The 144,179-nt window shown below is 39.8% G+C and overlaps 3 protein-coding genes across 11 annotated transcripts; 2 read left to right on the forward strand and 1 right to left on the reverse strand.

Annotated features, from left to right (window-relative positions):
• Positions 1-8,864: 8,864 nt before the first annotated feature.
• Positions 8,865-17,393, forward strand: HSPA13 (heat shock protein family A (Hsp70) member 13). The gene is made up of 5 exons (XM_037377871.1): positions 8,865-8,941; positions 10,094-10,434; positions 11,349-11,562; positions 12,179-12,346; positions 14,439-17,393. The coding sequence occupies exons 1-5, from the start codon at positions 8,917-8,919 to the stop codon at positions 15,107-15,109; spliced, it is 1,419 nt and encodes a 472-aa protein (XP_037233768.1). The 5' UTR covers positions 8,865-8,916; the 3' UTR covers positions 15,110-17,393.
• On the reverse strand, positions 16,846-71,792 carry LOC119143520 (multidrug resistance-associated protein 1-like). Of its 9 annotated transcripts, none has more exons than XM_037377864.1 (32): positions 71,052-71,787; positions 69,318-69,719; positions 67,502-67,664; positions 66,507-66,585; positions 65,658-65,751; positions 58,882-58,943; positions 55,225-55,366; positions 53,719-53,876; positions 52,478-52,655; positions 50,662-50,916; positions 49,095-49,163; positions 48,366-48,503; positions 43,513-43,659; positions 42,139-42,223; positions 41,956-42,022; positions 40,319-40,445; positions 38,763-38,939; positions 38,066-38,233; positions 36,819-37,005; positions 35,123-35,192; positions 34,105-34,165; positions 32,700-32,919; positions 32,055-32,209; positions 30,806-30,961; positions 29,543-29,742; positions 28,574-28,700; positions 27,083-27,184; positions 25,989-26,132; positions 25,180-25,338; positions 22,794-22,960; positions 21,627-21,821; positions 16,846-21,139 (listed from the first exon to the last, which is right to left on the reverse strand). In XM_037377864.1, the coding sequence occupies exons 2-32, from the start codon at positions 69,318-69,320 to the stop codon at positions 21,028-21,030; spliced, it is 4,167 nt and encodes a 1,388-aa protein (XP_037233761.1). In that variant the 5' UTR covers positions 69,321-69,719; positions 71,052-71,787; the 3' UTR covers positions 16,846-21,027. The 9 variants fall into 9 exon arrangements, with proteins under 9 accessions (XP_037233761.1, XP_037233760.1, XP_037233762.1 ...); XM_037377863.1 differs by having other exon boundaries at positions 69,318-70,882; positions 71,052-71,773; XM_037377865.1 differs by having other exon boundaries at positions 71,593-71,698.
• A 3,648-nt stretch (positions 71,793-75,440) lies between these two features.
• Positions 75,441-96,819, forward strand: LIPI (lipase I). The gene is made up of 10 exons (XM_037378033.1): positions 75,441-75,647; positions 80,294-80,670; positions 82,302-82,410; positions 84,901-85,002; positions 86,443-86,532; positions 87,710-87,877; positions 89,478-89,570; positions 91,614-91,725; positions 92,101-92,274; positions 96,034-96,819. Exons 1-10 carry the CDS (start codon positions 75,599-75,601, stop codon positions 96,143-96,145), a joined length of 1,386 nt encoding a protein of 461 aa, XP_037233930.1. The 5' UTR covers positions 75,441-75,598; the 3' UTR covers positions 96,146-96,819.
• The last annotated feature ends 47,360 nt before the right edge of the window (positions 96,820-144,179 follow it).

Genomic DNA, 144,179 nt, shown 5'->3' on the forward strand with positions numbered 1-144,179 from the left:
TGTTACTGCCGAAAATAAGCCAGGAAGACGATGTTACTGGATGGCATTGTCGGACTGTGCACTCCTCACATACGGTCAGGCACATGATTCACCCTGCTTTGTGTGTAGGGCTCTCTCAATGCTCCACGAGCTGGAAAAGCCAGCGGTGCCAAACAGCACGGGAGCAAGGGAGGTTGCAAAGCACCCAGCTGGATGGAGATCAGCAGCAGCAGGCGAAGAGAGGTGGACCAGTTTCCCAGCAGCAATAATTTCCTCCAAGTCAATTAAAATGTCTGTGTTTAAAAAGTGCCTTTTTTTTTCTGCCAATCTTCAGTATAGGATAGAGAAAGCTTTGTGTTTACATAAAGAGGAGGAAAAACAGATAGATAATACACATTGTTTTAAATTGGCATAGAGATAGTAAGTTGATTTTCCTGTCAGGCCCTCCATGAATTATCTCATTAAGATTAACGTAGGCTGAAAACTAAACCACATTTTTCTTAGGGCTGCCTTTTACAGGAAGAGCTTTGCTCCTGTTTATCATACATTTCAGCTAAAATCTATCAATCTGCACTAAAAAAATTAAAGAGTTCTTCTGAGAACCGGGGAAAGGTTTTAGCTAGTAAAGCTTTTTGTCTAATGAACTTTCCAGAAAAAATAAATAGGCTTTGCTTGACCCGGTCAGATTTTAGGGCCACACAATTCAAAACTAAAATATATAATACAGCATTCTTACCCACACACAGAAATCAGAATGAAGACATGGAATTGCAATGAATTAGTAGCCCTCAGTGACTGCAGGTAACAGTCAACTCAATGTTAGTTTATAAGAGATCTACTGTAAAAAAATCAAATTACCAAAGAGGCTTAACTATTTGGCTCCCAATCATATCACATACCCTTTGGAACTATCCAGACATGCCATATTTTCCCTATATTGAGCCAGAATGTGTAATTCAACTTCAAAATCTGCATATTACTAACTTTATCCATACACAGCATGATATACAACTGTTCTTTTGGTTTACATGATAGCAACAAGGATGCAGACACAGATCTTTCACTTTGGATTATTTATTACCACGGAAATTGTAAAACCTTTCTTTACCATTTATTTTTGTTTATATTGCTGGTATGCGTATTGCAGGTATTGTAGATGTGTAGCAGTTGCCTAATTGTATCGGTTTTCAGTAGCACATCGTTATATATCTGCATCTATCCTAAGCTCTTCTGTCATGCCTAACTGCTTCTCAAAATTAAAGCATGGAAGATGGTTACTGTAGCGTACAGCAGCCAGAGAAGAACAGGTAGCATGTTGTGTTGCTCCTCGGATCCTTTTCAGCAAAGTGAGGGTGAAGTGTTGATGTTGCATGATATGAACTGAATCTATGTCTCCTTGTGAGAGGACAGCTATTGTGTGAGTAAACAGGTAAAGGGGGAAAAAAAGGATTAAGTTTGTTGTTCCTGCAGCTGAAGCTGTCAAAGTCCTTAGGAAAGGGAAAATCTGAAAGAATTGACAACTGTCAGCTCTGCTCACTTTGGGATGACTGACAGCAAGAAAAGAGCTATTATACTGAGATGGGAAACATTTGGGGCTTCTCCAGAACGTATGAAGAGATACATTCTCTGTCCCAACAGTTCATCAGAAATTAATACACTTCTATTACATCTTTCTGAGGTTGCAAAATCCCTCCCTCACACTGCTGTTTAATTGGAATTATTGGTACTGGGGGAACACCTCAGCATGCTGGCAGCCCCAGCCCTTGTTGTGCTATGTGCTAAGAACAGGAAAAACCCAAAAGCAGTCCTGCCCAGTGAGATTGTTTGCACATAGTCAGAAATGTTTCTTAGAAGCATAACATAAACATACAGTTGCATTTTATCAGTATTTTATATTCGGTAAAAATATTCTGAAGCTTAAGGGCTCAGTGCCCACAGATATGCTGGCACACAGATTTCACAAATCTTGTAAAGTCTGTTACTGTGCTGGTGTGTGCATATGCAATAGCCAATTTTTCAAATAGGCAAAAGCATGCACTTGCATATCTGAGCAGCAGGACTGAGCCAAAAGCATGGCAATGAATTATTGGCTGCAAGAAGGTATTGATGCAGTCCAGCAGACCTACACACAGCACAATCATTCAAGAACCAGAGAGGAAGCTGGCACTTATTGTGATTGCACAGACTCATTTCTGCTTCCGTGGATGGATCATTTTCCATAGCAGTGCACACTTCTTCAGGAACAGCTCTAACTTTACAGTATCTGCTTCCAACAAACTTCTCTCCAGGCTAAACAGACACTTGCTACTCGCATGACAGTGCATGGGGGAGTGATGCTGAGAAAAGAAGACACGCTGTGGCTAACATCTTTGCTTGTCTTGTAAGCGTAATCTGACTAATGTCGGAATGATTCCATCAACATTGTCAGAAATAGGTTTAAGAGCCCTCCAGGTACGTTGCAATCCTTGGCACAGGCAGACTAATGTGAAGTGGATGCCAACTGACCAGAGGTTCTGAGAAGGTACGAAGCAACACTAAGGACCTTGACTTAGGCTGATGACACTGAGTTTTCTTCTGTGTTCTCAACATTTATTTCCCTATTTCAGATGAACTAGAGAATGGAAGAGGCATTGTGGGATACTGGTTTCATGTATTGCACTCAGAAATAAAACCAAAGTAAGTTTGTGTAATACTGGATGAGCTTGTTCACATATTAGTTGTGTTTGAACTAAATCTCTGTGAATCTTTACACAATAATAACCCTGGTTTCTGCAGGACAGATATGTATTACAAAGATCATTAGGAATTGCCACTACCACTTTGCTCAAACAGCAATTATAAATGAGGACATTTGTTTCCCATCAAATCTTTGCTGACCCGTTTTAATACAGATTCCTTTCCTTAAAAGAATGGAAGAAGGCTGATGTTGTCGTGAGCTCCCTGGAATGGTGTTTGAGACATCTTGCTTCAGACTGTGTTTGCCCTCCAAGCTTGTTGTATATTGACTTGCTGAGTCCCTGAATTTCTGTGTTGCCCTGCTTCAAACTATGCAAAGAGGAATGCATGCTCTTACCTATTATTTCTCCTGTATACTTGGATTAGAAGTACTTTGGGCCAGGGGCTAGCTCTTCTATGAACACAGCTCCTGGAGTAGCATAACACTACCTGCCAGTGATAATGGAAACAGATCTGTGTCAGTGGAAAGATTCACTGTAAAGGCCCAAACGTTCTTATCCAATGTACAAACCTGCTGAAGTACTGTAGGTGACACCTTCAGGAAAAAATCAAGTGTAAAATAAATACTCTGATACTTTAGCCTCTGTACCCACAAAAAAAAAAAAAAAGCAGGACTTTTCTCTAACCACACATACTGCCAAACCTCTTCTCCTTTACCTGGGGAGCTCGCTGTTAAAGCAGCTATATTTGAGTGCATTCCTCTGTTTATCCTTTTGTTGTCATTTGTAATAGACAAAACTGACAAGCCTGACTGACATCTGTATGGATTTCATATACATAGCAACAACATGAATGAGAAAATGGCCTCCTGGGAGACTGCTGGGACTCTTGTTCATTATCATTATCACTGTCATGATTCATGTAGATGGTAAGACTCCCAGCTGTATTATCCTCTTTGTGCACTAGGATGCACTTTGCAGCATCTTGTCACCAAACAGTTGTACCAATAATCAGTTTTCCTGTCACCCTCGGAGTTACTGCGGTGTTGTTCTCCCTGATTCCGCATAGGACACCAAGCTGAGCAGAAGGTAGATGATGTGCTCCAAACATCTGCACAAATTCAAGCCAGGACATGATTCAGCCCCACTAACCCAGGCTGCTGTGTCTGGGGAGAATTCAGCTAATCTTACAGCTGCCGTTCAGCCGTTGGCCTTGCAACACCTACCCAAAGTGGCACTATGGTGAAGCAGGAAAAGAAACCAGACCCGTGTCAAAACTGCTTTGTCTCTTCAATTAAAGGTGGCTGCCTTTTTTTTTTTTTTTCTGCCCCACACCACAGCAAACTGTACCAGTGTGCAGACCAACTGAAATTCAAGTAGAGAAGGGGAAGAGAGACCTGTGAAAATCTCATTTCTCTTCCAGACTGTTTTTCCTGGACATCTACGGGGTTACGTTCACTGCAACTGTATTCATGAAAGGGGAAATAGTAATTTCATTGTTAACCTCAAAATGATTTCATGAGGGTTCAGTGAAATGGGTATGTTAAGGCAATTAAAATGTAATGAAAAATGAGGCACCGTTTTCATGACTTACGCCTTTACAAGAATTTGGATAACGATTGCAAAAGGTTAACACACTTTGTATGAATCTGCAGGTATCTGTCAAAGACCAAAAGCAGTGTGAGGATGCAGCGCTGCATGGCAGGGACATCTGCTGGAAGCTTCTCACAGTTGTCTCAGGCTTCGTGGCTCAGCTCTCTGGGGCTACCAAACCCTGGAGCAGCCCGAGCCGCTCCCACTGCCTCCAGCTGGGGAACGGGTTTCTGGCTAACGAAGAATTCATCGTGCACCTGTCTGGCAATGGTCAGTCAGTCACTCAACAGGAGCCAGAAATCTTTAAGCTATATGCTGGAATTTAAATGGAAACTTTTGCATCTAAACTGAAGGTTATACTTCTCTTGCAATTGCCTGATATTGAACTGGCTGTCAGAGAAGACTGGGCACTAGTGAAATCTTTCCCAACTGTATACAGCAGGAGAAGATCAATGTTTTAATCAGGGAAAGGAAATATCAGTGAAGTTCTCTGTACATTTGACAATGCGGTTGCACTAAGGCTAAGAATCACAGAATGGTTTGGGTTGGAAGGGACCTTAAAGATGATCTCGTTCCAGCCTACCTGCCGTGAACCTACTTTCACCTAAGTTAAAACTGAAAATGAGGTTTCAGATTTTAGCATCTAAATAAATTGCCTCCTTTCTCATAGAGACATTGAATACATTCTCCACCTAAGAAGTGGATCCAAATCCCTCTCCCCTTTCCTCCTTCACAATAGGAAAACACAGTTTGATCACACTGGGATGCTGGGATCACACTGTGCTTTGACCATATCCCAGCACCCTCTGTTAGTTTTAGACATCGGCTTGAAAACGACTGAGATGGTGCAGAAAGCACTCACTCAGCAAACCCTAGAAAGATGAGGCCCTGTTTTGTATGATGGCAGAAAAGAGGATGTTTTGCAAGTTCCCTTTTCTCTAAGTGCGAGGATACAGCTGATGCAAAGCATTCTACAAATGAAAATGAGCTGTATTTGATTCCACGCATACTGAATGCTTGAACTGTGTTTAGCACATCACAGGTCTACGTTTTGAGCGATACTCCCCAGTGTAGCAGGTTTTTTCCCGCAGACACCAGTTCACATCTGATGGGAGACTGTTTTAGAACCAGCCTCTGCTCTTACATTGTAAGAACAAGTCTCTCCCTCAAGCTACTTGCAGACAAAACCATGTTTACCTCAACCTATCAAAGCACCAGGGGAAAACAACAGCCCCTTGAAGGAAATTAATCCCCTAAACTGTTTTGAAATGTTATAAACAGCTTACTACCAGAGTGAATAGATGAATGAATAAGGACAAACAAGCATGTGGCCCAGACCCTTGCAGGGAGTTAGCTGCATGCCCACCTTCCACTCAGTTCTGCAGTGGGTGAGAGTTGAGGTCCTGGTGGGTGGTGGCCAAGGGCCGGCTGATGCTGCACAGCCAACACAGACCCAGCAGCCAAACCAGCAGATAGGAATATATCTGTTCAGCCCTAATAGCCCACGTCACCACAGCACCTCGCTTACCCTCATGCAGCTACAGCCAGTGAAGCTTTACCGCAATGAAGGGCTTTTTCGAAGGGGTTGTTATGGGTCTGAACTTGCACTGCCCACCCTCAGGCGAGGATGCTCAACGTGGCAGTACGTGCCTTGCCTGCTGTTACAGGAAGTGGCTAAAGCATGTTGTTTCAGGGAAAAAAAAAAAACAAACCAGCCTTTCAGTGTCTGCCCCTAACTACATTTATGTATTCCCCACATGGCAGCCTGTGGGGCAGGGGCGACGCACGGTTTTCCCTTCTCAGCCAAATAAGCCTCTCCCCTCTATTGACCAATATATTTAATTATTCTGTGCAAAATCAAGCTATTTTCTCCAGAAACACTGAATGTTACCTTGTGCTCCTGAACAACCTGCCCCTGGGTATAGCACCCCAAAAAACCAAAGGCATGCTCACTAGGATTAGTTCTGCCAGTTTTGCAGATGCAAGATGAGTCTGGCATCTCTGTGCAGAGTCCAGGAGTATCCATGAGCAGGTCCTGATAGGTCATGGAGAAGATGTGGGGAAAAAACTGGGCACTTCTGGACTTCACCTGAGCATGGGTGCTGAAAATCACGTTCCCTTCAAAAGACTACAGAGTACGCATGGTGGATCCGATCTTCAAACTTCATCAAAGCCAAAAAGAGCTACAGGGAGAAAGATGCTTCTGAAGAAGTTTCTGGTATTATATACCTTTGCTGCAGGGCAGAAAGCATGCTGAGATGCTCTCCTTGATTTGACTCCCAGGCAGGTGGCCTGTGCTGTGTAATTCTGCGGGGAACAGCCAGGCCTCTGGGGAGTAAGAGTCAGGTGGGGAGACCAGGCCTTGAGTGATACATTGAATTCATTAAGCACCTTTGCTTTGAAGAGATAGAATGGAAGCTATACAGGAAAGGGCATTTTAATTCTGTCCTTCAGCAGATCACCAAGTGATCCCACTATCTTTCCAAGTTTTAACCTCAAGGACAAAAAACAGAGCTTGGCCTAACCTTTAGAAAAAGGAAATGAGGGTTTGATTCAGTATTTTTTAAAAAACATGCCTACGTATCTACATTCCACAATGTGATGTTTCAGATGGTTCCTATGTACTAAAGCATCAGGTTGCTATTAACTATCAAAAATTATGAGCAAAATTCAGATTAATTGTATGTCCTGTTTAGCATAAACCTTTTTTTTTCTCCTCACCACCCACTGACATTTGCATAAAATACAAAGTGCTTGCTCTGGAGTTATACAAGCAAAGAAATACTGTAAACAATGATTACAAGTTTCCCCCCACTTAAATAACTTCAGAATAAGTACAATTACAATGGTCCCACTTCAAGACAATTAAAGTATCCAACTCCTATGTATAGAAAAGAAATGAGTTAGAAACATAATTAGAAAACAGTCAGATCATGAGTCATTAAGAAAGCTGAATGGCTTAACATTCTCTTCCCTTACCAAGGAATTTCCACTTTCTCATGCAGAGAATGAACCACATCACTGTTAACTATGTTAACCATAAATGGAGAATGCTTACATATTTTACTGTTAAGTTAAAGCGGTGCTGCGTTTTGCATATAGAAGCAGCTTACAAGAAGTAAGCTCCTGGGAATTACTTTTGGGTTGTGTCTTTCCATCACTTAGGAGAAACAGATGCTAGAGATGGTAACTACAATAGAATTTAGTCTAACTTTTCTTCCACTACGCTATTTGTGTACCAACTATTCATTTATGATCATTTTCTATTTAAAAATATCTCATTTATACTGCATTAAGGAAACACCAGATTCTCACAATTTCTGCCTGAGACAGAAACCTGATCTGCAAGAACCTGAAAATCCGTTACTCCCTAGGAGAGCAGTGCTTAGCAGAGGAACAGGTGATAAGAAGCAAAACCGCATGGTACTTCACATTTTATTTCTTGGATTAGTAACTACTTATTCTCCTCCAGGATGTGTTTGAGGGGCAGGTTTCATCTGCATTCTCCTTACTTGACTAGATGTAAAGTCGGCAATAAGGAAATCTCCCCTCACCATTGATATAAAGAGGTAAAAGCTGCCATGGCTGTCTCACTGTTGAACCATTGCATTCAAAGAGCACTGTGAAGTTGCAAAAATGCACCAGAGCACTTCAGGGAGAGAAGACGAAAAGTTTTTACATGGGAGATTGTAACCTTGGTGCAGGACACCCTGCTGCTCTCTCCAGAGACAGGGTAAGAGAGCAGATGAAATGCAAGTACCCTGCTGCAGTGTAATGTGTTGGGCCAAAACCCCTTCCCAGGTCCCAGATGGTCTCGGTCTGCCATGAAAACTGGCACCGAGAGGAAACGTGAAGCCCCTGAGGAAGGGCTTTCCTTGTGGGTGCCCACAGCCATGGCCATTTCACCACAGCACCCGGCGCTGTTCCAAAAGGCCGTGGCCTCAGTAGCCCCATGTTGTGCGATAGTTGGGGCCGTCGCTTCACTGTTTCTGCCCCAGGGCTGACAGGGCAGCTGCCCATTTCGCCTTAGCTAAAGGTTGTGGAAAACGAATGCCAGTAATAACCATAAAAAAGAAATAACAATTGCTATAATTATTTTTAAAGGCCAAAGAGTTCTAACGTGCGCTGTTTTCGGCAGTGCCAGATCTACGGTCTCTAACGCCTCACGCCGGCAGCAGGGTGCTGGGGAGGGGGGGGCGGGGGGCGGCGACTGTAGCGGCGCCTGCCCGGGCCGGCCCCCGCGCCACGCCCCTGCCCGGTACCCCGGCTCACCACCGGCCCGTGCCGCAGGCCAGGAGGAGGCTGGAGGCGGGCGGGAAGCGGGGCGCCATTACAGCCCCAGGCCGCCGCAGCGGCGCCCAGCGCGCCCCACACAGCGAAGGCGGCCGCCCGGGCCGAACTACCGCTCCCAGCAGGCACCGCGGCGCTGGTTGCGCATGCGCCTGGCGAGGTGCCGCGCATCCTCCCTCCCTCCCTGCGCCGCCCCGCCCCTGCTTGCCGCCCGCCTCTTCCCTCAGCCCATTGGCTGGCGCTCGCCGGAAGCAGCGCGCCCCGCGCCCCCTGGGAGCTGTGGTTTTCCCGCCGCCGCGGCGCGCCGCTGCGTGTGAGGGGGCGGCCCGGCCCGGAAGCAGCCGTTAGCAGCCGGCGGCCGGCGCTGCTGCGGGCGGCCATGGCCGGGCAGTTGGCGGTGCTGGGTGAGCGCGGACGGTGGCCTAGGGGCCCGGTCCGCCCCTTGGGCGGCTGCGGGGATGTGGTGACCAGGGGGCGGGCGGCGGTGGGGCCGGGAGAGCGCGGGCGAGCGGCCGCCCCGCCGGTGGCGGCACCCGTCTGGCAGGGCCCGGGTGCCTGTTGTCACCTCTCTTGGGGCGGTGGGCGCCGACCGCCAGCGCCTGGGTTCGCTGGGGCTCTCGCAGTCTCTGCCGGCGGCTTTTCAGGCTGGCGCGGCGGCGGCGTTCGCTGCTCGGAAAGCCGGGGCGTGCGGTGGCGTGTTGCTGAGAAACGCCTTAGAAGATTCTCGGCCAGAAGTAAAAGTTCTCTTTCTCGCTATTCCGTTTGAAGCGTACTTGTGACCACCCTTCCTTGCTGGCAAAAAGTTTGCCCAGTCTTTGAAATTTAACCTATTTAGATGTCTCTCAGATTTTGCATGTTGGTGCTTGGTTTTCCACTTCCAAGGCATTGCTTTTAGGTAGACTTCTTGGTTTCTTGCTTTGTCGATTATATGTAAAACTAGAAAAACACAAACAACCCGACAAAACCAAAAACCCTGTTCTGCACTTAAACTAGTCTACCCCTTGGTTTCAAAGCACAGAAGAGATTGAGAGGTGTGGGAAGATGCTCTTTGGGGGCTGTGACTGAAATTGGAGTTAGCATGTCTTGCATCTCCTTATTTTTAGACTTCCATTGAAGTTGGACGAGATGTTTGAGTTGGGATTCTGTTATTTCAGTGTGATTCTGTGCAGCCTCATTAACTAGATGTCCCTTAGGGGTTATTCATAGGCAATTCCTCCCAAAATACTAGTTAGCCTATATTTTTGAAAGACCTTGCAGAAAGAAAAAGAATCACAAGGTGGTGATAGTTTGCCTTTGCTGTGCCTCTTGGGCATTTAAAAATCAGTTTAGTGTTTTGTGCCTAAGATTTTTGACTCTTCTGACCACTTTTTATTGAATTAAGAGACCTGAATTTGCAGGTGCCCGATTTTGAAAACTAAGGAAGTAGCTGAACAGGCTTTAGACCCTGAAATAAAACTGCATGAGCTTTAGTGTATAATACTGTGTAATTTGCATTGATTTCGAAGTTCGCAGCAGTAGGTATTCTAACTCTTACTTTTTAAAAATCTGTGTTTCAGGTTCGGCTATTCTGGCTCTCTGGTTAGCTGGCTATCTAGCACAGCAATATTTACCAATGCCTACACCAAAAGTAATTGGCATTGACCTTGGCACAACTTACTGCTCTGTTGGTGTCTTTCTTCCTGGAACAGGGCAGGTGAAGGTTATTGCAGATGAAAATGGGCACAACAGCATACCAAGTATAGTCTCATTCACAGACAGAGGTGTGTATGTAGGATATGATGGCCTAGAACTGGCTGATTCAAATCCTCAGAACACCATATATGATGCAAAACGATTCATTGGCAAAATCTTTACTTCAGAAGAACTAGAAAGTGAAAGTAGCAGGTATCCCTTTAAGGTAAGTAGCCATCTTATTCAGTTCTCTCCAAGCAGTAAGCTATAGGATGCTTGAAACATGTAGTAGGTGACCAGCTTGTCAGACGTTGAGTCATTTGGCTAAATCTGATATGCTTGAAAACTGTAAGAGGTATCCAGAGAAGGGGGGAGGAAATGGTTGTAGAAGTTCTGTTCCTCTGTGTGAGAGCTGATAGTAATTTTCCAGAGGACTCTGTCTTATACTGTGGAATGTGTTTCTGCATAAACTTCCATCTACTTCTATAAAAGTATAAATTTCAACTTGAAATTCCAACTGAAACTTGACTTCTTTTATAATATTCTAAAAAAAAAAGTCATGTCTTCTCTATCCCAGTGCATTTTTCCCCTAGTATTTTTCTAGTGCTTACTCGACCAGCAGCAGATCTTGAAAGCTGTTTTTTAAAAAAAGTATTGCGTTAGTTTAGCATAGTGCAGTATTTGCTGAAAAGAGACAAATTCTCAGGTACTGCATTCGATCTTTGCTTTCTTTCCTTGTTAAGAGAAGCTGTTCCAGTACCAACCTGTTTACTTCCTTTCAGAAAGAACCACATGTGGGAAGCTTTATCAGCTGGCTAGACCTAGTCGTTAAAAAGCATTAATTTTATCTCTGAGTGTGGTATTGAAGATTACTACGCAGTTGCTAGGTCTTAACTTCTTAATGTCTTGCCTGTGCATAGTGGGTGTCACTACTTTGGGTACACTCACACCTCTTAAGTAGCATGTTTTGTATAATACTTGTGATCAAGGAACAAAAGTGATTTAGGAAGTGGCAAAAGCACATTCATGTTTTTCCAGAATAAACAGACTGTATGCAAATAAAACACTTAGCAGGAGCAGGGGGGGACAGCATAAGAAAAAGACTTCTTACCTCTGGGTTGTGTTGCTTTTTCCTCCTAGATTTTCAACAACAATGGATCAGCTGAATTTTCTGTGATGACTAATAAAACATTTCGTATCACTCCAGAGCACATTGGCTCTCAGCTGCTACTGAAATTGAAAGGAATGGCAGAAGACTCTCTTGGCATCCCCGTTTCAAAGGCGGTCATCTCTGTGCCAGCAGAGTTTGATGAAAGGCAACGGGAATCTACCATTAAGGCAGCTAACCTCGCAGGTGATGTCTTTTTATTCCAGTGTTTTTGTGGGAAACTTTTAGGTCTATTTCACTCACAGCAAAGTCTTTGGGGAGGTGATAGAAAACCTTAGAATGGATATTACTTAGTTTTTTTACAGACCATTGACAATTGTGAGGAGCAGCAGAGACCTCTTGGGTAATGACAGGTGCAGCTACTAATGCACAGATTGCTAGAACAACTAAGTTTTACTTCAGGCACAACAATGGTTTTAGTATTCTTTAAATAGAGAGTTTTTACAGAGTACCTTTGGACAGTAATTTAAGGAGAAACAGAACATGTGAAATAAGTCTCCTTAGCAAGGTTTTCCTGGAAGAAATGTGTTTGAGCAAATCATCATACATTACTTTGCCCTGATGCTGAAGCAGTGCTACTTTAGTAGTACTTACCTTAAATAAGGAAAAGAGTTCATTGAGTATTACTGCTTAGAAGACTATTTTCTTTAGATCTCATGTTTTACTTTGGGTAAATTTGATGGGGGGGGAAAAACAACCCACAAACCAAAACCACCCAGCTAATGGCAAATGTCATTATGATGTGAGAGCTGCAGGTTCTTGAAGTGTACTGACTGTTGCTTTGTATCTTTGCTCTTTGTAGGGCTGCAGATTTTGCGAGTAATCAATGAACCCACAGCTGCAGCTATGGCTTATGGGCTCCACAAAGCTGATGTGTTTAATGTGCTGGTGGTGGATTTGGGTGGAGGAACTTTGGATGTGTCTCTGTTGAACAAGCAGGGAGGGATGTTCCTCACACGAGCTATGGCAGGTGAGAAAAATGCTTTCTTTCCTCAAGGAGGAGGAGGGAAAGGAAAGGTACACCTAAAGTCACTGTTAGAGGGGCTTTTTTTAAAACAGAATGTGTTCCCAGCTGCCTTTCATGCAAAATTAGGTTTGTGACTGGTGTCAGAGATGAAGATAATGTTGTGGTTTAACTCCAGCTGGCAATCGAGCACCATGCAGCTGCTTGCTCCCTCCCCCCTCCCAACCTGGAGGGATGGGGAGGAGAATTGGAAAGGAATGTGAAACTCAAGGGTTGAGATAAGAACAATTTAATAATTTAAACAGAATAAAAAGGAAAGAACAACACTAACAATAATAATAACAGTTACAATGGAAAGGTGGGGAGAAGGATAAAATCCAAAGGAAAAGGGAGAAAGGAAAACAAGTGATGCATAGTATAACTACTCGCCAATGCCCAGCCAGCCCCCAAGCAATGATCCCCCAGCCCCAGCTAACCCCCCAAGTTTATATAATACCAAGCATGATGTCCTGTGGTATGGAATACCTCTTTGGCTGGTTTGTGTCACCTGTCCTGGCTGTGTCCCTTCCCAGTTTCCCGTGCCCCTTCAGTCCTTTTGCTGGCAGGGCCTGAGAAACCAAAAAGTCCTTGACTTAGTGTAAACATTACCCAGCAACAACTAAAACCATCAATGCGTGATCAGCATTGTGCTTTGGCTCTGATGTGAGAACAGCACTGTACCAGCTACTAAGAAGAAAGTTAATTCCATCCCAGCTGAAACCAGGACAGATAAGCTTACAGGTTTTGGTTGACTGAAAGGAGTAAGTTGTGGCTTCCTTTTATCTGTGACTGTTAACTTTTGTGCCCACTAGTAAAGTGCTGGTGAGTATTAGAATTACTTTGACTGGACTTTTGGAGTCTGGGAGTGTTACAAATCTTTCTATTGCCATTGTCCAAGCTGGAAATACTTGCCAAATCATTGACATGTGCCTTAGAACATCCTCGCCTTGTGTTTGGCTCCACCTCAGTTGGGCAGGGCTTGGGAACTGTTAACCCAGAGGTAAGTGTTGTGATATGTATGTGCCAGAGTGTTTAATCACCTGACAAAGAGTTCTGGCAGCAGTGTTTGGTAAAACTGTAGTGAATATGCAACTGCTTTTCAGATGACCTGGATTCAGACAGGTCTGAGGTGCAGTGCTGTCTGCGTTGCCTTCAGTCAACAGTTCTGGATGTGAGCTGCTGTGCAGTCCAGTAAGGGCAGAACAGCAAAAAATACTCCAGCAGCTTCATTCTGATTTATCTTGACAGAGGTTCACTAGGTGAATTCCTGTTTTCAGTCAAAACAAAATGGTGGAAACTCTTGAGAGTATTGTTCAACACAGGTGAAAATCTGCAGGGCGTGTTTTTCACTATTGAATGGAAAGCATGAACAATTGTTGGAAAGGTTTTGAAAACATGGTGCAAAAATAATCTTTCAGTTGAGGTTGGTTATATATTATACTTTTTTCCCCTTTCTTTCTGAAGGCTAATACAAGATACACCTGTTAACAGAGCTTGACGTTCACTGCTTGCATTTTATCATTTCCTTCTGCTTTCAGCAGGGTTTATATATATACTTCAGTAGCATGTAGCTTTTTGTGTGGGTGCATGAAGATGTTGAATAACTTGAAACTGTTAGAACAGTAATCCAAATAAAGCTGTACTGCAGGCAGAGAGAGAAATTTGAAACTGGGAATTTTAATTGGAAAAACAATTTGCTGTGAGACATTGCACTTCAGTTACAGGGTTCCAGCTAGAAATGTATCGGTGTTTTCTTCTATAGAGAGTACCTCTGAGTTAACAACCGCTGCTTTTTTTTAGTTCCAGGGAGAAAATGTTAAGGAAGGTGGATTCTGAAATAGTTGTTAAATAAAAACCTGGAAATTACTATCCATCATGTGTTTTCCAGCGGACAAGTTACCTCTGCTCTTGCAGTGCTGTGAGCTCTTGGCTGTGCTTATGGTCCTATTATCACTGCTCTGGCCCCTTGAACACAGTCTCCCAGTAAAAAAGACAGTGTGTGCTGCTTTCTGAAGCTTTGAAGGTGATGTGTGTGATGTCTTCTATTCTGATCTTTCAGGTAACAACAAACTTGGAGGACAGGATTTTAATCAGAGGTTGATGCTGTATTTGTATGATCAGCTCCGTCAAACATACGGTTCTCTGCCAACAAGAAAAGAAGAAATACATCGCCTCAGACAGGCTGTGGAAGCAGTTAAATTAAATCTGACTGTTTATGAGGCAGCTACACTAAGGTTGTTGTTGACTATGCCAGAAAGGAAACTTACCAAAGAACTTCCAGAAAGTGAGGTAAAACCAGACACTATGCTAAAAGGCAAGCCTTCACAAAAAACACAAGATCTGAAAAACTTTGGAGACACTTCAAAAGTAGAGAACAACTTTGTCAAAGTTGTGTTTGAAATGGAAATCTCTAGGAAGCTATTTGAGATGTTAAATGAGGATCTTTTTCAGAAGATTCTTGTGCCCATTGAACAAGTTTTGAAGGAAGGCCACCTGCACAAAGCAGAAGTGGATGAAATCGTGTTAGTTGGAGGTTCTACCCGGATTCCTCAAATACGCAAAGTTATTCAGGATTTCTTTGGAAAGGAACCTAACACCTCTGTAGATCCTGATCTAGCAGTTGTAACGGGCGTGGCCATCCAAGCAGGAATTGTTGGTGGGTCCTGGCCTCTTCAAGTCAGTGCTATAGAAATTCCTAATAAGCATTTACGGAAGACTAATTTTAACTGAAAAGAAACTCTTCCCCAATGCATTCCATCTCTCCACAAGTGTACTCTGATGGTGTATACCTGTCTGACTGGCAGTGGAGCCTAATTATAGCTGTATTATACTTCTCTTTAAATCTATTCCAGTTTGGTGTCGCTGTATGCATAACTGTTAAAGTTAGATGTTATTTTAAAGGTACAAGTAATTTTTGAAGTTCTGAAGTGTCCTGTATTTGCTTGTAGATTGGACTGTGGATGAAAATGCTAGTGATGACGCACCCATGTTTTCTTGCTAAATTTTATTAGCAAATCCTGAAGAGGTGTATGTTTAAAATACAAAGGGCATGTCACCAAAGGTTAGGGATAATGTGGTGTGGTACTGTAGATGTTGCCAGGTCCAATGTGTTTACTTGGAAAGAATGTGAAACAGTGTTAACGCACATAGCACTAGCAGTGTTCAGTTTAAATGTATTTATTACGTTGAGTCATTTGAGCATTTAAACACCTTTCTAAAAGGCATGATGCAGCTTGAATGAGATTTAACACATTCACTTGATTCTTCTGCTGTTCATAACAGCATAATGGTATTACTGAGGCTATATGGCAAATTGTCTCATGTTTCAGCCGAACTATATTAAAACTTGTCCCTTGCTAATGTAGAGTTACTCAGTGTGTCTCCAAGGGCTTATTACTTCCTGATCTGGTTTTGATGGTTAACATAAGGTGTTGCTGTCATACCACTGATGTTCTCCACAGAGAACAAGGGCATATTGCCAGTTATTTATACCTCCCCTGCCTTATTTGAAAACTGCAGTAATTTTACGTGTCTTAAAGCCACACCTGTATATCTTTCCTTGAATTTGACCAACATGAATTTCATTCTGTATCTGCAAGCATGTGATGTCTTACCCCTGGAGTACCCAAAACCATGCTGTTCTCAGGGAGGAAGTGTGGGACAGAAGGGACCACCTGGATGAAGTCTAGTTCCTGTAGTCCTAGTACATGAAAATTCACCCAACTACTTCGTACTTCTTAGCTTGTGTCTCTGGTTTAAGTTTTGTCATACCCTCACTCTAAACTGAATGTGGATCAGAGACTGTAGCTGTTCTTTTGGGCAGGCAGCAGTGTGTGTAACTCGGGATTTGAGGTGGAACTTCTTAGGACTTCATTTTAGGCAAATAGTTTGCTACACAGCTATCTGGCAAATGCATGAGGAGACAAAAATTAATGACCTGAAGGAAAAAAAAATATTGGTGACGTTCTGCTCTCTTTGGAATGTGAAATCAGTATCTAAAGGTGGGTTGAATTCTTTTCATTGGAGAAACTTCTACACAGATAAAACACTTTATTCAGCTAAGACTGGCTTCATCATCTATCAACCCAGTCTTAGTCGGGTAAGCTCTAGTGACAGGTGGTTCTATGCATTTTCTTGTATTCTCCGGAATAATTTTGTTTGCATTAAGCTTGCCATGATAAAGCATGGGGCTTAAATTTATTACTTAATCTATGACTCTATTAAAGTAGGCTTATTATTCTCCTGGCGGTAGGCCTGACTTACGGTACTGCCAAAGATCAATTGTGCTGATTCAGCTCTTTGTATAGCTATTGTCTAAAGGTATCTTTGAAGTAATCCAATTATAAACATCTTGAATTGGATCATAGTTCCATACAACCATTCTGTCAGCATCGTTTAACTTCGATTCCCAAAATACTACCAACTAATTTCCTCTATTAAACCAAAGGGACTTTTTTTTTGAGGAATTTTTTTTTCTCTTTGTAACCTCTTTGAAAGTGACCCTGTCTAAGTCTGTGTGGAACTCCAGGAACTACATCTGCATTGAAACAAGTGCCTCTTCAGTGAAATCATGGCTTAATATGCCAAGATATGGTACGGTTCTCGTACGCAGTTGCTGTTTGGGGCAGATGTAAACATGTATTCAACGTATATTCCAGTGTCTTTGGAGTCATTGTGGCCTTTCCTTCTGCCCTGCTGTAAATTTCATCTCAAAGTCTACTGGAGTTACAGTAGATCTTTAGTCTTCATTTTTTTAATGCACTGTGTAAAATGAGAAGACCTGTATAAAAACAGAACCATATCACAGTGAAGTTTAAACTACTGGAGGCTTTTTGCAGTTTTGGGACTGCGGGTAGGAGTGTGGGGAGTAACTTGAAACTTAAAACTCTCAGTGCAAATAAATGAAGTACTTTTTTTCTTTCATATACTCCTTCACTTGGAGGAGTTAAATCTCCTTCAGTGTTAATCTGTCAATTGTAAGGGAAGGGCGAGTTGTTTATCTTAAATATTTCGCGAAAAGGTTATTTATTCAGATTTCTATGCAGATTATTTTTTTAGTAGAAAAATGGCTGCACATTGGGTATTTCACAATGCATCTGTATTTATTAAGTAACTTTTCTGAATTCTGCCATAAAGTTATTTATTTTGTATCTTTTAATTTTAATACTGTATTTTGGCACAAACTGTTGGATTTTAAGATGAGTCCACTGTACTAAGTGGGTATTTCCTGCTGTGCACATATACTGCTTACCAGAAGTCTCTCTTTAAATTGATATTTGAAGGCTGAAATCTTCCTGCAGTCCTTGAAATCTGAGTGTGGTTGCCTGTGGTGGTGGGTGTGTAACAAATTTATTTAGCTAAAGCTTGTTTCACGAGTTAAAATTCTGAAAGTATAAATGTCTCACCAGTTGTATGTTCCTGAATTGTTTCCAAGTGCAGATGTTGAAATGCATTTTATAAATAACATTTTAGAATATTTTTAATAAAAGCAATTTCTGTCCCTTGGACATTTGTTTCAGTTTTGCAGGGAAATACTGTAACCGCACTATTTCCCTGTCTTCCTGAGATGCCTTTGGAGGTTAGAGGATGAGGTTGTAATCCTTTAACTGGTCAGGGGGTTGCTGTACCCTGAAATGACAGTGCTTCTCTGGGAATTGACGCAGAAGTGCTAGGAAGTGGGGTGGAAGAACAGGAAAAAACCTCTTCAAGCTGCAGTTTGGGGTGGAAGAACAGAACTGTGAAGAAAAACGCAGGTTGGTGCAAGGAAAAGCAAGGAGTGACTGGGAGGAAGGGGGAAGCACTGACAGGGAGGGAAACCCAGGTCAAAGGGGGCGACGGTGAACTATTTGCTCCTGTTGGGCATGGGAGCAGTTCCCACCCCTCCTGTCCTTCCTGTCCTTGTGCCCTGCCTGCTGGACGACAGGATGTGGGGCAGGAACAGAGCCTGCCTTCCTCCTGTTGTCAGCACCTGCAGGATGGATGTGGGGAATGGCTCCCTGCAGGTGCAGTGTGGAGGATGCAGACAGGTTCACGCAGAATATGAGTAAATGTGATGTCTGACAAGTTGCAGGTTGGGAAGCTTGTCCCAGGTAGGTGCCAAATTGTTCTTTGGTATTTCCAGCTGTGAGAGGCTTTCTGCATGTATGTCATCCTGGCATTCAGGCTGGGAAATGTAAGGTCTAGACAGCCTGGATGATGGTGCAGTTTCATAAATTAATCTTTTAGCCTGCACTATGCGTGTTCATGGACTACTGCTGCCCAGAAACAGAGCCAGAGAAAATGCTACAGCGCATTTGTGAGCCTCTTGCTTCCCCAGGGCAAAAGCCATGATGATGATCTCGAAGCCTAGTCCAGCCTTCCCCCAACAGGCAGCCAGGGGCAGAAATGGGGATGGTCCTGTGGGAGAAAGGCGGAGTTTCCCTCAAACGTCTTCCCAGTTTCTCCTGTGTTGCTGCCAGGGAAGTGTCAAGCAAGGGCTAGAAGCAGGACTGGGGGAAGTGGTGCCTGAGCAGGTGCTGCCTGTGGGATTTTCGAATGTTGCAGGGAAGTTGAAGCAAAGCATGAGCAGGTTCTGCTCCACGCTTCTCTGTGAAAAGGAAAAACAGTCATCGTGCCCTTCTGCACCTTTAGACTTTGCCCCAACACCCTGGCTGTCCCACCCTTCCCTTCCTTAACCCCAGCAGCCTAGCTGGAAAAGGAAGGGAAGCAGCAGCTCCTCAAAGGGATGGACAGTTGGGTCCCTCACGCCATCTTCAACCAAGCGGAGCCCACCTGCCCAGGCAGAGGGCTCTCTGAGAACAGCCCCGAGCACTTTCTCAGCAGCCTCAGCAGTCAGCGGCCCCTGGGGGGCAGAGTCTTTCCCAGGGGGTGGGTGCCTATGAGTAGCCCCAATGGGACAAGGCTGGGACCTGACCCCCAGGGGTTACTGCAAAATTGCCTCTCCCTGCCTACCCTAAGCCTGTTAGGTCATTCACTTTGGTCAGCTGTTGCTGCATGAAAACGTATCGGGAGCACATTATGCTGCCTCTGTCTCTACTGCGCCTCCTTTTCCAAAGTACTGCTATATGGGAGGACTACAGCTTGCAGAACGACCAGGAATGGCTATTTGGGTTTTGCTGACGCTAGTCCACCATTCTATTTTTTCTAAGACTTTGCAATTACTGTCAGCAGCTTTCTCCAACTGTGGTCTGAAGGTAGGACAAAGCTGTACGGCGATGTCAGCCCACCAGTAAGCACAAAAACCCCTCCACCCCACAAATAATAATAATAATTAAAGTAAAACTTACCGTGCACTAATGCCAGTCCTCAGATTATTTTCTGTGAACTTTGTAAAAGGGATTGGGTTTTGAGGTACTGGAGTCTCCCTCCCTGGGCCTTATGCCTAAAACTTACTAAGCAATTTAGGAATAGGACTCATTTCGGTCCTTCCCCGTTCCTCTTGTGATACTTCCAGGTAAGGGTGGGTTTGGAGGGGAGCACGAAGGTGGGTGAGGGATGGGGACAAGGTTGGGGGAAGCAGAGCCCCAGGAGAGCCTGCCGGTGGCACTTTGAATGTCACAGGGAAGTTAAATGTTGGTATGGAAAGGGTCTGCTCTGTTGGGAAGATACTGTTGGCCTCACTTGAGGGCATGGGGGAAGAGGAAAATGAGATGAAAAGCAAAAAGCTGTGTTCTCTCCTGAGAAATGTTGTCATACCAGTCTCTTCCAGACTTGGGTTTTATTTTGGTTTTTTTTTTAAAGCAGTTGATGGGGATCTTCTCTCAGATTTTGAAGAGAAGATTGCATTGATTGATTTGGTATTAAATTTAAAGGGTTTCAGGGACTATAATAAAAATTAAAATTAATGTTTGTGGCCTATACGGGTTTAGGTATGTTTAACTCGCACTTTCAGCAAATTTACACAACCTGTCCTGCTGCTGTAATTAGCATTGAGGTTTGCATAAGAATCTACAAGCAAAGAGATAGCCGCACCTAACTCCGTTTTTCTGGGATTCATTTACCATGTGATTTTGTAATGCTCAGTTAGATACATAAGATGTGGGTTTCAGTTACTTGAAATAATTTTTTAGTTATTCAGAAATCACAAGGGTGAAAGGAAAATTAACTTAATGTGGCAAATTTATTGCCTCAAGAATTACCTAAGCGTACAGGCAAATATGCGTGTCCTAAAAACCAGCACCAAATGACCTCTGCCTGTATGTCCATACAACAAGCAGTTCTGTTTTTTTTATGAATTTGCAATTATATTAAGAATGTGTTAACTAAATAGGCATAATGTCAGAGCAACCTAAGTACTATTTTTTAATTAAAACCAGTGTGTGAACAGCAAGATTTATTTTTCAGTCTTTACTAGTGCAACACTTAAAATATGCCATGAAAATCACTGCTTCATTATGTTTTCCAGTGCCAGTATGATCAAAATATGTGATTTGTATAAAATCAGAAAGACATTTTAAGAAACTTGATCAATATACACAGATAGTAGTTGTAGTAAATAGCAATGCTGTGAGGAGCTTTTGAGTAAGCTAGTTATTTTATATGGAATATCATATATTCCATATAAAATATGTGGACTGCCAGATATTCCTTGAGTGTTTACTGGAGTAAGGAATTCTCATCTTCATTAAGAAATCAGTCATTAGTTGTCTTTATGTTCTTATGCCAGCCTCTGCAACCATTTCAGAAAAGGCACCTTTTCGTTGTAACAAATTATGTGGTGTATCATATTCGAGAATCCTTCCTGCATCCAGAACGAGCACTCTACAATGCAAAAGCACAGATTACAGGAAAAGAAAAACCAGCCCTTCACCCATTATTTTCCAGTCCTTATACAGATGTTTGTGGATACTGGGAACTCTTATTTACAAGAAATATCATTGTACTAGGTAATTCGTTGGTTTCTAAAGCTAGGAACTCCTATATTAAAAAAAAAGCCTTTTGAAACTGGCATTTACGCTTAATTGGTAAAAATGCTACAGTGTTGTCCATTTACTCTAGAGAATTAAGTGGTCTTAATAGCAGCTTATACCTCTACCTTAGCAGGAAAAATATTAAATTAATTCTATAATTGGAAGGGGAAAACAGAACACAGTTTATCAATAATTAATATTGCTGCTCAAGTCTTTTGTGATACCTTGGATTGTACAGATACAAAGATACTAAGGATAAAAAGTGTAAAATTTAATTTCTGAAAACTGATGTCTTTAAAGGAAGCCCTTTATTTTAAAAATGGCTTAGCAAAACTTACCTCTCTGAATCCATGACTGTATGTAATCTGTGGGCTACAGTTAATACTGTGCAGTTGTAAAACTCCCTTTTGATGGTGGACTGCACCAAATTATCTGTTTCCATGTCAACAGAAGCTGTTGCCTCATCTAGGACCAAGATTTTTGTCTTTCGAAGCAAAGCACGAGCCAGACAGACCAACTGTCTCTGCCCAACACTGTTAAAAAAATTTTGAGGTCAGGTCAGGCACACTGAGGAAGGGGAGAATAATGTAAAGTAGAGATTACTGTAGAGCCTACCTGTTCTGTATTTCTTAACAACACTTTAGACTTCTGGAAAGACTAGTGAAATATAATCAGCTCGTTTTAAAGTTTTTATTTCTTATTGCTCAGCATACCAGTAACAGTTAAGGTGTGACTCTTAAACACCTGTGGCTGAGCTCTGTAGCATAAATGCAGTCTTGCCTTCGATTTCTGTAAGCCAGATTGAATGCTAAAACATTTTTTAATACTGTTCACTGTAAAAGTCTGGATACACCTATATGTTAGCTGTGGTGCATGCCTTCTAGAAACTTCCTCCTGAAAATGATCTGTCAAAAAAATTAAAAGTTGATATTCAGTACACTCCATTTAAGACCCGCCCCTTTGCTGCCAAAAACTTCAGTATTTGCCTTCTTGAGCTTAAGAGTCCTTTTATTCCAAATGTCACCTTCCTTACATAACTATGGGTTAATGTTTTACAAGGAAATAATCGGTTGCTTTGCTTAAGCAAATAAAGCAAAGGAATGAGCTTTCTCCAGTTTTGCCTTCTTTCCAGGTTTGGCATTTTTGGAGGTTTGTTTTGTTGTTGTTTTTTTTTTTAATTTAAATAAACGAGCACTTTTCTATCTAAATCTAATTAGGTGGTGCACAAATCGCTCCCCTCCCTGCTCCTTGATTTACACCTACTTATATACTTGGGCTGCAAATAGTCTGCTTCTTGGCTTCCCATGCAGCACCGGCCATAGACTTTACAGAGATGTGACAAGTTAAGCCACCTCAAAGAAACTCCTACTACCAGAATAATTCTATTTAGAATGATGGGAGAAGTGTCATTTTTACACTGATACTTTCTGAAGTAAATTCTCTGAAGGAACACACAGTTTTACAGTACAGAAAATAACTGCAATAGCACTATCTTGTTTACGTACCTGAGATTTTCACCGCCTTCTGAAATCTCATGAAGAAGCTTCTTTGGGAGTGACTGGACAAAAACCTTTAAGTCACACAGTTCCAGTACCTCCCACAGTTCAAGATCTGAGTGTTTTCCAAGTGGATCCAAATTTGACTGCACTGTCCCAGAAAACAAGATGGGGTCCTAAATAACAGCAGAACATGAGTGCACAATGCCAACACAAACCTAAAACACAATCAGCCATAAATCCTTATGTTATTAACATAGGGAACTGGGACAAATAATTTTGGAAATGAAGCTTTGCGAGGTAAATTGTAACGTTTTGAAGCTGGTGGATGAAAAAAAAAATATCTTGTGGAGTCTTTGTGTGCTCAGTTCTTCCATAAAGGTGAAATATGAAGAGCAACAGATTTCTTAGGCATTCTCTGTGCTGCCGGGTCTATGGCTGACTTAAAGACCTGCCTGGCACCTGGCAACTGCAAAACCACATGAATTATTACTGTTGTCAGCTTTGCCAAGCACTGGATGCTACATTCATAAGCACTTTTAAGAAAAACTAGCAGGCTATGATTGTAAGTCAAATATTCTTTATTTTGTCCAGGAAAGGTGACATTCAGCAATAAGAACAAAAGCAATTATTGCATAAATAAGCATCACTAGCTTTTGTGCACTGGATACAGCAGAGAATGTCTGGAACGCTAGACGTAGACTAGTAAATGCCAGGATGCATATGGATCACATCTAGTGCTTACAACCGTAGAAACAAGTACTCTAGAAACAAATTAAGTCTAAAACAACTCGTAGAAACAAGTTAAGTCTAAACACCTTTTTTGGATGCACACGAATTTTTTTTTCTTAAAAAGGCGAATTTAAGAAAACAGTACTTGACAACGTACGAATACCTGCACAGATTTATAAATGGAACCAATGTTTCTAGAGGCAGTGAACAGACACCTTGACTAAGTGCAGTCACAGTCACTGTGACCCAATAGTTAGACTGTGAAAGGCCAACACCATTCACTAGCAAGTTCCGTGCAAACAGAACAGCGGTAATTTTGAGGGAGCTAAGCAAACAAAAAGGACTGTATGAGATCTTGTGCATATTCCTCATTTAAACTGCATGTTACTTGCATTTAGAACAGCATCAAAGTAATTTGCAAATCTGTACCTTTCAATATAATTGTTAAAAATCGTTTGTATGAGATACTTTTTCAGATCAGTCAAGTGAATGTGCACACTGAAAGCTCTGGTATCTTGCCATGCCCTTTTTTCTGTCCCAGACTTTTATCTTTGTACAGCTCCATTCTACTGACCTAGGCAGTTCAACCCTCCACACACCACCTATTCTCTTCAAGCTCCAGTCTCCATTTTTCCACCCTTCCAGTTCTAGTTTCCTTCTCTGGTCCCAGCTTGCTAGTCCACTGAACTTTCCTGTACCTCTCTCAACTTAGTTGCATTAATGTGGATCCGACATACTCCGTCCACAGTAAACCAGACCTGCAACTGCAGTTGAGAAAAATACTGTGCAATTTACAAATGTCAGATGTCATCCAGATGTGTAGGGTATTACCTTTTTCTTGTTTTAAGCAGCTAACAGCCAAGCATGTGTGAATTGTTGTGTTTTGAAGTCCTGCAGCATAATCTCATTTGGTTCAGTATTCTCATTTCTGAACCAAAAGTTGTATCAAAACCTGTAAATTTATCATTCCCCTGAGCAAATATATTTCTCAAAGGGAAAGCAGCAAAGGATTTGAAGGAATATATACGCATTTTTTTCTATTCAGCCCATTCTTAGAAAGACCCAGCCTATTCGGTTTTAAATATTAGCCTTGTCTCCATGCTCAGTCTATGGCAGAGACACATAGGAAATATTACCAGGATTAAAGCTCCAGAAAAGCAAGCAAAAAAACCCCCACAAAACAAAAAACAAACCTTCCTTTGGAAAATATCAGATAAATTTATTAAAAATTATGTTCACATCACCCATGCACAAAAACGGTTTTATGAATGGCACTCAGGGAACTGGCAAAAAGTCTTCAGGTGACCATTAAATTTGTTTTCTAGGTTTTACTTTACGCTAGAGCATTTGAATGTAAATCAGTGTACCAGCATGAACACAATCCTAATGATATGTGAACATTTTTCAGGAAAGCATTATGCCAAAAGTACTGAAGATTAATGTCTAATCAAATAGCTAAGATTCTCGAAAGTTCAATTCTAAAACCTGATAGACCATAACAGACCTATTTTCAAAGATCAGTAAAGTTCTATTGGCGTTTTATGCCTCTGTCTCTTGGTAGCCTGTGGACTTCAGGGTTATAATTTCTCAAAAAAACCCAAACAAGTGTCTTGTGTTAGTACAGGGAAAAAAAAAAAAAAGTTATCGCTAAAACACATCTTACCTGTGGAATAATGTTAAGATTTCCACGTAGGTCATGGAGTCCAATAGTTGATATATCGATTCCATCAATAATTATTTTGCCTTGAGATCCCTCTAGAACTCTAAACAAGCAATTTGTGAGTGTTGATTTACCAGCTCCCGTTCTTCCAACAATTCCAACCTGAAACAAAGTATTCTGATGAAGCCTTTAACATTCCAATGTACACATTCTACATGAAAAATTATTAGTGAATTCAGTTTCAACTTCCAGTTCCAAACATCAATTTCTTTGATCAACATACAACCCTATAGGTGGAAACCCACTTTCGGAACACGTGACTGACAATCAGCTCTCCCTCAGAAGCTGTGGAAGCCTACACCTGGTTCCCTGGGAACCCTTTCTGTTTCTCCTCCCTTTTGTCTAGCACTCCTCAGCTCCATCCAAGGACTCTAAACTAGGTCTTGCTTGGTGTTCCTTGATCCCAAACCCAAAATTGATTAGCACCAATCTGGCAGCGTATTTCTCTACATAAATATTCATCACAGTGGACAAGAGGTTTAATTTCAAATTTGGACTTTCCCTAAAACTACCAAATTCATAAAACATTATCTCAGTTTCTTACAGGGATAAAAATGTCTACATAGTAGAGGAAAATACTTTTCCTTTTCTCATTTGTCTTTTCTTTAATGTCTTACCCACTTAACATCTTCCCTGTTCAACATCATCTTGCCATATCTAGTATTGGAGTTTCCTCATATGAAATCTTTTTGAAGTAAAAAGTTGGAAAACAGAATTTTATACCCAGATTTATCTCTTATTATATACAGTACCTTCTCTTTACTCCGTGTCTGAAAAGAAACATCATCCAGTGCTAAACCAAGATCCTTCCTGTACTGAGCCTTGTAGTTAACAAACTCTATTATCCCTCTATCCGGCCACCCTTCTGGTGGCCTTTTTGACATTATCCATGGTTTCTGGAATTAAAATCATTGGTATTTCAGCATATGGCAGTAAAAATGTTGCAAATTAATAAAAACATTAGGAAGATTACATATTTCTTTAAAAATCCCAGCAGGTTTAGGATAATTCCAATGCCACGTAATGGAAGGAGAACCTACTTTCATAAACACAACTTGGCAGAAGCACCCTGACTGGGTTTTTGGTTTGGGGTTGTGTCTTTTTTTAACACCTTATACACATTTAAAAAAGTAAACTCTGTGTAACTGGGTAGTTGCTAATAGTATGGTATTTGTTCCATCAATGGACAGGAACTGAGTTTAATCTGATGCCTAATCTCCCAGATATTTAAAATGCATGGGTTTTGAGAAACATTTTGTTTTAAGAAGTAGAGTAGGAGAGAACAGGAAGATGTGGACAAAGGTTAAGAAACATAAACATGGCAGGAGGGTAAAAGAGAATGACAAAGTAGAAAAGCATCTTGTTTCCAAGACAGACCAAGGCTCTCATGCCTCCCTGACATGGGAACTGCTTTCAGAAAAGCATAATAACCAAGGCAAATTGGTTTGAAACAAATATCTCTCCACACATGAGGTGAGTAACATTTAGGGGTCTGCAAGGCTTATCTTCCTCTCTTCCCCTCTTAAAATGTTTCTCTTGGTGGCACGTAGCATAGAGAATTCACCTGAGCTGTAGCTGCATTAGTCTTACTACAAAATCCATTGCTAAGAAGAATGCCAAGAAATTTACTACTCAAAATAGGAATAAAATTGGTATGACTATATATGTAATGAAGAAGCTACATATTACTCTCAACATAAAAAAAATCAGAAAGTATTTAATAACAAATTATAACCTGCTATTACCACTCATCAATATTAAAGTCAGTAATTTTCTATACACATAAATTATGTGTATAGAAATTATGTTCAAGAAGAATGCTCACCATTTCAAGAAAAATGCTCACCTCTTTATCCATTTTTGCAAATTCACAGATTCTTTCAATTGAAACTGCATTGGTCTCGATTTCACACGCTTTACGCACCCAGAAATTTAGACTCTGAATTATCTGGGGAAATAGTTCCATCAAAGAACATAAAAATTTTACTCTGCTAAAATAAAGCATACTGATTTCAAAACTTACCCTGACTTTAATTACCTCATAAGCTGGATGCTTAATCACAGAAGCAAAAAAGTGTACAGAAAATGATGGTACACCAAATGAACTATCTCTTAGAAAATCACTGATCTGAGCATTCCTCTGAGCAGTTCTTGTCTGCTTTCAGACTGCCCAATGGCTACTGTAATTTTCACTAACATAACAGCTCCAGAAATCTGAAACTACTTCAAGATCAACAGAAAGTGCAAGGTAATTGTACGATACGTTGAAAGGAAAAACTTATATGGCTCATATTGTATGTACATTATTGCACGACTCCCATGTAAAGTAAACCAGCAGTACTTAACAAAGAATTTTTAATGAAGATATTTGTCTACCATGTCTACCAAATTTGTCATCTTCAAGCACTGGGAATGCTTACACACAGAGAATAGGTACCACTCCCGTGGCACCAATTCTGTGGTTAAATATTCCCACTTCTGTAGGAAAAAAGTGAGCCGAAGAATTCTTGGAGTCAACCATTTTGAGATGCTGTATGTAACTAAATAAAGAATGGCGCCAATTTGACATCAGATGAAGCTGAAAAATTGTGCAGTACCTGTGATTGTCATCACCAAGATTAAGATGATATAAAGGAGATTTTTCTATCTCTGGATAATAGAAAATGGAACTTTTGTGATTTGGGGGTGATGTGGTTATGCCACGACAGGTCTATATATTTTTTTGTATTTCTATTCATGAGTATCTCTCAGCTGCGTTTCTGAAGCACTCACCACAGTGAGAATCTGAACACCACTAGACTCCTGAGTATCACAAGAACATAAAACTTGGATGCTTAGCTTCTGTATACATAATGCTTAGGATTTACTTTAACTAGCAACTTACCAGTACAGTTTACCTTACCTCGAGACACATTTCAAATGTGGCTCTCATTTATTACTTTTACAAGGACAACACCCAAGTAAATGATTTTATTAGTAAGCATTCCTACATAACATTTAGTAAGTGAACAAGAACAAGAAATCAAATATGAAGTATGGCTGTGCATGACTAGGCTTCTTATTTGGTTTATCAGAACACTTAAAAACAAGTCATACTCAGTTAACTTGATTTTTAAGTATGTTTTAATAGTTATTGTTTCATCTAAATTCAAAAGTGGATAATAATTGATGTGAAGCTTCTCAGAATTAATGGAATGCAAAGGAAAACTCTGTTCTGCCCATGGGATTTAGTGTTGCTAATGCTACTGTGCATATTCACCTACTCAGCCACATTGTATGTATCCTTCTTTTTTCATATGCAATGTGGTAGCAGCAAAAAAAGAAAAACATTACTTACATTTAGAGCATAGGATATTGATAAACCCACTGTAGAAGAACTCACTGTATTTCCAGCCAGTACTACAAACACTGCAGCAAAGAAGACCATTAAATTTCCCAGAAATTCAAGCCTGACAGACAGCCACCTGTATTAAATCAAGGCAAAGAAAAAATGTGAATTACCTACAAAATTTTTGATAGTACAGCAAACATATTGCTAATATAATGACTCTTTGAGATCATTGTATTAGCCATATACTCACTTTACAAAAGAGATAAGTACTATTATTCCCATTTTACAGGTGGACGGGGGAGGGAATATAACATGTCTAGAACTGGCAGCACTGTTAAAAACAAAATGCAGGTGTCTCAACTCCTGGCTAGTGCTCCCTTTACTCTTCATACTGCTTTCCTGCTCTTCCTATCTGGAAAAAAATCTGGTGTATGACTGAAAACCAGATCTGAAAATCTTCACCTTGCTAATCTCTGCCCATAGCTGAACTGAATCACAAAGGAAGGAGAGGAAATGGACGTATTTCCTTAAACGCAAGATTCCACTCTCTAAGACCCGCCCAGTGCCTGTAGGTACAGACACCAGGTTACTTTCACGTGAACTACCAAAATATAAATTCAATTTGTTCGTAAACTTGTAAGAGGAACTGTTAGCTGAAAGTAGTACACTCCATGCTCATGACCTATTGGTAAACATTTTTTTTAAATTTTTTTTCCTGTTCGTTGTTGTTGGTTTTTCGTAACAGTCTCATCCCAGGCAGTTTATGCATATTTTCTATAAACCTGCTAGTTTCTGGTACATAAAGAAGAAACCCTAGTGCTTAGACATAATCTACCCATCATTACAAAAAGTGGTGGATAAATTGCTCTTGTCCTCCTTTTTCCCAGTGGGTTCCTCTGACTAGAGGTAAACCCTTAGTTGTGGAATTCTACAGAAGAAAGTCTTAGTCACAGATGCAGATCAGCTGTAAAGTACCTGTTTGAGATAACATTGTTGTAGAAGTACACTAAGTTCTCATACACGACATCATTATTTCTTCTAATGAATCTTCCTTGGTGGCCAAACCCTCGAATTGTTGAGCGCCCTGCAAGAGTCTCACTGAAGTGGGAGATCACAGGAGAATGCGATGCTCCTGCTAGTCGTCGAATTTGTCGTGAACTCGCTATGTAGTATCGCTAATAAAACAGTAGAGACAAAACAGACATTTTAAGTCACTACAGTTTCTTTTACCTTTTTTTGTTTAAAATATTTGCCATATGTATTTCCAGTTAAGAAATCTGTTCAGTAATTCCTGCAAATTTTGAATATGAAAAAGTTGAATGTGTCTACACATAAAAAAAGCTATTCACAAACATTGTAGAAAAAGAAAAATCTGTCTCTTGGGACACACCAATATTTTAGTGCTGACATAACTGAAATATATAAATTACTGGCAAGTTTAAAATAGGAGACTATTACTTCCAAATTCTATAGAAAACGTGCTATAGCACAAGAGGTGTCTAACAACCGACCAAAACTTTTGTGTAAACTTCAAGTTAGAATGTTCTGTTTCCTTCTCAGATGAAATTCAGCCTTTATTTCATTCATTATTAAGGAGATATTATCTGTATTTAAATTATTTAACAGACTGAATCCAGGCACTCTTTTCCTTCCTCTGTATTCTTATTTTAAGAATCTTTTAAGGTCTTTAATCACAGACCACCCTTTGAGCATCAAGAAACAAGAATGCAGCTGTTAGTCTTCCTGAAACATTACTTTTTGGTTTCTCAGTAGTGTAACTGGCACTCTAGACAAAAAACAGCACAGGTAGTTTAGGCGTTATTCTATTTTACATCTGTTGTTTCAGGGTTACCCTTCAACTTTTAATTTTCACTATTATATACAGCGTTTTTTTCAGGTAACTTAATCAAATTTTTCAGTGGGATCTGTATCAATACTGTATCTTCCTAAGAAAAAGGCAAATATAAAGAGAAAAACAGAAGATGTTAAAATTTCCCAAGCATTACAGGATATATTCAAGAAGAGTTCTAATTTCCTTTTAAGAAGCTGAGGATTTTTTTCTGAAAGCAATTTCACATGTGTTCTGTATACATATATATATATATATGTATGTATGTATGTTTGGGGTTTGTTTTTTGGTTTTCGCAATAAAGAATAATTTAAGCCGGTATCCTTGATTGTTTTGAACATTTGATCCACATATATTGAGAAATCCTTATAAAAGCTTAATGCACTTACTTGGATAGTAAAATAAATGCATCCCAGGGGAATAACTACCACTATGAATAGTGGTGAGGCAGATGTGATAACCAGAATGGTTCCAATAACATCTAGTGTACAATTTAGCCAAGTTCGTAGGTAGTAATGGAAACGTATGTCCACTATAAATAAGTCCTGTAACGATGCACAGAAGAATCAATATTTTATGTGTAAATTCCACTAAAAACTTCAAGAAAGTATCTTTAAAAATGGAATAAAACTGAAATATCTAGTAGCATCCCCCCTGATTATATCCTAATGAATGTATTCATATATTATTATTTGCCTAAAAATGAAAAAGACATAATAGCTTTTAGACTACTTGTATGTCAGAGAACAGGCTCAGAGTGTGTAAAGTCAAAAAGAGACAGCTCTTGCTATTTTGTTACTCAATATTATTTAGCTTACATAAAGCATATCAGACTGAAAGGAGGCCAGGAATTCAAATCCTAACTCTGTATACTCCTGTTCATAGTTCTGGAAGCATATTGATCTATTACTAATCTCTTACTATATGTGGTAAAGCTTTTTCAAACCCAGTTTATAATATATCACTACCAAAGACTAGGGGCTTTAGTGAAACCTAAATCAACTGATCTTTTAGTGTATTATACAACCACTCTTCTATTCTAGAGAGCAGAGCCACCAACAGTCACTGTATTTGAAGTAATCAGTAATGCATCAGTAATGCAACGATCTAATTATGATGAGAGTGGGAAGTATTAAAGTCACAGTGAATAGCACTTGTATGTGTATTAGAGGTTCCAGTTAAAGCCAAAACACCACAAACAGAAAATAACATCCACTTTATGTCTATACACCTCCAAGAACATGAATTTAATGTATTAATTGGTTTTGACAATAACATTTGATTCTGATATACAGTATACTATCTAAGAAAAATACAGGTTGGTTTTTTTTTAAAAAGATCAGGTTTAGGTCTCGTAAACTCATTGCACTGCAGCAACAGTTTTAGAGGAATGGCCTCCTAATAGTCTTGGATAAGGTCTATACAACTACTAATAATATGGTTTGATGGTTTTGTAAGAAAATAGCTTGAGACAGTTTTTTAAGATTTTATGCACTGAAACAGCTTTCTACTGCTAGATACCGCATTCACTTATTTTGATATCTTTAAGTTTTCAACAATACTAAATGGAATTAAATCTGTAGTCACTCAAGCTTCATTCTCATAAAATGGAAAATACGCATGATTTTTCTCCTTCACCTTTGTGAATCTATTGATGATCTGACCAACTGGATTAGTTTCAAAACACTGAAGAGGAAGGTGCAACACGTCATCTAACAGCTGATGATGCAATGTCCGAGAGGCAGACAGGGATCCCTTGGTGAGCACATAAGCACCACAGCAAATGAGAAGACCTTGTGAATGGATAAATTAAAAGACATTATGAATGGTTGGGGAGGGAAAGGAGATGGAACTTGTTTCTGTCACTTTTCTACCACAGTGAGCAATCCAACAGTTGTGCTTCACATCTTAGTTTTACAAATGCACATTTTTGTATTTTGTTGATACATGTGACTATTTCATAAGTATGTTTTTCCTGCAGTTAAGTCTTTCATGTTAGCATGCCATAACACATCAACACTGATTTCCTTCCTCATTGAGATGCCAACATAACTTCATTTGGTTACGCTTTGATATTCCAAAAATTCACAGAAGTATCATAAAATTAAATAGCATTTTCTTCTACATGTCTGTATATTTCTTCTCTCCCCAGGTTAAACTATTATACTGGTTTGCATACAATTCTGTTTATGAAACAACCAGGACTATTTCTTTACTAATACACATTTAGGCAGATTAAACTCAGCAAATGGTGAGAAAACAGTCAAAAATGTTTATCCTTGCCTTGTATGAATCCCAGAAGCCCATAGATGAGAAGTTTATAGTTTTGTGATTGTTTCCACTCTGTAAAATCACTAATTTTGGCTGTTTCTGCAGTCCAGGTGCTCAGCCACAGATTCTGTCCAATGGCTAGTGCATTTTGTGCTAAATAAGCAGCTATGGTGAGCCACATCCATCGCCAGTTGAAGGCTTGGAGGTATTTCAAAACGACTGATATTTTCATCTAAATACATTTTAAAAAAAAGAATATATTTTTTAAAAAGTTACCCTTAAAATCATTATCATTGTAAATACAGATCCAAGTTATATAATGGGAACGGGATAAATCTAAATTATTTTTTAAATAAATCTGACAACTTAGGTATATGAAGACATACTGTAAAAACACTTCCCCTCCCACTACACTCTGCTCTTTAAGGATACATATCATAGGCAAACTTACTTGTGGTATTTTCCAGTGTCAAGACTTAAAAAAACATACACATGTAGATTATACGAAACAAACAAACAAACAAAACAAACTAATCCCCCCCAAAACCCAAGGAAACAAAAGTGCAATTCCTGGGCAGTTTGTATGAAGCAAATCTTACTCTATTCATCAATGGGACTAGAAACTTTAGACCTGCCACTCTGGGCTGCCGGAGTCAATGACATTAGTGTCAGCAGGAAAAATCTCATCCTTGGTGTAGATGAGGACTAATGGGACCAAACTCAGCTAGGCCACTGGAAAGGCAGAACTTGCAGAAGCAGAATAATGACAGATTCTTGGATTTCATTACAGGGTCTGAAGTGAAATGAGCTGTAGTTGGCACAAACTTTTCTGTCTCTTCTGCAAACTCCTTTTCTCAAGCGTCTATTTCTACCATCTTGCTAGAAACTCACACCTTCTTCCCCCCTTCTTATTTTAATTAAACTACAGCTTCCCAGTAAGTTTTGACCTTCTCCACACTCCTGTTTCACTTGTTCTTTTTCCCTTCCCTAGCAACTGGCACGTTTTTTTAATGGAAACTGCAGAAAGTGTGCTTCTAACATAAAACAATACTGCAGTAGTATTACCATGCAAAATTTCTACTCCCTCCTCCAGTACACAGGTATTTATAAACTTCCTAAAGGTAAGACAGGCAGAATGTTTTTCTAACAGAGGTAAAAGCTTTTTTCATCTTCTTCTTTATGAAATATGCAAACCAGACTGGAGCTAGATGTAATGTGAAAATACAGCCAGTAGCAGATCATCAAAATAGAAAATCTCAGATACCTACTTTAAATTTGATAAAAACCTGTAAAATTTATTTTAAATTCAGTAATGAGATGTCAGGCAACCTTAACAAGAAACAGAAAACTGTAACTGCAAAATAATACGTTTATGGGAAAAAAATAAAGTCAAAGCTTTTTCTATTAGTATACTTACGCCACCAGTGGTAACTTTTTCTTTATTGTTAGTGAGTGTTTTCCATTGATCGAAGGAAGAACTGCAAACAAGAAACACTTTCAAGTCTTCTTGTGAATCCTCATACAAAGAATAATCAATTTATTTCTCAGCAAAAATGGTTACTATAAAATCTTGTAATTTTTTCCTATGGAGACACAAACTGTCCTCACGTGTACTGTTTTTCTTGTTATAATAATATTATGGGCAGAAGACACACTAGGTATGACCTTTTCATTTCTTGTATAATTATGTGTAGAGAAAACTGAGCTTGCCCTGCATAAACATCAGCGAGAGATGTAAGACTGCCCTTTTCTGGGCCATGTAAGTGTTGTGTCGTGCAACTTGGCTCTCAGACCTTGTCTGGGCCCAGGATTAGGGCTTATTATTTGACGCTTCCAGTCCTACTACTTTTGGACCAGGGTGGTTAAGCTTAAGTGTCCTGCATTCTCTGAACTTTCTAGGTTGAGTCTCATCTACTTCATCTTTGCACTACCTTACATAACTGCAAATACAGCACTACAGTGCTTTACAAATCCATCTAGGTGGTTATTCACTATTAGAAAGCCCAGAGGTTTTCTTAAAGGTGGATAAAGACAAATCAATATTACAAAGGAAAAACAAAGAGCATAAACAACTTGTTAATATATCAAAAAGTCAGATTTCTGCCAGGGAATTGTGGTTGCATCCACACCAGTGACCTCAGTTGATCTTCTGAAAGTCCCCTTCATTCCTGCTTAATGTACTTTGGTACGCACTGTGAAGCAGCCCATGAACTGGACCTCCTGAACTCATGCAGCACATTAACGAGACTTCTTTTGTATAAAGTGAAAACAATGTGAGCTCCAGATACACGCTCTCAACTGCTAATGGGCATTCAGGCTTAACCCGTGTTTACACAGTGAAGCATAGTGGTGCAGCCTTCAGCACTTTGTGTTGTTCTAGCACTGCATCACTTAAGCAATGGCTAATTTTTTTTTTTTTTTTTCAAAATACTTACTCTTTATATTTCAGCAGTTCTCTTTGTTGCAGACTCCTGCCCAGCTGGCCCCCTTCTTTTGAAGAAATCACTGTAAGGGGGGGGGGGGGGGGGGGGGGGGGGAATAAAAAATGTATTTTCAGTATTATACCACGAGTAAACAGATACAGTACAAGAAGTTAAAAATAAAAAATGGGAACAAATTGATGCATTGCAATAATTTAAATTACGAACACCTTAAGTCGACCTAGTCTTGGAATAAGTACTACACAAGACAGACACACTTATGACCAAATGCTAGAACTGTGAGAGCAGGTAAATCTCCCCCATGAGCCTAGAGTCTCTTTGGAATTCCAGTCTTGCTTAAAGTATTACTATCCCTGTAAATACTAACGTTAGTGTTTATCTCAAAGTATTCTTGGATCATGGCCTGCATTTCTGTTCTTTATGTGTTAATGAAAGGAGTCAATACTTTTTTCTTCCAGGAATGTATTTTTTTCTTCTTTTCATATTTGATGTTATTTTTGTCCACAGACCTGTTAAGACATAGATATGTTTCCTGCGTCCATCTATCCTGCTGAATGTGCCTCTGCTGTATAATTTTGTATCACAACACATTGCATACCATTTCTTCTCTTCATTGCTTTGGTTCCCCTTCCCTCTCTTTATTACGTTTCACGAATAATACATGTTTCCTTACATGGCTACCTCATACCTTCATCCCAACACAGCTAACTCAAGACTGCCCACTGCTTTCTTTTGCAAATTTGCTATTCTGTCTGTCCACTCCCCCCTGTCAAACCCCAGCAAATATTTGAGAGTGCGGGCTCCAGTACAGGGCCTGAATGCACCAGATTGTGCATTGTACTTTCTACAGGCTCAGTTTAGAGGTGCTAAGCTAACTGGAAACCAGCATTATAAACGTCTGCAGATATTCATCTCTCATAGGACTCCTCTGTGTCATGTGGAGAGATTGCTTCTCTCATAATTAAATAACCACAATTAATATCCTCTTGAAGTACATGATGAAAACAGGTCAAACAGACTGCATTGTCAATGTACGTGTTCCTTTCCTGCAACTCTATAAAGGGCCCGTATTGAATAACTCAGGTACAGAAGCTGAATCCCAATCTATATGAATGATTTGTAAGTATGATTTTTTTAAGGTACTATGCAGTATTTGTTTGTTTATGCTGTCTACCTGTTGGCTGGAAGTATTTCATATGAGTACTAAAAGGTTTTGGTTTTGCCTTTTTAGCCTACAAATGGACCATATTCTCCTTCCCTGCTGTGCTCAACGATTACAGCAGTCTAAGGTGATGGAAACAGGAACATCCAATATAAATCAGGACATAATCACTGACACTGCAAGATTAATTTGAAATTTCCATAAGTTATTTATTGGGCAATAAATCCTTAGCAGAATCAGGTAACTTTAACAGGTAATTAATACAGTATGTAAAAGAAGTAAACAGCTGCATAAGGCAGTTTTATCACACGTTCATTAGTTGAAAGAGTAAACCATTTGATCTCAAGACATTAAAGCCTGATTTTTTTTATTTTATACCCTATAATTCTATACCAAAACACAGACAGAAATACCCTACATTTTCCAGCAATTACTGTATTCATTTACAGGAAGAAGAGGAGGAATATTTTGACAAGCTTGAATGAAAACTAAAAATACTAAGCAAACACAGTATACAAATTTTCTCACCTTCCACTGGGGTTGTCTTTTCATTTGTATGCTCTGCACTGAAGACTTGAATAAGCTCAGTAAAATTAGCTCTCTTTGAAATTAGTTCTTGGTAGGTCCCCATTTGACTTATTCTGCCCTTTTCCATTACTATTATAAGATCGGTGTGAGGCAGGAGCGTTACGTTATGGGTCACCAATATACGAGTCTGGAACACAATGTACCATATAAATACAAAGAATACAAAGTGTATATTAGAAGCAGACATTATATTATGATAGCTGGAAAGATATGGAATTTTTCTGGGATTTTGCTCATTTATTTGTCTATTATTATTATTATTGTTACTTATTGCCTACTTTATTACATGAATTTTAATTGTTGATTGTAATGTCAAACTTTATGCCTATAGCTATTTGCTATGACTTGCACTTATCTGTCTCTTAATGTGTATCTCCTGGTCAGGAATGGTTTAGATTAGGTTGTAAAGATAAGAGGTAGATATTACAGGTTTTAACATACTACATGTAGTTTCATAATCTCAATAACAAAATCTGCTTACAAGTCTACCATCACTAGAGTTCTTGCTTCTGCCAGACACTTATAACCCATGAAGCAGATAAATTAAGAAAAGGGAGAAGCGAGAGAGGGAACGTGAAAGACATTTACTTTATAGTAAGTAACATATTCATAATAATAAGTATTTCATAGTAATACATGTATTTTGTGGGCATCAGCCAGCAGGAATGATTTGTCCTAATTCATGACACTGAGGAGAGATTTTTTACAAGCTGTCTTACTTTCCCATGTGAACAGCTTTTAAACAGGAGAGTCTATTCCTTCTGATTCTACTTCCCCCTAAGAATTTCTTTGTTCAACAAGAATCCTTTCTTTCTATAACCTATACTGGCTATAACCTATTTACTGCAGTGAGGCATCAACAGTGACCATGATCAAGAGTGATCAATATGCAGATCACAGCACTCCTCAAAAGCTGCCAGGAAAGAAAAATGAGCAAATATTATATGAATCTTCCAGGCTCCCAGGTCAGGCCAGCCCTCAATCTTTTTTTTGGTCTGTGCTATGCCTTCACAATAGGCTTCAAATTGGCACAATCAGCTGTGCTTTTTATTTAGCCCCTTTCTTCAGAATGACTTTCATCAACATGCTAGGTAAGAGATGAGCGTTTGCAGAATGACCGGGACCTCTACTGTTGTATTGTACAAAGCAGTTCATCCCCAAATTGAAAGGATGACACCCTACTTCACCTTGCTTTTTAGGAGACCTGAAGGTCCAATTAGCTTCTCAAAAAGGTGTTTCCCAATGTGTACATCCACAGCAGACAGGGTGTCATCCAGAAGATACAAGTCAGCATTGCTGTACACAGCTCTAGCGAGACTCACTCTCTGCTTCTGCCCTCCACTTATATTGACACCCTAAGAAAAGAAAGACAAAATAATCCACATTTAAATATGAAATACTAAAGAAGACCAGTGTATCACACTCAGTTGCATCATTATTTTTTTCAGGTAATCAAAGTAAATTTTATACTAGATATGAAAATAGAAAGGTTAGCATTTGGATTTTCAAGTAATTAGAGCAAAGCCTGGCCTCTGTTGATTAAATTCCCACTCCAGAATGAGCAAATGCAAATACTTTAGAAAACTACAAAATAACTTTTATTTACAGTCATACAGGCATTTTTAGAGTATAAAGGAAACCTGGAGAACAGGACAGGGCTGACTCAAACTTCTGTATAGAGAAGAGCTATTTTAATAATTATAAGAGTTCAGAGCTTGAACAGAAGTTAAGTTCAAAGTAAGTAAGCTAAGTAAGGAGATGGGCTAGATGTATTTGGCTGAGGACTGATTAATCATCAGTGACAATTATAAAATAGATAATATATAAAACCATAAAAGCCATAACTTAACTTATCGCATCATTTCTGACACCTCAAATTCTTACCCTTTCTCCAATCTCTGTTTGGTCTCCATTCAGTAGCTGTTCCAAATCTGGCAGTAAAGCACAAGACTCTAAAACAAGTTTGTAGTACGGCATATTTAGATTTGCACCAAAAAGAATATTTTCCTGTAAACTGTCATTTTGAATCCAAGCTTGCTGAGAAACATATGCCACTGAACCCTGAAAAGAATAGGAAACAATTTTTTTACTTGGGCTTTCTGAACATGAAAAATAGCTTTTAAGAATACATTTTAAATTCCAGCTTTAGCTCAAAGTAACCGGTAATTACCTCCAAAACTTGAGTATTATTAAACAGTTAAAATTTTGACTAAGTCAGATAATAAAACGAATCAGTTGAATATTCCTGTATAACAGCTTGCCTGTACTAATTTAAGAGCACGTACTTTGAATAAAACTAACAAAGCTGGGACATATATTGAGCAAAGTCTTGCAGGAAAGATGTCAGTGACAAAAAGGCATTGGTTGTAAGATTTACATGCAGCAATACAATTTGATTGTGTTTTTACATAACATGCTGTGGAATGTGTCAGTCATTAGAAATTAAGGTTACAGGACAGAAGTGATAATTAGAAATGCTCCTAGATCTTTTCTTCCATTAAGCTACATGACCTGTGAAAATCTATTAATTTTACAACAACAAATTGATAGCACACACTTACTGGGTATATGCCTTCCTTGTTAAGATTCTACACAGTTTATCTTTTTCCTCTTAATTCCTACTCTCAGATTCAGAACACCTCAACTTCATATTCTTCCCCCATCCCCCAAGAGTGACAGAATACTGTACTAGATTTCCATAGGAGTGGATTTTTATTCAACACTTATTTTCAAGGCTGAGACACTTTTAATGTTGCCACATCCACTTGCAACCAGATTAACCCACATTGTGCTTATCCATTGAAATTTATTGGCTCAAACACTGTAGTCGGTTTTCAAATGTTAACTCCCTCCATATCTATAACCTATAAAAAACTTTCCTAAACCCTTTTCTGGGATGGGGACTTTCCCTGCTCTATGTAACTACAAGACAAGTTAAGCTACAGGGTTTCCTATCACCAGGTAAGCCAGCACCTTAATTCCACCTCTGCATAAAGTTCAACTTTTCCCTCTATTTCCATATCCTGTATCTTCTCTACACATAAGCCATTGCAAGAAACATGATCATCTTCTACAACAGTTTATGACTGCTCCAACTGGGTCATGTCTGTACAGCTGTTCAAAACCAGCAACCATTAGATGTTTGGGCTCAATATATGACTTAAACACTCATGATTTTTGCACTGAATTATACAGATTATAAAAAAATGAAAATAGCTTTGTAATCACTTTGGTTGAAAACAAAGAGAAACTGTTACACCGTTAACAAAGTGTCATTGTGTTGCTTTTCTTTGAAGATTTAGGAAGCTGGAGCTACCTTTGCCAGTATTTATACAATCATAAATAGTTGAGGAGGAAAAACTACACTTTCAAATGCAGTTCTGCTTAATTTAGGTATTGACGAGTGGGCAAAGCAGGGCGACACGGACAGACAATCTTACTCTTCTCTGAACTGTTCCTTCAAGTTTCTCCATTTCTCCAAGAACAGCAGAAAGAAAAGATGACTTTCCAGATCCAACCTGTCCCACAACAGCAACTAAAGAGCCTTCAGGAATGCTGACATTCAAGCTGGAAATATTGAGGAAGACAAGTTAGTTATCCTCTCTGTAAACATTCCATCATGTATGGGTTGTGGTCACTGAAGAAAGAGATACTCTATTTTACTCTCAGAATGATGAGAAACTAGTACTTCAGTTTGCATATCTTTTGACTATATACTGTTCGGAAACTTGCAATAATGACTTCAAGTATAAATTTATTTGTCTGCAAGTTAAGAGATTGTGCTTTCATCTGATCATAATAAAAATCAAATGGGAGACAGTCTAACCAATAGGTGGTCTTATTTCTAAGGCCTGCAGTGCATGTTCCATCTTACTCTGACAATCACCTGCTAGACTTCTCACGTAGCATCTACTGTAGTCAATGAGTGATCCCTCTTAAGGGAGAAAATAGCTGTTTGGGTAAATAAAAGCTGCCCTTCATAACCTGCAGATTTTGCTGTCAAAATAAGTACAATGTGTACTCATAAACTTTACACAAGGAGAGCCACTTGCTGCATCTGCACCTTATGCTATCTGGATCTCAGTGTGTTCTGATTTGAAGGCCCTACGCTAAGATAAGCATAGTTCCTTCAGACTGGAGCTTGGAGAACAGATGAGGTAGAGAAAGACTGTACCCAGAGACTATACCAGACTTTAATGAAGTCTGTATGTGATGCTGAAGACAGCTTATACCTGGGTACTATATTGCAGGCTATGGTGGCTGAGATGTGGACACTTGAATGCCACGTTACGGGAAGTGATCCCCCCAGCCCTGAGAGGAATAAGGTAGATAATGTGGTGAGAGGGTTAGACCAGCTGGGTTGCAACCTCTTCAGCTGCCTTAGCAAAATTTAACAGCTGTAGAGCCCTTATCAAATAGGTTTCTCATTCCACTTGAGAGCTTTGTTACTCCCTCACCTTACTAACCCTCCAATGCGTAGCAGTTTCAGGAGAGCGTAATTTACACCTAAGCAATACCTTGTTAGGTATTGTCAAACAAAAAGAGAGGTTATTTCAGGCAAAAGAGAAAACTGTGAGAAAAGCGGATTTAGTGTTTGTTTCTTCTTTCCAAAGGAAGTCACAGCCCAATTTTAAGATCAGTATTCAACGCAAGGCTGCATAAACTACCTTAGCTTACTTGTCGGCAATATAAAATGCTACAATGGCAAAAAGGCATCTTGGCAGTTAATGCTCCCCAAAATGCAATTCAGGAAACATTGATATTATAGTTAAATCTCCCTTGTGCAAACTGAGAGGACAGGTGGTAGGAAAGGAGGAAGGAAGAGGGAAGAAGAGCACTGGCTTCCCATAGTACTTATGCAGTACTATGACAGAGAACATGCACTTTATGTGGTTCCTCTTGGAGCATCAGGGAGACCAGGTCAGACTTGATCTTCCAAAGCACACACATTTATGTTCTTTTGGCTATGTAACATCATGAACAATTCTGAATCAGAATATAGTAAACCTGAACAAAATCTCTATAGACATCACATTCTGCCAAAGGAGCACATAGAAATAAGTAAGAAACAGCTTACTTTTTTAAGACTGGCAGGCCATTTTTTTCCCAGCGGAAAGAAGCACCAATAAAGCCAACAGCATGATCTGTTTCAGTAAATAAAAAAAAAGCAAAGCGTTGCTAATCCATCCCCTTAATTGAGTTTCTTAGTGATCATCCATATCAAATGATGAGCAATTAAAAATTAATAGTTACTGCTTACTTCCACTGTAGTTTGTATTGACATCCTCAGGGTTAAGATCCTCAGCACACAGAAAATCCTCTAAACGGCTCAGAGAAACTTTGGTCTGCAAGATGAACATATATATACATATATATATTATTTATAACATGTCTGTGCTGCCTAATTTTTTAAATAATACTTTAAAAATTCTAGATATTATGGAAAGATATATTCCTTATCTGAAGATAGACAAAAAAGGTACTTAGGTATTTAAAAATTATTTTCCTTAAAATACTAAACAATCTAAAGTAATAAATGAGTGGTTTTTTTCTTTGAGGATCTACTGCTTGGTAGTTATAAAGTAACAGAGCATGCTTGACATAATTCAGTGTTAGAAGATATAGTTAATCAGTGAATGTCTGGTTCCTTTGACTCAATTAGTTTGTTTTCATAAACCTGTGGTGAAAACATTTTAGGTGGTTTTGTTTTTTTAAAAAAACAGTGCACAGTAACTCTCTCTCCAAATAATGAAGAAAGACAACATTTTCCTGAATGCATCATGAGATGTCCACTACTGTGCTGTGAAAAACTGAGATGAGATTGTGCTAATTTTTAATCTATTAGAAGTAAACCTTAGCAAAAGACAAAGTTTCGATATTACATTATGCTAACCAAAAATGAAATCAAATCAGGAAAAGTATTTGCTTACAGTGGTCCCCTTCCTTACAAAAAACTGATTTGTGTACATGCTGTGACAGAGCACGTTCATGAGCAGCTCATATAATATACCCAATAACAAAGTCTTAAAAGCTAGCAGTTCCCAACTCATATGGTAACCCTACTGGTGCACTATTAGGACTGAAGGTTGTTGATATGGTATCTCAACAGCTCTGCTCCTTTTTTCTCCACTTCCTTCAGTAATGATTTGACAAACACAGTATTGCAGAGTCCACAATAGGTCTTCCCTGCTTGGTACCAAGGGCTCCAATATGTAACAACAGCTGAGTGATTCAAACGTGTGCAGCCCCAATTGTTCATACTTTGTCTTCAGTGTATTATGAAAAAAAGTTGAGAGAGTAGGAGCAGAAGCTGAGACTAGCCTACTGAAGGAAGAATAGTGAGAAACAGAATGCTCACTTTTTTCAAATAAAATAATAATTATACACATAAAATAATAATACAAATTAAGAACAATTATGTGTTCTACCCAATTTTTATTCTACTTAAGAGACTGAGAGACATCCTTTAAACACAGCCTTCACACTTAATCTTTCCATAAAAATACCGTGCAGTTTCATATCAATAAAATGGAACTTAAAAGAATTAAATTACTTAATCACTCCTAGAAATAAATGAAACATGACTTGAGTATAAATATCAGCCTTTTACAGCACTTGTTCATAATATCTCTACCTGGGCTACAGCAGAGATCACAGATGGTAAATCAAACAAAGGCAGTCGCAAAATGTTAAATAATGAAATAGATGTAAAAACTTTAGTTGCTGTTAAAGCATTCTCTCCGTCCAGATGAAAGAAGACTCCAAACGTAGCCAATGAGACCTTTTAAGTAAAAAAAAAAAAAAAAAGAAAGAAGAAAAAGATATATCCACAATCAAAATCACATTATAACTACAATTTATACACAGATACTATTTTTGTTTGCATTTGAAAGGTGTGGGATCCCATTTCTGCTCATGTATAAACAGAGACTGTAACTGCTGCACACAGACACTACTGCATAGCTGCAATACTGAGTGTAGGAACACATACTATAATTTTAGTGAGCAAAAAACATGGGTACTGCATTTGACCCAACCAGATATACATGAAACTATATGAATTAACTTTCCCATCTTAGGAACTGATTTCTTCATTTATAAAACACTCAAACATGACGTTTCAGGAAATTCATATTTTTTTTCTCTTGCTATGATATTGGACATGAAATACAACTATTTACTGCAGGTATTTTTATTTTGATCACTGGATATTTTTTTTTTTCCCAAAATCTAGTCAGTAGTCATCAGAGAATAAGATGGGCTCTCACACAACAGGTAGTCAAACCTTCAGACAGAAAATGCTGAATTTAACAACCTGTCCTATGGGGTCTCTTCTGCTTGTTGAGTTTAATAGTCTTAAACTATACTAGGAATCCTAAACTAAACTACTTATAAAGTATAAGGACTCCTATAAGCCCTAAATAACAACTTGATTATTTCACTGCATTTAGTTCAAACTTTGTATTTTTCTTGCTCACTGCTTCAAATATTTCAGTTATTATCAAGGTCATAGACTGAAGGATGGCCTTAATCCTCCCTTTCACTACTCCTAAGGAATATTCCTTTTCACCTCTGTGAGTTAATGACTAGAAGATGCCAGTTTGTGTAAATGAAGTTAATGGCAGTCATTTATCCCTAAAGATTTCAGTTTGATCCATAGAATTATTCAGTTTGGAAAAGACCTTTAGGACAATGAAGTCCAACCGTTACCCTAACACTGTCAAGTCCATGACTAAACCATGTCACTAAGTGCCACAGTTACACATCTTTTAAATACCTCCAGGCATGGTGGCTCCACCACCTCCCTGGGCAGCCTGTTTCAATGCTTGACAACCCTTTCGGTGAAGACATTTTCCCTAATATCCAATCTAAACCTCCCCTGGCACAACTTGAGGCTGTTTCCTCTTGTCCTGTTGCTTGTTACTGGGGAGGAGTCTGACACCCACCTTGCTACAACCTCCTTTCAGGTGGCTGTAGAGAGCAATAAGGTCCCCCCTTGAGCCTCCTCTTATCCAGATTAAATAACCGCAGTTCCACCAGCTGCTCCTCATAAAACACATGCTCCAGACCATTCTCCAGCTTCATTGCCCTTCTCTGGACATGCTACAGCACCTCAGGGTCTTTCTTTAGTGAGAGGCCTAAAACTGAATGCAGGATTCCAGGTGCAGCCTCACCAGAGCTGAGTACAGGGGGACAATCCCTTCCCCAGTCCTGCTGGCCACACTGTTTCGGATACCAGCCAGGCTGCTGTTGGCCTCTTTGGCCCCCTGGGCACACTGCTGGCTCATGCCCAGCCGGCTGTCAACCAGCACCCCCAGGCCCTTTCCCACCAGGCAGCTTCCCAGCCACTCTGCCCCCAGCCTGTAGCGCTGCGTGGGGTGGTTGTGACCCCAGTGCAGGACCCGGCACTGAGCCTTGTTGAACCTCATACAACTGGCCTCAGCCCATTGGTCCAGCCTGTCCAGACCCCTCTGCAGAGCCTCCTGCTCTCCAGCAGATCAACACTCCTGCTCAGCTTGGCGTTGTCTGCAAAATTACTGAGGGTGCACTCGATCCATTCATCCATACAATCAATAAAGATATCAAACAGGACTAGCCCCAGAACTGAGCCCTGGGGAACACCACTTGTGACCGGCCGCTAGTGGATGTAACTCCATTCACCACCACTCTTTGGATTAGCCAGCCAGCCAGCTTTTTACCCAGCATAGAGTACACCCATCCAAGCCATGTCCAGACAGTATCTGCAGGACAATGCTGTGGAAGACAGTGTCAAAGGCTTTACTAAAGTCTAGGTGAACAAAATCCACAGCCTTTTCATCATCCGTTACATGGGTCATCTTGTCATAGAAGGAGATCATGTTCGTCTAGCAGGACCTGCCTTTTATAAACCCATGGTGACTGGGCCTGATCTGCTAGTTGTCCTGCACATGACACATGATGGCACTCGGGATGATCTGCTCCCTAACGTTCCCCAGCACCAAGGTCAGGCTGTAGTTTCCCAGATCCTCCTCCCGGCCCTTCTTGCAGATTGGCGTCACATTGGCTAATCTGCAGTCTGCTGGGACCTCCCCAGTTAGCCAGGACTGTTGCCAAATGATTGAAGGTGGCTTGGAGAGCACCTCCACTCCCATCCAGTGGGACTTAGACTTATGTCTAAGTGGTGTAGCAGTTCACTAACCATTTCCCCTTGGAGTACGGGGGCTTTATGCTGCTCCTCCATCCCTGCCTTCCAGTTCAGGGGGTGGATATCCTGAGAACCACTGGTCTTACTATTAAAGACTGAAGGAAAAAAGGCATTAAGTACCTCAGCTTTTTCCTCAGCCGTCATCACTATGTTTCCCCCTGCATCCAATAAAAGATGGAGATTCTCCTTAGCCCTCCTTTTGTTGCTAATGTATTTATAGGATAATTTTTTATTGTCCTTTATGGCAGTAGCCAGATTAAGTTCTAGCTGGGCTTTGGGCCTTCTAATTTTCTCCCCACATAACCTCAAGTCATCCTTGTAGTCCTCCTGAGTTGCCTGCCCCTTCTTCCAAAGGTCATAGACTCTACTTTTCCCCTGAGTTCCAGCCAAAGCTCTCTGTTCAGCCAGGCTGGTCTTCTTCCCTGCCAGTTTATCTTTTAGCAAATGGGGATGGACTGCTCCTGTGCCTTTAAGACTTCCTTCTTGAAGAAAGTCCAGCCTTCTTGGACTTCTTTGCCCTTCAGGACTGCCTCCCAAGGGACTCCGTCAACGAGTCTCCTAAACAGGCCAAAGTCTGCTCTCCAAAAGTCCATGGCAGCAGTTCTGCTGACCCTCCTCCTTATTTCTCTGATAATTTCATGGTCAATATGCCTAAGACAGCCTCAAACCATCACATCACCCACAAGTCCTTCTCTGTTCACACCCAACAGGTCCAGCACAGTGCCTTCCATAGCTGTCTCACTCACCCACTGTATCAAGAAGTCAAGCTGAACATTAAGTTATGAGGAACCTCCTAGACTGTTTCTGCTGTGCTATATTTCCAGGGGACATCCAATAAGTTGAAGTCCCCCACAAGAACAAGGGCTAGCAATCACGAGACTTCTCCCAGCTGCTTACAGAATATTTCACCTGCCTCTTCATTTTGGCTGGGTGGTCTATAACAGACTTCCACCATGATATCTGCCTGTTGGCCCCTTCCCCTGATTCTTACATATAAATACTCAACCCTTTCATCACCATCATCAAGCTCTATACAGTCAGAACACTCCCTAACATACAAGGCTATCCCACCGCCTCTTCTTCCTTGCCTATCCCTTCTGATTTTTTATAACCCTTTTAACCCTTCTGATGGTTTATAGCCATCCATTGCAGCACTCCAGTCATGTAAGCCATCCCACCATGCTTCTGTGATTGCAACTATATCACAGTATTTCAGCTGCACAATGGCTTCCAACTCCTGTTTGTTGCCCATGTGGCATGCATTGGTGCAGATGCACTTCACTTGGGTCACCTGTTTTTTGGGGGGAAGCCCTAATTCCCATGTGATCGTTCTCAGGCACTTCCATGGTTTCTAACACATCAATAAACCTTGTGTCTTTGCTGCCACATGGATCTCCATTCCCTACCTCCACTAAGATGGCAGGCTAAAGGCCCTCGCTAGCACACCCTCCCTCAAACGCTGGCGTGTTGAGCCCAGGCTTATCTCTAGTGAGCCTGGGTTTACCCCATTCCCCCTTCAAATCTAGTTTAAAGCTCTATCAATGAGTCCTGCCAGCTCCTGCACAAAGATGCTTTCACCCCTTTGAGACAGTTGTACCCCATTTGTTGCCAGCAGGCCTGGTGTCCTGCAGACCAACCCATAATCAAAAAAACCCCAAAATTCTGCTGGTGACACCAGGCTCAGAGCCAGACATTGATCTGCGGGCTCTTCCAGTTTCTTCCCTCATCGTTCCCTGCAACTGGAAGGACAGAGAACACTACTTGTGCTCCTGATCCCTTAACTATTTGTCCCAAAGCCCTGAAGCCTCCATTTACCTTCCAACAGAGTTTAACAGAGGGACTTAAAGATCCAAAAATCTGAATGCATTCCTGATAGAATTCCACTGAAATAAGGCCAGGATGAATTTGGTTCATATTTTTTGGGTTTTTTTCTTTTTCATGTATTTAGAAGTTTAGTCTTTGAAAAGGGATAGCTAAAAATTACAGATCAAAAGTGCATTTCCTTAAAAAGGGGTATAAAGAAGGTAGGTCATTTCTGTGTAATTGAAACAGTGAAATGAGATTCAGGAGCTTTGGATTTGATTCAACTTTCTAACCGAGGTCTTTAAAAGCTTGGTCAATTCATAATCTCTCTCATTCTTCTCCAGTTATATACATACATACTATTAGAACCTAGAGAATTGGAATATATTGTGTTGATTTAATGTTTACTGTGAGGCAACATTTGTGAGCCATTCAGCTACTAAAGCAACAGGAAACATGAGAAATACTCCTGCATAAATGAGTATTTTTATAAAACAAACCATAAAAGGAATACACGTCAATGTTAGCATGGAGTAAGTCGTCAGGTACCCAGACGACTTCAAAACATCCACTTCATGTTCTCTAATGCTCATGAGCTTCCTTTGATATGCGGGTTCCCATGCGTAAAGTTTGAGGATCTAGACAATCAAACAAACATATTTCAATAAAACAAAAAAGCAGTAACCATGGTGCAGAAAATAAGCTTAAGCTCCAAATGTCATTTTCGAATATTCAGCAATGCCAAACTACAAAAATTTAGATGTTTTACAAATGAAAGCAAGACCTAAGATAACTCTGAAGTAGGTTGTTCTTATGGAAGATATACTCTAGTCACTCTTTAATTCTTCAGATTTCAACTTGTCACTTATGTATCATAAATGATGAGCTGGTTTATTTCAAAATGGGATAAACAACAAAAAAGCTTTTCTTCTATGCTAAAATTTCACTCTGCTACAGGTTTTCAGACATCTATTAACACATTTTATATTATCATTTAAAATGTGGTAGTAAAATTAATGCATCATGGATACTAAGATTTTCAGATCAACTTAAACCAGTAAATATTTTCCAAAAACACGTTTAAGCACATTATGTTAAAACATCTTCACTTTACATTTTTATCATTATCACTAAAGTATTAGTCATAAAACTTTAGTCTTTTAAATAACTTACTTTCTATCTTTATGTCCTTACAAAAAAACCAGAACACTTATTAATTGTGGCATTACCTTTATTCCATGTAACATTTCACTTAGTAGCTTGACTCGTTGATCTGAATACCTCATTTGGCTTTTCTGCTTAAAAGACAGCAATGTTTTCATTTTAAAATGAGCAAAAAATTTTGGAAAGTAAAGTATGCGGTGAACTGTAGGCAATAAATACTTTTAATACTATTTTTACCTTGCTGAATAACATACTATCACTGCAGTTATACCTTTTTCAGTTATACATGCAGGGGAAAAAAAAGATAGGATAAAGAATTAAGTACATCTAAATAACATTTTCTCCCTAAAATATCTTAACGAGTGTATTTTAGGTTTTTGTCTTTTTTATTTTTATTAACCTTGAATTAAAAACTTAAGAGGCTTCCAGTACCCAGGGCATTCAGGAATGATAATATGGTTTTAATCTTCAAGCAGGTAAATACAGACTCAACAACAATACAGTATAATACTATATACACACATATATGAATATATACGTAATAGTGTATGAATATAAAACATTGAATACACTTATATGTACATATACAGGAGCTAGGAGGAGAGTTTCCTGTTACTGATTAATACAGTGTTATTGAAAAAAAAACTAATTAAAGAAACGCAGAAAGTCTTCTCCCTGCTATGCTACACTCAGGCTCTTCTGCATCTCACATTTCGAAAATACCAATTAACAACCTCTTTAATGTTTTGAGTCTTATTCATACAAAACAACAAGTTGCAAACTTTTAGACAGAATGATTTTTTTGTGTGTCCTTTGTGTTTCTTCTCTCTCTCTCTCTCATATCACAGTAGGGATCTAAGTGCATATGTAGCTGCTGCACCTCACCGGCAAAAGAGGTGAGAGGTCTTTGAATTTGTTTTGGGGTTTTTTTCCCCAATGTCTCTAAACTGTCACAGCCGTACAAAAGAACTAATAAGGACCCACAGTCCTCACTGAATGTTGCACCATCAAAGGCAAAATGAAACAGAGACAAATAATTGGCTTCATAGCAGTGCAAAACTTAGGGTTGTAGCTAGATTTTTTACTTTTTCAGTGGAGCTCACAGAAGTTATCAAAGTAACAGGCAATACAGTGCCAAGAGAACTGTAGCATCAGAGAAGCAGAAAAGAAGTAGGAACACATGCAACACCTCTATGGGAATTCCCATCATCTCAGGAGAACGTGCTAAATTTGAGTGAGCAGCTTAACCTGAGTAATAAAAGTGGAAGAGAGCCGTAATTCTAGAAAATCCCTTATTTAATGGAATAACTCATATAATATGGAAAAACATAGCCGTTTCCAAAATTTGAGTTATACAGTAATTCTTACTAATACAAAAGTATTGTTTCGGTATAATGAAAATTTAGCTATCCAACCTAAATACTAGTTTAGCTATCAAACATACGGCTTTCTTACTGCAGTTATGCTTCCCCCCTCAAAAAAAAACAGTTGCAGCTTGGTATTGCTTTTTCATTTTGAGTTTGATTTAGACGTACCAATATTATTTTATACATGCATAACCTAACCCCCCTCCTTCATTCCTCTATTATGACAGCTTATCCTCTCCTTACTATACTTATTTAAATATCTCACCTTCAGATTTTTTACTTTGGCTGCAATCTGTGCATTTACAGGTATAACCAAAAGGAGCAGCGCAACACCTGCCAGGACTGAGGGGCCAAGCTCTTTCCAGAGAAAGACGACAGCCATGACAATCTGAAAAGGCGCCGACCACAACAGGTTGATGTTTACAGTCATCTCCATGAGTTGCTGAGCATCTGCTGACATCAGGTTAACAATTTCCCCAGTCGTATAGTTTTGTCGTGAGGCATTTGCTAAAGTTAAGGCCTGCAACCAGAAAATACAGTGGTCACAAAAATCCACAGTTTTGATGGGTTTAGCCACCCGGGAGAAGCTAAAAGGGCAATAATTAGAGCAAAGCTGAGCTCAGTGAAACACACTTGCAACTCTTTATAGTAAATAAACAGGACAGCTTGGCACAAGAAGGGCTCAGCAAGGCCCAGCTTTGGCCTAGTTTAGAACCTCCCAGTGCAGGAGCCAACAGCAGGCTTCACTGCAACCACGTGTAACCTCAGTGTGGCAGGCAGACAGCACAAGTCTCAAGTGTCTCGGGACTGACACCCAGACAAACACACACGCACACACATGCTCTCCCCTCTCCCTCTGTGTTAGTGCCTCACAGTTCTCCACTGTGTCACCTGCAACTCCTGCATGTGACAGGACAGTGCTGCAGCAACTCATCTGACCACACACCCCACGCGCAAAGCACAAGCTGACGCAGCGTTCACTGCCCAGCTCAGAGAGAGGGAGAAGCTCTGTCTCTACCTTGTGGATGTGAAAGCTGGCCAGAAGCCATGCCCACCCCAACCGCAGCCTCTACTCCGCTGTTCGTGATCTGATGAACTGACACACCTTGATACGTAACTTGAGAGAATGAATTCCTTCAACTGATTTGCAATTTACAAGTAAAATTTCATGTACTGGTTCAGAAAATACCTGAGAAGTCTATGTCAAAAGATCAGTTTGACTCTCTTGAGAAAAGAGGCTGTATTTTAAATTAACAAAGATGGTAATTTATTTCAGATTTGTATTATTTTTTTGCTTCCTTAACTTGTGTTTCATAATTAAATACTGCAGTAAAAATACCAGCGTGCCATGATCGTAACACAGTAAACTAAAGGTGCAGCACGGAGAAACCAGCTTCATCTCATATGCTACGTATTAACAGTATAGTAAACATTTTTATGTTTTGCAGGTCAGACAGCTACTTTTACATTACTAGCACCTGTATTTCTTGTAGCTGATAATGCTGCCACCTCAGTATACATTGCTAAGGAGGGATAAGTTATAGATAGATTTCTACTATAGCTATCTTAAACATCTGAAGAATAACAAACCTACTGGGTACTCAACTCAACAGAAAACCAGCTTCACTAAAATCAGGTGGAAAATATCGGCCTCCAAAGGAGACAATCCAGCAAGCTTCAGCTTCTCATATTCACTACTAATAGATAGTAAAAACAGTGATCATGTATACCCTTACTTCTTCCCAGACATGCAACCTAGAAAGTTTTGCCAGTTTATTCAGTAAATTTGGACATTAACCCATAATCAAAATAGTAACAGTTCAGTTTCTACATGTATCTCCAATATTATGTCTGTACGGGTGGCTGACAATGTAATTTCAAGATTAGAGTATTACAATAGAAATGCTGCTGAAATTCGGAATTATTATAAATAAATCATAATGAAAATATAAAGTCAATCTGTTAGCCTGACACTGGTGTATAACATCCTGGCTTTTAATCATGCTGGTAAGCGTAATGTCTTTTAACACTGTATGTTTATTTCAGGTTTTGTTTTGAAAAGTAGAAGAATACATTATTACCTTTTTGTAGATGAGGCCAACAACTGCAGTCTTGATTTTGACTGCAGTTAGCATGTTGTTACGCTGATATAACTGATGGAGAAGAGTTTGTGAGAGACCTACAAAAAACAGGGCAATAGCATAGCCATATCCACTCTCATACGAACTTGGACGATTTTCCCTGACCATTATCATTGCTCTGAAAATGAAGGAAAATAAATTTTAAATTCTGTGCATTAAGTCACCAACTGACAATAAGAAGTGCAATAAACTGACATACTGGCAACTTGTTTAATTAAGTCAATTTTGGATCCAGATATGGTGGAAGGTCACAAAGAAATACAATGTTAAAAAAAGGCAGGTCTTATCTTTGTTTTCCAATTTGTTACCTTAGAAAAAATTCTCAAATACTATTCTAGACATCAGTGTGCTATTGCTGACTTCACAAGCAATGGAGTACAAATAAAGAATGGCATAAAAGGAAAAGAAAAAAAAAAAAAAGAGGAAGATATTCATACTTGGAAAGGTTGTAACTACCAACCATGAAAGTTAGAGAGAAAAAAATCTAGAGGAAAATTCTTATTTTTGTGTAAGTAAGAGGTTATCTTAAATAACCAGCAACTATGATGCCTTTAAATGGATTTTATGGGTAACAATTTTTTTCAGGATTACACTGATTCAGGGTATAGTTTGGAGGTTAACAATAATTATGTTCATTAATCTTTTCTTTATAAACACACAGGTATTTGATAAATTCTTAACACCTCTGTGGTAAGCACAGTTTCTAAAAACCATTTCCATCAACCTTGTTAAATTAACAAATCATGTTACCAACAACATGATAAGAACAGTCACTGCAGTTTTCCATTAAATGCTGAAGGTATAGACTTTATTATATGCTTAAGTGTTGGGTTTTTTTAAATAGATGTGGAAAAATATTGACAAAAAAGCAGGGAAATTAAATATCTTGGTACTCCATTTTTCTTAACATTTGATTTCATATTAAAGTGTATTAAATGCTTAAATACAATACTGTGGAATGGTTTTGCCTCAGTCCGTTGGTTAAGAAATTCCTGATCTCTTTGAGTTTTCCCTCATTAGCACATTTTCAGATAATCACTGGGGCAGGTGGGGTTAGGACAGGGAAATAAAGTCTTTACACATCTAAGCTATTGTTCAGTTTGGTTTTGATACTGGTAACCCTTTAGCCTTATTATTACTGTTAGTGTCCAAATATAAAGTGAAACACATTAAAAACTTACTTCATTATTTGAGGACTCATGAAAGCCAGAATGTCAGCTGTAACTTTCAGAAATGCAACTTTAATCAATAAAAATTTAAATGTTTGCCATAATGGCAAAATCAAAGATGGTTTATGGAAATTTTTTTTCTTAAATAGCACTCTTTTGATGTAAGAAGCCTGCAAGATTACAAAAATATGTACAGAATTAAGAGAAAAAAATATTTTTTAACTTCACCCACATTTACGAATATAAAATATGTAACGCTAGAGTGTCCATCTAAAGCCATCACTGTACTTATGATCTGAAAAAGCGCATTTCCTACAGTTAGGAGAAAAGTTTTGGGGTAAGAAACAAAGTCTGGTTTTATTTATCCTGGCTAGCAGTCTTTCAGGAAAGGATAAATATAATTTCTAGGGCTGTCCCAAACACCCATGAAGATACTCAGAAAATAATTTAATCATCAAATGATTATCACAGGTCAAAAAAACTGTGTAGGAAACACAGAGGTAAGCTTCAACATAAATGCATTATCATTTATAGCAGGTTCACAGCAACTTTATATTTAAGATTGAATAACCCTTCTATTCTTTCAGAGTATTTTCAGTTGTCAAGTAACTATTTTCTCCAGTTTGAATTTATCTTAAACAATTGCAAATTTTTTTGAGTCCTTGTAAGAATAAAGGTAAACTTTCTTAATTACCAGAGTGATGAAGGACAGGATACTTTTTATATATTACTTGCATAATAAAAACAGTATCTGAATTAAAATTATCCGTATTGAAAAACACTTTGGCAAAAGGGTTGTGGTGTGTATACCATCAGTGGAAGAGAGGGCAAATCTATAAATAGCTAAGAAAAACACTGAAAAGATGCAGTAAGGTCAAACTCTGCAGAGCCCTCTTCTTAGTAAGTCATTAAAACCCAAAAACTACACTCTTGCTGGACTCAGAGGTTAGGTCCTCTCTCTTGTGAACTTCCTAACATCACAGAGCTCCTAGTGTACTTTAACTACAACAACAAAAAAATAACCGTGACTGAAACTGTCAAGGATTTACATGAAAATCACACAGGATAAGTCAAGCAAACCCCCCCAGATATCTGTAAAACTTAATATTGTTAAAATTAAAGAAAACTGAAGCCTGTTTTGTGCGTTCTGTAAGCCAGTTTCTACTGACAAGGAAGCTGAAATACAGATGCAAAGGTAAGACATGGGGAAACAGACAAGTTTAGAGAGAAATTAGTTGGACAAATGATAATTAATCACCAAAGTAAAAGTCATGGTAGACTCTCTATCAGTTGAAGTGTTAAAATGTAACCAGATATCTTTCTAAGAGGTAAGTTTGAACATAAACAATTTAGAAAAATCCTATAGCCACACTAGAGATCACTGATCACAACTCTGAGTGGCCTTTGTGATACACAAAACGTAGGCTGTTTAATAAACAAGATTATAAAAATCCTCTCCAGCTTCTAGACTCCTTAAAACTAGAAAAGGATATTGCCTATTGTCAGAATTATAGCTACCATGAATCCTGTGGTAGACTTCTGGATTTCTTTTCGCCATTGCTTTTCAAAGTTAGGACACACACTGTATGGTGAATCACTTTCATTCAGTTCAAATAGGTCATCCCTTTCCAATGGCTTCTTATAGCCTATAGATATTAGTCTGAAAGAAAGCAATAAATTTATACAGCAAGAAATACAGCAGCCAAACCAAGCAGAACTACTAACTCAAGAAGCTAATGATATAATTTAGTGTATATACATGAACTTTATAATCCCAATAACATATGCAATCCTCCAAAGACCACAAACTACAGTGGAACATACTTACAGTCACCTTAAATACTCTGAAATTCACCTGAAGTAAGAAGAGCCCAAGCAGATTGTCACATCTGAGCAGCAAATTCTGAGGAAACCTCAGAATCTGCCTACATTTATGATCCCATATTTCTTTACAGGAAAATACAATATTACATAAACAAATGCATAGCATCATTACACACTTACTATTGTGATCTGGAATGAAATACTTTTTCTATCACAGGACTGCATTATCATAGAATCATTGAGGTTGGAAAAGACCCTTAAGATCACCTAGTCCAACTGCTAACCTAACAGTACCAAGGCTAGGACTAAACAATTTCCCTAAGTCCCACATCTACCTGTCTTTTAGATACCTCCGGGGATGGTGACTCACTATGTTGCTAGTCATACTTGTTCAACCAAGGTAACATTAAACTTATGGGTTTCAGCACAAGTACAATGGAAGTTTCCTTACAGCAGATCTTCAGCTGTTAAAATTTTGTTTTTAAAAAGTGCTTTTACACACTTTAGTGTCAACAGAACCTAAAGATGCTCTTAAAAATGGCAAAATAGGGATGACTAATACAGTGAACATGAGGGAACTCTGAAAGAAAATTAGACCATGTGGAATTTTTGACAAGCATGTCAGATTTATGACAACTCAAACTGTGCCACACCATTTCTGAGGTGGGAAAAATGCAAAAGAATTAATGTTGACAATGTTCTCTAACTTACAGGAAGTCCCAAACACCTAGGAATCAACGAGAGACACATGCATAGATGGAGTGCGTGCCCTAATGCTTTCCAGCTGGTGGGAATTTCCTTCCCTGCTGCATGCAACACAAGCGCAGTGTCTGTCTTCTCCAGTGTGCACCTCCAGCATATTCCTCCTGTGCCATCAGCGCCAGCGCTGGCCCTGGGGCTAACGTGTGCCTCATCACAGGGCAGAAAATGACTCAGAAACACTTTTTTGCAGATTGTCATGTTCCTAGTGGGGGTGGACCTCATTATCCCCAAGAGCCACCCAAATATCTACTGAAACTGTAACATTGATAAAAAGTGAATTTGCTTGATAAATTAAGGCAAAAATAACATAGCTTCTCACTAAAAGTGCCACTTTTTGAGACAGATGAGGAAAGCAAGCCCATTGGTACTTGAGTGGGAACTGTTTAAGAATTCTGCATAACTCATCTCAATGCCAAAACTCACTGCTGCCAGAGGATAGATAGATCTACCAAATGCCCTCGGCACTGTAAGCTCCAGATTGCCTGAATTCCAAAGTAACATAATATAGCATTACGGGTTTATTATGTAACAATTAATTTGAGACTTCCTCATCTAGGCTGCAAGCACTTAAGGTAAGTATATATTAGCCATAATATATTGTGTTTGCTTGTGTGACTGCAAAGAGGGAACATATCTAATGTTCACAATATTAGTTCAGTTGAATCCAGTTATTTCATAGCCAAATAAGCTCTAAGCAGAACCAAAATCCTCCCCCCCCCCCTTTTTGTTAAACATTGTAGAATTTGTTAAAAAATGCAAAGGATAGCCTAGCTTGGACATATGGGCAAACAATGACATAATAAACACATAAATATCATGTAGAAGTGTTGCACTCAGTATGCTGCATAACTTTTCTAGAAAAACTGAAAATTTGTATTTATGGTGTAGACCATAAGGACTGGTAAATAAACAAAGCTACTCTGAAACTGACAAACTTCAAGGACCAGAGTTTAACTGAATACTCTGAATCTTTGAAACAATCTGATTGTTTTGTCTCAGCTTCTGAATAGCAAATACCATTTCCTTTCTTCCTTAGAATTCATAATATTGAATAAAGCAAGAAACAGTTATAATAGTTTCAATTTTTTTCCTCACTTCTAGATTTTTGAAGTGTGTATATATCTGATTCAAATGGTTTTTAAAGCAGAAAGAAAAATATTAAAAATTAGTAATGGTCACAAGACATAACACATGAAATTGTTTGAAATAACAACCAAAATACTAAGTGACAGGAAGCTGCATGAGTTGAGCTTTCAGTTCCTATTTTTCAGAATATTTTCCAAGAATCATTGTTGTTTATGAGCAGGTGTTCTACAGTAATAACATGTGCCTGCCATAAAAGAGGGAGAAAAATGAGCATGAAATTGGCTACTTGGAAAATACCTTCAATGTACTACTGAATATTTGTTCCTGGATATCTAGCAAATTTTTGTATCACTACATGGAGTATAAAGGAAACCTTATATTAATTTTTATCTACTGCCACTCTTTACACAGTCAGATAATAAATAAAAAAAGATAGCCTAATTTGTCTTTTTATATCCCACTGTCTAAAAATATTGTCTATTGTGACAAGAGAAGTGCCGGGTCCTGCAGCTGAGCAGTAACAACCCCACGCAACACTACAGGCTGGGGGCAGAGTGGCTGGGAAGCTGCCTGGTGGGAAAGGGCCTGGGGGTGCTGGTTGACAGCCGGCTGGGCATGAGCCAGCAGTGTGCCCAGGGGGCCAAGGAGGCCAACAGCAGCCTGGCTTGTGTCTGAAACAATGTGGCCAGCAGGACCAGGGCAGTGATTGTCCCCCTGTACTCAGCACTGATGAGGCTGCACCTCAAATCCTGCGTTCAGTTTGGAGCCCCCCACCACAAGAGGGACATTGAGGTGCTGGAGGGTGTCCAGAGAAGGGCAGTGAAGCTGGGGAAGGGTCTAGAAGTCTTATGAGGTGGAACTGGGGTTATTTAGTCTGGAGAAGAGAAGGCTCAAAGGGGGACCCTATTGCTCTCTACAACTGCCTGAAAGGAGGCTGTAGGCAGGTGGGGAGTACGTCTCTTCTTTCACACAAGTGACAGGACAAGAGGAAACAGCCTCAAGTTGTGCCAGGGGAAGTTTAGCTTGGATATTAGGAAAAATGTCTTCACTGAAAGGGTGGTCAAGCATTGGACCAGGCTGCCCAGGGAGGTGGTGGAATCACTATCCTTGGAGGCATTTAAAAAATGCGTAAATGTGGTGCTTAGGGACATGGTTTAGTGATGGACTTGGCACTCCTGGGTTAACACTTGCATGATCTCAAAGGTCTTTTCCAATCTAAACGATTCTATGATAAGAACATTGTGCTCAGTTATCAAAATATTAATGTTCTATATAATGCCATTAGATAACATACAAAATGACTGCTACTATGTATAAACAATACTCCATAAAATATTTGAGTATGAGGTCTAAAAGTTGTAAATTTTGATTTTTATACAAAAAGCTAACAGCAATCTCAGGCTTAGGCTTTGGCTCAAGCCAGAATCATGGTGTGAAATTTAAGTGGGTGCTCTGTAATTCTGTGAGCATCAATGAACATCAACAAGCAGTTTAAATTCTCACCTGCTAAACCAGGAATATGTTAATTTACTGAAGAAAAAAGCATTCTCTTCAGGGCTGCGTTTCTGTTTAGAAAAAAAAGGAAAAAGTATCAATGTTACTTGAAAGACTGGAAAAAAAGTTGGTTTGGGTTTTCCTTTTCTTTTACTAAACACGCAGGGTTTAGGAGCTATTTAATTCTGAGGTATAATAAGGTCTATACTTACACTTACTTGCCTGGTATCTTCTCCCACCAATACACTCTAACACAAGGTATGAAGAATGAGAGATCTACAGTCTTGTGACTAGATGAACAACTTAACTTGCTGTAAAAGGAGATGAACCACCACCTTGGCTTGATTTCAGTTTACACATAAACCTTGAGTATATCATACTCATACATGAGTATGATCATGCCAACAGTACAGCACAGGAGCTGAACTTGATGATCCTTATGGATCCCTTCCAACTTAAGATACTCTGATTCTGTGTCCAACACAAGCAAACCCCTCTTACACCTCTGACAGTTAAAATCCTGCAGTGTTACCCCCCTCCCCCATTTGAAAACCTAGCTATCGGAAGTTATCAACTGCTAATACCTAAAGAACAGCAAACTCCTTTCAGGCGCGGAGAGATGAAGTGCTACTAACAAGTTCTGTACACACAGATGAGGAGAAGAGCATGAGGCTGGTGCACTGCTGCCGATGTTGTAAGCCAGCGGAGGTAAGTGTAGCAGAGGCGAAGAAATACGAACTCTCTCACACTTCTCAAGGAATGTGAGTCCACACCCAAGACCGACCTCAGCACACCTAGGGAGTAAATTCTCCTCCTCAGTAGTTAACAGCTTTAAAATCGTTTCTAACCGACGATGCAGTTTCGGTGCCTTTCGGTAGGTGGTGGAACAAGCCCAGCTACCGAACCCCTGTGCGGCGGGCGCTGCCAGACCCTCGGTATTTTCCACAATTTTTCTCGTACTTTCAGTAAAAAGCCAAATAACTAAACGATAACCCAAGAAACAAATACAAAACAGTACGTACGCCCTCCCGCTCCAACACCCCCCCGCCTGGGCACCCGCTCGCCCCACTGCCGGTGTCCGCTCGCCACGGCCGCGATGGTGACACCCGCGCAGCGCTGCTGGCTTAACTGTCGCCTTTTACTAGTGCTATCGAAGGGCACAGCAGAATCGTGGTCACAAACACGCCCTGCTTAAATCCTACTCCTATCTGTGGCAAAGTTCCTATTCCCTCCAGAAAAGAACAAGACGTACTGAACAAACCCCTGTTCCCCTCCTCACGAACCGAGGCCACACCCGGGGCGTACTGTCACCTGCGGGGGTTTGGCACACCCCGAGCACGAATCCTACACTACGCCCCACCGGCTCCGAGGCAGGCCCCCGCCGGGGGAGCAGCAGCCCCGGGCGGCAGGTACCCCCGCCCCCCCGGGACCGCCCCCTCCCCCCGCCCCCACGCGCTCTCACCTGCGCGCTGCCGGGACGCGGGTGCCGGTAGGAGCCGCCGCGCTTCCCGCGGGAGGCGGCCATGGCTCCCTGCGGCGGCGGCCACCGGCTTAGCGGCTGCCCCGCGGGAGGGGCCGTCGGGGGAGCTGGGGCCCGGCCCTCCTCCCCCCGCAGCCGGCGAGGCCCGTGGAGCGGCCCGGCCGCAGAGCCGGCGGCGAAGGCGCTGTGCGCGCAGAGCGGCACCTGCTGCCGCCGAGGCGGGCGGCCCGGTGGGCGGTGGGCCCGCTGCGAGCCGTGCCGGCGGGCAGCGCCGCGGCAGACTGAGGGGGCGGCCTGCGGCGGTGTCTGTGCGTCCTGTCTTGTGACTGTCTTGTGTAAAAACCCTTGGTTTTCCCCTTCCCGCTAGCTGCCCGCTGGATGTCTGCTACCAGCACTTCATCCGTGTGTCAGAACGTGCCAAACAACCGCCCTTGCTTAGCAGTGGGCCCACAGCGAGCCCTGGCACCAGCCATGACCCACAGTGCCGGCGGGTCGCTGCAGGCCGTGGCTGCCCCACACATCCAGCTCAAAACACCCTTGGACAAAACCGAGGAAGCCCATGTGTGCTGTGGGGCCGGCAGCTGAAACTGGCCTGTCCCTGGCCGATGCTGTAGCACTGGGAACACTGGCAGAGTGTGGACCACATCAGCAAGCTTTGACCTTTCTTATTTACCAATACATTTTAGTATTTGCTTTTTGGAGGATTCATACAGCTTGCTCGCTAGTATTTAGGTGTAGAGATAGGAAGGAGTGAACCTATAATAGCAATTTCCATTGCTGTAGTTTTCTTCTTGAACATGAAGTTTTTTGAAGTTACTAAAGATCAGTATCTTGATTTTTTACTCTTTAGTTAATATCGCACCTCCCCTTTGGCTGTTGTTGACCTGGCACGTTGCCACCTTAAATGAGAATGCATCACTGACCACAGCGATGCTGATTTGTCCCACGTTTGGGAGATTGTAACGGAACTAACCATGCACTGTGTTCCCTGTGATACATACATACAGAGAAACAAGTATAAATGCAAGACCTTGTGACAGCAGGGAAAGCAAAGTCCTGCGGCAGGCTAGTAGCATGGGAAGTGAAAGACCAGGGCAAAATAACAATAATTTCAAATCACAACTAACATAGAAAACATTAATTTCATATTCATAAAGATTTTTTAAAGTGACTGAAACAGATAGGGGGTTGAGGCCAAATTCAAATGTTTTAGGGGTTTTTTTCCAGTATTTTATTTCCTAAACATGGTGACAATGTGGTTAAAGTATCAACAGGGCCCTCACTAAAGTGCTGTCTTAAGTTACAGATGTGCAAAAGAAATTTTGTTACAGCTGAAGTAACTTAAGCACATTGCCACATTCCCAGCTTTTCTGCATTTAACAGATGAGTTTTAGGTAAACGGATATTGAGAGGTGTTAAAATCCGTACATCCCTCAGGAAAAAAAGAAAAAAAAGACTGGGAAGAAAGAGAGTAAGAAAAATTGTTTCTTTAGAAGAACTGTATTGATATTTTACCAGCCATATGCAATATGATCCTCCTTGACATTCCTTTTGTAGAGTGTAATTGCATAAAACAGATTATCTTACTATCCACTAGGGAAGTCTGGAAGGACACATTAGCGTAGACCTGACTAAGCATCTCTTCCTGTTGGCTAACTCTAGTTTGGGCATGTGTTTTCTCTTCCATTTGATGAACTTCACTTATAACTTAAGCTACTGTTAACATTCTTCCTCTGCTTGATTAAATTTCTTTAACATAGGGAACAGGTTTAAAGAACTCCAGTGTATTTGTTAACTTTTTCCATTATTGCGGGAACTTTTGTGATCAGTGACCTACTGGTATAATGTCAGCATTGTATCTTCCAACAGAAGTTAGATTATGTCTACATAGCTTAGTCTTGAAGATACTAGTGGGGAAAAAATGGGAAAAAAATGAAAAAGGGGCACATGTTTGTGTGGAAGGGTAGAGAAGAAAAGGATGGGGCAGACTTCTCAAGTTTCTTAAAACATAAGGTATAAATCTTACTTAAGGCACAACTCTTTGTTACCCCAAGTTCTTTCTAGAGAAGATTGAATGCAGTTGCTGATGTCATTTCGTGGTTGCCATCCTGTGGCGTTATAGGAATGTCTCTTAGGCTAAAGAAGTAATCCCTTTGGAAAGTTAAAAGCAGCATCTAGAGAAAGTGATTTTATTAGCTGTGATTTATCTTATTCAACAAAAGAGAAATCATTGCAAACTTAATGTTCTTCCACTTCTGAAACTCATTTGGGCTTGTAAAACACATCACCTTTAAACCAGTAAACTTGGATATTCTTTCTCAACACCAGCGTAAGGATGAAAAGTATTCCTTTCAAGCAACCAATATTGTAACCAATAAAACTGAGTTTAATAAAACCAAAATCCCTTTTTTCTTAACACACACTCATTTGAGTATTGACATTGCAGTTATGTGCATTTGCACTATTTTACCTCAAATTTATTACTGGAAAAAAACAGTCCCAACAACCATACAAGGGTGATCCTATCTGAAAGTAACAACAGAGCTAAATCAGAAAAAAAGTTACAGGTGTTGATACTTCAGTGATGAGTACATCTCATTTACAATTTCTAGCCTTCTCACCTCTTCAAATGGCTCCAGAAAATTTTTACACCATTCACAAAAATACATTCTGTAAGTGATAATGATACATATGCTTCATGAGTGGCTGTAATTATGTATTTTCATACAGTCCTATGTTAGTGAAATAAAGGCCTTCCATGCTTCCTGCAGGGGGGGTGGGGATGGGATATGAACAGGACACCAACAAGGTTTTTTCCTTTATTAGGAAAACTTTAGCTTCTTAAACATTTCCTATACCTTAAATAGTACTTTCCTTTTTAAATAGGTTGAGACTAAATAAAGTATCAGTATACTTTATGCAGAACACATTTCAAAAATAATATGGATCTTGAACATTCCTTTTTTAATAAAGTGCAAAGATGAAAGATTATATTTATCTCAAATAAAAATAGCAAATAATGAAAAAAGATTAATCCAGTTACACAGTATTAATGCGCCTTTTTCTTAGTTTTGCACTTCTTGTATTTTTGGTCACGCTCTCTTTGTTTCATTTTGTCATCCTCAACACTAGTGTCACTGTCACAACTTTGCTGTTCTCTCTTTCTTTTAGAGGTGCCTTCATCCACCTGGTGCACTTGACTGTCACTTGCATGTGGCAGGGCCAATTCAAAAGAACTCTGTGCAGACTTAAAATTTGCAGCTTGATTCTGATTGGGAGAAAAGTATAAATTTGAAGGCAGTAGTGGAGTCATCTGATAGTAAGGAAATTGTTGACCCATTGGACTCTGTACTGCATACTGCTGTGCTAAAAAATGGTTCATCTAGAGAAACAGAAATCTGAGTTGTTAACACTGTAAATGAGGAAGTTCTGAAGAATTTAAATTTGCATGCATTATGGCTTATACAATGAAAATACCAGTAAGTTATAAAATAACATAACACAGAATGTTTGAGAATAAAGCTTTTATGTTTTATTATATCAACTAGTATAGCTGGAAAAAAGTAGACAATTTTTTCATGGCAAAGTTAGAACAGTGACATAATCCAATTTAAGATTAACCTGCTAGTTACTCGTTGTGTAAGGTAATCAAACGGCATTCCTTTCAATTCTACATCTATGTATTTTATAAACATTTGTAACTGCAGCACCTACTGTTAATGTAAAGACATAGACGTCTGCAATTTTTTTTTAACCTGGGTAAACTAATTTTAATATGGAACAAGGCATTCCAACAAGGTATAGTGAATCCATAAATCAAAGCACATGGGACAACACAGTAAGTGCCCAGCTTATTGCTGCAGTCCCTAAGTATCCCAAGAGTACCTCTCATACAAAATGCACAGCCTAAATACAGGCATAGAATTACAAAGGTCAGGAAAGATCAGCTTTCTACCGACAGACAGTAATGAGAGTGACGGGGAGCATCTCCGAGTATGTTGTATGAGCAGGCAGACTGCGAGTGAGTTACCTGCTGTGCTAACCCAAATAATGGTGAGGTAGATGTGTGAAGGCACACTGTGACAGTATCACTTCCTGCTGAGGCTGCAACAATCTATCACTGCAGACATACTGCATCCCTTCTAGCAGTCAGAAAAAGGGATGAAGTTGGTTGTGTGTGCTGGTCTGCTGCGTTTGGTCTCTCAGTGTTGATGTAGTGCATTGTTAGTGAGGAGTGGGTTCACTGGCGAGCACAGTGGGGGAGAGGGTACACTCCCAAGCTTTCCAGCCACTGTGGAGATGGGAGAGTTTGTGCTAGCACCAGCTCCTCTCCGAGGGCACAGCCTGGGAAGAGGGGAGGCAGGCCACCGCCACACCTGTGCAACACAGAATAGACCTTCTCCATTTTCCTGCTGGGACTGCAGCTAGCAAGAGTAATCTGTCCAGACTTCATCCCTTCCACAGTTACAAAGGGCTGGCCATTCCCCAGTCAGACTGGGTGGCAGCAGTATTGTCCACAGCTGTACCTCACATTAAATGCTGGGTTTCTTCAGTCTTACCAATCCATACTCATCAGATTCAGAAGCTTCATGATGTGTTTGCTGAGTAGGGCTTGGCCCACAGGTTGCCATCTGAAGAGACCAGTTCCCTTGCCTTGTGGAGTACCTCAGACAAAAGATAGGAGGACAAGAATGGCCAGGTGTGATGGGGTCTGTTAGAGGGTAAGTGGGATATGGGTTCTTGCCATCTACTGCTGTGAAAGTAAATCACGAATGTGAAAACTGCAGGGGCATGTAAAGGTCCAGGCCAGAAACCCTCAAACTGCTGTTGCCCTAACCTGGGCAGTGGTGATTTGTTGGGTACGTTTAGGTTTGGTTTTAGGACATTTCAAACTTTCGCTGGGAAATTCTGAGTAGAAGAGCTAAAAGGTTCCTTGACTGAATTAGCTGTATATGAAGAAGCTATTGCTTGCATGGTTTCAGTTTTACTAGGTTAGCTTGTCTCATCAAGGCAATTTGATTTGGAACACAGTACAGGAGAGAGCTCCGTCTGTAGACTTCGACATTTCTAGCCTTCCTAAGATATATACCGTTAAGACATTCCTGGAGTAAGAAAATAGTTTGGTTTGGTAGATCCCCTGTTACAGTACCCTTAAGTGCTAAAATCAATAGACCTAACACCATAAATGTTAGCAGCCTAAACTACATTTTGAGACATTAAATAAGGCACCATTGTTTGCAGAAATGCAGAATACAATCAACTTCATAAAAAGCTGCCAAATTTTAAACTTTTAACACAAACTCACCATCTTTTGAAAGCCTGAGTATTCGTGAGGTAAACTATTGTTCGCTGGAAAAGGAGTAACAGGAAATGGAGGATTTCCATAAGGATCTTGACACCTAGGAAGAACAAGCAAACGTACAAATACTAGAGGTCCACCACATACTGCTTACCAGAGTGCTGAGACTTAACTCTGGGGCTATAATGAGAATATCCAAGAGGAGAATTGAGATATTAACAACTGCAACCATGAAAAAACTGATAAAACAAGGAAAATACACCCAAAGGCTCAATTAATGAGCAATCCTCGCAGGTACTTAAGTGCAGATGCAAGAGTTCTGGATTTTTACCATGGGACTTTAGCTTCCACAGACAGTTCTGTCACATTTGTACATAAAAACATTGAAACATTGGAAAATACTGAATCCGAGATCCAAGGTGTTCAGACTTCCATTATAACAGGTTTATAACTCTGTATTCATATGTGCATGACAGCTGCTTGCACATATACATACAAAAACCACAGATATAAACTCAGTGGTGTTTGAAAAGATTATTTCCATTGTCATGTTCCCGCCCCCCCCCCCCCCAGCTACAAGCTCTCTTAGCACAAAACCCGTATTTCAGTATTTTCTCATAGTCCTCTATCTTGCAGAAACAAATAATGGGACAATCAAGCTAAATGAACCTCTGACAAGCTAAACAACTAAACATTAAAATTAACTACAGCCTGTTGCAAGACATCAGTAAGTATGCAATTAAAGCATGCAACAGCTGTTTTAATGAAAAGCCTGAAGATTGGTCTACCACATCAGCTCATTTTCTTAATAGGATATTTAAAAAATTATAATCATTCACAGGTGATCTTTGTTACCTATACGAAGGTGAATATAAGTCAATAGAGTTCTCAAAACCATGTGTAGGGCTGTTTAGTTCTGATGAGTGAGAACTCCCTGTAAATAAGACAAGAGCATAATGACTATTCAGTTACAATTGTTCAATTAACAAGTTAAAAACACAGAAAGTGTTCTGTGTCACCTGTAGTGTGCTAGTATATCTAAGGTAGTATATAAAGGTAAGGTGCCATTTTATTGTAGGTGATCTATAGAATAATTTTAATAATTGCAAACATTCATTTATCATTTATTCACTTACAGAAGCATAAATCAGAGCTGTTGAAGTAAAAGAATAGTTCCCATTCAGTTACAGGCACAGGAGATGCTTCTGATTTTAGGAACCTCACCCATTCCACTTAAACCCAGCAACTGCTCTGTACAGCCTGTGAAGGAGCAGCAGAGTGCACAGCAGTACACGAGTCTTTAATGTTTGGGTTGCAAACACTGCCCAATTATTAGCTAGCTAGAAAGTTTATTTTCATAAACATAACATGAAGAATGTGCCTCTGATTTGACTGTACTTTTTGATTACAATCCCTTCCTGTTAAAACAGCTCAAATAATTCTGTGGCTTTAGTATAAAAACTATCAAACAGCTTGATAGTTGCTGCACTTACCGAATCAAATTTTCCTGCCAGAGTGCAGATTCAAGCTACACCCCGATTCCTAAATGTAATCTGGTGTGAAAATCTATGCTGCTGTATTTTCCATACAGTGTGGTCTGAGCTGGCTTGCAAGTTATGCTGTCCTGAACCAATGTACTGTATTCTCTTTGTAAACAAAAAAATGCAAAGATTGAATCCTTCCCTATGCAAAAGCCACAAGAAGTTTTTGTTTCTTAAAAAAAAAATTAAGTGCAATTTGTTCCAACTATAAATCTTCATCTTTTTAAAATCCTGTAGGATTCAAAAATAGTAATTAAAACCCAAAAATTTACAAAGACATAAATAAATCATTGACACTACTAAACATACCAAACCGATACTGCACTTTAATTGGTCTTCCATACAAACGGATTCCATTCAGCAAAGCTATTGCATAAGGCACTGATTCTTTGTGCTTAAAGCAGACAAATCCAAAAGACTTAGGTTTTCCTTCTTTGTCTTTACAAATTGTCACTTTGGTTAATGGTCCGGCCTGAAAGAAATTTGTATTATTTTCTCACAAAAATTAACAGAGATTGACACTTTGTTCTATGTTGAATATTTCAGGATGTGTATTTTGCCAGTCAGAGAGAAAGTTTCTCACTGTAAGAATCTTTACCTAATTTTGAAAACGTCTCTCCACATTCCCCAAGCTCAAATTCTGAGCCTTCTACAAACAAAAATCAGCTCCACAAATGTTAAAAAGGAACTAAAGCATCACTCTGTAAGTGATGTTTAGTTTTTAATAATCAGATTTTTTAATTATTCTTTTTAAAGTATAACGATGATAGCTGCTAAGGGGGAAGACTACTTTATGGACTCCATAGCAAAAGTTATCTTACGCATGTACAGCTGCTAGTACAATTATTGCACAGGTTTTTTGTACGGCTAACATAAAAAAGCAAATTGATAATATCAGCTGTGTAAAAATGACCTACCCTATTAAAATGCATCTATTTTACTCTTCCTTAAATTCCTAAAATAGGCAGCATCAACACTGTGGGAAAGCACATCTGAATAGAGTAGTGCTTCCAGAACCACCACAAAAAGTTTTCTGTACTGCCTGGCCCTCATCACAACCGCATGGCAAGGAATCAAGAGACCCTATCATCTATCTCATCAGCGATAACATACCGTTTCTGTCCCATCCCACCCCCTAACCCCCCCAAAAAAAGCTCCCCCAAACCCCACCAAAAGAAAACTCCAAACCACACCCTTTGGCTGAAATATCTTCACTGAAGAGTTCCATTTTAATCCTTGCATAGTACATCTAGAACCAAATCAAAGTAGTGATATTCCACAAATACTGGCTCCACTTCCGAAGAAACTGTCATGTTCATAATAGATATCAAAGATGATGAATCTTCTCTACACAAGACTGAATCAGTGTATTAGTCACCAAATGAACACTTTCTCATCAAAACAAACTGTGCATCTACATGGCTGATTTAACAGAGTGAAAGTAAGTGGCCAACAGCTACCTCCTGCCACAGCTCAGGAGTGTTAAAGATGCAACAACTTACACTAGGTGGATATAATATCCAGATAAGCAATGAATGGAACATAAGTGACAAAAAAATTAATCAGTAAAAAAATTACTGTCTAAATTACTGTAGTAGATTAATTCATTGTTCTGAATAAAAAGACAGCACTCATTGGTAGAACTGGCTTCTGTTACTACTACTGATAAATACACTGTACTTTTCAGCAGAAGTCACTCAGGAGTCATCTATAGCTTCAGGCAAATACAAGCTAACTCACAGCAGCTTTGAAGCAATTAAACAGTATAAACAGTTAAACATTCAAAAAAACCCAACACACAGCATATGCTCAGATGAAGAAAATAAACAATATAAAGTAATCTACTATTCTGCATTTTCAATGATTACTGTCAAACAAATCTGCAGTTTGTCTGCTGTGAGCATTTAGTGATGATGTGGAACCATCTCCCTTCTTATACCCTCAGACTGAAGATACTGAGAATTGTCATCTGTGATAATGTCTAATTGCTGTATGCTTTTGCCAGCTGTGTATAAACTAATCCTCAATTAAATATGATGCTTTTGCTGAAAAATAAAACACACCCCACCCCCCATAAAAGCAGGGAAGTCATATAGACAAACACAAAGAATCAAAAATAATGTACCATTTTTTATTATTGGTGCAGGTGATCAGGCTATACAGCAATGGATACTACCTAGGTTGTCCTGTGCAGGAATCTTCAAAATGTTGATCTTGTCTTTCCAAATATCTTGAAGTTCGCTGGTTTTTTTTGTTTGGTTTTCTTTTGTTTTGTGTTTTTTGGGGGGAGAGTTTGCTTGTTTGTTTTTAAAGGGATTTCAGTAAGATTCTGAACATGTCTGGTTTTGCTTCAGTTGGCTCCTTAAGGCATTTTTGTTGTTGTCCTGCTCTACACTGCAGGTTTAAAAGAAATTACACATACCCAGTCTTCTGATTATTTGCCTAACGAGGCAGATCTGGTTCCTCAAGAACTAGAAGCAACACACTCAAGTCCTTTGCAGATCAGTTTTTTAAATATGTAGTCTTCCTGTTCATAAATAAAAATATTAACAGTTTAGAAGTAATAATAGGTACTTGCTTATAATTTGATGAGGGAAATAGTACAGGTCAGGCAAAACTGCATCTTTAGGACTATGACACAGCAGGAATATAGAACTGTATACTTTTCAAGAAAGGACAATACTGCCATGAGAAGCATAAGCTGTTGCAGCAAAAGACAGAGAAACCTGAGTGAGAACAAGACGATTAGAAAGAAAACCATAAGTAGGTGTTACTGGGATGACCTAAAGACCCAGGTAAGTGTCAGCAGTTGGATGACTGCTGCAGATTATGCAGAGTCTGGCAAAACTGCATTCTGAGAACATCCACTTTTCTCACTTTTGTAACACAAGATATATGGTATTACTCATGTCCCCTGGTAAGATAAGCTTTCTTAACCTAATATTTAGTTTAACAGACGACTGCATAGAAAATAAGGAGGTGAGGTGGGGAAGAAGAAGAAACAACTGTTTCTCAGCCAGTTTTAGGGAAAAGTTAAAAACTGAAACTTAGGAAGAGATGGCAACAGCTAAAAACCCTAAGGACTAAAATATACCAGACAGAAAGGCCTTTTGATGCAAATGGGGTAGCACGCTGAGGTCTTGCCTGTATCAGATTATAAATATCAGATTAATCAGTGGAATAAAACTGGTGAGTAGAAATAGTTCCATTTAGCAAATGAAATAGGAAGAGAACAGATTATTCTGCCCACCTCGGTTTTTGCACTCTTTATTTTGCAAACTCACCAGAAGGAAGCAAGGTTCATTCTGAGACTGGGGAGAAATTAGTGGACTGGTAGAAGCAAGTTTGTCACCATGCTATCATCTAAACTGTCTGGGTCAGAGTCAGGGACTTTTTAGCTTGACAGAGGATGACTGGATCACACCAGGAGGGAAAAAAAAAACCACCCAAACCCCAAAACACACCATGAACAAATTCAGGAAAAGCCCCAAATCAGCAACTACTGTCAATAAATCTTGTCACTTGAAGCTTGCATTAGTGATAGAATGGTCCCTCCCCTCCTTTTTTCCTGCTTTCCAGTTAATAAGCCTGGCTTAGCCAGAGATGTTGTCAAAGTGAGAGCAGAACTGAAGCCCAGTCAGTGTCATTAACGTTTGCTGTCTTTGCTGTTTTCTTTCCTCCTTGGCATACCTTATTTCCAAAGAAAGAGAATTAAGCTTAGGTTTGAAAGGTCCAGCTGCTTAGAAACTTCCCAGCACCTCCACGAAAATCTCACCGATGGAATTTCTAGTATCTTCTCAAGCATTAAAACATAAAAATATTTTGATACAAAGGTCATTTATAGGTGGAAGAGCCCCACCTGCGGACAGATCATTCCTACTGCCTCTCGTGCTCTGTTAATGACTTGCAAACCTGCTCCACGCATTTTCAGGTTTTACACTAACTTCTCTTAATCAAATTATTGATCAAAAATTTCTTCCCCTGAACATATTTAAAATTTTTTAAAAAGATTTTTTCCTTGGGGATTTTAAAAACAATTTCAAACCGTTTAGCTTCCTCAATAACTTGGGGCCCGTCTGCGGCACCACAACTTGCACAACCGGGAGGGAACAAAACCGAGGCAGGGGAGACGGGCGGGACGGCGCGGCTCCCGCCCGCTGCGCACCGAGGCGGCCACCAGGCCCAGCGCCCGCAGCGCTCCTGCCCGCCCCGGCCGCCGGCTGCGCGCCTCCCGGCCGCCCGCAGCGCTTCGCCCCGGCGGCCGCGGCCGCTCGCCGCAGGCCGGGGCCTCGCCTCACCCCTGCCCGGCCCCGGGAACAACAGGGCCGCCGCGCCCGGCTGGGGCTCGCCGAGGCCTCCGCCCTGCGGCCCCGTCCCGCCCCTGGGAGCCCGGCCTCCACCTGCAGGAAGAGCTCGTAGAGAATCTCCTCCCGCACGCGGCTCTCCAGGTTCCCCACGAACAGCGTTCGGTCCGCCTCCTCGCACCGCCCCGGTGAGGACATGGCGGCGCCGCCGCCGCCGGCTCCCACCGCGGGAGGGCTCGGGCGAAACGGCCCCGCTGCCGTAAAGCGCCGCGCCGCGCCGCGCGACGGGGCGCGCTGCTCGGGGGCGGCTCGGTGTCCTAGCAACGCGAGCGCGCGGGAGCGCGGGCGGGTGCCGCGGCGCTGCGTGCGAGGGACGGGCGGGGCCGTGGGGGGACGGGCGGGGCCGTGGGGGGACGGGCGGGGCCGTGGGGGGACGGGCGGGGCCGTGGGGGCTGCCGTTGGCCTCACGGCGGGCTGGGGAGGCGCTGAGCCGGCGGCCAGTTGCTGCCAGGGTGGGCAGGCACCCTCTGTGGGGGCCTTCAGCGTTGTTAGGCGCTTATTTCAATTTTTTTTTCTTCTTTTTTTGTTGTTGTCAGACGTACGGAAACACGGCCTCGCCCCGGAGGGTTTCCTTCCCGCCTGGGTGAGGCCGCGGGCGAGCGGCGAGGACGGAGCAGGGGCCGGTGTGGCCGCCGGGCCAGGAGCCGCAGCCGCTGGGCCCTGCCTGCCCCCGGCAGGGCCCCTGCGGGGCCTCGGGAGCCTGCAGGGCCCTGGAGGGATCTGGGCATCCCTGCGGTGAAGCGTTGTGGTAGTTACTAGTAAGAGACACGTGTAGAGTGTCAGATGGTGTACGGTTCGCAGTGTTCCAAAGGGAACTGGGATAGGATTGCAGCCTTCAAAGTTGAAGTTATACCTGCCTCTTGACCCGTTGTTGCAGGGTTCCTGCAAACTGGTTTCCAGCATGTACGTTTACTGTTCAGTATCTACTTTTTTTAAAGTGTTGTTTTATGAAGGAGCATGTTTCAGAAGTTACCCTGATGACGAAAACATGTTACTGAAGATTTTCCCCCTTGCCCAAGCATAGATTGTGTGCTTTGCCAACGTGCCCATTATTTTCTAATGGAGGCTTACTTAATGTCTTGTCAAATCTGTTTAGAAAGGGGTTATCAATTTACAGGAGTTACAAGCCTCAGTGTAGAGTACACAATGAGCCTTAAATTTCTTCCTGCATTTTTCCCTTTGTAATCTTCAGACAGCTTTTATTCATCGTTAAATATACTGCATTGCAAAAGCCAGGTGTGATTTCAGCCTGCCTGAAAGGGAGCAGTGCTCTTAAGCTAGCAGTTAGGATTTTTTCCAGAGAAGTGGCTTGATTCTCAAGAGAAGTGAGAATTGTTAAAAGAAAGGGATTTCCCAAGATTACGAAATCCCTGGGGGCAGAGAGAAGATTAGAAGGGGAAATACATGTGACCACAGATCAGGATATCAAGGCTTGCGTAAGAATCCGATCTTGATCTTGAAAACCACACTGTAATGTTTTTAGCTGTTACTTTATCAGAAACTTTTGGGGATTAACTGAATTGTAAAATTGCCATTCTATTACCTGTAAATGATAATAATCTTGTGCTGTAATAAAATGAAGGGTTTATGTGTTTTTTTCAACTTAAATACTTGATCGGTCTTGAAGGGTTTTTAACAGTTGTCAGACTATAGGCTCCCCTGAAAGCATCAGGGTTCATCCAGGAGGTACTGCTGCAACAGTCCTGAGCTCTGGGGGGGACTGTCAAAGTCCTGAAGAGGCTGTGCTAGCATCCTCCGCTGGTTTGCAGAAGGCATTTTCAGAGCTGGTAATTCTGAATTCCAGTTGGAGAAGAAGTGTACCCTTGTGAGAAAAGCAGCGGACATAATATGCAGTGAACCGGAATGGGCAGTAGCTGAACTTTGAGGGTCTCGCATCTTTTTGATAGTGCACCTGAAACTTGGAATCACCTTGAAGGTTTTACCTGACAGTGGGATGTCATTAGAAACTACAGTGTAAACAGTGGCAGTTGTTAAGATTTATGAATTTCTAAGTGGCATAAGTGCCACTGTTGGTGAACAAAGTCTCTTTGTCATACGACAGAGAGGTGAGTCCAACAGGCACTAGTTCAGCATCCTGATTAATACACAGAACTTTATGGACATTGGTTTAGTAAGGGAGTTCTTTCGTGACACTGGTTTCAGAGGGCATTAAATCTGTTTCATGGATTGTTATATCAACATGGGTGGTGCTGTATTTTACTTACATGTAAGTTGACCTTACTGATTTTCAGTTCAAGAGGGAACCTAAAATTCCCTTTCTTTTCTGCATTCATGTATAAAAGAACATGCAGTTCATTCATAACTAGTGGCATTAGGTGTATGTAAAGGTACATATATAAGATTTCTTAGAAGATAGGTGACTGGCTCTTGGCTAAGCACAGCAGATGTACAAGGGCTATTACTGCTTCATTTTTAGTGGTGTTGAGCTCTGCATACTTTTAACTTGTATATGAATGCATACTGTATGCTGAGTGCATGCTGAGGCTGCCTAACTGGTGGTTGCTTGGGTGCTCTAAGTTTTTGTTGTAACAGTTATCTATATTAAAAGGTAGGGAGGGGAAAGAGCCAAATTGACACTGCACCATTACTTGTTCTAAGTAAAATGGAATGTCAGTAGGGCTGTACTTTTTAATAATAATAATTGGACAAAATGTCAAAGATTTGAGATGAAAAGGGAATGCAAAGGAATAACAGGAGCTACCTTAGTGAACTTTACTCAGAATAGGGTGACAAATTTGAGAAATGGAAGCAAAAAAATAAGAAAAGGTCATTGATGAAGCTGAATAGATTTTCATATGAGTAGGTACACTCCGTCATCTTTTTCTTATGGCTGCATTCAAAGCAGAAAAGCCTTTGAAGAACCCTCCTAAAGGCTATCCACTGCAGAAGCTTGTGTACTGCAGCTTTGTTGAGCTGCTCAGAATCATAAGGCTAGCTGAAAAAGACCAATCACTTAAAAGTAGTAACAAAACACACACCATCACTACCGTTAACTGTTGTGGAAGGAAGAGAGGGAGACCTAGACCTAATGTTTAGAAGGACTGTGAAGGTTACACTATGCAAGAAACATTTCTGGTATGTGCCTGTATCATATTTGAATGGTTATGTTATGTTTTTCTTTCTCCTGCAGTGGAAATAATTGGGGGCCAGATATAAACAAACTGAGCATCCAGACTTCTCACTTGAATAATGCAGAGTTTATCTGCATTATTAAACTCCAAGAAACTGAAGTTTGTCTTCTTGTATTTACCCAGTGAATTGGTTTGTAAATAAATGAGCTTCATAAAAATAAATGTTTCTTCATCTGTTTTGTAGTTGAGGACACAGAGGGAATGAATTTAAGGGACATACCCAGAATACCCAGCAAGTCATTCTCTGGGTGAGCTTTGTGGGTCTCTAAGCTCCATCTCTCTCCTAGGTAAGTGTTTTCACAGACCTTCTCTGCATTTAGATTAGAGAATGACTTCTTGGAAAAAGCTTAGAAGGTAATTTTGTGCAAAAATAATCTATGTAGATACAGTTCTCAGAAGTATTTTCAAGTTCTTATAGAAAAATCCTTCTGTCACCAGAATGACTTCTTGTTCTAAGTTTCTTGTGCCCATCTCAGTGCCTCTAACTGCATTTGAGTGACAATAAAAAAAAAGACACATGGTGGGTCGGGTCTTGAATGTGTACCGCTAGTTATTCTGCTTCCTAAATTCCACACATGTAACAGAGTTGTCAGTAATACATAACATTGATTGCTTCTGTGTAAATCTGCTGATAGCCAGAGCGGGAAATGGATTAAAACCCAGTCCCAACCCTTAAAGACCAGAAACTACCCTACCTACTGAAGTCATTCAATAGGAGGAGTCATGAATTGCAGAAGCTTAAACACAGCTTTGCTTTCTGCTTCCTGCTCTACATGTCACTTAGTTCATCAGTGGCATTGAGTTAGGTTAGTAGTCTAGCATACTATAAAGAAACACTCGGTTTGCCACTTGTCTGTGGATTATTACATATTGCTTTTCTCCATTTCCACATGCTGAAATTGTGTCTCTTCATCTGTTTGATACACTGGGTGAAATCAGGTAAGAACCATTAAGTTTATTTGTAATGTAGTCTCTCGGCTTTATTCAAGCATCGAAAAATGAATATTCCTTCATTTAAATTAACCAAAAGATTAAAACATTTAAATTATGCCTAATGGAGCAGATGATTAGTAAAGAGAATTTGATCACTTTGAAACTAGGACGTAGGTTTTCATTTTAAAGTAAATAGAAGAAAGCCTGATACTTTATCTCTGGCTGTACTTTGCACAGAGACACACTCAGGTATGTGCACTTAGTACCAAGTAAAGAGGAAATTGTGAAATAGTTTTAACGTGTTAACGTAAGTTTATTATTTATTGCTTATTTGATAGGTTGACAGGTTTTCAAGTTACGTGTTATGCTTTAAATAGTAATTTTTTTTTACAAAAAAAGTGTGCACTTACGGTGTTCCCCTTTTAAACCACAGAAGATACAACGCTTACAAATGTACATAGGAAAGTTAAAATATTAACTGAGTTAAAATGCACATGTAACATCCCAACACATATCTGTATGTTCTGAATGTACAGAAAAGTGTATGTGACTACTCCCATAGGTGTGCAGAAAGGGCAGCTGGGTATTCCTTCCAGTAATCAATCAGAAATAAGAGTTTGAAAAACTTCCCTTAATGACTCCTTGCTAAACAATTAAAAGTATTAAATCTGTAAATCTGTTTACTGTGGAATTAGGTAAATACTGTAAAGACATAATATTTTTTTTCTCTATTTACTTTTCAAAGAATAACTGCTGTCATTTCACAGCCATTTGTAAATGAGTTGTTTCCCTTTGACATTTGCTAACTATTAAATAGGTTTCATCAGTTAAAATAATTTCCTTGGAATTTTATTTTATGTATAAGTGATTTCTCACTTCCATGAACCAGACTGTGTCTCTGTTTTATGTCCTTGTCATTCCAGTAGCTTTAGAAGAATTCTTATTTCTAGCAATCAAATGTTAAGAAATCAAAACATTTGAGTGTATATGGAGGAACACTTCAACAATATCTTACCATGAATCTTTATATGTTAGACGTGTAGGAGTGAATTATAAGGATCAGCGCTTAAACATGGATTTAAGAATAATATTTGGCAAAAATGAAATAATTTCCTGTTCTAGCTTTGCATCTGAATAGCAAATGTATTCAAGTAGCTGGTTTTTATTTTAGCTTTGTGTATGACATTTGGGTAATAGAATTTGCGTTCTAGTTTTTTCATCCTAGATCATTAGATGAAAACTAGAGATTAAATGCGACACATTCTATTAACTTCTTAATATCATGTCACATGTATGGCATTTTACCAGGGTCAGGTTATTAAAATTATTTTCATTAAATTCAAATTGCAGCTGAACAGCTCTCAGTTTCAGAACTTCTTGGATAAGTCTGAGAAATGAGATGAGTTGCCTTCCTGTTAGTTAACTTGTCCAGTAACCTCAGTAAAAGTTACTTACATTATTCAGTGTCTAAATTAGGAGAATGATAATACTTACTTTTAAATGTAAGTAATTCTGACTTTTCCCACGTGTAATAATTGCAGCTATTGTGATAAGGTAATAATAGGCATAAAATTTTTGTCTGTTTGATTTCAGACAGGCAGTTTCAGGTCATTTCTAATGCTCTGTAACTTCAACCCTGCTCCAGTTTGCAAATACACATCGGTTTTATCAGGTCTAGTCCAGAGGTGACTGGTTTAATCATCGTAGATATATGGTCTTTCCTTGAGGTCTAGATTCCTATGTGAATTTGTGTCTTTATTGAACCTTTAAGGCACCCTAAGTGCTGTAATTCACATTGTTTACCTTTGTTTAGGTCTGCACTATAGCATCAAATACATTTTTCAGATACCTTGTACCCCCTGCCCCTGCACTTGCCCTTTACTAGTGAGGGCCCACTGTCTGTCTCAGATGTGCAAATGTAGTGGATTTGGTTCAGCCTGCTAGCCCCTTGCTGGGAAAAGGAGAAGAGCTAGAGCTGCTTCTCCTACAACTCAAAAATTCTTGAGAAATTCAGCACTTTTAAAATTAATTTTTAAGGAACTGAGTAGGCACTATTTCTCTTCCTACTTTTGCTTTCTAGAAGTTGACTTGTTTTAGAAAGTTGTTAGCAACAGAAACATTGAGAAAGATGCCATCAAATATCAGACAAAAGCCTTGTGTAAAGTAGCACAGTCCACTAGAAGTCAAGAGATGGGCCCAAATTTCTTTGGCCGTAAACCAGCTAATACCATAACGAAGGTGAAGAGGCCATACAGAGCAGCCATGACAGGCACTGGTGGTGTCCTCAGAATGCTGAGGCGGCTTATCCATGCAAGGCGACCTTAGCAGCCAAAGGATACATTTTAAGCATTAACTTTTGATGTTAATAAGCACACCGAGGGCGGGGGGGAGGGGAAACCAAGTCTTTTTTAAACCTTTTTGAAAAATCTCAACTCTTTTGTCGATCCTGACCGAGCTACATCTTAGCCTTGTGTACCATAACACTCTGAGTACAGAAATGCTAAATACTGCAGGTTTTCTTGTGCCATTATGTATGTTGACATTACAGATTCTTACTATTTCAAACTCAGAACAGGTTCCTGTGTTTCTTCTTTCTTTCTTGGCAATGGTGTCTTTATGGTGATCCAAAACTAGGGAAGGGTTCTGGGTCATCCCTGTACTACCAGGCAGCCGTTTCTTATCACTTGATCAAACAATAAGGCCTTAGGGACTGGCAACTTTGCTACCCTGGCCAAAAGAGGAAGAACGAACTACAATGGTCTTCTGTCACAGCACTCTCCAAACTACCCAGCTGCAACAAGGTCTTTTACCATCTCATACCAGCATAGGTGTCATATAGTCCCTCTGCTGCCTTCTTCTTGTCTTGCCTCATCCAGGGCCTGCTCTCTCTTCTTCTCTTCCTCGGCTCTCAACCACTTAACCAGCCACACCTGCACCTTATCTTCATCGGCCAACCCACCGCCCCTGAAGCCAACCCACAGCTGTATATTATCAATGTTAATTAACCCAGCTTTATTCTTCTACAATTCCTCCTTTTTTTTTTCTTAAAATTTCATACCTTGTGTTTTTAACAATCATTACAACCTTTTTACAAATAAATTTTTCATACAGTCCTCTATAACTCCTCTACAAAGCCTCCCTTTTTTTTCTTTCTCATATTTCATACCTCATGTTTTTACCAACCATCACAAACTTTTTACAAATAAACTTTTCATACAATTCAGACAACTTGTTCCTGAACTCATACTCATATTCCTTCTTCACTTTTATCTTGGACTTTTCATCTTCTGCAGGTTGATCACCTTCCTTCTTTGCTTTCTTAGCATTTGGGATTTTGATTCCTTCAGAGGGTGGCTCTGATGAACTTATAATGCCTTGTGCTTTCACCTCTTGAGTCTCACTGGACAGCAACCTGAGTGAGCTTTCAGCAGCAGCAGATCTAGAATACAGCACTAACACATCATTCTGTGTCCTGAAAAATTTCTTAACATCCGTGTTGTGGCCCATTTCTTCTTCAACTGGTGACACCTTCAACAAGCACATAAACACCAGCAAGATTACCACCAGGCCGAGCAGCAGCAGAAGCAACGGCAGGAGCCACTCGTGGCACTGCACTGCTCCTGCACCTTCCCCTGGCACAGCCGTCACCGCTGTCTGGCCAAACCCGCTCTGGACCTGCCACCGCTGCAGGCTGCTGCCACATCTGGCTGTGTACTTTGCCACTATCACCCATTACCCTCAGTCTCTCAACTCCTGGGCGATCAGGCTTCCCTCTCTTTGATCCCAGTAGCTCACCTTTACCAGTATCTGATCTGAACCCCCAGGCTCTTCCTGCCTATCTCAACACGATCTGGATCGCAGGCTATCCCTGCCTGTCTCCGCTACATTGGATCACTGCCATTACTGTTTCAAACATCCCCCAGCACAGCCATCACCGCTGTCACCACTCAGTACACTCAGTCTCATAATTTGAAGGGCCTCACACGGGGCGCCAATTGTCACAGCACTCTCCAAACTATCAAGCTGCAACAAGGTCTTTTACTATCTCATACCAGCATACTCTTTGTACAGTCTCTCTGCTGCCTTCTCCTCACTTCATCCAGGGGCTGCTCTCTCTTCTCTTGCTTCTTCCTCAGCTGCTCTCTCTTCACTGGTTCTCAACCACTTGACTTAACCAGCCACAGCTGCACCTACATCTAGATCGGCCAACCCACAGCCCCTGAAGCCAGCCCACAGCTGTATATTATCAATGCTAATTAACCCAGCTTCATTTTTACAGCCTTCTTGTTCATGCAACACGCACTAGTTGTGACAAAATTCTGAGAACCTGAATTTGATGGTTAAGCAGAGAATCTTAGCAACACCGACTACTAATTTGTATTTGTTTGCAGAAAATACATTGTTCAGGAACACTTAGAAAGCTCAATTTTGTATTTGAAGAGTTCAGAGGAGCATAGTGGTTTCTGTAGAGCTATTAGTTAAACTGTGGCTCCTCATTGTTCACTGTATGTTCTGGTGCTTCATTCCAAAGGTCTAGAGTGAACAAAATGGAAGTTCTTCACTTTTAGTGCAAAAATGTGGAAAGAAAATTGCAGAGGTGGTATTTCAGGTGGTCTAAAATGAAATGACTGTACTGTTTTAATCTTTTTCAGATGAGGAGAAAAAATGTCCTGAATTTACAGACCTTAATATAGGCAATGCTTTGTCTGGAACAGAACTCCAAGTCCAGCTACTACTGTACACACGGGAAAATCCAAATTGTTCTGAGAGACTGATTGAAAACAATGTTACTGCATCTGAGTACCTTAATAACTCCAAGAAAATTGTCTTTGTTATTCATGGCTTCAGACCAACAGGATCTCCACCGGCATGGCTAGGTGACATAAAGGAGCTTTTACTGTCTTCAGAGGACATTAATCTCATTATAGTTGATTGGAATCGTGGTGCTACAACTGTGAATTACATAACTGCTGTTGAAAACTGCAGAAAAGTTGCAGAAATACTGAAAAACTATGTTGACCAGATGCTGGTAAGGCAGAGTTGCATCTGTTCTGAATAAGTTTCAATAGCATAGTTTGAATGGGAATGGATATTTAAAATATGTCTAAAGAGAAGCCCAGTGAACAATATCAAATTACTGAAGTATTTACAACTTTGCATGCAGTTATTACTGCATATGTTTAACTCCACCTGAGCTCTTATTTCCCTTTCACTGAAGTATGCCTGAGAGAGCATCTGATTTCTTTAGGCAGCTGGAAGTTTTGGGTCTTCTGGAAAGAGTGAATGCACCAGTGGGGAGGTGAAGTGAGAGATATTCAAATGGTATCCAGCATTAAAATTTTACAAAAGCATCACACTACTATTTTTAATATTAAACTATTATATTTAAAGATTTTAAATGGCAAAGAAATCACAGGCAGAGATATAAATATTTGTTCCAACATGATATAAGCTTCTCGATTCTAGAGGGAGTTGCAGAAACAGTTGTTGATGCCAGTGGTTTTAACTGGGCTTTAGATTTATTGCTTAAGCAAATGAACAAAGCATGTTATCATCTCATTTATGCTATTGTTAGATTTATCACTTGACTTTTCTTCTGTTCTCATCACTTCTTTTCCCTCCTATTCTCTGAAATTTTCAGTGCTGTGCAGTAAGAAAATACTCATGTGAAATTTGAGTAAAAACCCCAGCATTCTAAGAAATGCTTGGGTGAAAGAAGAGAAAGCATATCAGGATCTGTCCTCTGAGACTAGATACAGTGATAACAAATTGCAGTTATGACAATAAGTTTATTGTTATGGGATTGCAAAATGAAAAAGGTCTATCAGAACAGTCCCCAATCCAGAGTGGGTTAAAAAGGTGTATTTTGCAAATTTCTTGATACAGATTTTTGGTGAATTGCTGGTTACAGATCTGCCTGGCAAAACAATGACAGCAGGGCATGCTTAAGCCAATCTTTTTGTGCGAGTCATCCAGGTGATGGTGGTGGGGTATGTTGTGTCCCTCAGCTATCAGTTTCATACTGATTCATGGCAAGCTGCCATGAGGCCTTTGTTAATTCATTTTGGGACATATCAATATGTCAGACCCACATAGCATCCCATCACTTTGCAGAGATTCCAGCAGGCCTGTTGGAATTGTTTCAGAGTTCTTCAGAGTTTTGGGGTTTTTTAAATACTGCCTGCTTTGTAGAATGGGCATCGTAAGGCTTTCCTACAGGTGTGCATTTGGCACCATTATTCAGTGGTTCTGTGGCATAAGGCTTTGTTAATGGTATGTTTTAAATTTATTTTCTTTGAAAAATAAGTCAGAGGGAGATTTTATTTTTTTCCTAGTTCATAGTTTTGATTCATCTTTCTTGTATCTGGTGAATTTCTTCCTTTTCTCTCCCTTGCTCCCCTTCCAGTATGACATTTGGGAAGAAATGTGATTCAAGCTTCCTTTTTAAATTTTTCTAGTCAAAGAATTTCATATTTACTACACTTTTTAACTAGTACAGAATGGCAAACTGAAAAAACTTTGGAATTTACATTTGTTTATGAAGTTAGAAAGTTAGAGATATAACTTAGAGTACTGACAACAAATGAAAACTAAAGCAGTCTGGTGATGTCTGTTCAATTAACTATGGTTGTGGCTTTGGGTTTTTTTTTTCCCTGATAGGTGGATGGAGCTTCTCTTGACTCTGTGTATATGATTGGAGTTAGTCTTGGAGCTCATATAGCTGGTTTTGTTGGCCAGAAGTATAATGGCAAACTTGGCAGAATTACAGGTAAGGCTTTTAATCCTGATACATGTATTCTAATGTACCTTCTATTGTTGTAGCTACAAATCACATAGATGCTAGCACTATTGACAAATGAGAACTGACTATTTAGTAACATACAGGAGGGAAAATGTATCCCTGATAAAAGTATCTCTGTGAAAGTCTGCCTTCAGGATGTAAGTTACAGATGACATTTTCCAACCTGCTTACCTCTAATCTCTCAAATGAGAATTGAGTGCTACATCCAGATGCCATGGAAGCTAAATGATATGCTACCTGAGTTTCTGTCTGATTGACAGAGCAAGTCAGGTCCCTGTGAAGGGAAGTTCAAAAGCTCTTGGTCAGACCACAGTTATCGGGCACAAGGATTTAGTTTCAGTTCGAGGTATCTGAACATGATGTAGGCTTTAGTACTTTGAGCTGTCTCATACAGAAAGCTTAGATCAGGTGTGCAGCCTGTTTATGGATACTGGAAATTTTACCTCATCCTTGTTGCATCATCAGCATTGCCATCTGTGGGAGTGATGCGTACAGTGAACACTGAAATACCCTCATGGGGGTACAATTTTCAGGACCACACAAAGTTTAGGATTAACTTTTAGATGCTGGTTCCTAAGGCAGAACCCACAGCACTGATTTGAGTGCACAGGCTCCACGTACTTCTTGTGGTGAAAGCAAAACTCGCTGCAGCTAGCCTGTTGAGAAGGAAGCTGACTAAGCTAAGTATCAGAAAAGGTGAAAAGGGGAGAAGATTGTTGGATCCTGATAGTGTTTAGGATTTAAAAAAGCAGCTGTTTCCAGACTGAAAGAAGACAGTTAGCTCTCCCCGAGATTCATACCTCCCCAAACCCTCTCTTTGGGTACTCAAGTAATTTTTTCCCCCAAATGTAAGAGGAGTCAGTGGCCAGCCTTAAGAAAGGGAATTAGGGACTCCTCCCCTTTTTGTACAGTAATCTGAAAGTCAGGGCATTTTCTAAGAGTATGATAGGCTCCAGCTATATTCTGTTTGTTAAGAATATAATTTCCACTTTACACAATTTCCTAGAGTTGCCATCACTGGTTGGGGACAGTCTTGACTGCAATGCTAGGCTAGCAGGTCTGTGTCCTCTCTGTACATTAACTGGGAGCCTCACAGATCCGTATCATTTCTGAACTCAGATGCTCACAGTCTAATGGAATTATATGAAATGTTTCAATCACCTTCTTATAATTACAGATATGGATGACTAAAGACAAAGACTGAGTAGTCCAAATCCACAAGGCCCGTAACCTCTTATGTGACTATTTTGATACTTTTTCTTTCAAACAACTTGTGCCAGTGTCCCAAGCTGATGTTGCAAAAGTGAGATTTTAAAAAGGAAAAGATATTTTCTTCATCACTGTTTGGAGGTTTTGGAAATACAAAACTAATTATAAACAATTAAAACAATGACCTTTGTCACCTGGGGTACTATAAACGTGAATTCCTGGCATTCCATGATACTTTGTGGTAGTCTGGGTCTTGGTTATCTCAATCTTGAGAGAGAACCTTCCTAGACTATTCCTTACAGCACATCTGCCAGTTAAATCATAATACAAGTTTTGATAGTCTGAGGTCATACACTGTCCCTTTCAGTCCATGAGAATGTAATTAGGAGTCATTTAAGTGTAGGAATATGTTTTGCATTGACAGTTGTATTTTCCATCTTTGCTGCTTTTTCTTTTCCTGTCTTTGTGCTTTTGTTGTCAAGAAAATAGGAGCAGAGCAACCCTCGGCTAACAATTTTGCTTTCCTGTGAAGGACAGAAATTACCATCTTGAAAATTATCAGGCTTCAGGGCTGCACAAAAATAATTCCCTATCCCTAAAATGAATGACAATACGCAGTGTTTATACTTCAAATACTTTGTCACCCAAATCCCCTCCTCCTTATATAAAGTGCTTTTTGTGGATCTCAGTTGGAATCTCTTGTCATAGTTGAGTTTTGATGTTTTCACCCTCAGGTGAAATTGTGGTCAAAAGCTAGTGTTTCACTTAGTTGTATATAACAATTGTTTTTCTACAAGTAATTGCAACAGCAGCTGATAAAATGATGGAGGCATGTTTGAAATTGTCTCCATCCAATTTGATTTCTTCATCTTGTGTTTTTTGTGCATTTTGTTTTTAGGAAGTACATAACAGCTATGACATTTTCTAGGGAAAAGAACAAAATTAATTCTTCCGAATTGATCCCTAATGCTTTTGGCTTATATTCATCTGGAGAACTGGGAGATGAGCACAACTACTTAGGGAAAGAGAGAAATTCAAAGATATGGGTTGATCAGTTTTGTGGTAGGGACCCTTGCTTTGCTTAGCAAGTTGAAGAATAGAAACTTCAGTAGAATTGTGCTGTTTTTTTCTTTCTATTATTATCCCAGGAAAATGAAGTCTTTGACAAATAATGCTCAAATGTTGGTCTTGTATATATCTGTAGAAACAGAGCCCAGGATTTGTAATGCTATTGTTATTTTCATTCAGGACTTGATCCAGCAGGCCCTTCGTTCACTCGACAACCTCCAGAGGGGAGACTGGATCGTACTGACGCACAATTTGTAGATGTAATCCATTCAGATAGTGATGGTAATGACATAATCTTAACTTTCCTATTTCAACTCAAAAGCAGTAAAGCAAAAGAGAAGGGACAAACTATTTCAGTAACATCAAAACTGTGCTGCAGAAGTATATTTTGTGTTATTAGATGGATTCCTGTGCTGTTGCTTTTTAACATTACCTGTACTTTTTAAACTGTACTGTATGTTATTATACCTATTCATGAAGAAATTGAAAGTCAGCTTTGCTAATGAATTAAACAATAATGAACTGTTTTGTTCAGTTCTGACATAAGTAGCCATGTTATTGAGTTAAATTTCATGACTGAACCTGAAAATATCAAAATAACTTTTATGTCCAACACCTAACAGAAGGCATATGTAGATAACTGTATAGTCATGGGTCCATTTATTGTCATGCAAAAATAGCAACTACACCACTGTCATTTATGTCTTGTTATAGTATATTCCTTCTGAATACAAAAACCTGAAGTCTGCACATTGGATAAGGTGTGCCTATTGCATTCATTTATGATACTGTTATTTGAGAAATAGTTCAGTGTTAACATTGTTTTGTTGTGCTAGTGTGTATGAACATAGCAGTTGTAAGGACATGATTATCACTGATTTGGTCCCTTTTGAGACAGACAGTCTCAGCTGTATCACATTAGTACACTACAAATCCACTGCTTAAAATTCTAAATCGCATTACTGTAGCATTAAAGTGAAGAACATTGTGAAGGCTGCTTCATCCATGCTATAGTCTGTTACTTTTTTTCTCTCAAAAGCATAAGTAAACCTTTCAAACCTACAAGACATGTCCTATTATTCATGTAATTTCCTATCAGTTTCTTGAATAATATTAAAAATTAAGCATTTTACTATACAAATTTATATGTGAAGCTGTAAAATACCAATTTTTGTAATGCTCCAGTTATGTGAATAAAGTGTGGTAAAAAGGAAGGTAGGTGAGACTGAGCTAAATCTTACTCATGGTCTTCCATAGGTCAGATACTGATTTTTCTACTTTGATATGCTGCTTACTTTAGCATAGCTCAGAATCCAATGTCACATGCAAAAAATGGAAAATATTACTCTAATGAAAATTACATTGGGAAGGAATTTTGGTTACTGGAGAGAACATGAACTTCATAAATTTCTTTGTGTAAATAATGCCTCAGCTACAGCACTGAATAGTTGCTTCTGTTCTTTATTTTCTGTGGCAATAGGAATCTTATGCACATTTGTACACGTTTGTGTACAGCGTTTTACATGTGTATAATTTTCTCAAAAAGAAAAAACCCATGGTTTTTAACTCATAACATGACTTGCATTTACAGAACTAAAGAACAGTATGATTGCGAAAAGAAAAATTAAGACCTTTATGTTATTTTTAATGAATGTAATGATAAAATTATTGACTGCATAATGTTGTTTATGGTTTTTTTGGTGCATAATCTTTTTACTTTAGCACTAGGTTTCAAGAAACCTTTAGGAACCATTGATTTCTATCCAAATGGTGGAATGGATCAGCCTGGTTGTCCGCAAACAGTATTCAGTGGTAAATAAAAATGTGTTCAATTAATGAGAAAAGAGTTTGAGATCAAATCAAAAAAGATTAAACTGAATTCAATGGACAATGCACGTATTCAATAATATGGCAGCTGAGGCCATTGTATACTTTATTTTTCATCCCCACTCAGCAAATAAGAAATAACAAAGACATTTGACATCTTTTATTTAAATAAAGATCTTCCTATAAGCATACGTACTCCATCATACCATTATTATTGGTATGATGGAATTATTATTACATATACAGTCTGCATACAGCAATCATTATTTTTGTGTGTTTATATATGGCTAGGCATGGGGAAAGATGTTTGTATCCAAGTGGTCTGGACAGGATCATTTCCATATGATGTGGAAGGCAAGGCTTTCAAGTCTTCCTTGTGTCTTAGGCTCCTCCTGGTTGGCAATGATGAACTAGGGTTTGGACAAGTCTTTTAGGCTCTGGGATGAAAGCAGTTTTACAACACGATCTTTTGTTGTGGAATTTTTCTTATTTCAACCTCCATAAATCTTATGCAAGGTTGCTGTCCATTGCTTTTGTTTACTTTTTTTTGGATATGTTTGTGTCTGTCTGTGTTTCTGTTTCTAGTCAGCACAGTGCTGCTACAAATTAGAGCAGCTGTAAAAGCATAGGGCTTCCACAGGCTTGCCGTGAGTATGGGAGAATCCATTAAGACTCAGGATCAGCTTTATCTGTACAATTCTCGTAGTTTGTTTTGCTAGGAGAGGAAGGAATTTATATATAGAGAATAATCTCTGAAGTGTTCTTCATGGTAATTTTTCTGCCAAAATATTCTGCACTGGATGCAATGTGGCAAATTTTAACTCAGACTCAGGCTTTATAACAAAAAAATATATGTTTGCATTTTATATATCTATATACATATAAAAAAAAATTGATGGGATTTAGTACACTATTTCTTACATATAAAACACTGTAACTTTTTGCTTTACTTGTAATATTCAAAATAGTCTTCAATTTCTTCTTTTTCTGTGTGTACATCCAGTTTTTACACTTGGTGGGCAAGTAGCCAAAGAATAAAGGCATGGGTAACTAAGAACGATTCAGCTAAATGGGATTACTGGATTGCTTTGACAACACCTCTTCTTTGATGAAGAGAAATGATTACATATTCTTTGTATATTTTGTTTTTTCTTTCCTGAAGGACTTCAGTATTTTAAGTGTGACCATCAAAGATCTGTTTTCCTCTTCTTATCATCTTTGAAAGGAGAGTGTGACATAATAACATACCCTTGTGACTCTTACTTGGATTACAAGAGAGGAAAATGTGTTGATTGTCAAGCTTACCAGCCAATGTCCTGTCCAGTACTGGGTAAGTGTTACTATATCTGCTCTGGGCTGGGTAAGATTTTCCAGGGAATCCAGATTAGCTCTTTCTGGGCCTTCTCCAGAGATCTGTAGTATTGTGTTAAGGGATCTGTAGAGACTGATCACAGGCAGAGCTGCATACTGCTTAAAGTACTTTAAAGTTTATGTCTTCGTCTGCTTTATAGTTATCATTTAGACACAGGCTCTGAATGTTCCTAACCTTTGATCATTATGCTTTCCAGTCTGAAATGGGTTCACAATGGATCTCCTTGCTATAGAGAAACTGCTTCTACTTGGTTCATCACTTTAGGCTTTCACAGTGTGTTATCCTCCATAGAATACATGTGGTTTTTATTTAACAGTAGTAGTGGTTACAGCAACTTCATGGTTTCTCTGGCTTTTCTTTTGGAATCAAGCTTTTATTTGGAGGGGGTTTTAGGTGTTTGGGGTTTTATCGCTTTTAGAGAGGAATTGGGGACAGTTTGAAAAGAGCTATGGTAGTGTGAGCATTTTCTAGTTGTCAGGGGTTTCTCAAGAACGAAACTTTAAAAATATTTAATTAAAAGTTAACATTCAGTTTGTACCACATCTTTTTTACATCTTTATATTGGGATTTACACCCTATTTTAGTTAGATCAGGTTTGAAGAAAAAGCATAGATAGATCTGTATGCTATTTTATAATAAAACCCAACCATAACGGGACCTTATAATATGGCAGAAAGACTCCAGAACTTCCCCAGAAAGGTTATTAACCACGCCTGATGTACTAGTACAGAATGCCCAAGCTAGAGGTGGAGAAATCTTTGACCAGTCAGATGCCACTTTTTTTTTTTTTTTTTTTTTTTAAATAACTATAAAACCTATGAGGAAATGGCATGCACCTGAATCCAGGAGCTGGGAAGAGAAACAGCATCCTTTTGCTGCAAGCTTTCCTGCTTACTGGCGTGCAGTGACAGCTCTGCAGTCTGGAATTAGCCCTTGTTGTCCAGTCTAGGTAAAGAGATCAAGAGGAAGAGAATATGATCAGCCGTTTTAGAAACAAGGACTAGTTGTCAAGTCCCAAAGACAATAAGCATGGAACTCAAAAGTTCTTTCTGCATTACGTCGATAAGCTTAGGAAGTTTACAGAGTATCTAACATTTTATTAAATAATATCCACAATTATACACTAAAGAGTTCTAAAATACTTACTTTAATGATTAAAAAAAAAAAGGAAGAAAGAAATTTTACCTAATATGAAGATGTTCTGTAACTATTCTCTGCAAATATATGGGCTACTTCTTTGGGTTTGTTTTTATTAACTCTGCAGGAGTTTATAAGCACTATTTTTTGGAGTTAGTACTCTAGACTAAATAGATTCCAACTATTACCTTATGACAACTTTAGTGATGCTAAAATATTAGAAGAATGAAATACTTAACCTGCTACGTTCTACTATACTCAGGGGATTCCTGCGTTTTCCAAGTCAATTTACTTTCTCACAGAATATTTAAGAAAATTAAAGCCAAATCTGTCACTTTGGATGAGATTCTTTTTTGTAATTGTATGTGTGTCAAGGTTTTGCTAAATGTCTGAAATGAAATATTTAAATTTTGGATTACAGGTTATCATGCTGATAGATGGAAAAAACTGTTAATCCCAAAGACTTCACCAACAAAAGCTTATTTTGATACCTCGGACCGACACCCATTCTGCAGTGAGTGACTGAATACATACATACCAAACTTCATGAATTGTTATGGCTGTTATTTGTTAGCTGATCTGGAGTGAAAGCATGTTTAAAGTAGAAAGTTATTGTTAGCTGCTGTGTAAAATGGTGTAATAAACCATGAGTGTCAGTTCACAGACTGGAGGAAGAAGAATGATTGTGGCAGAGTAGGCAATAAGTGAACTGAGAAAGAAATGTGACTTTAAAAGTAATGGGATGAACTACCAAGAAGTCCAGGAGGGAAGAAGGAAGCCAGAAAATGAGGATCAAGTGATAGGAAAAAACTGGAAGTGAGAGAACCTGTTTAGATATGATCATTGCTGCCATTTTCCAAGAGCAAAAATGGGAAGTGAGACTGCCCTAGCTGGGGCACAAAAAAAAAAAAAAAAAGAAAAAAAAAGAAACCTGTCTTTCATTGCTGTTTCTTCCAAAGGGCCATGGAGAGGTTAACAAAGATGTGACAGATTTTACATAACTCCTATTCCCAGTGGTCTATCAGCTCAACCCAAACACGCTACCACTGTTCTCCCTGGCTCCTGTCTGCTTGGGTTTTGCTTTTTCCTGCTCTCAAGGCTGCACAGGCCGCTAGGTCTGTCTCTTCTTCGTTACTTTGACAGAAAAATACAGATTTGCTTTCACTCTCACACACACTAAAATCTCGGAATTCATCAAAATTCTTGATTTTGGTGAATCTTGATGATGGAAGAAGTACACTGCAGAAGAAAAAACATTATGTATGGTATTCTGGGACAGGAGTGGTAGACGAGAGAAAAGAGGGGGACAAATATTATCAAACACAGGAGGAGGCACATGGAGAGGAATGAGAAACCTTGTAATGACAGCGTAAGTTTAAGGGAAAATATGCAAAGTAAAGAAGAAAAATGAGTCTACTAAACCAGCCTGAAACATAGGTCCTTTGTTAACTAAAGCCTTACTTTAATTCTCAGTATATAAAACCATGAGGGGAGAGAAATTAACCAGAAGTCTTAACTAAGTGAAACTGTAAACCTGAGCAGGGCAAGTTTTTCATACAGGGTGAGGCTTGGTCTTTTAGAAAAGAACGTTAAAAAGCAATATAAAAAACAAAAAGAAATTTTGAAATTGGCTTCCTTACTTTGGGAGTAGTAAAGGTGTGTTTCCTCTGGGTAGCCATAGCACAGTTACAGTGTTGGTGGTGGTTACAGAAGTGTGGTGGAAGGCCAGGTCAGGGTTTCTGAGGGCTCAGCGGGGCAGTGCCCACCCCAGGTACCCAGCCTGTTGTCCTGAGGCCGTGGGCCCTCCAGGAAAGGGGGAGAAGGGACTGGAGCATGGGAGATCAATCGGATACCTCTCCTCTTCCTGAGTCTTCCCCATGAGTGTCTAGTATCCACACAGAGGTTTTGGTAAGTTGACTTCTCTGAGGGAAGGGTGCTTGGAGGACCTGTATTGTTGCACCTGCTTAGGCTGGGCAATAGCAGCAGGGAGAGGGGAGGAACAGCATCGGCACAAGCACGGGAATAATGTCTCTTCAGCTTTACTGCCCGATTAATCTGCTTACCTAGCTAACTGCCCACTTTGCCTATATATAAGGCTTGTGCCGATGCTGTTCCTCCCCTCTCCCTGCCAATGTATCTCAGCTGTTTTCTGGACATGTCTCTGGTGGATAATGTGCTAGTCTTGCCACGCTAATGGCTGTAATATCACCTCTTTGCAGAGCTTGCCAAAACCTGAAGGTGCTCGTTAGGGCTTAATTCTGCTTTTTTTCCTTAGGCAGGTCAAACTTTTCATGCTACTTCTGATGGTAGCTTTCTGATGCAAATCCTTTTTATGTAAGAACTGGAGGAAATTATACACTAATTACATTCCAAGCAGCCATTTGGTAGAAGCTATTTTTTGTCAATAGCTGCCTTATTCTGCTTTGAGCTGGTAACTTAAATGTAGAGTCACTATTCCTGTCATCAGTCACTGAATGCTTTTAACAGGGTGATAATAACAACTGTGTCCTCTTAAGGTCATTCTTTGAATCTTGTTATTTCCTATTTCTTTTTGCAGTGTATAACTACATACTGGATATTACTACTTGGAATAAGAACATTAGGAGAGGTTTCATTAAAGTTAAAATAACAGACTATGCTGGAAACACAGTAGAATCAGAGATGAATAGGTATGTTGCGCTTTGTCTCTGAATCTCTTTTATCACTTTATAAGAATAATTTTCTGAGTTTCCTGAACTTTTAACTTGTTAACTTGTAAGTAAAAAAATTATAATGGGGTTGTTAAGACTTGGCCATGGCTCCTGTTCATGGAGATTGCTCAGTGTCAGAGGCAATGCTCCTCACACTGAAATGATCCTCTCTCCATTTATGAACTAGCCCAGGTTCTTGCACAGTACTCATTTGAATCCACTTCAAGGTATCTTTGTTCTGAACAATCAGAGTTGATATATCTTGCAAGATTTCTGATCTTAATAATGCTGCTTAGCAATAATGAATATTACTCGGCTAACAAAACCCTGACTAGCTATAATGTTTTTCTTCAGTGAAGCTTCAACATTTCAGCAATACAAAAGAGTCAAAGTACTAACTGGATTTTACCAAGACCTTGACAAAATATCAAAAATTTCCTTGACCTTTTCTACGAAGACTTTACTAAGCCCAAAACACAAGCTTAGGATTCTCCAGATGAGTCTGAAATCTCTTAATAATCCAGAAAGGTAAGCATTTGTCACATATCAAAGTTGTGTATCGACTGAACTGCTCAGCATGTTTCCTCAGAAATATGTATTTCCCTCTATTGATTTTTTAATAACATATTCCTAGATGCATGAATATCCTTCTCATCCTACCCAAGATCAAATTTATCATGGGGAAGTCACGCAGGCTGCTGCTGCTGGCTGGTCACAATGGGTTTTCAAGGACCATTTACGTAGACCAGCCTGACTTACACCTGTATGGTTAAGTTCTCCTCCAGAAGATAAATTTTAGTAACACTTTTCTGATTTTAATCATGTGTCCATACACAACTTTTCACACTTGGTTATGAAATTGAGCACTTCAGCTACTTGTGTGACTAGCATAGGCTTTTGGTCTTGTTGCTGAAAGTAGACACCTTCCAAGACCAAAACATAGTCTATGCTTGCCTATGCTTAAAATTAAATCACCTGCATTTTTTAATAATTAAATATCATTGTTAAGCTTTTATTAATTATTGCTGGCTTAAAATACATTAGCGTTATTGCCATATGTTCATTTTTTAGATCTCCAGAGTTACTTGTACAATAGCACTAGCAATTAAATTTTACTTTTGCGTCTTGTTAAAGTAACATATTATATGGATTAGGTAAGAAATATCCAGGAGCAGCAAGAGTACTTTATTTTAGAGTTGTTACATTTATTTGCTTCATATGAATGGCAGACTCAACAAGGTCAGAATTTAAAATAAAACCTAGTAATGGTTATCAAATAAGTAATGAGTGGGAATAATATTACAGTAAGATTAAGTCTTAAGTCAGTCTATTTTATTAACTTGAGAAATAACATTTAAGGCTTTCTGATAATAGCTTAGTAGAAATTGGGTATGGTGCTTCGTAAAAATTATGAAACCTTGTTAAATTAATCTATTATTTCATATTTACTGGAAAAGAGGAGGAGATGGGTGGGAGAGGCTTAGGAAGAAACAGAACACTTAGTAATCCAAATAGTACCCCAGAACGTATATCCATTAGACTTTATTACCTTGTTGAAGGCCATAAGTCTCAAGCTTTCAGGTGAACTGGCATGATTTTATTTAAAAGCATTTGGTGATGAGAGATAATCAAAGCTCTAAATCATGTTAATTTTTTTTTTTTTTTCTCAACCAAATGGTGATAAATCAGAAAATATATTTCGTGCAAGGCTATCAGCATTCAGGACTTTTTCAGATAATGATCTAGGAAATAAAGAAGATTTTCAGTGAACAGCCCTTATTGGTTTTGGGTTTTCATTCCCATTATTCTAATTCCTGTTAGTTTTAAAGTAAGATGCTCTTGATTTGCTTTAATATAGAATACACTAAAGTCCTTCTTTGTACAGAGCCTCATCAGATGGCACTCATATAGGCACATTAGATACTTTTAGATAGCAGTGGAAAATAGTGTATTGAATCACCATGTGGAGGTAATTTAAATGCAGATGTTACAACACTATTGGTTGCTATAATTACATAATTGCTCATTGTAATTATAACTACCTATATTTACCTTATTTAGTTACATATAATTACAACAATTACTTGAATACAGGATAATCAACTAGAAACCACATTAAAAATATTTAAATTATTCATATAAAAACTAGTAGGTAAAAAACAGGGGACAGGTGCAGGGATAAAAGACAACAGGGTTCTCAGTCTCCCCAGATCTGGGTTAATAGCAGACAGTGGAAGTTTGGGGAATATCACTGACAATTGTCTACTGGGCTGGGCCGTTGTTCATGCAGATGGTGTGGGAATGTGGGAGTGCTAAAAGGTACATATAAATCTGAGACTCTCTTTCTGGTCTCTGAGATAAATCATTCCTGCTCACCCATAAAACCAGAAAGCTTTCCTAACTTGTGTGTGTCCAGGTGTCAGCTCTTCCAAAATCTTCTGAACCTGTCAGTCAGTTCAAATGCAATTTATGGGGAGGGTGAATGTCTCAAAGATATTTAGGCCAGCCACCTTTGGATTTTTTAAACCAAAACAACAACAGGAGTAATAAAAAAGAAGACTTTATTAATACCGCTACTGAACAAGAGAGTCTGGCATGCCCTTGCTTTTTAGTAGAGAGCAGAGAAGCCACATGGGGTGGGGGCTTACGAGAGCCTTGCCTAACAAAAAAATTATTTGTGTTTTGCTCCTTGTTGGTGAACTGGAGAACCTGCTGCTTGCTCAGGGCTACTTTCCTGTAAGGCATTCTGGGTACTCAATAATCACAGGCTTAGATGGATTGCACTTCACATGGGATCAAGTATGTTGGAAACCCTATGATTTTATTTCTACTATTCATCATTATGGTCTGTTGAAGTATTGTCCCCCCTGTGGTTAGATAGAGCCCTTCCCAGGTGATGACCGCTGTTTGAGAATGACCATGCTAACACATTGTGCTGCTGTGTTGCAAATACGGTTGCAAATGTGGTAAAATACAGCATCGTACTGTTAGGTGAGATATTGAAAATCAACTTGGGAAATGGATGCATGCAATAATTTTGTATTGTTATGGTCAGAAATTTGTCCTGTGAATTCTTTCTTATAAGGATTTTTAAAATGCTGGCAATTTCAGTGCTTTTATGTCTCTTTTTTCTTCCTCTACAAAAATAATATAATAGTAAACCATTAAATTCAAACAAAAAAAAATTGTGCATGAAGGTTTGGATGAAATTCTATGGTTTGCATTATGCTGAATACCAGAATTTGTCTTGATCTTCTTAGTCATAAAATCTACTGTCTTATCTTTGTGGTGACATTAAAAGGCCTCAAATTCTTACACAGAAATCCAACAGTCCTTTCACATGTAGACAGGTGGAGCCGTGACTGGCTGGAAATCTTGCACTAAACGGCAGCAACAGAAGCGCCTGGTGCAATGTTCTTTCTCAAGCTTTGTCCTTTAGCTGGTCCACTGTACACTACATCCCAGTCTGAGGTGGATTGTGTTGTATAGCCATATCTGTGAGTTCAGAGAAATATAGAAGATAATTTTAAATAAAATCATAGCTTGTACCCCCTTAGAGGGGACATTAGAGGGTATGCTAGTCATTTGTCTGTTCAAACCAGCTCTCACTGTCTATAGTAGCTCATGAAGGACAGAGCTATGACCTGTCTCTGTCCTAAGAGGCAAAGCACCTATCTTGATGTCAAAAAGTAAGATTTTGTGTGTGACTCCCTGTGTGACCTCTGTGTGTGTATTCATGTAGTATTATGCAGTTCTGAGTTTTCTAGGTCTTTAGATGACAAATTACTCTTTTGCATGAAACTTTCTTATGCGTGCTGTCATTGCAACTGAAAGAGTTAAAAGATATTATGATGTGGTTTTCTACTTTCCTCTGTGGGATGAAAGCAGAGAAACTTTCATATCTAGGGAACTCAAAATAAATTATTCAGGCCCAGTGTTAACAGGAATTGAGCTGTTCTTGGACCATTGTTATAAAGAATTAATTTGAGAATTAATGGATGAAATATTGCATCTTTTTAGTTCAGACTAATGTGATACACTTCTTACTTGTGCCAGTTTGCACCATCCAGCTGATGTCCTGGTTGTTGTTCACAGTCTAGCAAAACCACTCAAATGATGCGTAAAATAGGGTGTAAACTTAAGAAGACATTTCTTCCTGTCCTGAGTACTGTCTCTGAGAGGTGGTAAATACTGGAGGTTTAATAATTCAAATACTGAGGCTTTTTTTCTATTAATATTAACTTTTTCTGATGTGCACATTTTTTTTTTCTTTTTCTGTATTTCTAGGCTGCAGCTGTGCAGATACGATTTTGTACTGATGGAGAACATTGAACTGACCTTCAAACCTATCCCTTGTCAGGAGAGGGGGTACATGAAGAGAGAGCTTCTAGTAACTTAATTTCTCTTATAGCAGTGGCATTTTGATTTTTCCTCAGGATAAAGACTGCAATGAGAAAAGAAATGAGATATGCTAGATTTATTTTCAAGAGTCTACCTGGAGATACTGGCTTTGAGTGCCTTAGGGTGAAATTAATTGAAAAGTACAGATATCTATGTATCTGGGAAATATGAATAAAGTAAATGTATCATGGTGGAGAACATGCAATGGTCTATTCATTATTATTTGTTAGCAGTGAAGCAACTGCTGAATTAAATATGAATTATCTGCATAATCCTGGCACGTTATTTGTCAAGTCATACATATATTTAATTATTTATTATTTGTAATGGCTTTTACATGGAAACAGAATTATCTGTCTACTAAGTGAATTTAATATACTGTACATGTGATCTACAGATCTAATACAGCAGTTTTGCTGTACTATGTTCATTGGATAATGTTTTCTCATTAGATAATGTCAGTCTGAGAATTGGAACAATAAGATTTGTGAGCACATATGTAAATTTGCTATTTAAATTAATTATCTTTATGTTCATTGTCGATGAATATTATTGCATCTATTCAGATTTTTTGGGAAATGGACAGGGCAGCGATGTTTCAGATAGGAAGTAATTCTAAAGTCTGTTCTGAAGATAACAACTTGAAGATGAAATAAATGCATTTTCATTCTGTTTCAGTTTGGGCTTCTTGGAATTAGAGCTGCTGCTCAGGTTGAGGTCCATGACAGCTTTGCACCTATTGGAGTGTGAGCAGGAGTAAGTCCTACATAAAGAATTCTTCCTCCAGTTCAGTAAAAGGTTTTCCAGTGCCAGACTGCCTTTGCCTTTCCTGATGGTAGTGATTGAAGAAGAGATATGTGTATTTTTCTTCAAGGTTGTTTTATGTATTTGACCCTGATTTCTTGTGTAAATGTGTCCTATGCATGTTTTCCTTTTCCTTTCTTATGTCCCTGCTGTCTCTGCTCTTGACAGCAGTATTTGGGTGAATCTATTAACCAATTTCATCGGAGTGTCAATGGAGCGGGATGTCGAAAACTTATGAATTGTAAGTGTTACTGAAAGTCAACAGTTGGGTTAGAAGGAAGATGGAAGACATTGTCCTAAGGAAGGGAAAGCAAGTTATAACTTCGCCCTTTTCATTGCAAGAACTAGCTCCAGCGTGCTGGTCAGTATGTGCAAAGCTCTGAAGCAGCCACTGCACATGCTTTACTTGTCAAGACACACCAGAAAAATACAGAACGGTGGACAGACTTGCTCATGGACTGACTTTTTAAAAAAAAATATTTCTTCTATAGAAATGGTAACTACTTAACCATAGGTTTTCTCAGGTGATACCTTACTCAGCTTTATTATTTTATTGTATACTTCTTTGTTCCTTTCCTCTGAGGGAGCCATTAGGAGATGCACAGGAAAAGATGCTTTTATCTGCTTACATGCATGTGTATGGAGGGGTTGTTGTTTTGTTCTTATTTATCCTCCTTTTTTTTTTTTTTTAACAAAAAAACCCTGCTGTTGTTCTGCTTGTTTTCATTCTGCAGGTTTTTCTCCAACCTTGCTCTGATCAACCCTAGTTTCCCCTTTCCAGGTCTCTGAGCCTCCTTTCTTTCATCACCTTGGCTCCAAATACCCATTTCTTATATCACCTTAAAAAAAGCGTAGAGACCTAAGAGTACATTTCAGATAACTTGAACTAGAATCTTTTAATGGGTGACAGATGTTCAGGCAAAGAAATGTATCGGATGGCTTCTTAAATTTCCTTTTAATGTTGCTTTCTGCAATTTCTCTGAAGTTTTACATGTTTTTTAAAACCCTTTATATTTTTTATGTTTTATATTTTTGCTTTTTTTTAATTGATTTTATGTTCTCCTGAGAAGAACTGAAGTGCAGAGGTGTGAGTATGATTTTTGACTATAATTTTTTTTTTGCTTGATATACTCAATTGCAAGTTTATAGATAGAAAAATTAATGAACTTGTATTAGCTCTAAATTGGCAGCTTAAAGGGTAGATATACTGCTCTTTCCAGTAGTGGAACTGAGTGCTTGTTTATTACCACAGCTATTATTGATGTAGTTGTCAAACAAGTGGGTTTTTTTCCCCTATTTTGTGAATGTAACCATACAAGCTTGATTTTCAACAGCTTACTCTATTTAAAGACAGAGACACATAAAATTCTACCTTTTCAGCATTTGCTGGTGTTGGCATTTTCACCCTTTGCCATTTACTTGCTCCCCAGATTAGGGTAGAACTCTGGTAATGCAGACCTTGGAAAGGAAACTTGCACTAATATATACTTGTAGGCAGTAGTCAAAACTCATGTCCCATGGATTACAAGTCTCCTGCATCCTTTATCTATCATACAAACATACTGACAAAATGATGGCTAGACAAGCAGTTGTGATATATTGAGTTGTGGGGTAGAACAAGACACGAACAAGAAAATGTGCAGAGCTGAGGACTGAGATACCTTCCTGGAATTTTTGTTACAAATGCTGGAAATGTAAGGTAAGATATGTTGAAAAGATACAAGGAGGCATACAGACATGACCAAGTGTTGCACAGTGGTGCAGTATAAAGGTAATGATAGTATTTTCATATTTAAACATACCTACAGAAAGGGTCGGATAGGAATAGTGACTTGTTGCCTTGATTTGGGTAAACTTTTGGTAAAAAGGAAATAAGCGTCAGGGTTGATAAAAGAGGCTCCAATAAGCAATATGAGGCAGAAAGAAACTCCCCCCCCCCTGCCGCCCCCACCATTTTCCTATTTTAGTTGGTAATTTCCACTTCAGAAGAGGCAGTGCATTTCCAGCTCATAATTGCACTTCTCGAGTGGCTAAGCACTTGGACTGTAGCCTTGTGTCCCAGCACCAAGAAAAATGTGCTGTAATTGTTCGGGAATGCAGTGCTTTTTATGGGTCACTGCCACGTGCTACTTTTTTACTAATTCTTTCACCTCCCTCAAGCTCAGCAGAGGATGCCAGGGTCAGGCAGAAAATGAAAATCTTTCAGGGGGTTCCCTGCTCTGAGGCAAATGATGATGGGTAGTTCAGTAGAGCACACTTCTGCATCAGCTGTAGAGAGCTGCACTCATTGCACTACTATTTTGCATTCTCTGTCAGAGTACAAAATATCCATTAATATTTCTCATTTTATTACAAAAAGGTGAACATATGTTTTCATTGGGAAAATTCAGAATGAGCTGAAAACCCAAAATCAATTTCCATTGAGAAAATCTAAAATGGAGAAATAGGTCATTTCAGATCAGTTTGCCTTGGAATGAAATATTTGCTTTATACAACTGCTCCAAATGCTCCAGTTCTTTCTTGGGTCAGTATTTGGCAATAAGCACTGGCCTTCTGGGTGGCCTGGTGGTACCATCGTGCTTTGGTTTTCTCACCTGTAAAATGGAAAATTGTCCAGTCAAGAAACACTTCCCAATTTGTAACAATAAATTTTATTAACTTTATTTTAGAAGTTTGCTTTTTATCTAATGTGTTTAACTGTAAGGAAAAATCTCTTTACGTACAAAGAAAGGTATATCCCATGAGTAAATGAAGGCTTTTTAAATAACCAGTATATGGTAGTAGTACCAAAGGGATCTCATTAGTATATACTTGTAGTAATGAACTCTAAGTTATTTCTATCAAATGCAACAAGATATGGAGATTTCATCCAGTGTTTATATTTAGTGTTTAGTCATGGGGAGATGAACTTTTTAAGTGCCAGGTTTATAAAACTAATATAAGCTTGCTTTTCCTGTGTTTGTGTTAGACCTGATTAGTATTTGATAAATTCATCTTTTCTTTTAACTATAATGTTTCAAATGATGTGGCAGTGAGGTTATGTCAAGAAACTCATTAAGCACTAGTAATCACTGGCATAAGCAGTAGCTTACTTAGATGAAAGACTGCATAATTATAATACAGGAGATGTTCACTGCATCCTCTCTTAATTCACAATAAGTTGAAGTGGTCTAGATTAAATATATGTAGAACAATACCATTTGCTAGTTGAATTTGGGATGGCTTTATTGATTTCAGTGATGCTATATAGAGTTAAGGCTGTGGTTTATGATCTCTGCCTCAGATAAGGATTGATTTCACATTGGGATTATTTATTTGTATAAGGTGAAGTGCAGCTGTATGTTGGTGGAATTAATGGCTAAGTTTATATGCAGCTGAGTGGAAAGCAATTTAGTAAAGAGATGCTGAAAGGAGGTCAGGTATCTTTTTAGGAAGAAGAAAGCCCTGTAAAAAATCTACTCTTTTTATGTGAATTTTGTAAATAAGAGTTATAGGTTACTTCTAAAGGAGCATTTCATAGTAATTAATAACCACATGAGACATTAATGTCTGAATGGCAAGTGATGGACTAGTACAGTGCAGCTGATATGAGTGAGGAAGGAAGGATTCAGACATGGGGACCTAAAAAGGTACTAAATCATGATTTAGGCAAATTCCAGAGTTACCTTCTGCATTTGACAGCTGCCACTGAGAGTACTCAGTGGTGAGTGGGTGCCTCGGCTTATTTTTTCACATTGAAGTTTCTAAGTTTTCTTCTGAGCATATCCAGATGTGTGCATCAGTCGTAGTGCTGCTGAACAGTTTGACACTGCCTCCTCGCTAATCAATATCCCAAGTCTCAGCAGGTTTTTCACCTCACGCTTTAGTCTGGTGGGCATGCCTCCTGCACATCTAATGCTTTGAACTGAACTCCACACAAAAAGTTGAGATAGAATCTGCCTTCTGTTAAAAAAGTGTAAGGAAATTGTTATGGTATTGCTCCCTAGCAGATACAGTTTATAGTTAAGACACCCTGTTTGGAGCACAAGTTGGTTGTCCATGGCATAAGGGAGATTTAGGTCTACATCTATGGTTTCCCAAGGCAGCACTGGTGCCCTCATGCTCTAAGCCATCCTGGGCTGGACCAGTTTTCCCCCTCCTCTTGAATGTGTGCTGGTGTAAGAATGGGACCAAGATTGGCTGGCACAGAGAGAAAGCACAGGTGAGCCCAGCAAAGGGAGTACTCAGTGGGAGAGGGGCTCTTGGGTGACAGAGCTGTGAGTATATTTTTTACATTAAATGTTCAATGTGTAAAATGAGCTAACCCTTAAAAGTCTGTGTTCAGTTGTTCTCAATTCCAGCTGAACTCTCTGTCCTTTCTTACAAGGTGAAGAAGCAGCAGCCTGTATGCCTGCAGAGCCTTGGATTTACTGTAACTGCCAAAGAGGCTCTGCACTGTTGCATCAAAATCCAGCCCTTGCATCCTTCTGTGTAATGGAGGAGTGCAGGAGAGAAATACTAATTCAGAGTTTTATGACCTAGAAAAGTAATGTGGTAGCTTTTAGATAAGCTTAGGTCCCTGACCTGTTGTGACTTCAGTGCAGCTGGAGACAGTGGTTGTGGCCATCAAGTAGCACAGCTCAGGAGGAGAGGGTTGGTAGCCTTAACCGTTGATGTGAGACTTGATTACTCACCATGTGCTCTAGCTCTAGCAAGTCCTCAGACAAGCTCTGTTCTGGTCCCACTGACTGACTCTCCAGTACTGATCGGAGTGCATTAGGTGTGCTTCTAGAAAGCATCTTTCAATTTCATTTAATTTGAAAGCAACCCACTCTGCATGCTCTGAGACCGCTCAGGGATGCAAGCTAGGATGTAGTAAGTCAGGATGGTCCTGACTCAGACTGAAAGGCTTATGGAAATACTGCCAAAATGCTGTGGATAAAGGTATCCATGTGTTGTGGTTTAACCCTGGCCAACAACCCAGCCCCACGCAGCTGCTCGCTCACTCCCCCTCACCCAGAGGGATGGGGAGGAGAATTGGAGTGTAAAACTCAAGGACTGAGATAAGAACAATTTAATAGGTAAAGCAAAAGCTGCACACACAAGTGAAGCAAACCAAGGAATTCATTCCCCACTTCCCATGGGTAGGCAGGTGTCTGGCCATCCCCAGGAGAGCAGGGATCCAGCACGTGTAACGGTTACTCGGGAAGACAAATGCCGCAATGCCAAATGTCCTCCCCTTCCTCCTTCTTCCCCCAGTTTATATACTCAGCATGACTTCATATGGTGTGGAGTACTTCTTTGGCTCAGGTTTGGACAGGTTCAGGTCACCTGTCCTGGCTGTGTCCCCTCTCAGTTTCCTGTGTCACTCCAGCCCTCTCCCTGGCAGGGCCCAAGGAACCAAAAAGTCCTTGATTTAGTATAAACATCACCCAGCAACAACTAAAACCGTTAATGTGCCATCAACATTGTTCTCAGACCAAATCCAAAACACAGCCCTGCACCGGCTACTGAGAAGAAAATTAACTCTGTCCCAGCTGAAACCAGGACACCATGCAATGGATGTGTCCAAAAAAATGGCAAGGTGACACCTCTTTAAAAAGTGGAAGTGTGACATCTGTGGCAGTTAATATTTCCACCATGCCTCAGAATACCAGACATCCACTTGCCTTCTGCTTGACTGAGTAATGGAGAAGTGGTGATTTTTATCATGTTTGTCAACTGCATGCAGTTTACACATTAATTGCATAGTGTATTTAACCTTCTCATACCTATGTTTCTTACATTGTTCTGAATATGAGTGTAAGGAAAAGGGATAATGGTCCTACTAATACAATGTACAGAGAAACAAAGGATAAACTATAAATGGAGATGTAAGATTACAGAAGAAATGAAAAAGTTGTCAGAAGAGGGCAGCCTTTTCACATAAACTATAAAGCAAAAACAATGCAGACAACATCTTAAATTATTCCTTTCACTAACTATTCCTTTCACAGTTAAACGTGCCAGTGTGGGGTTAACCTTGTTAAAGGAACTACAACATGCACAAAACTCATCACAACAAGAACGCTTCTCTTTTGTGCTACCTTCAAAGGACAGAGGCCTGGCTTTGTAGTAGTAGTATTTTTTTTGCTGTTATGTTCAGACAATAGAGTTAGAAATTATTTTAAGACGAGTCAAAGGGAAGCGTGATCGTCTTTTTTTTTTTTTTTTTTTTTTTTTTTTTTAGTTAGGGACAAATGAACTTTGAATACTTTGGGTGTTAAGGTCAAAATACACTTGCTTAAATATTATTGCAGAGAGTTAAGCCAATATTTAGATTAGGAACTAACAAAGCACTAGTAAATTAAATGAATGATGCTTTATTAATGTATTCTTAATCATATCAATCTGTCTCAGTATTTATTCAAATACAATATGTAGTCATGAAGTCTGTTGCAAATAGTGGAATTTATATCATAAGCAGTTGGCAGACTACGCTGGTTTTATACAGAGCTTCTTGCAGTCAGTAGACTCCAGCTGCAACTAGTCTGTAACTATTCCAGTGAATATATCACTGCAGTGGAAAAAGAAAACCCCTAAAATTTGAATGAACATCATTTGTGAAGTGATACAAGAGATTATGAAGATGCGTTTGGTTTAATTTCTGGTTCCTGAGTGGAAGGAGTAGCCTTGTGGCTGTGTCTCTGCACATAATGGAGTCCAGAGTAGGTCAGGGCAATGGAGCAGGATCTCCCGAGGTGGCTAGGTAAGGCGTTATGAAGATCGCCGCCAGTGTAAGTAGTTACGTGTACATGACAGTTACATGTGCTATGTATCAATATGTATTGGAACTTTTCCACTTTAAGACCTTTCCTCAAATCTCAAATTAAAATGTCCAGCATCTCAGCAAAGCTTATTAACTCGGCCATTGCTGCCAAGAGACTTCAAGACCAGAGGCACCTCACAGCCAGCAGCTCAGAGCAGGAGCAGAGGGAGCTCTCATCTACCTGTGCATAATCTATGGTCTCTGGACAGGGTAAAATGTAAAAGATACAGGCCAAAGAAGAAGACTAGAGTCAACTCTGTAGCTATACCTTATATCAGCAGAGTTCCTTGAACTTGCAGGGATTTACACCCAAAGTAAAAGTAACCCAAGTGTTTTGGGACCCCCTGTTCCAAACAGCATATGCAGAATATATATCTGTTGTGTTCTAAGGATGGGAACCCAACCTACTCGCTATGCAAGACAATGCAATTTGAACACATTTTGTCTGTTCAAAAACAGAAAGGAAAGGAAAAGCAAGGCAACTGGAGGAGTTGGAGTCTTGACTTTCCAGGGACTTAATATGCTTGTGTATATTTAAGATGGGAACTCTGCCCATTTTGAAGTGCTTCTAACTCAGGTTGGTGCTTTATTTTAGTTGATGTGTCAATGAATTTCTGCAAGGTGTAAGATGACACAGCCACTTCTTTCAAAAATCTTTAGTGAATTAGATTCCGAAGCATTTTAACAAAATGGTCTGAAATTAGAAGAAGTAGGTGGAAGTAGTTTGGTTTCTTTTTTAAGGACTGAAAAGCAATAGCTCCTGTATGTACTGGTATTAGGTTTTTCCTGTATTCGAGAGGAATCTATTGTACTTACCACAGAAATAATCTCTAAAAATATATTTTTAAGTTGAACAAACTAGGAGTCTAATTTAACTGGCTTGATGTTAAACCTTATTTTCTACCTCAGAATGCTTTCTTTATAAATTAGGAGGAAAGTTTCATGAATCAAAGTAGATTCTTGAGGCCTTCTGATAGGTGAGAGGGAGTGACAAGTGATTTCCAAGAATGAATTGAAAAACCCTAGGTAGCTGAAATAAAGAAATGTATGAGATCAGTGCAAGGCTGGTTTGGCTTTCTGTGTTTCAAAAGAGTCGGATATCGGCCAAGCGAATGTGAGGGACCCCAGACCTCTCACTTTTAAAAATATAAATCAGACATATCTCCAGTGAAGGAAATTATAACCCTAGAGTTATGTTGTTGGAAAGGCAGTAGGAATGAAGGAGGTGAAATCAGAAGAATCATCAGCCGTATATCTGAATATTTATTGATGCAATTCTGTAACTCCAAGTCTATTTTAATACGTGTCAAGTGTCAAAAAAATCCCCAAATCTCCTTAAGGTTTGGAAATCTATTTTGAGTGGAAATCTAGGTCTAGGCATTTGGCTGAGTGAGGACTCAACTTCATTTAATGAAGTTTTAGACCTTAATTCAGTAAAGCACTTAAACTCCAGGTGATTCAAGTGATTGGTTAAGATGAGAATTAAGTAAACACTTAAACAGGAGCCTACCTAATTGCAGTCTCAAGCAATTAAGTACGTTTTACTCAAATATCAAAGATTTTCTTAGTGCTCAAAACTGTCATAAAATATTTATTGTGTGTATAACATGCATGTTATGCCTTTGTTCCGGTTAAGAAACAAATACACAGCATAAGGAAGGAGCAAACAGTGTCTAAAGGCTCTTTCAGTCTTCTTCCTCCCATCCACCTACTCCATGCTCATGGATGCTTTTAGTCCATGGTTTCCAACCTTCAGGCATGTGTAAGGGGAAAGTGGGGAGTTAATCATAGCATGGCATACTGCTCAGCCTGCGGTGCATGCTTTGTCATGTATTGGATGCCAAGACATACCCCTATTCCTATAAAATATAGCAAGATATCTTCACTGTGGATGCAGAGCAGATGGGGCTTTAGCTTTTCAGTTCTTATTCAAAGCAATTCTTTCACTTTAAAGCATTTGATTTCCAGCTGATTCTCCTTAAAGGAACAGAGGGCTGTATGAAAGGTGTCAGGAACGGCGCTTATGGTTTGAAGGTGGTGTGGTATATATAACACATATTACCGTATTCTAAGATAGCTGAATGTTGGATATTTCCCAATGTTTTGACTAGCAAAACACATGGGATCCTGGTAGGTCCACATTATTGAAGACACATACAAACTGGAATTTTTCCAGAAACAGTACGACTCTGCCTGTCTGTTAAGATCTGTCTCCTTCAGAGCCTGGTTGAATTGGAGGTAGTAGGCTTGTGTACTTGTCTATGTATATGCATGCATGATGGGTTGACCCTGGATGGATACCAGGTGCCCACCAAAGTGGCTCTGTCATTCCCCCTTCTCAACTGGACAGGGGAGAGAAAATATAATTCAAGGCTCATGGGCTGAGATAAGGACAGGGAGATCACTCACCCATTACAGTCATGGAAAAACAGACTCAACTTGGGGAAATTAATTTATTACCATCAAATCAGAGTACAGCAACTTTTTCCCCTTAAACACACCCCCACCCAAGGCGCTGCCCCCGCGGCTGCCGGGCTCGGCCTCGGCCAGCGGCGGGTCCGTCCCAGAGCCGCTGCCACGGGCCCTGTGGGACATGGGGGCAGCTGCTGGCAGCTTCTCACAGGGGCCGCCCCTGCAGCCCTGCACCAACACCTTGCCACCCAAACCCAATACAATGCAATAAAAGCCTCACCTCTCATATAGGTTACTGTCAGTGTGTCAATAAGATCCCTAGGCCACCCTTGATTATCAATAGTTGGATCTAATTAAAAGAAGTGGGATATTTTTCTTTCTCATTTTTGCATTCCTTTCTTTCTGAACTAAAAAAGGAGAAAGACTTCTGGCCAGCAAAATTGTCAGATTTACTTTGAAATCATATGTCCTTATTGGGGAAAGAATACTGCAAAAAAATTTCTTAAACTAGAACCATTTTTAAAACAAATATAAAACCCATATAATATAATATACAACGGTATCGTGTTTAACTCTACCAAGTGAAGGATTTCTGCTGATTTATGTTGTATCTGGTCCATCTGCCCTAACTTCTGCAATCAAAAAATATATATATTTTAATGTCTCTGAATCAAAATTTTTTTTTGCCATGCTGTTACTGTCTTTCTAGTTCTTCGAAGTACCTACTTCTATATATTAAATATGATAAACTGATGAAAGACAAAGAATATAACTGGGTGAAATGAGGCCAAGGGTTTCACCAGCTGTTCAGCAGCCAGCGCAAAAGGATTGTGGGTTGTTGGAGATCATTTTGAGTGGGGAGGCTCAGAGACGTCAGGGGGCAGGGGATAGGCAGATCAGCATCTTTATTGTAAAAAAAAAACAAACCCAAAACCTTTGTCCCATATGTGCAAGTAGGTGTCAAGACTTGAACAGAAGCTGACTGCAAGTGCTTCCCTGAGGACTGATAGATGATGCAGAGCGATGCAGACAAAATGCAATCAGTTGCTGGGACAACTGGCAGATCCCTGCTGGCAACCCTTTGGACTTTGGCCTTTCCTGCAAATCTAATTGCTACCCAGTCTACCTCAGTGTATTTTGATTGGTATCAAAGACCTACTGTTTAAATTCCTCCAGCTAGACTGTGTCACCTTCATTGGGATAGGCTAGAAAGCTTGTAGATTTAAGAATATTGTAAGTACCAGAGCAACAGTGGTGACAAGTTGCGAAGAATGGAGCCAGAAAATAATGCAAATCTTCAACCTGATCAGCAGTGTAAAGTGAGAGAAATAAAGAAAACTGTAGGAAGTCTTTCAGAAGGAGAGAAAGTCAAAATAATGACAAAAACAAGCTCTGGAACATGCTCTGGGAAAAGAGGGCAGGTTGTTTGGGTGCAGTGTTATTTGGGAAAAGAACTTCAAACTGCTAAGAAGGGACCTGTCCACTGAGGGGACTTTGTTCATAGGACATAGCTGCGTTCTGGGCTGAGCCAGATGGGGTTCATTCTGGTTCAGATGAGCCAGTTTTAAAGTCAGAGCTGGATCCTGAACTGTCAGCTGAAGTGCTGCCTCAAGCAAGTGCTGCTCTCCACCCTGGTACACTCTTTACTGGGAGCTATGCCACCCAAACTTGGCTCAGCAGGCAGCTCCTCCTTCCCCTGCCCACTCAAGCACAGAACAAGAAGTCCCCATCCCTGGAACTGCCTGCAAGTCTGGCAGCTCACACGTTCCTGCACCTCCCTCCAGCAGCAATTTTTCCTCCCAACAAAAAAAACCCCACAGGACCACAAAATCTAGTTCACTGCTTGGTTCTCAAGGGTGATGCTTAGTGACAGAATAAGCTTTGTCCTTAAAAAATAAAAGTGTCCATCTCACAAAAAGCAATCCCAATCAACAATAACATTATTGACAATCTTCAAAGTGCAAAGGCTGAAAAGAGAAAAAATTAAGCATTACAGTATCTAGTCCTGAATGGTTTTCTGGTCACAATTGAAGGACTGGAGCAGTGTGATAGCTAGTGCCAGGATGCCTCACTCCATGCCTTCTCTGAATATTATGCAGAAAGCTCCAAGTTTGTTAGCTTGCAAGGTACTGTACTTTATTTTGTTTGTTTGTTTACTAGGTCTTGAAGCATTCAGCAGAATCGGTGGAAGGATTCTTGCCAATTGCAATGGCCTTGGATCAGCCCCACCAAAAAAAAAAAAAAAAAAAAAAGAAAAAGTAGAAAAGATTATATCAACATCAAATCTAAAGCCAATGAAGGGTAAAAAAATCTATAAACACTTACCTACATCAGGTACAATGCTAATGGAACTTTGAAAATGCAATCCATTTTAAAAAATAAATATAACCAGAGCTCTTTCAGTAGTTTTATCACATAATCTACAGGGCCATAAACATTGCACTTTGTTTCTGTCTCATGCAAGACTTTGAAGAAGAGATAGTGCTTTGCAGCATACAAATCACTAGAAAAAAGATCCAAGATTGAATAAAATAAGCTTGAAATGATTCTTTAGATGGAGATGCAGCTTTTGCCTACAGCGTTAATATATTACAGTTTGGCATCTCTAAAATATAGCTGTGAAGAATGCTGTGAACCTGCTAATTAATAAAACTCTTTTCCTCAGACATTTCATTAACCTAAACTTTTTAGTTTTCTGTAGATTGAATGTATGCATGCCTGTTTTTAACCTTTGTACAATGTCTCCTAATGTTATAATTAATTTATTCCCACTAGCAACAGGAGACCATTGGGTTATAGAAGTAATTCAAAATGAAGCATGCATTATTTATAAGGATCAATATTATGAAGTATAATATTTTATTTTCTCTGATGACTTTTAATTTTATAGAAATGAGTCCAGAGGAGACATGAACTTAAAGAGTTAAAAATACCTTGCTTGCCCAGGTAAGATCTCCAATTACCCAGGCTATGTCCAGTATCTTCTAACAGCATCCTATATGGATGCCTTTTTATTTATGTAGTCCAAAAACTGCAGAGGGGTAACTTAATCCCTCTGTTGCACATCTGCCTGGAAAGCGAGAATACTTGGCTGAGGATATTATCCAAGAGCTAGAAAAAGTCACACCATGTGCATGATGGGGGTGCAGTAACAACTACACCCGGTTGCTTTTCACCCTGACGCTCCACAACTGGAAAAGGCCGGCTTCACTCCTCACTTTCCCCACCTATTTGATCACAAAAGGAGCATGTTTGGCAGTTCGTGCTGAGGACTGTTGCACTCTGTGGGGGATTGAAAGGAAGCAAGGGGGAAATTTTCCCTTCTTGCAAGACGGGGCTAGTCAGTTTTCTTTGTTTCATTCTGCTTTGATTTCTCTCCAGCTGTATCCATGGTAGAGGAAGAACCACAAGGGTTTTGTTGTCTGGTAATCCAGGCGGGAAGTGACCTGACAGGAAAAGGGTGAAGGGCATCAAAATACCTATTCTCTGTGAGGCCACAGCATAGCAAATAACAACCATCAGCTCTCCTTTCATTTTTAGCCAAGGAGGGACTGAAGGACTGTCACCATGTCCGTGGGCTGACGAGCACCTCCTAAATAGATTGGGGCAATCATAGGAAGAACGATTTACTGCTGAGAAATTATCTCAGATTTAATGAAGCTGCAGCCTAATTAAAATATATCCTTTGCATCTTGTCCTTCTTCCCTTTTAGCCTATTTTCTTCCTTCCTGGTGTCATTGCTGATGCCATCACTTTGCAGAGCTCCAGGAGGAGAATTTGCTAGTTTGTTGGCTACCTGCATTCACAGGCACCCAAAGGCTGTATGTCAGGTTGCAACACTGATGCTAGATGAAATGGAAGGAATACTGTAAATAACTCACCTGTGAAAAGCTGTCAGTTAATTCACACATTTTTCATTAATGTTTAAGGTTTTGTTTCCTGTGACAGATGCAGTACCAAATATAACTAGCTGGGTACTTCTTCAGCGTGGATATCAGTTAATGTGAATTTTACCACTGATTTAATTCCTTGTGAAGTTAGATTTAAGTCCCCATGAGAATGAGGCCTTTATTTAACAAGCGAAGGTGACAAGAACACTCCATGTTTGGGAAAATAAAAGACACTGCTATAGCAGTAATTGGTTTAGGTATGGTAATTAGGAACGTAATATTTTAGTAAAAAGGGATGTGAAGGAGGTGGATTAATACTGTTTAGAAAAAGGGTGTGGTAACTGTTGTGGATGTAGGCTGCTGCTCTCTGTGTTTTGCATACCTATGTAGGTGCGGCACAGAAAGACTTTCAGTAAAACTTTGCTGCTGAAATAAACCCTGTTTTTCTTGTTAGTGTAGCAGGTTCATATTGCAGTATTTGGGTTTAATCTTGCCAGTAAGCAGCCTAAACATCTTATTTTAAACGATTGATTGTGCTCTTACTCTATTTTTTTCTTTTTTTTTTTTTCTGTATCATCTTTTACGAAGCAATTTCTCATGTGGTGCCTATATGTTAATGTCATCACAGCTGGAAAAATTTGATGAAAAATAGGTTTTCAGGTATTCAGTTATATGCAGACTGGTTTGAATTCATGGTGTTCTTCGGTGTGCAGATGGATTTGGTTTTGCTGCTTTATTATTCATTTTGTTATTCTCCTTGTGATTGTTCTCCTAATTATATGCTTGCATATTACAAAGTTTAGGGGTTTGAATATCTATTATGTGCCTATTCTGCAGCTCTTCATACATTTTTTCAATATGCTTTGACACCACAGTCATTGCAGAGAAGATCACTAAAACTATCCTTAAATGTCTTTTAACTTGTTAAGGGTGGCACTTCAAGTTTGTTTTCTTTGTCATTCTTATTCCGTGTTTTCCTGCACTAGCATTTTGGCAAAGTGAAATGAAAACTGCAGCATGGCAAGAACAGCAAGCAAGCCAGTAATTATCTACTTTGTATGCTTATGTTGTGAAGTATTCCATCCTGAGTGTTTTGAAGATTTATATGGATGAGTGCTTATTCAGAAACTCGTAGGATTAAAATTTTTTTTTTCTCCAGAAATGGTCTTGTGCCTGCATCAATCTGCTCAATTTAGATCTTGTCGCATCCTTTTTTTTTTTTTTTTTCTCTTTGTAATTAAAAATGAAAGAAGCTGAAACTCCTGTCTAAGTGATCCTCAAACTCTCATTTACTACATGGCCAAAATGTAATTGGAAAAGACTAGCTTGAAAAGAATATCAACAAAAGCAGAAAAGAGCTTTTGCAGACCTAGCTTAATTCCCAGATACAGTTCACAGCACACCCTCAAGGACAATCATTCTGGCTCAGTTGAGACCCTGGCTGCTGTGGCTCCAGTTACCTGTCCCAAAGCTAGCTAGTTTCAAGGTCATGCTATCACAGCTGTTGAATGCACTGTAATCCTCCTGGGAGTTGGGAAATCCCTGCTGTGGTTGGAGCAGTTTGCAGTCTTGCTAGTTGAATCAGACTTTCAGCAGATCAGTCTATTCAGCTCTTAACCTTTCTGGTCTGACTGCTTTTCTTAAATTGAGAAGCTCATCTGAAACATCCAGTCACAGCTTCTTTTCTTCCCTCCTTCCCTCATTGTGATTTATTGGTTTCTAATTTCTGCCAGCACACTGTTAAAGGGGTGAACCAATCAATGGAAAAATCTGTGTGGTAAAAATAAGCTAAAAGACATCTCTGAAAGATTTTTATTTTTTTTTAACCCAGCAAATTACAGAAATATGTCTTACTGAACTGACTTCCAACCAGTTCTATGGGATAACTCGGGAAAGATTAAATGAATCAGGAGTATAAGAATGGTCTGGCTTTACCACAAGAAAGAAATGTGTTTTAAAGCACACCTTTAATCTGTATTTTAAGTTTTCTTTAAAATTGTTACAGCTAGATTGTAAATGGTAGTTTTGTGAATCAGTACAAAGATGGTTGGGTACGTGCCTGTTGCCGTGTTTTCATTAGAGCAGACACAAGAGGCATATTTCCAAAGAATATAATGAATCTTGTCTTTAGAAGTGTCTATGCTGAATAGTTTTGCAATATTTTTTTTTCCATCTGAAGGTAACATTCAATTGTTCATGTTGGCTTTAGAGAGAGAATATGAGTAACAGAATGTTTTAGTTGTTATGACATGTCAGTAGGAGTTATTGCTGTTTGGATGTCATGTAATAATGGGACATAAATCCAGAAAGAAAACAAATTAAGATTTTAATTTTGGTCTACTACAATATTTTAGCATTTTCTGAAACAAATTAGAAAACTTACCCACAGCAAATTCCAATTTTTTAAAAAATATCTATAGGAGTTCTTATCGAAGCCAATATAATGCTACATAAATATTTGTTTACTCTAAACACTTTTTCAGCAAGAAAACTGTCACAAAATAGCTACATGTGTAAGTGAACAACAGCATTCAGCAATGATCTCAGAATTTTCCAGTTCAATGTACTTCATTGTGCAGGTATTTATGATTGGTTTGGTTATCTATTAAAGTAATCTGGTAATTTATGTAAGTTATGATCACATGACATTTTTCTAAACCCAGGGCATTGCAGTTAGTAGAGACGACTGCAGGTCTACTTCTCCCTGAATTTCACTCTTTCCAGTTGGATTCCTTATTAGGTGCTTTACTTGTTAAATAAATAGCCTTCATTCCTATGTCCATGCTTTCCATACGTGAAAGCTTTCAATATTGAAGTACTCAACCCTTCTGTAAACTTCTATTAAAAAGAGGAGGAATTTTGTCTGATTGCAAAGCACTGAGAAGGACCTTATCTAAATGCTGCCTAACAGCTGCTCTTACAGTTCAGACTTCCCAGACTGAATTGCTCTGCAAGAGTTTTATTTTTCGAGTTGAAAACGAGGACATAATTTTCATTTTTCAGTTATCTGTAATGCATTGGAGGAGTTTTAATTTCTGAAAGAGGAAGAAAGCAGAAAACTTTTTTTTTTCAAGCAGGCATTCCTTTTATCTTATTAGAGCCATACAGAGTGCTAAAAGGATCAGAAAATATAAAACAAATTCCAAGAGACTGATCATTATAATCAGTTTTGTTGAAGTGCTAAAATTATCAACGCAAGCAATGACTACCTCTGATTACATCCACTTGTATTAAGAATTCAGAAGCATTACAGGTTTTAGAACATGAACAGTTCAACTAAAGAAGTTCACATGAGAAGTAATGTGGTTGATTCATCAGATTTTTATGCTTTTGCTTTATCTAGTAGACACACTTTTAAAAGATAAAATATTTTAACCTACAGACAGAACAGATGAGAAAGAATGCAGTAGAGCTGGAGAAGAGTTCAGAATTTGGGAGTATAGGAAAAATATGATCTATGCAGGCATACTATGAATATGCATGTGTATGTGTTTGTGGAAAATACCATTCAATGGAAAATGCTGCAGGAAAAGGCAGTGGAAAACTCAGAAATGTTTCAGTTGTGTAATCTTTTTGTATTATTTTCTTCTAAGTGGAAATTTTTTTCTGTATTCTGGAATGAAGTAGCATGTATTTGGAAGGAGAAAGGAATTCAAGCTCATTTACAGAAGGCCAGAAAAACATAAAATGCAGCATTTCTGGGAACATATTCTGATTCTCTATAGTGCTGGTGCCAAGTTTACTTTGATACTGCTGGCTTAAGACATTAGGGCCATGGAAACTATAAGTAACTAAGGGTTTGTATCATTTTTTTCAGGCTGCTCACCAGGACAGTTTTGTGGCAAATCCTGCAGAATAAATCTTGGTTGACTCTGTTCCCTTCTCGTGATGATGACACCTGTTGACAGCCATAAAAAGCGAGTGGTAGGAAGCATTTCTCGGTATTTAGGGCAGTGGCCCAGGAATCCAGGAAGTACAATTCAAACTGATGGGTATGGTCAAAGTGTTCCCATTCCTCTGCTTCAGTTCTGCATCTGTAAAATGAAAAATAATGGTATTCCTCTGCCTCCCAGAAATGTTATAAATGCATTAAGGCTTGTGAAGCACTTGCTATTTAGTGATGAGGAATGTAGAAGTATAGAAGATGGAGTTCTTTGTGAAAAGAGCTTTTTGCTGTTAAGAAATTCTCTGTAGCATTTATTTTACCCCTAACAATCAGTTTTAGCTGACAGTGTTTTAGTACTAGAGCTTTCAGACATGTCTGCTTTTTTGTTTTATTTTTTTTAAAAAAGTTCTTTTTATTACAAGTGTCGTCGACACTTCCAAGTCAGACCAAGCTGTGCAGGACTCAATGAAAAATTAAGACTTTTACCTTACAAGATTCCTCTGAGTTCTCTGCCTTTTGCAGCGATCAAGCTTTTAATGAGTCTGGACATACTGTTAACATAGCTGACTTACCCCAAAACAAGCTTACCCCCAAAAAACACTTGCTTACCTGTAATCACTGCAGTGTGGGTTTAACTTCTTGCGGCATTGTATTTAACGACTAATGGGAATAGTAACTTGGAGTTAGTTACCTTCTGCTGTTGGTGTAAGTTCTTCAATTGAGCTTCGTACTAGGAGGAAGCGAATCGGCACTGGCGATGGGGAACTTGAGCCCGTGGCCATCCTGGCCTCGGAGGGGAGAGTGGCCGGGCTCAGGCCAGCCCCGCTGAGCTGGCAGGGGAGCGCTGCGATTCCTCACCGCCTCTGCTGACAGACCGCTGTGCTGCGGAGCACAGCGGTGTTAAGCTGGCGTGGACAGTGCAGAATCAAAACTTTAAATGATGCTGCGCATCGGCAGGTTTCAGTTGGATGAAAAATCAGCACCCAGGCCCCGCGTGCCTGGGGGCTGCCATCAGCCGTGCCCCTGCTCCCTGGGCCTTGCTGGGCCAGGCACCCCCAAAGGCCGACCTGGTCCCTCCCTGGCTGGGCCGGGGCCTGCAGTGGGGCCTGGGGGCGGCTGGGCTGTGGCAGACCCCCGTTGCCTTCCCTGGCCTAGCTGAGGCTGGGGAGGGTGGGCACCGCCACCTCTGCCCCCGTGTTGCCTGGCACAGTTCAATCCACCATGTTTCATACTGTTCTCATGAGTTGTAATGTCACGGACTCCTTGAAAGTCATGTTCCCAAGTGTTTGATGGTTTAAGGATGTATTCAGCCTGTTGCCTTGGCGCCAGTGCATTGACTTTTTTTTTTTTTTTTTAATATATTCTGGTATAGGGGGTAGATGGCAGTTAGCAGGTAACGAACAGCCTCCCCAACCCCGTGTGCCTGTAGCGGTAGGAGCAGCATTCCTGCCACGAGGCCCTGGCACAGCAGTGCCAGCAGCGGCACGCCGTGAGGTGTGAGCTGCCTGGCTCCCAGCGCTGGCAGCGGCTTGGCAGCCGAGAGCGAGGCCATCTCAGCTGCTTGCTGTGACAGCGCTTCGTGGCATGTTCACTTTCCAAATCCTTTTGTGAAGATATTCTCTCTATGCGGGATATGAATTGGGAACAAGAACATGTCTGTGTCTCCGCGCAATTACAGAGCTGCTTCTCTACACGGGTGGCAGGTGTAATTTTTGATGCTTGCAGGATCTGATGGCCGCTCTGATGGCCTCTCATGAAATCTTTATGATGGGAAATTCCTGATTCCATTAGGAATACTGAATGAGTAAAGTTGTCAGGGTTTGCTGTGGTACCACATGGGTTTAAAAGTGAAATTGTACAATCAAATTATGGCTTAAGACAGGAGTAATTGTTTTGAGAGGATTGCTTTGGGCCTTGGAACCTGGTTTGGTTGTGTGTCGTGTTTTAAGATTTAGTAAATTATTTCACACACGTGAGACTTTGTAAAGCAATGGGCACCCTGTAGTTTATACAATGAAATAAATAGATCAGAGACCCAAATATGCTGAAATGCTTCTCCAAACAATATGCGGTCTAATACTTTCTATGGAATTAAATAAATGTAGGCCTGTCACTTTAAATATATGGAAATCTTTTGACTTTAATGATACAATTGCAAGACCTTCCTACAGCTGCAAAGCACATGACTCATCTGGAGTAAGCCTTTGAAGTGCAAATTGTACATTTCCCACCAAACACTTGAAGTAAAAGATTGGGAAACATCAATTTACGCTACTGACAAAAAAAGACTCAAGTTTGTCACAAGAAGAAAGGTTTTAAATTTGCAATTTTCATCTATAAGATAAGGTGTTAATGAATTTTATATTTTATCCAGATGGGTATGTAAATGTCTTCTGAACTTTGTTACAGAGCATCTATTGTGGAGCTACTGAAAAGCATGGAGACTAGGCAGTTGAGGAGGAAAACATCTAATTTCCCTTGTCATGGGTTTTTTTCCTAGTTCTTTTGTGGGTTCTGACATGGGAGCCTCGTCCAACACTGGTTGAAATCAGTGGAAATACATCTTTCTTTCTTTCTTTTTTTTTTTTTAATATTATTTTTTTAAGTAGGTTTCAGATCAGGCCACTATTGGAAAAGGCAGAAAAATCTCCTTTTGAGTTTAGTCAGAGTAGACAATGTTCAACTCTCCTACCAATTTTTTTTTCTTTAGATAATAAACATTCAATAAATTAAAAGCCATTTCTTGGGGGAGAGATGGAGGCTTCCATATAAATGACCTTGATTCTGTGGTCCATCAATGGCAAATAGTGAGTGCTCATCTAGTTTCTCTGTAAAAGCAGAATAAGTGCTGTAGAGCAAGAGTTAATTTCCTAAAGACAGATCTATTTTAACAGCAACGAAAAAAAACCCCAAACTGTTGATCTGTGATGTACAAAAGATTTTGTTATAAGGCATGACTTTTCTATAAGTTGAAATACTGCTTTACGCCAAGAGTGGCCAAGTAATTTGCAACAACCTAATAGGAATCTTAAGTATCCACAGTTAGAGGAACCAATGTCTAAGTGGAATATCCTGTATTTCCATTTGTGCTGCCTGTTGCCTCTTGTCATGTCATTGGATACCCCTGAGAAGAGTCCGGCTCTGTCGTCATTACACCCATAATGCCTATGTAATTATGATGAATGTGTTTTAAGCTTGTAGCTCCAGATTAGAGTAAGTTGAGCAACTGATTTTGTTCTGGATTTATTCCATTTCCTCCTTCAACTCTGTCTCTTGTATTATGGCGTTTGTTTTGGTGTATGAAGTTGTATTACAGATACAGGAATTATGCGACATGAAGTTAAGCCTTTGTTAGAATGTCAGGAGCAATCACCTTTACAGAACCATTCCTTACAGCTAAGTCCAAAGAACTATTTCCTATCTGAAACGCACGCTTAAAGTCATAGGTGGCTGCATATATCTGACTCTTCATAACAATGCAATCCCTGAAACATTTTAAAAAATTTGTTCTGGAAACACTCCTCAAACACAAAATCTGTCTTCAATTACTAGGAATTTTTCAGCTACAGACCACTTTCTAAGTGCAGAACTGAGTCCAACCTAGATCTATCTCATGTATGGAATAAATCACTGGGACGAATTTCATGCTCGGCTACAGCAGCCTGAATGTAAAATAGATCCATTGAAGTCAACTGGGTAACTGCAGATTTATGCTGCCATTAGTGAGAAGTGATTTGCTGGAAATGTTTGCTTTTTTTCACTCCTTGATTGCTACAGTTTCTATGCCAGTAAAATGTGTAGTAGCTATTATTTGGCCTTAGTAGCATTCTAACAATTAAATTACAAAAAGTTATAACTTACCCAAATCGGGCTTAAACAGTTATTTTAAGTGCTTCCTTCCTGTAGGTAGTAGGAAACCTGAGTTCCCTGCGAGCATGTAGGTTATGGTGTCAGGCTGCTTCTCTGTCCAACTGTTCCTTTGAAATTTAACTCTTCTCTTTAATGAAGATACTATAGAGAGAGTAGCTTTTGCATTTTGTGACGGTAGGTGCTGCATAAGAGGCAGATACTATTAGCTCACCCTGAGGGAAAGAGGCTGTGGGGTGAACTTAATGCTAAGTACCAGAGAAGCTATGAGGGAGAAAGACGTTACCAATGCCCCACTCAGAGGAAAACTTTTTCCAGAATTCACATGTAGTTATTACACGTCAGAGAGCTCAAATAGGAAACAACATCATACAACACGTTTCATGAGCTTTGTTGTTCCTGTAATTCAGCAGACTGGTAAATAGTAGCTTCTCTGAATTAATATTATCTTGTGTAAACAGGGGAAAACAAAAGCATACTGGAAAGGCGGTGGGTCACTGCAAATTGCTAAAGGGCTGTTTGGGTAATCCATTCTTGCAAAATTATTCTCCCTATTCCAGTAGTATGTGAAAACTGTAGGTTTCCTAGCCACCAGCAGCACCAGATCTGGAGGTCTGTTGCAAGATGGGGTGATGGGGGAAGAATTCTAAGAAACATCAGCCCTCACTTCTTTTTCAGGCCCATGATTATGGCAGTGGCCATTAATGGTAGACTCCATTGGAAGAAAAGGGCAATGGAAAAATATTTTTCAGGCCCACCTGAAATAAGTTAGACATCAACTTTGTCACGAGCATCTCAAGAATGGCCCGGTCCATTAGCATTTATCACCGTAATAGTTATCAAGCCTGGTTAATGCTACATTTTTTTCTGTGACAACTGCTATCTCTATCACAGCAAATACAATGTATCAAACCCTCGGCATTAATTCAACAGATTGATAGTGTATTTTAGTTTATTTCAATCTTACTGGTCTGCAATGCATGTCTTCCCTTGTGGCTACCTTCTCGTCTTTGGAAAAACACTTTCAATTTAGCAGTTTATTGCCCAATGCTCTTCTTAAAACGTCATACAAAATTGAATTTTAATAGACACAGTTGGTAATAATCAATGACCTTTTAGGAGATATTGTGCCAATAAGTGGTTACAGACTATCTTACCTGAAATTCCTCCAGGAATTTAATGAAAACTTTGCAGGCTAGTAGACAGGGCAAATAGTCTCTCTTGCCTTGTGATTGTGGTGTCTGGAGAGAAGGTTTTTGCAAACAGACCAAATGTGTAGACTAAATTGTAAAATATTGTATTATGAGAGACCATATACAGAATCGTCACATCTAATATAGGTTGTGGCTGCACTGAGATTTTTAAAGTGAAATTCCCCTTACCCCAGCCACCTCGCTTGGAGTGGGTTTGTCTGGCTATGCTGAGCGAAGCTACAGGTTTGTCTGGCTGAGCACCTCCCCTGAGGTCCCCGGTGAGTTAATACAGCTAAAGTTTAAGCCTGCTCTGCTATGGTTAGATTGTTACAAATACCCAAATTAGCTAGATTGAAGTTACACACAGTGCAATTACTGTTTGGATTGTGTTTCAGGTGGACACTCGAAGAAGGATTCAGCTATGGGTGTCTGTACTAGAAATATCAGTTTATGTGAGTGGAACTAATTGTGTGAATTTAGCAGCAGGTAACTGCCTTTCTCAGGGAAACAATTCCATTAGTTTAAAAATTGTTTACTAAAAGGGTGACACTAGGATCAGCTTATATCATAAGCTGCCATCTGCAAAATGTTAAGCTTCATTAAAAGCTTGGTGTCCTGTGTAGCACATTTGACTGACTTGGTGTACTATGAGACAACTTAAGAGGAGGGAATTGTTCTCGACATGATGTCCTTCAATTCTGTCCCTAAGCAAGGACCTTGATCAAGCCTGGGGAACAGGTTGCTGGGCAGGCAAGAAAGGACACAGGGAAAGAGAAAATACATAGAATAACTTAGGAGGTGGTGTGGGTTGACCTCAGCCAGCAGCCAAACACCCACACTGCTGCTCACTCCCCCTCCCTCTCCCTGTGATGGTGTAGGGGAGTGAATGGGAAGAGGAAAAAAGAAAGACAGAAAACTCATGCGTTAACATAAAGACAGTTTAATAGGTGAAGAAAGGAGGGGGTGCAAAACAAATAAACAAGCAAAAAGTGATGAATGAGCAGTCATAAACCACCTCCTGCTAGCAGACCAATGTGCACACAGTCTCTGAGCAATGGCCATCTCGAAAACCAACTCTCCCTGCTGCCCTCCTCCTACTCTCACCACAACCCCCTCTTCCTGTACCCCATGATGTTATGGGGCATGGAATATCCCTTTGGCCAATTTGGGCCAGCTGTGTCGCCCCTCCCAGCTTCTTGCCCATCCCCAGTTTACTCACTGTGAAGAAAAAGAGGAAGGCTTGACTCTGTGGAAGCACTGCTCAGCGACAGGCAAAATATCAGTGTGTTATCGACACTGTTTAGTCACAAATCCAAACCAAGGCATCATACAGGCTGCTGTGAAGACAGTTAACTCTATCCCAGCCAGAACCAGTATAGGAAGAAAACATGGTCAGTAAAAAGAAGAGCTGGTTATCTATGATGAGTTTTTTATGTTCTATAAGTAGGAGAAACTCAGTGATATTTGTCCCTAATTGAGTCCTGTATAAATAAAAGAGAAGTTCAATGCCCAGTGCTTGATGTTTTCTAACTCAAAATTATGAAGCAGCCAGAATTTTAATTATCAAAGGTTCAAGTGAGGATGACTTACTGAAAAACATCTGAAAGGTGCTTTTGGACAGTTTCAATCTTTTCTGAATATTTTTAGGTTTATCTGTGGAGATAATTCTACATGTTCAATACAAAGTAAAACAGCAGCTACAGATGCAAGACTGTTAAGAAGCATGGCTTAACCTGCCTATGAGGGTAAAGATTTTTTCTTTTAAAGGAAACAGCCAGATTTATAACAGTGTGCCAGTTAAGAAAAAGGTGCTTAAAATAATTTTTACATAGGACATGCAGGGTTTCCATTTAGGATTGTGCAACGAAGTTTTCAGTGGGAAAGCTGGTCAGTAGGTTTTTGCTATTTAGATATAAAATCTGTTTATAGTGCTACATCCACTGCTTATGACAGTCTGACACAAATAATTGTGTGATAATTAATGGCTTGCCAAAAAGCTTTTCTTATTTTAAACAAAAATATATTCAAAGGGAATTTTAAGCAGGCACTTTGAATGCTCAATTGAAAGTGTATCTTAGCAGACACTATCTGCCCCACTGCTTGAAATGTAACGAGCAAAGTTTGATACACTGCAGAGATGGAACTGAAAAGGAAGTGCAAAACACTAAATAGAAGTATCAAAATGCACTGAACTCAGTGAAATGCTTTGAAAGACATCATATTAACAAAAGGTGACAGTGGAGGGAGGGTTTCCTAAACCAGCAATAACACATTTGTGGCCAATGGAATACCCATTTTCCATTGGAGACATAATCATGTGCTTCAGGAGAGCAATAAAAACCCAAATGAGGCTATGTTTGCTAACCACAGACACTTCTGAATGGGGAGAGGTTGCCTAAATGTACTCCAAATGTTAAGCCATTGAAGTTATTTTTAGTGAGGTTGAATCTTGGTGTAGAATTGAGGTGAATTCATTTATTTATTTATTTACGTGATGAAATCACATTGAAGCTTAAGGAACTCTATCAGGCTACATTTGATATGCATGGTAGCTGTGACCTGACAGTAATGGTTTGGTCGGGCACCCCACTGAGTGAATAGATTTCTCTTAGTTTAATTACAGTGAATGATGAAAACAATTACCGGGATCAATTCTGTCTACCTCTTTTCTTACTGTCATGGTTTAACCCTGGCTGGTGACTAAGCCCCATGCAGCTGATTGCTCTGTCCCACCACAGTGGGATGGGGCACAGGACTGGAAGGGTAAAAATTTGAAAACTCTTGGGTTGAGATCAAGACAGTTTAATAGGTAAAACAAAAGTTTTTTCTTCCCCCAGCTTTATATACCCAGCATGGCATCTTATGGTATGTAATATCCCTTTGGCCAGTTCAGGTCACCTGTCCCGGCTGTGTCCCCTCCCAATTCCCCGTGCCCCCCCAGCCCTGTCCCTGGCAGGGCCTGAGAACCTGAGAAGTCCTTGACTCAGTATGAACATCACCCAGCACCAACCAACCCCATCCGTGTGCCATCAGCATTGCTCTCACACCACAGCCCTGCACCGGCTACTGAGAAGAAAATTAACTCTGTCCCAGCTGAAACCAGGACACTTACATAGACAGAAACTTCTGGACTTCTGCTGTTTGGGTGAATATCATTCTTACCATGACTGACAACTGGAGAATGTTCTTTGTTTTCTCCATTTTTATTCAGATAAATTGCTGGGTTTTAAGTGGCAGATCAGCTATCAGGAATTCTAAGTTCCATGACAGCTTCTGCTAGTAATGTCTTTTTTTGTTTTTCATTTTTTCCCTTTAACTTTCACTGAAACTCAGCAGCTCTGTATTTCACTTTCTTGTTTAATAACACATACCTGTTTTAAGGTTGAAATTCTTAACATACATAAAGCATTGTGTTACATCAGTAAAATCACGGAAATTATTTTACGTTAGTCTAATAATGAAAGTAATGGCATTGTAGAAATAGAAGCCTCATTATTCATTGGGATTCAGACTTAGATTAATTGGCATATCAGTTAGGCTTTCTGAGTTGAAAAACCTGACCTAAATACTTTTCCTGTATTCAACCTTATCAACTCTTTAAAGCTCATCTTCCTGATTTAAGGTGTGGATTCCTCATTATTTGGCAAAATGTAAGAGAATTAAGAGGAGGTGTGGATGGTTCCGGAGTGTCTGGAAAGAGCTCAGGCAGCCTATATTTGACCCTCATGTATATGAAACTGAAATGTCACAGTAAGAGGAACTCAAGCTGAATATGAAAGTGATAGAGAAGTTGCTTAACAAACATCTCTCTGATCTTGCCCTACTTTAATAGCAGAGAGATCAAGGTAAAACAGGAACCATTGCTAGGAGTGTAAAACTTAAATTGCACAGCTCCTTAAGGAGCAAAAGATTTAACATACCATCCTGTGTCTTCTATAAATAATAGTAACAGGTTTCTTTTTCCTAGTATGAAGTAAGAAGATAGATGCAAATAACAGAAATAATTGTTACTTCTTCTGCTGCAAGCTTGATTTTTTAAATTTTTGTTATTTTCTTTTTAATTGATCAATTAATGTACGTAAGTGGTATGGACACTGCCATACCTAGTGTAGTAAGTGGCAGGTACTTGCTGAACTGTGATTAATTTACCTCATTCAGTTACATTTGCAGCCAATACTTTTACCTTATGTTTCTCTTACTAGCTGTGGTTTTCAGGAGATATTTTCTTTGCATGGCCTTCTACCTTTTCAAAACTGGGAAAATGACATGCAGAAAAAGACTCTTAGTAAGTACTTGCTGCTAAAGCCCATATCCTTTTAAAATTTTTGTAAAATATAAGCAGTGAGTGTTAGAGACCATACTTGAGAGCATACATAATGCTTCACAAGAGGCAGAAGTAAGTAAAATAGAGGTTTGTCTGTCTCTGCAAAATCCTTTTTCCCCACACCAGCTTTCTGCTATTACTATGAGCCTTGCATTATAATGATAGCGTACTTGAAATTGAAAGATTAGTTCCCTAGTAGTCGTTATCTCAGTACAGCATTTTTAATAAAAAAACATTCCTAATCACTGGAATATTTTACCATTCTGTCATTAGCAGCTCTCCTTTTGTAGGGCTGTTCCTAAGGTAATGTTGAATGAGGAGTGTTTTGAATACAGCCTTTAGGAAGGCTTATGTGTCTTATATGTGTTTGTGCTAAAAAACCAAGTGCAGCTGTCTCCTGCTTTGTATTATTTTCATACTTTCATTTGTATAGGAAATAGTCATGTCCATCCATACTCACCTACCATTGCTGTAATTTATACAACAAAATAAGAATTCTGGCATATTTTTGGACACACATAGCAAAACTAAAGTAGCAGCTTCTGTGCAGCTGAGAGTTGCACGAGCCTGTCTGATCTAATTTCAGAGTTCCAGCTGCTCCGAGGTCAAGGAGAATGGTGAGTAAGATGGAAACAACAACAGCAGCAGCAGAAAGTGGGAAACCATTAACTAATTGGAAGAGAGAGGTGTCCATCCTTTGGTCAGAGAGAAACCTTGATTAAAATATGTCAAGGGTACAGCTGAAGAAGTTGTTGGGAAAAGGAGAGCAAAATGCCTTCCTAAACATTGTGATGTGAAAGGGAAGGTTAGAAAAATTGCCTGAGGCAGTACAGAATTATTTTTGACATAAGAGGAGGCAATATTGTAGACTTATACGATATAGCTGAACACTAGCTATAGATAGTGACATTAATATAGGTATAGGCCAATGTAAAAGGATGAAAAGAAGACATGAGAGTAGCTTACATAGTGGATTAAAGAACCGGGGAAACAGTATTTGTTATTTTCCCTGCTCAGTCTGGAAATCTGCAGGTATTTCCACAAGGTTTCCGTACAGGTTCCTCCAGCTTTAATATTTCATAAGTATAAACTCACAAGAAGGAAGGGTAAAGTCTAAAGACCCTATGGTTCTTTTTGCTTGTCCAGAACCTTCTCTTCATGAAAAGTTAATGGAATAAACTCAAACCTTTCAAAAATATTCTGCGTGGATTGTGACGTACCAAGTGTTTCAAACCCAAACAGCTGCTGGGTAGGGATGAGGATGTGAGCACCAAAGAGCAGAGGATGAACATTCATTATCTGGGTCATAATCCAGATTTTTCCCCAGTTGTGTTCTGCCCTTTCATCAGAGCAGAATGTGAACTTCCAATTCTGTTTCCTTCAAGGATAAAACAGCCAGATGCAAGAAAAAGGAGCTCAGTAAAGCAAGGGAAAATTCAGGAAGAGGAAGATACAACTATCATGCATATAAAGCATGCATACTCCACACTGGAATTTTTGAAAAAGCCACTTAAGATTTCAAAAGGTACAGGTATCACCAAGCATGTGATCCCGTGGTACTTTCTGTGGTGCATTTGTTCTAAATATTCCTTTTGGAGGCTTCCCTGTCCTGTGTGATTTAAACTGCTCAAATTACAATGTATTGTAACTGTCCCTGAAAAGCTGCTATGCCAGGCAAGGATGGCTGGAGAGCAGTTTGTTCCAGACTAAAAGTTTCTAGATCCATCACCAGTACCTAGGGAATCCCTAGTTAATTGCTTATATTTGCAGCTGTCCAGCTCATCTGTCCTTATGCAAAAGCAGAGCACAGGTGCTATGGGACAAAATTTAGCTCAGGACATCCTTGCTCAGGCAGCGTGTCCAGTAGTCCAGTCTTGTGCCACTTGTGCCAGTGGGCTAGCTCAAGGCAAGAAGAGCACGCTGCCTCTGTTAGCAACAGTGCAAGGGTCAAGACACTACAGCACAGAAATCAAAGTAATGAAAGTGATTTTTACATACATTTAAAGTCCTTTGATGTGCAGCAGAAGGAAAATTTCAGAAAAAGCGTTGCTATATATGTGCTTGTCTGCTTTTAACATGAACTCACAAGAATATATGAAAGAGGATTTTAAGAAAACAAAACAAAACAAGAACACTGTTTTGTTAAATCCCATCAGATGAATCTGTTCCCTGGAACTTGTATCTATTTAAAACTTTATTACCAACACACAGAGTCTTCTTTTCCATACTAGCTGTATGTTCTATAAAACACAAATGTAAGCAAGAACAGGAACAAATTGATAGGAAAACTCTTCATAAAATAGTGATAACTTGTTCTTATGGATATTTCTTCTGAGCTGTGGAATGCAAGGTACTTTGCTTGGTCAAATCTAAGAAGAACAGATGAACTGGTGTCCTCCTTATTCTAAGCTTCCTAACCAGTATATTCATGCTTGGTAGTAGAAATTCCCTTTGGAATTTGAAGTTACAGTCATAGAACTTTCTGGGAAGTTATATAAAGGAATGATGTTGAATCATTCTTTCTAAACCGGAAAGTCTGATTTGGTAGCTTTCTGACCAGTTATGTCTCAACAAGTTGTTTTCAACGATGGACTTCTATTGGTAAAAAGGCAGTTAAAAAATATGAAAATTATAGTATTTATCACTGTCTTGCTTTGATTCAGAAGGAGGTATGCTTTTAAGCTATGAGAAGTTTGCAGGTAAAAAGCTATATTTAATGTAGAGGATCAAGAAATGCTTTCAAAGTTGCACAAATTCTTACCTAATTAAGATGTAACTTCTCTGCAGTCAGATTCTTCCTATCAAGGTCATTACAAAGTATTATGGGATGTGATATTATTTTCCATTTCATGATGACTGGTTCCATTGGTTTTGTTTGCCATACACAAAACATTAATCTTTTTTGAGTATATATTAATCTATTCCTATGGTACCTTCTTCAAAGCTTTCTATTGATTTATGCTTTCCATCTGTCATTTACAAGTAACTGTTGCAGCTCCTGTGATTTTTTTTAAATCTATTCCCTAGATCCCTGTTGCTATTGATTTTTTTCCCACTTTTGTGTGCTGTTTTCCAGAATTAATCCTTTAATATGTATAATAAGAAAACCTGGAGCAATCACTTGTCTTTCTAATAAAAGACATAACCAATAGCTGTGGTGCTATATTTCCAACTCCCCATCTTTCAGAAACATATTAATGATTTTTTACTACACCTATTACAGAACAGAAGCAAAAGGAATTGAGGTTTCTTTGAATATACTAGCTCATTCTCTTTGTTACCTAGACAAAAATGGTTTATAAAAATAATCAAAAATCTAGTTTCCCTTTGGGGGCGGGGGGGATGTTCCACCCCCACCCCCTCCTCCAATCATATTCCCTTCCTCCTCTTAATTGTTTTTAAAATGCCGTTTTCTACTTCTTTTTAATTCTGCAAGCAGGCTGGTGCCCTGCAGTATCTGTAATGGAATATCACACATAAAATCTGTGAATAATGGGCCAGCAAAGAATTGCAGGTCTGTAAGGGTTCAAGTGAGTTGCAGGTGTTTCGATGGTTTAAAAGCCAACAGAAGTACCTCAGAAATGCTTCATAAATTAGTTCTTTATTAAGTTAGGTAGGCTGGGAACAATAGTTACAATTTTTATTTTCCAATAAAGCTTAAACAATGTGGAGGTACAGAGCACTCTACTCATCTGTGCTTTAAAATGCAATTGGAAGCTTGTTCCTTTCATACATAGTAAACAGAAAGATTATTGTTAATTTTTTTTGGCAATCTGTTGGGCATACAAACATTAATCTCTCCTGTGCTTGTAAGGAGGTAGCTAGCATACGGGTACATGACTTACCCTGCACCAGAGGAAGAAAGTCAACTTCCCCAGCCTAACACTAAAACCAAACAGCCCTCCATCTCCTAGAAATGTGGTTTCATGCGTCTGGAAGTTAAGCAGTGCATCTAATAATAGTCTGAAATAAAATAAAATAAGTCTCCTTCCTGAGTCTTTTAATTGTCCTTACATTATTGTGTGTGTGAATCTAGTCCTGACAACATTGCTGAGGTTTCAAAAGACACCTTTGAAGATAGAGAGGAGTGGAATACATATTTTTGTTGTTGTTTGTAATAAACATTTTGTGCCAGAATCCCTATCGCTATTTTGGGGGTAATTTGTTTTTCCTAATCCATTTCGAATTGGTTTACCACATATCCAGTGATCACTGAGAGCTGCTTACTGGAAAGCATCAGAAATGGCCTGGCTTCCTTCCTTTCTCCTCGTATAGCCTCATATTTTTGGTTCGGTTGTGATGGCTAAACTCACCCCCCTCCCACTACTGTAAAGGTGTAATTATTTGCATAAACAACCCCTTTATTAGGAGCAATTGCCAGTCTTTTCAGTTATGATTTTCCCCACCTGTCCATCTGTTCCCTGCAACATGTTTTCCCAGCACAACGTAACCTCCATGGCTGGGGGCAGCCCTGAGGTTCTCTCCCCTTGCAGCGCAGCGGCCACTGGCATTTGCCTCAGCACTGTGCCCTGTCACTCAGCCTGCTGCAGCCGCTGGTGACAGTCCTGCCCTGAAGCAGGCATGGCAGGGGTGTTCGTTTAAAAGGAACCAAAGGCTTGCTTTCTTCTCTGGTGCTCAGGTTTTTTGCCTCTGAGGCAGAAGAGGAAGTGTTTGAGGTTTGAGGGTTTTTTGTTTATTTGCTCATGTTAAAGAAAAAGTACCCAATAATTCATCTGGTCACTGTGTAGTTTTAGGGTCAGATTACTGGCTGATACAAAACCAGCACTGACCTTTGATTATATATTTTTAAAGGAATTTTGCTACCAAAGAGCTGAGAAGATGAGCAAAGGCTTTCAGTTCAGTTGGTAGAATGCCTGTTGTTTTCTGGGAATGGGAAGTGAGAAATCGAGCTTTTTTGTGAATGCCACTTACTGGTCAAAAGAGACAAAACTAAACCTTTGTTATTAGTGAATTTTTAAAGAAATCTTATGTGCTGACTCATTAGTTGAAGTCATGAACAAAGTGTTCAGAAGCAACAAAAGACAGGTAGATGCTGTGATATCCCCCTGGAAATAGAGTCCCTCAAGCATCAAAATGCTTTTAATGCTCATCAGCGGGGGGTTGATGTGGAGAGTGCTTTTTTTTTGGGGGGGGGGGGAGGGGTAAGGGGTGGGGGGTGGGGGGAAAGCCCACAGTTTCAACTTCACATTTAACAGCCTTGCTTTTGGTATGAAAGGCATACTTGACAAGTGAACCCATTACGATAATCAGGAGTGCTGCTGTAACAAGTGCTGTCAGGGGGAGAGCTCCTGTTCTTACCCCCCCCTCCCACCCCCTCCTTTACTTAAAAGCTAAATTCAGTGAGCAGACTCAAGCTGTAAATAAATAACGTAAACTGGAACTTTGGGGCCTGGCTTTCAACTTCTACCCTTTCCTGTCCCTTCTGAAATAAAAGAAAAAAAAAATTTCCTTTTAGATTTGATTTTGCCTTACAAGAAGTAGCTCCATGAATCAAAGAGGTGTTACTGCTAAACATCAGCTTACTGTTTTAAATGCCAGGATACAGGAGGATGGGAAATGCCCATCCAATGTGACCACAGCTGTATCACCACAGATTAATCTTACATAGTAACAGAGTAGCCTGTGTGTTGCATGTGTTAGGCATATATAAGACAAGCCATATACTGGTATAACTATTTTGGCAAGAAAACCACGCTCTTACCAAAATAGTTGTGCTGCTCTATTAAGTATGTCCCAGATTCACTTACGTATTTGAACTCTGTCCATTTACAGATTGTGTGATTACTCAACATGTGGGTTTTGGTTAAGCACGGATTCCAAAATTGGTAGCTGTGAGAGTAATTAAGATCATTATCTTACTATTGAACATTTTCAAAACAATGTAATTGAGACCAAAATTTAATTTCTTTATTCCCTGCAGTTTTATTTGTGGTTTTGCCTTCCATTTGGAAGCGGAGCCAAGGTCACCGGATATTTCAATACCTAGAGTCAATGGCTGCTAAATGTCATTCCCTTGAATACAATTACAACTTTAAAAAAAAAGTGCATTGTCCATTTGCTCTAAATGCATCTTTGATGGATGCTTCTGTATCTTTGTGATAGATTTTTTCCCTCTCCTCTATAACTCGATTGGATGAAGTCTTACACTGTTGTAATAATCAATGGTGATATAAAATCAATTAGAAGTTGGTCTGGCATTATGAAATTGAGATTCTGGGTCAGATTCTAGATACAAGGAAATCAAAGTGCATAACCTTCTACACTATAAGGATTTTAGGGGTTAATTTGCACTGAAAAACATTATTATATTTGTAATTAGGCAGTACTGTTAGTAGTGTAACTGCTTTTGACACTACTTAAATCAAATTATCATTCAAAGTCTTAATTGTTAAACTGAGTAATTGGAAAAAGGTAAATGACCTTAGTTCATCCAGGTTATGCAACACTACTTTGTGCTGATATGACTGATATCACAATGATGGGTTTGCTCTTATTTGTCCCATCAGTTTTCTGTTGGACGTGTCAGACACCCTTCAAAATGGGCACCGCCTTTCAGCAAGGAGAACGTTAATCCGGCTTTTAAGTCAAGACTAACTGGGGAGAAAGAAAGGGGTTAGTAAACACACTTTTAAAAAGATAATGCGACTCACAGCAATGATGGTAGTGATTTGCACATACTTCAGGTTTAATTAGAGGTGTTTGACATATATGGTTTATTCTCCATCCTCCTCTCATTCTGTTGACACATTCCTACCTCATGCCTACTAAAAATTGTTTAAAAATCTTCTGATTCTGCTGAAATCATTGTCAAAATACCAATTCATTTCAATGTGCCAAATGTTCATACATGAAGTTCAGGCTTCATGAAATCTATACAGATATATATCAGCTTACTGAGAGGAAAGACAGTGTCTCTAGCTGCTCTTCCTGTTTTGACTACAAGAGGTGATTTCCTGGTTTGTTTGGTTTGGTTTGGTTTTGTTGGTGTTTTGTTTTGTTTTGTTTTTTGTTATTTGTTTTTTTCCTCTACCTATTGGTAATAATAGTATCTTACAAAAAACGAAAAAACAAAAACCAAACTGACCAACCAACCAAAAAAATCCAAACCAACCCCAAGCCCAAACCAAAAAACCAAACAACAAACAACTTTGCAACCTCTCCAGGAAGATACATTTTACAGCAGAACTAGGATGATTCTTACAAGAACATTCTTGAGTAGACTATATGTGTTTAAAAAACCTATATGGAACACAATTGGTACATAAAGGTGAGCATTTCCTCTTTGCACAGTCAGTTGATACCTATCACATTTAGACCCTTATCCTGGGGGAAGACTTGAGCAATAAATGTGACTGACCCTGAATGGCTGGGCCACCATGATAGTAACTTTCTAGATTTTATTTCCCTTTCTCTCTGTTTCGTGTATCTCTGGCTCTATTTTCTTTCAGCACAAATGGATGAAAACAAAAAAAAAAAAACCCCAAAAAAAAGAAAAAAAAAGAAAAAAAAAAGATGCAAGACATCCCCTTAACACTGTTTAGGTGACATGATTAGAAATGTAGATCTTCTGTATACTTGGAGAGTTTTTCCTAGGTAGTAATTCAGATAACACTGGTTAGAAGGCATGAATACCCTCTTGGATGGTTATAATTTAATTAGATAGTTTGTACTCCTTTACTAAAAAGCCTAGAAAAGGAAATTCATTCTGCCCTACAGTCGCTAATCTTTTTGAGCCTGGATTGCTACTGGGAACATACAATAAAGTTAGTATTGCTTGGTGGCGTGTTTTTAGGAGGGAAGCTGATAAGTTTGTATGTGTGGACAAGTAGCTGCATTACTTTGGTCTCTTTCTCCCTCAGGCTTTTTCTTTTCTTGTTTTATTCACATTCAAATCTTTCACATCTGCTTATATCATTGCAAAACCAGTTCAAAGCCAAGATTTGATTTTGAGTTTTATTCTTGACTCTCACACCAATCTGTTTAACCATTTATTAAGTGTCTGTCACAGCAGTCTCTTTCTTACCCTGTACACATATTGGGAATCATTAGCTTTGTCACTAGAGGATAAGCATCCACATGGAAAAGCTCTGTAGCTCACACAAGGTGCAGTCTATTGACATTACATCATATGCCTTGTTATATTACCAAAACAATTAAGTTATCTGAGTATCAACACTGCATGTACACATCACATCATTTTTAAATCATAGCACTTAGAAGCAAAGAAATGAATAATTAAGAACACATAAAACTTTTTCTGCCCACACACTAAGTACATTATTCTTATCAAGACTTTTACCGTACTGGACTATAAGCTCTTCATTGAAGGAAGATTTTTGTGGCTGCTATTCCACACTTGTCTGCTGTCTGACATAAGAGGATGCTGTCTATCTATAGCAAAAGCAGAGGAAACCAAGGAAGATCCCTTGTCTTAAAAATAATACACAATTCATCTATTTCATTTTAATTCTGATCTAAGCTGATCGTTAGCCAGTCCCTAATAATTTCTGAGTATAACTGCTTGGCCATTGTTTAACTTGGATTTTTTGCTACTTGAGCAAAAATTGTATCCTGTGGAAACTGCACTGACACCACAGATGCCAAGAACACATGCCATATTAGAGCAATCTTACCTGCACTGCCAAATATTAACCATAAGGATGTTTTTGATTGTCCTGTAAAATGAGCATACCAAACCGGTCACTACTCTCAATGAGCCTCCTGACTGGGAATTAGTGGTTAGCACAGGGAAGCAAAGAAACTCTTCTCTGCCACAGCAGGATATGTCATACATTGCTTCGTGCAGTTGGACACATTCAGTTCATGACTTCTGCCACTAGCATTTTAGCTTTCTTCTTCCATGCTTCATCTCTCAGACCATCTGTGTAGCAAGGTGACTTGTGAGTCTGAAGCCATAGCAGCCTGGATTTTGACACAATCACATCCATAGTCATGTACCAGTACTGGATGTGCTCCAAGACACTTTCACTAAAGAGGCCTGTGTCTTCACTGCACAATCTGTGATGAAACTAATTGGCACACCTGCTTTCAGGCTGTTGTTGGGAAAACTTGCATGACGTGATTTTAAGTGTGTTACTACTTTGAAAACCTTTTTTGAAGCTTATGTTCCTGTCTACCTCTCAGATCCTGAGATTTCAAAGTCTATATTTCCTCTGGTTTTGCTCCATTTTGCAAAATGTTGTAAATGCCTGGCATTACATTTTGTCATATGTGTATAAATGTGTGTGTATATATCTGTATATTTTTTTTTTCGCTAACAAGAAGTTCAGTAGGAAAAGAAGACATTTTACAATATACTTTAAACAGTAAAAATCTTGGGAAGACTGTGAGGAATTGCATATATAACAAAAAAATGAAATTGCATATATAATAAAAATAAAAATGAAAAAAATCAACTCAGCATTTCAGTTCTCATAGTCCTTTTAAGGTTAGGCAGAGAATGCATGAGCTATCACAGTTTAGTAGATATTTAGAAAGTGAGGGGTTTATTTCAGAGGATTTCCATCCATTCAGCCTTCCATACTCCCTTCCATTTCTACAGCTGTTCTCATGTTGTACATGTATTTAGAAAATGCATGCACGTAAATAGATCATATAAGTGTTGATGAACTGAAGAGTCATGCAGTATTGTTTTTAAGATTCACTTTACCTAGCTCTTGTCTGTCTTGATCATTGGTGAACTTTCCCCAAGCCTGCCTTTATTTTGACCCGATTCCTTTATCTCTGAACTATTTCCAACAATCAGCAAGAGGTGAGGTCTGTTTACTCTTTATATGAATTATTAGTAATGAAAATTTTCTTTCTCTCCATAATATATTAATATTTGTTTCCAAAGTAACTTAGCTGCACTCCTGTAGCAACGCTTATTCTGCAATGCTGAAGCAAAGTTTGTTTGTTGTCCTGGAATGCTTATTTAATATTTCATGAACTCTGAAGATAGCAAGTATTTAATTTCTTGTTTGCTGAGATTCACAAAAGGTGAATTCTCACCCTTCTGATTGAGAGACCCTAAAATGTGAATTCTTATTCTGCTTGCTTAACACTCATCTCTGTGTAGTTAAAAGGTCCACTTCAATTCTCATGCTCCTTATTGACTGTTCCACACAAAACCATGCTTTGTTTTGGAGTATTACATTCACAATAGTGACTTTTTGAATTTGGAGGACCTTGAATCATATTTCAGTGCTTGCATGAGGTCTAGAAAAGATCCAGTGTCAATGGCCAAGGTATTGCTTGCAGTGTCATTGAGGCACTAACACGCAAGGACCAAGGAAGAGGGAAAGAAATGACCTTGGGAGGAAGAGGATCGCACAGGTAGGTACACTCAGATCTGGAGTCACGCAGGGATCTGGCTCGATGTGTGTAATCTCGACCATCTCTTCATCTCTATCCCCATGTCCTTGGCTGCAGAATAGGATGGACAGTATTTACCAGCCAGCAATAGCGGATCACTAATCAGTCAGAATACGTGCAGTAAAATGTAATTTATCTGTATTGGTAGCATATTAGTGATTATCCAAGCAATCATGACCTGATTCTTATTTTCAGCGGGTGACGGCTGGCAGAAGCGCCTTGGCGGCTTGCCAGGCGGGTTAACCCCCACCCTTCAAAGGGTGATAACAATTTGCTGTGGAATAGCTCGCCTGGAAGCACAGTCGATTTTCCATCGTTCGAGGTATTTAGCTGCAGAACGGGCGAGCTTGGGGACGCGGTGGACCAGGGCGCACCCGGCAGCCAGGGCCGCCCCCCGCCCCGCGCCCCCGCCCCCGCCCCGGGCCGGCCCGCCCGCCGCTGTCCGCGGTGCTGAGCGCTCCCGCCGCCGCCGCGCCGCAACTTTCCCGCCCCGCCGCGCCGCGCCGCGCGGCCGCTCGGGCGCATTTCCCGGGAGCGCGGCCCGTAATTACACGAACTCCTCCCTCCAGCGGCGGTAATTGCACCGCCAGAAGCCCGTCGGAACGGGTGCCCTCCTCTCGCTCTCCTTCCTCGCCCACCCACGTTTTTTCCCCCCTTTAGCAGAGCGAGTCAGCTTGCTCCGCCCGGGCTGGGCAGTGCCCCCCGGGGCCTCCCGTTCCGGCGGGTTCTGCCCGTCGCTCTGCCCCGACAAACTTCGGGCACGCCGCCCCACCTCCCGGGACCGCGCGTCGGGGCCCCCGCTGCCCCCCTCCCGCCGCCCAGGTAAGAACCGGGGGACTGGGGCGGAGGGGGAAAAAGGAGGGGGGGGACGGGGACGGGGACAGGCGGAATCCTGCGGGTTAGTCCCCCCGAGGCGGGCCGGGGTGCCCCCCGGGGGGCGGGGCGGCCGCCTCCTTCCGGGCCGCTCCCCGCGTCCCTTCCCGGGCGCGGCGGTGCCCACTGCCCCGCACCGCCCCGCATAGCTCCGCGCTGCCCCGCACCGCGCTGCCCCGCCCCGCACCGCCCCGCCCCGCACCGCCCCGCACCGCACCGCTCCGCCCCGCACCGCTCCGCCCCGCGCTACCCCGCACCGCTCCGCACCGCCCCGCACCGCTCCGCCCCGCACCGCGCCGCCCCGCGCTACCCCGCACCGCCCCGCCCCGCCCCGCTCCGCCCCGCACCGCTCCGCACCGCGCTACCCCGCACCGCTCCGCACCGCGCCCCCGCGGCAGCGCCTCCCGCCAGGTAACTTCCCCAAGTTTGGCCGGGGCTGGAGCGGCGGCCGGGGGGGCATCCGCCCGGGCGGGGGTCTGAGGGTGGGCGCGGAGCCCCGCGGCAGAGCACGTCCCGGGGCAGCACGGGGGCAGGAGCGCCCTTCGCCGCCAGCCGGGCTCGCTCCGGGCGCCGCTGGAAATCTCGGCGCCAGAGCTCAGGGAGGAATCGGTAAAGTGCTGGCACGGTGAAAGGGCACCGGAGTTTCGGTTGCTTGTCCTCTTTTACTTACAGTTGAATGCATAAAAATGCCAGAGCCTTTTATTTCAAATTATGGCTGACGCTGTACAAAGCAGTTGAGCTCGTAAAAGGTATTAGAGTGTAGTATGTAAATTGGAAATTGCAGGCTGCCTTTATTAATTTGAAACTGGCATAATATATTCAATTTTGTTGATGTTAATGGTAAGAAAAAGGCAATAAAAATAGTTGTAATTACCTTGGGGGAAGTAATAGAAATGCAAATGAGTCTGATGGCACTTCAGTATAGGTACATTGCACCAAAGAAAATCCAACTGTATAAATTTAAGCTCTCTGCAACCAGCACAACAGGAGGCCTTTCTTTTGCACTTTTCATAACTTTGAATAAGAGGAAATCTGTCCATTGCATACATATGTGTACAGATAAAGAATTTATGCTCAAGAAGGAACATTAATACTTGAGGTGGGTCCTTACGTAGGCCTTCGGGGTTGCAAAAATAGTTTCTAATTTTATTGTTTAAAAACTTGGGTCAAGAATAGCCAGCGTACCAGCTGTAAATCTGGGGAAATAACTATCCTGCTAGCCAAAGACAGAGCTTATTATTTAAAGTTGTTGATACTGGCTCACGTATTTCAGTTTTAACCTACTATATGTACTTAATGAATTAAAATACTTGTGCAAAACCAACCCTATTTTATTCCTAATGTTATTAATTTTGGAGTCACATGGTGCATATTAGGTTTCAGGTACTTCTTTGCAGCTGGTACACATTTCACTGTTTCTCTGGCATTTTTATAAAGCTGGAGATAGCAAGGGCAAAGGTGGTTGCTTTTGGCCGTTACCCAAAGTGTAAGCCAGAAGTACAGAGACAAAATTTATCAAAGGATTCACTCATCGCTGGGCAGCAAGAAGTAGGTGTACCCTACTGCAGTTCAAATTGGATGCAAGTAGGAGGTGTTTACCTGCGTTTGCCTGTCCAAGACTCCATCAGCAATGTGAGCTGGAGAAATGAGAATGATTAATATAGACACAGTGTTTTCATAAGGATATTGGTAGAACTAACAGTTACAATGTACATTCGCTTGTCAGTCTTGGTAATGTTAATAACCCATGTGCAGTTGAAGAAAACTCAAAACAGATGTATAGGTTTCTTTTTAGTTAATAAGTAGAAACTGGGTGTAAATGTGTGTTGTTCCTTTCTTAAATGGCCTTTACCTGTATGCAGAGGACTGCCACCTGATCTACGTGTTGCTTGAACCCCTGATACATTACTTATAGTGTGCTGTTTCTCTGAGTAGTTGTCAGTGTCAGTGGCACATTTTTCCTTGACTTAAGAATGAATGAGAAAATCTGTGCTGACGTCAGTAGAGCTCTCAAATTCAACAGAGAATGTTTGTACGGAGGATTCCTTTATTCCAAAATTCCTAAATTAAGCAGGCTGTAAATGAAGATCAGAATACATATGAAAAAAATCCCACCAATCCTATATCCAGTTATATAGAAATGATAAGGGAAAATAAATAACCTTATGGATGAAATCCATTTCTTAGTATGTTTTTACTAAAACTGAGTAGAGTTGATGTTTCTGATTTAAATTTTTGTGCAGGTTCAAGTGCTAGGTGGGCGCTATTACCTTGCTTTATCCCTGTCCCTCACTGACTACTTGTTTGTGCTAAAATTAAGTTTCCCAACTGCAAGAGGTCATCAGGCTTTTTCACAAGTTGCAAATGACTACAAAATTGGAAGCTGAGTCATCTGTTTAAAGAATGTTTTGAACTTATGTTTTTCTTTTTCAGCTATCTGAGCAGTGGAGAAACTGTTTATCTGACATCAGTTCCTTTGGAATGTGTGCATTTTTCTGTGGAATAACTGATCTTAATGAACATGGGGAATTGGCATCAGATTAAATCTTTATCTATGGTTCAGTTCATTGAAAAAACTTAGGATTGCCTTCACCTCAAGGGCTTTGTCTTTAAGTGTTGAAGGTGGAGAACCTGTTACAGGGTCAGCTAGAAACTATAAGGAACAAAACATTACTATTTATGAAGTCTCTGCTGGTGAAATATTTTGTGAGGAGGAGAAAGTTGTCTGCACCTTTTGGGAGGAGGGAGGGGGAAACCAACCAAAACCCTGGAGCCTAAATACCTGTTTATCTGAGTATCACAGCCACGATATTTAATTAATCTCTGATATCCTACTAATGCACATGTAGCTTGCTATGAGCGGAAGAAGGCTCTTTGGAGTAAATAGAATAGCAGTAGCCTGAGAGAAACAACTGGACCCGAGGCAGAAGTCACCCATACTGGACGACATGGAAAAGCATAACTTGACGTCAGGGGTTAAACAGGTGAAAGTAGAGACGTAATGGTAGTCTTTGCCCAAAAAAGCCCTCAGTTAAAGTGTCAAAATGAGATATTGCTTTTATTACTCTGTACTGACGCTCAGGCATTGATTTTTCTTTTATCTGCTGGTCTGCTTCTCAGTTAGCAGAATTTCTTCATCAGCTGTACCTGGCATCTCACAACTTCATGGGGTCTGACTGGGAATTGTGGCTGGGCCTCTGGAAGGTATCATGGGGCTGTGGGGAGAATAATGTTAAATACTATGCTGATTTTCACAGTATAATATTTTCTCCTTTTCTTACCTGTTTTAAACCATGATGTGGAAAGCAGCTTTGCTTTCTTCATTAGGACATTCTTACAAAACCCAAGGCCTCCAAGAATGCTAGATTTTCTTTTAAATATGACAAGTGCCCCACAGCAGTAAGTCCAAACAAACAGCTCTAGAAGAATTTCCTTCCCTGTTCAACCTGTAAACAAGAAATTTTTGTCACAGAAATATGCTAGCTAGAGCCTGGAATCACTGATATAAAATATTGGATGAACGATGGATTTAAGGTGACGTTCTCAAGAAGCTTGTTCAGAATAAAGGCCTCTGCAGCTCACAGATGGCAAGTGCCTTCCCTCAAAGTTACATGTTTCTAACCCTGGTGGATGAGGTCTTTTAAATCACTAGATGCAATATTGTTATGCATAAGAAAGTTACGCCAAGACTTTCCTGAGGATGTTAAAATTTACTAGCTGTAGTCCTTTTTATCCTATAGAAGCCCAGGCAGCTAAACTCTGGAGAGATTCTTTAAAAAGAGATGTAAATATAATTCCAATAAATATTAAAACCTGCTAGAATACTCTCAAAACACTTCTTGGTAAATTATGCTCTCTCTGAATATATGAAGGTGTGGTTACTGATATGGGTAGAACATTAATGATCTCATTCCCCTGGGGTTTATGGCCACTTGGATTTTACATACCTAATGTAGCAGGAAAGAAAAACCTAACAAACTGTTCCAATCTCTCAATCTCTGTTGGCACTCACACTCAAAAAAATCAGTGAATTTTTGACCTTTCTCATTCTTCAGAGTTATTCTGCCCTGTATTTTTTCTTTTTCCAAGTCCACCAAGATTATATTAGGTTAGGCAGGGGGGATTTACAAGAATAACTGTACCAGTATTCCTTAGTACTGGTAGTACTGTAAAAATATGTAGTATATCAACAACACTATAGTAAGTTATTAAATTGTTATCAGATCTCTTAACTATAGTATATTATATATATATTTACACATATACTATATGCCTTTCTGACATGTATTAAATAGATCAACTTCCAGCTAATTCAGTTTTTCTAAACAGTCTGTAAAATATTATTACATACATTTGTAACTGTATAAAAAAAAGAAAAGCAAAAGCCAGCAGGGACTAAACTTGCTCTCAGGCACATTTGGAAATCCTGTGCACATCAGATAGCACAACTGGGACTTATTTATTCATACATTGGCAGTTAGGGAAGGTGGCAGTCTTTGATGAACCTACTCAGGCTTTACCATGCTGTTTGTGTGCACCTGAGCTTATCCGCAAATCAGGCTGCCATCTCCCATCCCTTAGCTGCTCTCCATTAAGACTTGCGAATCTATTGACTGCTGCAAGAGACTCAATAATTGATTTCTGTGACTGTGCTGCCATGTTGGGGAAGCTGTAGCATGGTTCTGCTTCTAAGCTCCCAGGAGTGCATGGGGCTGCACGGGTTCCCAAGCAAGTTCTAGCAGTGATTTAGCATTCCCGTATGTGTATGACATATCCAGCTCTTTCAAAGTGCTTTCCAGTCATTAAATATACATTACGACACTCCTGCAGATAGTTATTATGCCTGCTCTTCTGACAGGAGTCGGGATTTTTTCCCCTTAATTTTTCTTGTTGAGTCAGAGCACTCTGAAAATTCCCCTGCTAAATTCCACCTCTGAAGAGATGAAGTTATGGTTAGAGCTTGTTAGCTGAGCCATAGTAACTGCCTTCATCCTTCTAGGCAGCAGGCTAAAATGTATCAGCATAAGCATGCTTGCAATGAAGCACCTTTACATTGTTTAGGTCACCTTAGGTGGCTTGGAAACCCTGCTTCCAGTCTCACCAGACCAAAAGGCACCAGTGGAGTGTCTCTGTGCTAACTAAAAGAAGTGAAGAGATGCTTTAGCCAAAATGTTTAAGGATCCAGAAGGAAACAAACATGTTACATCAGCCTCTGTGCACTTCTGATTTGTATCAGAGACAGAACAGACCACTGTAGCACGTCCAGGACGCGAGAGGTGGGCAGGTGATACACATCACCTTTTATTCCATCCTTTTACAGAAATGCAATTATCTTATCTAGTTTTTCTCTTTCTCCTTCAAAGTGTAACAAAAGAAAACACATCTTAAACCTCACCACTTTCTAATGTACATGTAGAGTGGGGAAAAGAAATCAGAGTAATGGATGCTTCAGAAAGGCACTTGTGTTTCAAGCTGTGCATTTTGTCCCTGCTCCTTTTTCTCTTGTTTGTTGTGGACCATCGTCTCAGAAATGAGTATTTTTCACAGGTTTTTTTGGTCCTAACCTTTTAGTATTTTCTCCATGTGTGCCTGAGATCAAAATTATTATCATCTGAATGTAATTTAGTACACCTTTCTCTGTGTGATGGGCTGCTATTTCAGAGGGTACAATGCCACTATTAATCATCATAAAGAAAATGCATGAAAACAGTCCAAAATATGTGTCAAGCACTTCAGTGTGATGGATGCACAATAGATGGCACCATTATTATCACTCAGCAACTTGAAAACTTTTGGTCTTCATATTTTCTCCCCTTCAAACACCATTAACTTGTTCATGGGATCCAATACTTTGTGAAAAATATGTGACTCTTCTACCCACTTTTCCTCATCCTTCATGCTGTATTGACAGAGCCAGTTACCTGAAATTTCTTAATGCATTGTAAGTTTACTTCTTAGTGTATGAGATAGCAAAGAAAACCAAAACAAATGATTTTATGGAACAAAAGTCAATTATATTGATTTTGATCTGTTAATGCAAAAGCAGTTTGTATGAATGAGTGTAATTAGGAAACTTATGTTTATTGGTCACAGTTTTATTTACTCTTTGGTTTTGTTCTCTTTTATGAATCAGAAAGACTTAAAGGCTAAAATATCATAGTGTCAACTGAATGTGGATTATATTCTGCTTCATTTAAGATTGTTACAAAACAGGTTTTAACAGTTGACTTGATGATCTTAAAGGTTTTTTCCAGCCTAAATGATTCGATGTGTCTAAAAAGGATGTGCTGTCTGGGTTCAGCAAAGTTCACAATGCTTGGAATAAACTGGGGTGGGGGCATGTTACAACTGGTGAGAAATGTTTGTATAGCCGCACAAACTAGATATGCTCAGGTGTAAATTTACAGCAGTTCAAGTACCTGCTGGCAAGTGCTGTTACCTGATTATGGATGCTGTTGCCTGGTAATAGGTGATGATGGCTGCATTTCAGTTGTAGTAGAGGGGGAGCAGGGCTGGATGCAGTCCAGTGTGGAATGGGGAGGGCTGTATGGCTTTGGAGTCTTTCTCTCATGTGCCAGGCAATACAAACTGTACCAGGTGCTGCTGCTGGTGGTGGGAAGACCTGCTTGATTTGTAAACAGTTTGGTACATTTAGCCCAAGGGAAAGTTGCACCAAGTGGTATATATGTGGACAGTGTGCTAAGAAGACAGCTTACCTTATACACCAGCAGCACAGAGGCACTTGCTTTCTGCCCCTCTGGAAATCCAGGCACGAGAGTCTTGCTGGAAGACCTATGAGCTGCCCATTGCCTGTGCCTGGAGCCTTTGTAAGACTCAGTGTTTCACTGCTACAACCACGATATCACAGCTCCTTCCCGTTTGTACAACCCAATCTGTGTGTGAGCGGTGAGTGTATCCCTGGTACGCAAATCTAGTGAGATGGGCCACTGCAGACTGTGGGTTTTCCCTGGGTGAGATCATTTGTGGGATGTGTTCTAACCATAACCTGCAGGAGACTATGTAGGGATGTGTTTTGAATGTGGAAATTGAGCATTATAAATAAGGTTGCAAGCAAGACTTCTGCAAGTTTGGTGTAGCTGGCTATTTCAAACTAACCCAAAGCCTGTTGATGTTGTGTAACATGCTATATACATATGTTGGAAAGGTGGCTTTTTTTTTTTTTTTTTTTTTTGGGGGGGGTGTGTGTGTGTGGGAAATCAAGGCAACCAAGTCAGATGTCTACTTTTCACCATGCTGCATTTCATTTTCCTGCAAGAAAGAACATACCTGATTTAAGAGGTTTCTTTTTGTTTCTTTATGAGCTCTTTGATACTTTGTATTTTTTTTCTAAAGCATCAGTTTAAGGCTAAGTGCCTTGCTTAGGAATCTTGGCTTTCAGCACTGAATTTTCCTGCTGTTTTGTGAAAGGATTGAAACTGTAAATCCTAAAGGCAGCAACATCAGAATACAAACAAAAAAAATGACTTTTATTTGGTCATTTGTGAAGTAAACCAATATTTTTTCAGTGGTGGGTGGCAACAGAACTGTTTTTAACCACTTGTTATAGTTTCCACAACTATTTTCTACTCTTTGTAGTGAAACAGCCAATTCCTGTATCAGATACTATCATCTGAACAACTGTAAGAAAAATCTTAAAAGCTAAAGTAATCCAATAATTAAACTTTCTATTGCAAAGGAGATTCCTACGTTTTTGGGAAAAAAAAACCCTATTCAGTCTTAATGAAATTGCCATGAACGTCTGCAGTGTTTTATAAAAGTGAAATTGGTAAGTTTCAATACACAGAAGAATGGGAAAAAGTTCTCTCTAAATGCTAAATACCTACGTTAAAACATATGCCTTTCATTCAGGTACCATTAATTCAAAGTTACAGTATGCCTGCAGGTAACTTTTATTTCTCTTAGCACTACACGTTGTTTTCTTTACAGCGTTAATCTGATGTTAAAAAAATTCAATTAAAAAAATATTACAACTCTTACATTTTTCACTTTAAATTTTAATCAGAGAGTATGGAAGAATCAATAGTTACTTAAATTTTGAAAGGTTCTGAAAGCAAACCTGATTATAAGTTAGTGAATTAATGATTTAGTATGTTACTGAATAATCAATAATTGCTAGCTGATGCTCTGAATCACTCTTACTAAATATGTTTTGGAAAGTTTGTAATTACACCATGTAAGTTTCTGGCAGGCATGCCTAACTGAAGAAGCCATCACAACACAGGGCATATGTTCTGATATCACGAGAAACTGTGTTCCAGCAATGGATGAAGGAACGCGCTCCAGTGGAGAGCTGGAGAGGAAGAGGTGTCCGTGTGAGCACGACTGTGCGCCTCAGCCTATTTTATGCTTCACTGGGGACAAGCTCACTGACCTCCTCCTGTAGCCAGGGGAAGACACAGCGTCTACACTGCAGCGAATCTCAGCTGGAGTCTAATTTTGGTGCTCTCCAGTGCCCTCCCAGGGGGTCCTCTTTTCGCTGGCTATGGAGGAGACATAGGAAGACGCCTCCTAAATTAGGAGCCTAGTGTTGGTGGGAATGTTTTCTCCAGCCTTCCCAGCCCCTTCACAACTAAATATTCCCTCATCTTCATGAATCTGTTGTGGTTTTAGGAAGGTGGAAAAAATTCTGGCATGCCCTGCTGCCTCACGTACTCCAAGCCCACTTTCACAGAAAAGGATGAACGTGACTTTCCCCCTTGTGCTGTAGCACAGCGCAGAAGGTGTGCCTGCAAGGTAGGTGGTCTCTGAACCCTGATGGTATCTCACTTGTTGATATCTAACAGCTGTCTGCAAACTGACAGGTGTATCAGGTTACCTGTTCTGTTTTCTCTGTACGGGGCTCTTGCAGATGTGAGGGGGAATTTCATGACTTCTCACTTTCTAATCACAAAGGCGATGGCTACCAGCTAGAAGTGAGGACCAGGAGTGCTCTGGCCCACTGATAGCAGCCCTGACAATGTCCCATGTGGTATGGATACTGTTATGCTGTTCCTGTATTGCTTCTGAGTTTAAATAGGAAAAATCTAACCATCACTGTGCATTACACTGCATAAACAATCCTGACGCTGCAGGGAGGTCCTCATCGGGTAGTATCTGGTCCCACAGATGGCCCTTTGAGGGATCTTGTATTTATAATGTCAAGGTTGGTGGCTAACAGAAATGAGGTTAAAAAATGCCATCTTTGTAACAGGCTAAGACATCAGTGATATATTCAATTATTTTAAATGCATTAGACCAGGTTCTGATTTCGGTTACCTGGATATAAACAGGCCTACTGGTACCACAGGTTTCTGTGCATGTAGGGAATATCAGGATCTGGCTTCGGGGACATAGATTTTGTTCAGTAAAATGCATTCAGTGTAGACTTTGCAACTGTATTAGCAAAAGTTTAGTCTTTCCATGGCATTTCCTTAGACATCAGTGATTCTGAATGATTATAACATTCAAAATACTTTAAAGGATGTTTTGTGGTTTTGGTGTGTTGTTGGGTGTTCTTTTTCCTTTTATTTCTGCCTGGCTATATAATTCCAAGCTTTTCACATACTTGCTGAAACTCTTGTATCAGATTTCCCTTTCAGAG

This window comes from Falco rusticolus, chromosome 2, assembly GCF_015220075.1.
Source record: "Falco rusticolus isolate bFalRus1 chromosome 2, bFalRus1.pri, whole genome shotgun sequence".
NCBI lineage: Eukaryota > Metazoa > Chordata > Aves > Falconiformes > Falconidae > Falco > Falco rusticolus.

Excerpts from the sequence above, each read along its gene's own strand:
- HSPA13 (XM_037377871.1), top strand. The coding sequence starts at position 8,917 with ATGGCCGGGCAGTTGGCGGTGCTGG. Across the intron at positions 8,942-10,093 it reads CGGGCAGTTGGCGGTGCTGG|GTTCGGCTATTCTGGCTCTC; the intron begins GTGAGCGCGGAC and ends TCTGTGTTTCAG. Across the intron at positions 12,347-14,438 it reads CCTCACACGAGCTATGGCAG|GTAACAACAAACTTGGAGGA; the intron begins GTGAGAAAAATG and ends CTGATCTTTCAG.
- LOC119143520 (XM_037377861.1), bottom strand. The coding sequence starts at position 71,694 with ATGTCCTCACCGGGGCGGTGCGAGGAGGCGGACCGAACGCTGTTCGTG. Across the intron at positions 43,660-48,365 it reads TGACGTGTATTCCTTTTATG|GTCTCATTGGCTACGTTTGG; the intron begins GTTTGTTTTATA and ends TTTACTTAAAAG. Across the intron at positions 34,166-35,122 it reads GAACTGCTGAAATATAAAGA|TTCTTCCTTCGATCAATGGA; the intron begins GTAAGTATTTTG and ends TCTTGTTTGCAG.
- LIPI (XM_037378033.1), top strand. The coding sequence starts at position 75,599 with ATGCTGAAATTGTGTCTCTTCATCTGTTTGATACACTGGGTGAAATCA. Across the intron at positions 75,648-80,293 it reads GATACACTGGGTGAAATCAG|ATGAGGAGAAAAAATGTCCT; the intron begins GTAAGAACCATT and ends AATCTTTTTCAG. Across the intron at positions 86,533-87,709 it reads TCCGCAAACAGTATTCAGTG|GACTTCAGTATTTTAAGTGT; the intron begins GTAAATAAAAAT and ends TCTTTCCTGAAG.